Source organism: Podarcis tiliguerta, assembly GCF_965153285.1.
Source record: "Podarcis tiliguerta genome assembly, chromosome: Z".
Lineage (NCBI taxonomy): Eukaryota > Metazoa > Chordata > Lepidosauria > Squamata > Lacertidae > Podarcis > Podarcis tiliguerta.
In genome coordinates, this window is record NC_139553.1 from 43,102,698 (window position 1) to 43,246,876 (window position 144,179).

Below are 144,179 nucleotides of genomic sequence, written 5' to 3' on the forward strand. Positions count from 1 at the left end.
TTGCTTGCTTAACAGGCTTGTATCCACCTTTCCCACTATTTGTGCCCTTGCGGTGGCTTGCAAACATGCTTGAATAAAGATGCATAAAGAAAGTCTCTGCATGGGAGGGCTACCCCGTGAAGCTCTTCTGCCATAAAACTGTGGGGATGGCGGATGCAGTGTGGGGGCACACCCCCACCTCAGCATAAGACACGCCACAGCGTGTCTAGCCGCCATGCCCACTCTCTGACCTTTGCCTCCCTCGCAGAACGCTTTGCTTAATTTTTCACTTGGCTGGAGCGTGATGAGTGAGGCAGACTTTCAAGTATTAGGGAAACATTTGGGGGAAGCACCTGGTTTGAAGCGTGTATCACTCGTGCTAGATATGTGCCCTTGCTGGAAATACGTTAAGTTCAGGGTGGTTTCACTACTGTTTCCAACTGTTTATTTCTGCTAATAAAAAGAGGCTCTGCAAAGCTAGCCGGCAGCTAGCTTGCTTGCTCCTGCACAGCTCACACGCATTCAACTCCCGTGTCATGCATTCAACTCCCGTGTCGTCCTCCCTTATTTCTAGAAAAACCAAAAGGGTCTGCCAAAGTTACAAGCAGTAGACCACTTTTTTTGTGCCTCAAAGCTCTTAGGCCCATTAAATTGATTTCCTCCACTAAGCTACCAAGGCAACAACTGCCTGCACAGAAATACTGAAACTAATTTACACTGAGTCAGACCTTTGACCTTTTATTGGTGCCATTTACCAAAAAGTTGCAATCCAAACATGACCGGCCCTACCATTGTGCAAAGCATACCAGTCAGTTCTGGCAGTAGATGCTGGAGATGTGTAGCTGCTTAATTATTATTTATGCATTCATAGCTCAATTCTTTTCTCTAAGGAGCTCAAGGTGGCCTACATGGCTCTCCCCCTCCTCATTTAATTCCCACAACAACCCTGTGAGGTTGGCTGAGGAGCAGTGATTGGTCCAATTTCACCCAGTGAACTTCATGTGCAAGTCGAGATTTGATCCCGAGTCTCCTAGACCCTTGTTCAACACTCTAACCATGACACCACCCTGGTTCTCCAGGACATAAGGTGTGTGAAATCCATAGAACTATGGGCTGTAGCATTTCCTTTTGGGCAGAAAGTCTCCTGGCCACTGCAGATGGGAGATGATCTTTGTTCCTGCTCAAAAGCAGTAGCGTTGCTTACCCAATGCTAAAATGATTTTTATTTATTAAATGAGTAGCCTATTTTTATTTCTTTTTTCTTTTTTTGCATTTCACATGAGTTTCATGTGTGTAATTTAAAGATACAAAAAAGCCTAAACCATTACATTGCCAGTATAATTTCCTCCCTATAGTAATCATTTTTAAAGGCCCACAGGCTACAGCAGTAGGTGACTGTCATTCCTACTTCATTAAGTGAAAGAAAATAAACACCATTTATTTTGGAAATGTAATTGAATGCCTTTTTAGGGAAAAAAAATTCTCATTATACCAGGCAGGAGATTGAACATAAGCTTTTAATGTTTCTTCTTCTTCTTCCTGCCTCTAATAAGTTAAATACATTGTTTGTAATCTGAAATTGTTTCAGGTACAATCAGCTAGGAACTACTTAAACAAGTTTTTTGCTGCTTTTTTTTTTGCAAGGCATAATTAGGAAACCATTACAGCAACCTTTTTTGTGCAGCTCACCTTGGTGGGCGTTTTAATCTCAGATGAGGCTGGTTTGGTCCCTCCATGTTAAGACCTCAGTGATATTTTACACACTTTAAGTAAATGGTTGCAAAAACAACGGAAACGGTATCACATCAGGTCAGATTCTTATGTCACCTAGCTCGGCATTGTTTACACAAGGGGCAGGGAGACTCTTCCAGATCATGGGCCACATTCTCTTGTGGGGAAGAATGTTTCGGGGACAACGTACCATCTACTGATAGGGTCAGAGACATAACTGAGTGCACCAGGGAATGTCACTCTTACCTGGTCTACTTTTCAGCCAAATGGAAATCAGAGAAGTATGCAGCCTTCCTCCATCCAGGCAAGCAAGAAGCATTAGCCTAGTTCAAAGAGATATTCAAGCCAGGTGTGTGTGGTCTACACTGCCTGGTAGCAGCTCTCCAGGATTTCAGACAGGGAGTCTCAGCTTTACCTGGGGATATCGGGGATTGAGCTAGGGCCCCTCTGCATGCACACCAGAAGCTCTACCACTGAACTATTATACCTCATGTTTTGGGGGTTTGTGCATGGTATGCAAATATTGGATTCCAGCCAGCACTTGTTCAACACTGTCTAAAGTGACAGAAGCAATTCTCCAGAGGTTCAGGCAGGTGACATTCATAGCCCTACCTGAAGATGCTGCTGGGGATTGAATCTGGGACCTTCTGAATGGACAATGGATGCTTGACTGTTGAGCCATTGATCTTCCTTCACAAAAATAAAGCTGTGTTTTTTACTATGATTATTATTAAAGGGGCATTGGCAAGCGGTATAAGAATAATAATTTAGAAGTGCTTCTCTGCAACAGACAACTAAAGCAATGAGGTTATTGATGCAACAACACTTTCTCTGTTTCTCTTTGGCATGTACAAGGTACAGTACAATATCAAGTTTCATTCATTGTCCAGCCCATCAGCAAGCATTCTGGTACAGTCACTTATGCACTGCTTTGCCAGATGCAATGCCATAGGAAGGTTATAAGAGGAGTGGATTCCAATACCACTCTTAACTTTATGAGCCATGAGCTGTTTTTCATTGTACAACATGAACTCTGGGAGAGAGACATTTTATAAAGCCTCAAGTTACTTGGATTGCTTTTATCCATCCAAATCTATGCATGCTTGCTCAGAGATAAGGCTGCCTTTGCTTGATTTAAGAATGCCCCATTTACAATTCTGCCCTGTTTTTGTCACTTGCAGCACTGTTTCATTTCCACTGGAGTTCGCCTTCTGACCCAAACGACATTTTCCACCTCACTGCCCATTGTGGTGAAATCATGTAACTATTATAATTTACATAATTATGTAAAAAATAAAATTGCCATTATGTTATTCCACCCATTTATTCCAATCCAATGGAAACACAATGCAAATGGGCTGGGGGAGTAATCAATTATGAATTATTTGCATACTGAAAGCAGCAGCACAAAACAATTGTATTTGCCAGATAGATTTCCATTTCAGACATGGGCTGAATAAGTGAATGTCATCCATTTTTGCTCCCATTTCTGTTTTTGTTGAAATCATCCAATACCCCTGCTCCCTGGTCAATATATATGGGATTCATGTCTACTCTAAGACCATCGACAGCACATTCCACCATTCTGAGTACTGAAGCAGATTGGACAAAGGCAGCTAGACCTTTACTTCATTGCTGGTAGTGGGACATTATAACCACTATGGCATTGAAACCAACTGAAATATACTCAGAGTCGAGAGTGGATTTCATGCTCTTTATTCAGCTCATAGTGGTGAGGAGGAATGAATGTTTCCCCAAAGTATCTGTTTTATATACATTATTTACACAATGGGTTGCACGTGATTGGCTAATTCCGGAATTCTCCTGTAGGCCAATCAGGTTGTGGATTCATTTCCATCTGGAGCTGGATTGGGTGGCTCCTGCAGACCAGTCATACTGCTGCATTGTTCTAGGACCAATCAGACTGCTGCATTCTGAATCCTATTGTTCTAGGACCAATCAGACTGCTGCACTTTGGATCCTATTCAGCTCAGTACATAAGACCAATGCAATAAACCCCATGTCTGAATGCTGCCTAGGGGGGACCAAAGACATTTTGGAACCTGAGGCAAAGCACAGGATGCTGCCAGAAGTGGATTTGGGTCAATACAACTGGTCCCCCTGCACTGGGCGCCAAGCATGACATTGCAGTTATGATATAGTACACATGCAAAACAGAAGGCAAAGGCCGGGGCCATCAAATTTTGGCCTTGCACAGGGCTCTGCTGAAATTTGGAAGACCAAAGTCCACCTCTGATGGTGCCACCTATTCCAAGTTGGACTGGGAGTTGAATTTTACTTCACTGATTGTGATAGGACTTGAGAGCAGCTGCATAGCTTAGGGGGTGCAGGTTTGGTGGTGTGGCACACACAGCTCTGGAAAATGGCCGAAAGGGGATCAGGAGCAATGATGAAGGAGATTACATCACTGCCTTCTACTGCCTAGCAAAGAAACAGGAAGTCATTTTCAGCCAAAGGCCACATTTCCTTTCAGACTGCCCCTTGAGGGTTGAATGCCAGTGGTGGAAGAAGCAAGAGGCAAAAAAAGGGCAGAGCAATGAATGTAAGTTTTACCTTTGTACAGTATGTTACTCTCAGCACACAGAGACTCACTCTGTCCTCTCTCCAGGCAAGAAAGGAGCATTATCGGAATTCAAGGACTTGCTCCAGCCCGGCAAAAACACATAGGGTGTGGAACCCGACTGGAGAAAGTGCTGTGGGCCTGTATTCCCCAGGTTGCTGACCCCTGTCTTAGCCCCTATTGCCTGAAACACCTGCCTCACTCTGCCCTAATGGTAGGGCCAGCCCTGGTTGTGACCTGAATGAGGAGAAGGTCAGGTTGAAGACTCATGGGGGTGGGGAAGGCATCAGCCCCCGTTGTGTTCCTTGTCACATGTGGTCCAACTAACTTGGTTTGCCTTTGAATAAACTGAGGTTTCCTAAAGGGAAAGTGGAGGTGGTGGGGCTTCTATCATTAAAACCAAAGAGAGATTGCAAACTGGCCCATAATTAATATCAACCCAGCTGCTTCTGCCCTTGTGCATCTCTTGAGGAATAGAGAGGGGAGGATTTTGAAAGCACAGTGAATTCTTGTGTGGGATCAGCACTGCTTGTTCCAAATCCTTGGGAGAAATCCTTACGGGCTTCTGTGCGTTCTTTCTTTCCTTTTCCTTTTTTCTTTTGCTTAATAGCATTATGCAGACTACACTTGCTGACCTATAGATTTATTCCTACAGTGTTCTCTTCCAATGCATAAGAATACATTCAGGCTCAATGCGGAAGGTGAGGAGTTGACGGAGCGAGAGAGACTCTGTATTAATTAGCTGGGTGCAAGAGTCATGATTAATCCCAGGGACTTGGTGGGAAATGAGTTGGAGTTGGAAATCAGTTCTGGCTCCTAGATAGCTTGCTTTATTGTTTTATTTTATTATTTTATTTTAAAATTATAAATACATTACCGGGAAGTGTCTCCCACCTCTATGTGATACATATTTCCTTAGACCTGCACCTGAATAAAAGTGTTAGGATCAAGCAGCACTTAGTTACTATCAGTGTTGCTTTTCCTGCATGAAAAATATATTGTACAGTTTTAGTCATATCTAGAATCAGACCTCAAAGGCCACTCTTTCAATATGGAGGAAGCTGCCTTATACAAAATCAGAATATCTCTGCTGTATCAAACAGTTGGTCCCTTACCTTTCCCACCCTGATCTGGCCACAGTGATCCATGTGACGGTCACCTCCAGGCTTGACTACTGTAACTCGCTCTACGCAGGGCTGCCCTTGAAGCTGTCCCAGAAACTCCAGCGGGTGCAGAATGTTGCAGTGAGGCTCCTTACAGGGTCTTCACCACAGGACCACATTCACCCAGTGCTTTTTTAGCTGCACTGGCTCCCGCTGGTTTAAGGTGTTGGTTTTGACCTTTAAAGCCCTTTGTGGCCTAGGACCCTCGTACCTACGGGATTGCCTCTCCCAGTATGCCCCGCAGAGGACCATAAGGTCCATAAATAGCAATACTCTAGAGGTCCCAGGCCCTAAGGAAGTCAGATGAGCCTCAACCAGGGCCAGCGCCTTTCCAACACTGGCTCCGGCCTGGTGGAACGCTCTGTCTCATGAGACCAGGGCGCTGCGGGATCTGATTTCTTTCCGCAGGGCCTGTAAGACAGAGTTGTTCCACCTGGCCTTTGGCTTGGAATCATCCTGATCCCCTCCCCCTCTTTCCTTTTCCTTCTGTGATGGAACTCCTTTTTGGGGACTTCCCTGGCTTTTCTCTGGCCCACGTAGGACCAGTCTGGATAGTTGGCCTTGGTGAAGATTTAACGTTTTCTCCCCCCAAACAGTTTTTGATCTGGGCTTCCATTGAAATGAGGCAGCATTTTAAGTTGTACTTTAATCCTGTTTTTAAGTTGTATTTTAATCAATTGTTTTTATACTTGATGTTAGCCGCCCTGAGCCTGGTCTTGGCCGGGGAGGACGGGGTATAAAACAAACAAACAAACAAACAAACAAACAAACATTGGTCTGTTTGGCTCAGTATTGATAGTGACTCTCCAGGGTCTCAGGCATGATTTTCTCCCAGCCCTACCTGGAGATGTGAGGGATTGAACCAGGGACCTTCTGAATGCAAGGCAGATGCTCTACCACTGAGCTGCAGTCCTTCCCGCTTCCATCTTCGAATCTATCAAATGACACAATCAACTACAGAGCACTCTGTAGGGCAAGGATTTACAGATTGCACAATGGAGCTCCCTTCCCATCCTCCCCCTGAGCCCCCACTCCTGGGGAGGACACAGAGCATGTACAGGGGAAGGAGAGGGGAGAAACTTCCATTTCACAATTGCAAATGCTTGAGCTAATGGAACAAGGACATTGGACAGCACACCGCCCAATGAATATTACTTCATTAACTTTGTGGTATGTAAGCTTTGCTGCTGTTTTGGGACCCTCCTTCACATTCTGCTGAGAGACACCCCAGGCAACTGCCCCCAGGTCTGACCTTAATGGCATCAATGTCCAGGGGTCTCCTCTGTTGCTTAGCTACGCTTTATTACTTGTTTGTTTGTTTGTTTGTTTTTGTTTTTGGGTCCAGAAAGGCCAAACGTATGTTCTGTGCTGCTTTAATGCAGCAAAAAGTCTTTGGTGTACCAAGTGATTATCTTTCATCCTGATGAGAATGGAGGACTTGGGTTGGCAGGGCGGAGGGACTTAGATGTGGAACATCATGACAGCCCTAGAGGACTGCCCCTGATTAAAGCTATTTCCATATCAGCATTTGGGAGCGATCGCTTTCGAAATTAAACCATAGAGAAATGCTGCACTTGGGAGGCAGTTATTATCACATCTAATAATAGCCATGGGCCTTGGTCATATTAATGATCTTGACAAGGAAAATAACACAAGTGACACAGAAAGATGCATTTATTTAAAGCTCAGGTGGTGGCCCCAACCTCATTTAATGTGGCCCCCATAGCCTTCGAAAGCTATTCCATTCTACCATCCCACCAGAGTCTATTCCTCCCTGTTCATTTCCTTCCACTGTTTTCCTGGTTTTTAAAAGACCCCTCCCTTTATGTATAGTTCCAGGACAATTGGAAACCCCAACATTTTATTTCATTTAAAAAAAAAATGATTTTATTATTTTTTAAAAATATTGTTTTTATTTATTACATTTATATCCCATCTTTTCTCCAAGACTCTCAAAGTGGTGTCTGTAGTTCTTTCTCTCCTCCTTTAGGGACATGGGTGGCACTGTGGTCTAAACCACTGAGCCTCTTGGGCTTGCCAATTGGAAGGTCAGCGGTTTGAATCCCTATGATGGAGTGAGCTCCCATTGCTCTGTTCCAGCTCCTGCCAACCTGGCAGTTCGTAAAGCACACCGGTGCAAGTAAATAAATGGATACCACTGCAGCAGGAAGGTAAACAGCATTTCCGTGTGCTCTGGCTTCTGGCACGGTGTTTCCATTGTGCCAGAAGTGGTTTAGACCTGCTGGCCACATGACCCAGAAAGCTGTCTGTGGACAAACGCAGGCTCCCTCGGTCTGAAAATGAAATGAGTGTCGCAACCCCATAGTCACCTCTGACTGGACATAACTGTTCAGGGGTCCTTTACCTTTACCTTTCCTCCTTTAATCCCCATGATGATCCTGTGAGTTAGGTTAGTCTGAGAGGCAGTGATTAGCCCAAGTGAACTTCATGGCTGCGGGAATTTGTACCCTGGTCTCCAGGTTCTAGTTCAACAATCTAGCCATTCTACACAACATATGCTGTGCACAAGTAAGTTTCTAATGCCCAGTGCAGTTAATTAATGCAATGAGCACACAGAAGTAAATGGTAGAACATTGCATGCTGCACTCTAGAACCAGAAAATAATAATGGTAAACAAACATCTCCTTTCCCCAACTCTCCCCCCGCCACAGCTGTTTGAGAATAGATTGATGAATTCTGCTTTCTCTCTGTGTGTCCTTTGCTCTGTGTAAAACACTAAAATAAGAAAGGAGTTGCTTTCACTTGTATTTCAGAACAGCAGCTGTACTCAGCTGTTATACCCAAAATCAAAACATCAAAACCTTTGTACTTATTGGAGAGTAACCCAATCAAGCCCAGTGAGGCTTATTCCTGAACAGAATTCCCTCCATAAGGTGAGGAATTCTAATCTGTGGCAGTCACGTGCAACACTACCAAATCATTCAGACAACCACAGTGACCCTCAACAACCAAATGATGCAAGTGATAAGTGCAAGGCACTGGTGTAAATGACAGGCTTTCATTGCACCTAAACGATGGCAGAGGTAGTGCTAGGTGGATCTCTCTTGTGAAGCTGTGTCAGAGGCATGGGCATAACCAAGAGGAAAGGGCAGGGGGTAGCTGGCCCCCTAAATAAATAAAAAATCAACAAAAATACTTAACTAACTGAGTTTCTGCCCCCCCCCAAACACTCCTCCCAACAAAAATCCTGGCTACGCCCATGGTCACAGTTGGGGTGCAACTGCAGAAAAAGGCTTTCCCCCCAGGAGCCATTGACATACACTTAACTAGCAGACAGCCTCTCAGAGCACACATTGTTGTCGCTACTATGCAAATACAGTTATGTCTATAGACAGAAACAGAATTACAGTGGAATTGACATTCTAAGACACATTGTTATGCTTTGCTTTGATTTCTTTTGCTTCAATTTATCTACTTATCTTCCCATTCCCTCTTCTGTTCATGTTTTGCACTTTGCCCACCTAACCAAAACTCAGGTGTTCTTCATCTTGCAGCTTCCTTTATTCCCTTTGTTGGCTGTCCTTAGTGCCATCTGTGTAATGCTGTGTTTTTAATGACACATGTAGCATGTAAATTGATAAGATAAGCTTGAGAGATGGTAGGAAAAAAAGGGCAAGGCAACTCTGAACTGGGAAAAGCCTGTGGATTTTGCTAATGGTTGCCATAGTGGGATCTGCAATTTAACAGTACAGCTGAACAGCCTATCTTCCCCTGTTTTCTGTAAATATACACATATTCTTACCACCCAACCCCAGGAAATCCCTAAATATTTAGGCTGCATGAAATACATGCTGGCTAAGCCTCTGAGTGCAGTCCTATACATGTCCACCAAGAAACAAGTTCTAGTTGATGTCAGTGGGGATTAAGTCCGAAGCAAGTGGGCAGAGTGAGGGTTTGAAACTGGATCTGCGTTCTTATCTCCCCCACCCATCACAGTCAGTCAAATTTGACAGGTGAGTAGAGCCACCCAACAATCAATCACCTGACATTATAATGACAATGTAGGTGTTGACGGGCAGTGCCAATCAGCTGGTGAGCAATACCAGCAACTCCCCATTTGGCTGATGGGTTGGGGGATCCCCAGTTTGGGGGCATAAAACGGCCGAGCTAGCATGCAAACATACGCTGCACCACTGAGTTTCAGCCCTTCTGGTTTGAGTGGAAAGATGCAGAACCATGTTCTTTATCACATAAACATAGAACTGTAGAGTTGGAAGGGACCCAAAGAGTTACAGTATCTAGTTATTTAGCAGGAATCTCAGCTAAAGAGTCTCTGACAGAGCCAAACTCTGTTTAAAAGCTTCCAATGAATGGGAGTCTACCTCTTTCTGATGTAGTCCATTCCACTATTGAACAGCTCTTTTCATGAGAAAGTTCTTCCTTATGTTGAGCTGGAATCTCCTTGCTTGTAATTTGAATCCGTTGGTTTGGCTCCTGCCCTCTGGAACAGCAGAAAACAAGCATGTGCCTTATTCCACATGACAGCCCTTCAGATATTCATGTTATTGTGTTTAATGATTTTGTATTAAGTTCTTATGTTGTACTGATTCCCACTTAGATTTTTGTTGTTTCAAAGACAAAACACAGTTGCATATTGGCAAGCCTTCCAACAAATTCCAAAATAAACAAGTAAATAGATAAATAAAATTCTTTGTGGTTGCAGTTGCTTTCATTGAAAGATAGTGCACATTGCACAATGACAACCAGAGGTTATGTTTTACTGTTGATGGAAATTTGTTTTAATTTCCAGTAAAACACAGTGAATCCATAATGTCATCATATCACGTCAGGTGTATCATTATGGTGACAATAATATTTGTCAGCAGAGCCAATTTGGCAGGGTGGGCAAATTAGCAGAAGGAAAAATGATATTGAGATAAACAGCAAAAAATGATACAAAAGTATTCACCCTGGGTGCTGAAAGTGTCCCGGATCTGGAGGTGCTTTTCAACACACATGAAGAGAGAAAAATACTAATCATTTCAGTTCACCTCTAATTGAGTCCCAGTGGACTTATTCACCTTGACTGGAAAGATGCAGTGAATTCCTAATAAAACTAAAACAGAAATCCAGGTAGGTAGACCTGCTTCTAGAGCCATGAGTGTTCAAATCTATGGAAATTCTTATTGTGCAGATTTTAACATGGACCAGAATGAGAGCACATTGATACACATTGCTGAATTTTAGCATCACAAAGATGATGCAAAACCTCCCAGTGAGTTGGACGAAGAGAGACATGTAATTGATTAGAACTCTCCATTAAAATTCAAGGCTAAAAGTCCAAATTGGTCACATTGAATGCCAAGCTAATAAATGATTTTATGTCTGCACCACCTTAACAGTGTCTCCAGACCTCACGTAGTGTTCCCTTTGAAAGCTGATATGTATTCCAAAAGATGCCCAAACTGAATGGACTATTTCATTAGGCTGATGAGCTTCAAAGCAGTCAGGGGGCACCTTCCAAGTTTGAAGGCCACTGAGCATAAAATTAATTCTATTGCAACTGCAGGTAAGTAGCAGATAACCTGTTCCCTATGTGAAATACTTAATATGATGCTTTGTGTGAAAGGGCGGGAAAGCAATCTATGACTCTTCTATAGTTATTTACATTAGGAGACCAGAAATAAGGAGGCAAGACAAAAGTTTCGGGGGGAAACTAGAGCCACTTCATTGAATAACATGAGAACATAATGAATGCATAGGGGGTAAATAAAAACCATGTGTGAGATGGAGCCCTGAACTCTTCAGGCTCTGAAGCCTAAGGTGGCCCTAAATTCCAAGTCTTCCCATCTGCCTCACCCTTAAAGTGAAGGAGGTCTTCCTGATTCAGAATCCCGCGGGGCTGCAAAACCCCAAGTCAGAGACACAGGTTAACTTCAGAAGTTATATATATACCCTGCCCCATGCGTCACAAAGCCTTATGTGCAAGTTTATTGCATCTCTATTCACCTTAAACATGCTGCAGGTACTCACCATCTGTCTGAATCTCTTCCCTTTACCGCACACACCTTCCAAGTGACAAAGGCTATTGAACTAATCAGTCTAATCATCCCACAGCTAACTGTTCCTTCCCAACAGTACAATGTGGAATAGGCATATTATTTTCACCATTTTCTACTTTTTTGTGCACTTTTGTACACATATATTTGTATGGATCACTACACCACTCAATTTCGAGAAATGCAAATAGGTTTTGTGCATACCCTCCTCCTCCCCCAGGGCAGTGCATATAAGGTAGTACAGTAGTACCTCGAGTTACAAACACCTCAGATTACAAACTCCAGTGACCTGGAAGAGATACCTTGAGCTAAGAACTTTGCCCCAGGATGAGAATGGAAATCATGTGCCGGTGGTGCAGTGGCAGCAAGAGGCCCCATTAGCGAAAGCATGCCTCTCGTTAAGAGCAGTTTCAGGTTAAGAATGTACCTCTGGAACGAATTAAGTTCGTAACTCGAGGTACCACTGTATTAAAGTTGGAACTGAACTGAATTTCTCCCCTCATCCCTAGATGTAAAGACAAGGTTTTAAGCTCTGGTGCACTGTTCAGTTTGCAGGAAGATGTGCTGAGAACTGCTCCCCTGTTCCTCAGCTGCAAAGCTAACTGTCTGTGCTGTCAGAAAGCTGGCCTTCCACCTCTCTGCCGACTTCCTCTCTGCTCCAAAGGTACTGTACTTTGGGCCTCGATGTCAGACAGTTACATTTTGGAGAGATTCTGACTTAAACCCAGAGGCATTCTAAATTCAGGGGGAACCTCATCATTTCTCCCTCTCCTGAAATGTGATTCATGTCAACCGAATGCAATCACCTTTAATTGGGGAAGCCAGACTTTTGAACTCTGAAAGGCTAACGTGTTGCATGAAAGATACTATTTCCCTAACATGTAGAAGCAGGAATCTCTCCCAGGAGGAAAGCAGCAAGGTGGATTCCTTTCATAATTATGCACAGCTCCTTACATTTCTGACACGGGGGGGGGGGGGGGGAGGGGGAGAGCACACTGAAGCATCTCCTGTACACCTTGGTAAAAAAATAATCTCTTTCGAGTGGGTCTGTGGAAATAGATATTAAAAAGTAACACTCCTGCTATAAAGAAATGCAGCACACTGCAGACAGTATGCCACACTATTTGGTTGCTTGAAATGCATTTTGCATGATGTGCAATGGCTCTGTTGGGCCCCACAGAATGCAAAAGTTGCTTAGGAAGACATTGTGTGCACGTATTTTAAAAGGCAAATCAGAACTGAATGATCCCCATGCACGTTGCAGTAATCTAAACCATTGTGATAAGGCAATCACAATTTAAACCATTGTGATAAGGTTGCTTCCTCTGCTGTGAGAGACAGATATCCTTGCAGGCTACAAAATGCTAACTTTGAAGGAGTGAGGGGAGAGAGGCTTAAAAGTGAGAGAGATTCCAGTCTAGGAAGGTTAGAAAATCTGGTGCTGCCAGTAGGGGGCGAGTTTGCCCTCAGCCCTTCTTCCTCTGCAAATATGACTCTGGGATTTGCGCCTGGAGGGAAAAGGTTGTGGGGGAGACAGATGATGACCACCAGACAATGGACAGGGGTTTATGCCTGACACATTGGTGAATGCAATGAAATTAGAGCAATGGTTTACTCTAGGTCAATTTAGTCTAGACAGGGGTAACCCTGAGGTCCTCCCTATGTTGCTCAAGACCAACTGCCATCAGCCTGCATGGTTAGTTGTCAGGGATGATGAGATGTCCAAAACACACCTGGAAGGCTACAGGTGCCACATCCCTCATCCCTCTGGCAAGCAGAGATTATGTTGGGTTTTTGAAAGGGGCGTTTCCCAGCCCTGTCTGGAGATGCCAAGGATTGGATCAGGGACTTTCAAAGCTCACATTCGTACCCTCCAACATGTCAAAGTGAAAAATCTAGGCTCTGTCTTCCTGGGGCCATGCTCCAGTATGAGTTATGTGATTCGTGCAAGATCACAGCCCCCCCCCAGTGCATTTTGGGTGTGAGATCGTGGTGTGCTCATGCATGAAAAAAATGGGATGTCCTGGGACCGTTGATGCATCTTGTGGATCGTTTTCAGTTTGGTTCGTTTTCGTGGTTCGTTTTCAGGTTTTTTTTTGGGGGGGGGAATAAAGAAAAAAAAATCCCCCCCCCAGGTGCGGGGCTGGTGCGGGGGAAGCCCGAGCTTCCCCAAGCCCCGAGAACAGCCTGCTATCCACAAGCCTAGGGAGCCCGGCGGGAAGTCGCGCCGGTCTCCCCAGGCTTGCAGAGAGCTGCGCGAAGCCCGGATGCGCTCTTCAGCGCGCCCCAGGCTTCGGAATGCAGGCAGCTCTGCGCAACCCTCGGGAGACCAGCGCGAGGTCCCATCGGGCTCCCTAGGCTTGCGCAGAGCTGCGCGAAGCCCGGGACTGCAGGATTGTTTTGTTTCATGTTCTTTTTCAGAAAGTATGAACTAATAGATTTACATTTCCATGTGAACTGAACTGAAGTCCCTAGTTGCTTCTCAGAGCCATTCTTTTTGTTTTGCCTTTTTTGTCACAGAGCCCTGTCTTCACTGCCATGTTTCCGAGTGTATTGATATGAAACGGCAATCTTGAAATGTTTAAGATTCCTGGGAATAAAAGACCCAATTCATCTCACTAAAAACATCTACAACCAGAAAAGTCCTCCAAAACACTAATTAAGATCTCATTTCACTTGACAGTTGAGCCACATTCTTTGTCAGACTGGAGATTTTATTTGTTTTCTGTGCTATGTTGATTAAGAGGTCTTCACTTTGGTCAAACTTCACTGTTTTTTCCACGACTGACAGACAACAGGGATGACAACCATGGGAAGGGAACAGAATATACTGCATGCAATCTGTCGCTGCAGTCCTCTTCGTTTATTCTCACAGGCACAAATCAATAGGTTTATAAGTGAATCTAGCTGGCTGCTAGAATATTACCCAAACTTCTACCAACAGATGAGTTTGATCCTTCCACCATATTGGCATTCACTTTTGACACTTGTTATCTATTGTGCCCAGCTATATGTTTGTAAGTAAGCATTTTCAGAGAGCAGAATATTGATCACTATTTTTATTTCATTTTTTAAAAAGGTATGTATGATGAGATGGGGATAATGGAATTTAGAACTTTTGTGGGATTTGTGGCATAAGTGTGTCTCTGCCACTTTCCTAGTTGGACCAACTCTGAACTCCACAAGAGGCCAGGCATAGATGTCACTGACCCTGAGTTCCACTTGGAATGCTGTGTAAAGTCCTGGTCACCTCACCTCAGAATGGTTCTTGTAAGGTTGGGGAAAGGTTTAGAAAAAAGCAACCAAAATGATGAGGGGGGGTAGAACAAGCTCCCTATGAGTAACAGTTGCAGTTGCAAGGAAGAGACGACATGATAGTAACTTATAAAATGATGCATAGCATGAAAAAGGGGGATAAAGAAAAAGCTACCACCCCTCTCTCATAACACTTTTTCTTTCTTTCTTTCTTTCTTTCTTTCTTTCTTTCTTTCTTTCGTGATCACTCGTAGCCGAGTAAGATTGTCTTTCATGAACACTGTCTTAACAGTGAGTCTGTGACTGTGGAGGCTAATTCTGGATCCACACATCCTTCCATAGTAGGGACATAGGTTTCCGGGCGGGAGTTGATCATGGTGCGGATTTGCCAAACGTGCCTTCCTCTTTGCTCATTTCTCCTTTTTGCCCTGAGTTTGTGCTTCTTCAAAGTCCACCTTTGGTAAAGACTATTCTCCAACTGGAGTGCTCGCAGGCCAGTGTTTCCCAGTTATCAGTGCTTATACTACATTTTTAAAATATATTTGCATTCAGAGCATCTTTAAACCTCTTTTGTTGTCCACCAGTGTTCTTAAATTGAGAATAGAGTAGTTGCTTTGGAAGACAATAAGCAGGCATCTGAACAACATGACCAGTCCAACAAAGTTGAAGTTGAAGAATCATTACTTCAACACTGGTGATCTTTGCTTCTTCCAGTATGCTGACGTTAGTTTGCCTGTCTTTCCAAGTGATATGTAAACATTTTTTGTAGACACCGTTGATGGAATCTTTCAAGGAGTTGGAGATGGCACTTATAAGTGGTCCATGTTTCACAAACATAGAGTAAAGTTGGTAGTACAATAGCTTTGTAAATGAGCATTTTGGTTTCCTTGTGAATGTCCCGATCCTCAAACACTCTGTTGCTTCAATTGGGAGAAAGCTGCGCTTGTAGAGCTCATGTGATGCTGCAATTCGGCATCAATGTTGGCCCTTGTGGAAAGATAACTGCCCAGCTAGGGCTCCAATAAAGCTGGATGTTAGAAGATTCAGGACACATAAAAAAGGAAGTACTTCTTCATGCAATGTAGAATTAAACAATGGAATGCAGTCCCACAGGAGGCACCAACTTGGATGGCTTTAAAAGGATTAGACAAATTCATTGAGGACAATATGATCCATGGCTACTGCTCTGTTTACAGAGTTAGAGGCAGTAATGCTTCTGAATACCAGTTGCTGGAAACCATGGGAGGGGAAAGAGCTCTTGTGCTCAGGCCCTGCTTGCAGGTTTTTCATGGGCATTTGTTGGCCAATGTGAGAACGGGAAGCTGGACTAGATGGGCTACTGGCCTGTCCCTATGTTCAGGGGAGATGGTGGGTCATTATATTCTGTCTCTTATCCATATCCCTGGTATGCATGAACTCTAAGGCACAGCTTGTCTTTTCACATACTTTAGAAACTCAGTTATCAGCTTCTGATAATGCATTGTAGGACAAACAAGACAAACAACTGCATGATAAATGAACCCAGCATGTTGGAGGTGGGGAAATATAGGATACACAAGTAAATGCAAAATATAGGATGTGGGACACCTAGCTTGACAGAATGAAATTAAATGAAAACCATTTAGGGTTGTGGTCTTACTAGACCACAAACTTAACATGAGTCAACAGTGGGATGCAGAAAGAAGAAAACTATAGCAATTCTAGGCTGCATTAACTGCAAGTGATTTTAAGTTTTTTGAACTCTTTTAGAATGTTTCTGTTTTGTACAGTGGTACCTCTGGTTACAAACTTAATTCATTCCGAAGGTCCATTCTTGACCTGAAACTGTTCTTAACCTGAGGTACCACTTTAGCTCATGAGTCCTCCCACTGCTGCTGTGCCGCCACCGCACGATTTCTGTTCTCATCCTGAGGTAAAGTTCTTAACCTGAAGTACTACTTCCAGGTTAGCGGTGTCTGTAACCTGAAGTGTTTGTAACCCGAGGTGTTTGTAACCCGAGGTACCACTGTATATCTGTTTGATGCTCTGGACTCCTTCAAGATGAAGGACAGGCTATAAATTAATAAATATTAATGATAATAATTCTTGGCTTTATCTATTCCTGAAATTTCATGGTTAGAAGCAGCCTCTTCATTGTGAGTCTATATCACAACCATCATCATGTGCTAATAGTGAACTTGTTCTCTATGTGGATACTTCTATTAGTAAGATAGAGATTGGAATATCTTAGAAGAAAGTATGGCTGATTGGTTGAAACTATCAATCGAAATGCTCAACAGTGCAACGTTTTGTTGCAGGTCTCACTTATAGCTATTATTCTTCACATGAAAACATTTCTGTCAAATGTGTGTGTATTGGAAGGGCGAGATTCCTCAATCCCCATAACAATCAGAATAGACCCACTGAAATTATTACACACTATTACTGATTGAAAGACAGAATTCATTTCCATGGGTCAGTTCTGAGTATACAGAGGAGACACACTAAAATGAATGGATCAAAGGTAGACATGTTCATTGATTTCAATGGGTCTCTTCTGAGTAGGACTGAATAGGCTTCAATGGAGGGAAGGTTTCTGTGTAGGGATCTTTCTCCATGTGTTGCCGACATCGGTGGAATTTTGACTTCAAAGCCAAACAGGTAACAAGTCTCTGTGCCTAATGAAACCAATGGCCCATCTTTAACTAAAGTATCAGATGTGGAATGGAAGAATAATGCCTGCAACTGCTCTACATCTGCTTTGATATACTTCATTTTTTATCTTCACCACCTGCTGGATGCAGCACCGGCTTTGTTCCCATTTTCTGCCTCCTGCTGTGAGATATTTAAATCAACCAATATGCCAAAACCCTCAAAAAGTGCAACACGCCAGGGAAAGGGGGTTCAGTTTGTGGCAAAGATGAAGGCAAACTTTGTTTGTCATCTCTTGAGATAAAAGCCAAAACTTTCTCATTAAGATTCAGACATATACAAAGTGATGGCAATGAAAGCATCAGAACTGGCTATGGTGCACACTGTTTTCAGAAATTCTAGATTGCTTCCATAAAATATTTATATTATATATAACAAAAGGAGATTAAAAACAAATGTATGGGTTAATGTGAAAATGTATTATGAAAATGAGAGGAGGGAGCTAATTAATTAGAATGCTGGTACTCTGTCACCATGCCAGGCTGATTGCAATTCCCCCCCCCTCCACATTTGTGTTTTCTTTTAAACAATTTGAGGGATGCATTTTAATGATGCAGGCAGTGTAAATCCTGCACATGGGAAACAGGACTATACAAGTGGGGGGGGGGGTAATATAATCAAGACCCAATGCCACTGGAGAATGAAAAGAAATAATAATAATAATAATAATAATAATAATAACAACAACAACAACAACAATAATAATAATATGTGTACCCCGCCTATCTGGTTAATTGTACTTGGAAACGTACTGGGAGCCAATGTAGGTCTTTCAAGACTGGTATTATGTGGTCTCGGCGGCTGCCCCCAGTCACCAGTCTAGCTGCCACATTCTGGATTAGTTGGAGTTTCCCGGTCACCTTCAAAGGTAGCCCCACGTAGAGCACATTGCAGTAGTCCAAATGGTAGGTTGTAATATTCAGATTGATATGTCTTTTACTTTTAGGGTATCCAGCATGGTGTCTCATCCCCTAGATGCCCTCTCATCAGCCCCATCCTGCATGACCAGTGGTTGGGATAGTGGGAGCTCCAGTCCTGAAACAAGCCCCAAACACTCAGGCCTTTCTTCAGAGCGGAAGCCCTTCAAAATCCTGTCTCTTTGTGCACCTTTTCAGTCTCTGCAGATTTGTTTTGAAACGTGGCGAGAAAATATGCACACAGTATTCTAAATGGACTCTTTCTCGTCCTGCCTCTTTCATATATGACAAGGAACATCAGGTCTGGAGGGCAAATGCTTTTCCATGTGGCCCTCAGTCCTGCCCTGCAGCTACACCCCTGACTGATCCTGCTATGCTTGCACACAAAGGCGCACAGACACACACACCACATTTCAGCCAAGATCTCATAAGATGGGTCCCATCTTATAGCAGTGCATACAGTGGTACAAATCACAATAGAAGCAAAACTGCCACAGAACAAAAACAGCAGGTAAATGCCACAATTAAAGAGTGGTGGCAATAAAACAGCAGCAAAACAACAATAATAAACAGCAGTATTCAACTCAGCACAATATCATTAAAACAAACAGAACAACTGGCACCTGATGAATTAGCAGCAGAAACATTATTCTTATCAAGAGAAAGCAATTTTTCAGAAAAGGGTCTTGATTAACACATGACAAAACTGGGAGGTTTATTTTCAATCCCTTTCCTGACAATCCCTAGTATGGTGGTTGCCTTTTTCTCAGCTGTCGTTCACCAAGTTGATATTTTCATTCAGCTAGCCACCACTGCTCAAAATCCTCTCGTTGACTAATCACCTTCAGTATGAACCCCTTATTGGCATACCTAGTTTGGATTTGATTTATTATATTTCTGTGCTGCTTTCCGTTCCAGTGAATCCCAAAACAGTTTACAAGCAATAAGCAGCAACAGCAGCAATAAATGTAATCAAGTATCACAGCTTTAGCACAAAACATCAAAATCACGATACCTGGGCCAGAGCAAGCTGGCCCTCCCAAGTCATATAATCCCATTAACAAATAATAAAACAATTAAAAGTAATGATAATCTATAAAAGAATATTAATCTTACTTATGTGCAATACTTATATTTTTATGATGAATTGTAATTGATTTTTTCCCCAGTGTGTGTGTGTTTTGTAATTGCTACATACACCACTTAGGAACTTTGGTAATTAAGCAGTATAAAATAGCTGAATCAAATAAATTACAACAACTAAAAAGTAGGCTAAACAATGCATGTGAAATTGAAATGTGTTTTACTTTTATTGCTCCAATGTATACCACTTTATATTTATTTACACTTAACATTGCTTGTGATTTTGATGTCTAGCCTGGGGGGGGGGGTGGATAGAATTCTGGTCTTAAATTCCTCTGCTTGCCCATTCAAGATACTTTGTGAGCTTTCACCCTAGAACTCATAAACATCTATTGACTGTTGGAAGATGCAAGGCAGATAAAAGAAAGTCCTTCTTCATGCAGGACATGTTAAACTATGGCACTTGCTTCCACAGGAGGCAGTGATGGCCACCAACTTAGATGGCTTTAAAAGAGGACTAGACAAATTCATGGGGGGGGGGGGAGAGCACGGTTTTCAAGGGCTACTCACCATGATAGCTATGCACTGGCTTGGTTCAGCAGGCTCTTCCTTTTCACTGAAGCTGCCTGTAGGGTTTCTTGTGGGTCCTGTGAGCAAAAATATTATGAATCAATCCCGTGTATCCTCACTTTGCATATTATATACAGAGCAGGTATGGGGAACCTCTGGCTCAGTGCCTGAATGGAGTCTCCCCCGTCCCTCTATCTGGCCCTCAAAACTCTCTGAGGCCACATCCCTTGTCTTCAAGTCACAACTATGCTTTGCATCTTCCTTGAGTATTTTTGACTGCACCAAATGCATCCCTCACAATCCAAATATAATGCATTCTCAGGAAATTGTTAGGTGAGTATTTCAACTGAGTCCTATGGGGAAAATTCTAATGTGTCCCTGACCACTGAAATTTGACCCCCCCAAATGATGAAAAGACCTGGTAAGACCTGGGGAAAACATCTGAAACCTTGTGAAAGGCAAACATGGAAGGAAAGGGGGAAGAGGCCTCTTATTTCTCCCCCCCCATCCCGTTTTCTGGCAAAATGGCTGCCATGGACCAGCAAAACACAAAACGTTAGGCAAATAAGACAATCCCCCAATTCCCCCCCCCGACTTCCCTCAACTTCCTCTTCTCACTTTTGATTCTCTTTCTGCCTACCACTGAAATATGGCCCACAGAACCGTATTTATAAGGGAATGGGGTCCTCAGGTTGAAAAAGGTCCCCACCTGTGATCATGCCCATATCATTTTCCTCAGCTCTCAATTTCTTGAGTGCATTGAAAAGGAAGAGGAAGAGAAAACCCCACTAACCTGCTTACAAAATATATCTATGCACAATTTGGTGGATTTAGTCCACCTTATAGTTTGCAAATTTCATCCACATGCACATTTGATGCTTGCAAATTCCATCCACTTCTGTGAATAAAGTTATAGCTGCTATACATTTCCCACCACATTGCATTGAATGAGGGGAAATGATATTTGTTTTTAAGAAATCTGATTAGGTCACAAATGACAAGCTGAATTGGAAAGGCACAAAATGGCTCAAAGCCAGCTTGGGCTGTTTAGCAAACAGATACAAGTTGAAACCTGTAGCCCATATACACATGTATGAGTTGCTGTCTGCATTGTGCAGGAGTGTGACTAGATGACCACCATAGTGCCTTCCAACACTATAGTCAATGCCATTTAGGATAATTTACAACTTGCTTCAAATGCTATTTTTGCTAAGAACAAAAATTGTTTCTGGGAACAGGTAATCAACTGTCTTAATGAATATCATTTTCCTGGAAATTCTGAATTTTCATGTAATGGCGCATGGAATAGGGAGAAAAAGATGATTATCACCCTATCGTCATTGTACCGTGAAGGTTCTGCAGTAAAACATTCATATATGCAATTGTATTTCAAGCTACTTTTTATAATAGCATGGTTGGGAGGACTTTAGATATTATCTAGCCCACCAGTTTCCAAAATGGTATTTGATTCCCACATGTAGGTTATGAGATGCTTGTGGGTTGATAGCTAGACTGTTAGCAGTGGGCATCCAAGCAAAAACTGCCAAGACAATATCACTCTATCCTTTATTATTTCAGCTTGGTCTACATGTGCAGCAGAACGTGATGGTAAAGAGGGGGTAGACTGGACTTTACAATTGCAGTCTACAGGTGGGATGTTACATTTCTGAACACTTCACTACAGAAAATAAAAACAGCAAAAAACAGCAAACAGAAGCCCACCACCATCAACAAAGGCAGTAGAAAGCTGTCTGCTTTAGAATCTTTCCTTTCTGGTGAACAACTTAAAAACAAAAACCAAACCAAACAACAACAACAACACTTACAGGAAGGAGTTTCTATGAATATTTTTCAAAAATGGCACCCACCACTCACAAGCAAAGTAATACATAAGAATAGTCCTGCTGCCTCAGACAGAATTATACTCTGGTTTTGCCACCAATTTTTGGATCCTGCACATCCATGAAAGGATTCATAGCTCACTTGGTCTGGAGCTAGGGATAAGCAAATCTGTCAAGTTTGGTTTCTTCCAGTTTCTTATTTTTCCAGTTTTAAATTCCCACATCAATTTGTGAATATTATTTTTTAAGTCCTCATTAAAATCCACCAGCATTATATCGCAAATTTCTCCCATTCCTGCAAAACAATTTCCCCTAATATATATTTTGTTTGTTATTTTCAATTATTTATTTATTCCTAATTTATATCCCACCCTTGGGGGCATCTCGTCCAACCCCCTGCAATGCAGGAATCTCAAGTAGATCATACATGACAGATGACCAGCCAATTTCTGCTTTAAAATCTCCTCCTGAGGGAGACCACTCCATTGCCAAACAACTCTTACTGTTTGAAGTTCTTCCTAATGTTTAGTTGGAATCTCCTTTCCTAATGTTTAGTTGGAATCTCCTTTCTTGTCCTACCCTCTGGGACAGCAGAAAGGAAGCTTGCTCTATTTTCCATATGACAGCCTTTTAGATTTTTGAAGGTGGCTATCATATCTCCTCTCAGACTCCTCTTTTTCAGACTAAACTTACCAAATTCCTTCAACCGTCCCCCATAAGGCTTGGTTTTTCAGACCTTTGATTAGGCAGAGGGGCTTCTGAGTAGTAGCACCCACCCTGCTGAATGCCTTCCCATCAGATGTCAGGAGATTGTTAACCTTTAGAAGACATCTGAAGACAGCCTTATATAGGGAAGCTTTTTAATGTGTAATACTTTATTAGGTTTTTTATGTACTGTATGTTGGAAGCTGCCCAGTGTGGCTAGGGCAATAACATTATTATTATTATTATTATTATTATTATTATTATTATTATCATCATCATCATCATCATCATCACCATCATCTTGGTTGCCCTCCTCCACACACTTTCCAGCTTGTCAATATCCTTCTAAAATTGTGGTATCCCAGAACTGAACATAGTACTCTAGGTGTGGACTGACCAAGTAAGAATATAGTGGTACTATTACTTCCCTTGAAAAGGTCACTAGACTTCTGTTGATCCTGCCTAGAATAATATTAGCTGTTTTTGCTGCTGCATCACACATTTTTGCTCACACTTACCACTTATCTATGCATTTTTCATTTTTTCATTTTACACCGTGGTTGGAGAACTGCATTGCAATATTTGCAGAAGTGTGGAATTTGAAGGGCAGCTGTGGTTTGGTCCTTGTGTTGTGTACGAAGGTGTGAATTAGGTAGGTTTGACTTTAAATGGTAATTGAATCAGATTTCTCCCTCATTCCTAGCTGAAACCTTTGTGTTGCAGCTTCCAAGGGATGTGACCCTTCCCTCACCAGCTGTCCAGATTTCTCTCAGCTAGGTTTTATTTATTTCTTTTCATCTTTATGGGGAAAAGCAGTGGAGTCACTTACTGGAAGTGGGGCTTTCAGTTACGACAATGAACATGTAAATAGAGTACTTATTAATTTTAAGTGGAGAAGACAGCTTTTGTAGTCTCGTTCCAAGCGTAAATCAGAGGTTCCGGGTGAGTGTACAAGGGTTTTTCTTTTTAAAGAACCATTAAAAATGCTTGTGAAGATGAATTATAAAAAAGGAAGATGAATTACTATTCCAAATATCTTCCCACAAGCAAACCTGTAGGTCTAGTGAGGAGTCATTCACACAACCAGCAGGATGCAGAAGTACACAAGGAATTTGCATGTGGCGACCTTTAGCTTTCAGCCCATGGTGAATTGGCTGTTTGACCATGACTTACAAGGTCTAACTATATACTAAATTGTGAAATGCATCACTACAGGGTGCCTCTGTAGGTTCTTGCATGTTTCCATCTTGCTTCATGAGGTTTTCAGCATATAAAAACAATTACAGAAGCCAACTCTGACTCCTGTCAATCCTGGCTAACACAGCCTGCATGGAAAGGAATTATAGTTCATCAACATCTGAAGGACGCTATGTTGGAGAAGGTTGGCTTATAGTCTTTCAAAGGGATCCCTCCTCCCTGAACACTACAGCATGTATGTCCAGCTTTGCCCCTGTTATGTAATGGAACATGAAGGTGGAATAAAGATGCCTACCTAGATAAGACAGAATAATACCTTTGTCCGGTGCTGTTTTATTGGATTGAAAATTGCACTTCACAGGTAGGGAACAGAGTACAATTTCCAACAAAAGAAAGCCTCGCATTATAATGAACATTAATTATTCATGGAACGGCATGGCGCTTCCTGGAGCAAATCTCCAAAATGATATCCCATTTCATGTAACTGAACCATTTCAAACGCCTTCAAAGGCTCCTTTGGAAAGAGCTCATTAACTCCTTATCAGAAGACAAACTGGATTGTACTGCTGCAGCAGCAAATATGAAAGCCCCCAGAGCTCTCTGCAATGAACAAAAAGGAAGAAAGTCCCACTTCTTTTGGATTTATTAAAGCAATTGTGTAGGGCCAAACCATACAGTTCTTAGATCTAAGGGACTCAATGTGGGAAGCTCATATATTTCCATTGCCTGTCCCCCTCCCCTTACTAGGGGATAGCCCCTGTGAACTCACTTTTTCTACTTCACCCCTCCTGTGTCCCCCCCCCCCGGGACCTGTATCTACCTGTAGTTAGCATGATGGGCTGCAGTTTCTTTTGAAAGTCCCTGTCCCCCCAGTGCAGGCTTCCATTTTTGTAGTAGGTTCCATTTAAGAACCCAAGAAGAGATAGATCTCTGGACCTATGGCTCACTTAGCCATTACTCTAGTCTCACTTCCAAGGGCATTCTGGGAAAACCCCGAAATGGCTACTTCTAGCTGCAGCTGCAGAGTCAATGCTTTTCCTCCACTTTCACCAGCAGGAAGAATTATTGTAAGAATTAAAAAAAACAGGGTGGGGTGATGACTCATAGATGATAGCGTGTTCCTTTACAAAATATTCATTCATTGATGAAACACAGAACAAACCACATACAGTGGTGCCTTGCAAGACGAAAAGAATCCGTTCTGCGAGTCTTTTCGTCTTGCGGTTTTTTTGTCTTGCGAAGCAAGCCCATTAGCGGAGTAGCGCTATTAGCGCTATTGGCAGTTTAAGGGCTAAAAACGGCTTTTTAAGGCTTAAGGGATTAGCGGTTTTGCTGCTAAAATGCTTTTAGCAGCTTAGCGCTTCAGAAAAAGGGGTTTTGGAGCGGGAAAAAACCTCAAAAATTTTCGTCAATTTTAGTCTTGCGAAGCAAGCCCATAGGGAAATTCGTCTTGCGAAGCACCTCTGCAAACGGAAAACCCTTTCGTCTTGCGGGTTTTCCGTCTTGCGAGGCATTCGTCTTGTGGGGCACCACTGTATTCATGAAACAATGGGTTCTAGTATGTGCAGTGGGAATGCACAGGACTGCGGCTAGTATGTTCAGTGGGAATTCGTCCCAGGGAAGTATGCACAGGACTGAGGCTTTCATAAGGTTCTATGTAGCAAGCATTAATGTAATTCCGAAATGGGGGGGGGGGGGATCATTGCAAACCCCCCTCCAACCCCCCGCCACAAAACTCTTGGCTGCTCTGTTGCCCCAGTTCTCCTTTAAGATAGATATGTTTTCTATTAATACCCATCTCCAACATGAATCCCACCAGAACAGACCTTACTGATGTTAATGTTTGTTAATGCAAAAGATAACAATAATAATGAAAATGTTATCAAATGAAAATGCAGCAGCAGAAACCCATTTAGGATTTAATATGGATGTCTGTATCTTTCCGCCTTTTATTTTAAAATAGAACCCGCACACTGAAGGCCAACAAGGAATGTGGGAGAATTGGTCTTGGTTGCCCTGGGTCTCATCTAATCAACCTTGGTTTCAATCTAATGAATCCTATACATTCCTGAAGTGACCTATCTCGAAAGAGGTTACTGTGTGGGTGTATGTGGCTGAAGAAATGATTGGAGACCTAAAACAGATAATAAAACTTGTAGGGTGGGGGAGAGAACTCTCCCATGAACTTATGTCCAATCTTACACTGTTTCCTCATGTCTTAAGCAACTCTGAATCTTCCAGATAGAAATTACTCATCTGAAGTAAAGATTTTGGCACCAATTTACTTTACTTCTTACTGTGTTGCCTTTATTTGCTAAGTTCTTCTCCCAGCTCAATTGGATTTTATCTGCTGGAGCCCTCCCCTCTTTCTATATCATTTAAGAAAAATAGATTGTTGACACTTTCATCCGTTTAAGCTCCTTATCTCAGGGTCTTTGTACAGACTGCACTTTTTGCCTACAGATTCCATTAAGAGACGCTGTTTCTTTTCACTCTAGTACATGCTGGTGAAAAGGCAGAGGAATGAGTGAATGCTCCATACGCTTTCAGAACAGGAAGTCTCCTAGGATGCAGTTGTAATCTGGCACAAGGGGAGCAGGGAGGCCCAAGATCCTCTCTCGGCCACTGGGCGAGGTTGGGCAAGTCGCGCCCTCTCAGCCTTACCTTCCTCACCCAAATCAGGGCTTTTGCCCATGGATGCTAACCTCGAAATATGGTAACATTTTGATATGGGTGACATTAAAAAGCACAGAGAGAAAAGTTGAACACTTTGTTATAGGAATGTATTATTATTATTATTATTATTATTATTATTATTATTATTATTATTTCTGTACTGCCCTTCATCTGAGGATCACAGGGTGGTTTGCCGTATAAAAACACAAAATTTTTACCATAACACAGTTTAAATGGCCATGGATTGTTTAATTAGCCAAAGCCCAGGGTGAAAAGGAATGTTTTTGCCTTGTACCTGAAGATATGTAACGAAGGCTCAAGACAAACCTCCCTGGTGAGAGTGTTCCACAAGCAGTGAGCCACCACAGGAAAGGCCCAAGTGAGCAGCCTGGATGCCACATCAAGGAGAGAAGGGGGTGGAGCTGGATGCTACATCATTCTAGAAGGAAGAACAGGGCAAAGGGAGAGAGAGTTTTGACAGGTTCTGCAAGATGGAGAAACAGAGGCTTGCCTTGCTCTGTACTGGACCCACAACTATGGATTGAGGAAGCTAATGGGACGGCAATATCTGTTGTGTTAATGCTATGAGACCTTCCATCATATGTTCAGGTCATATGGACCATTAGGTCCAGTCGTGGCTGACTCTGGGGTTGCGTCGCTCATCTCACTTTATTGGCCAAGGGAGCTGGCGTACAGCTTCTACGTCATGTGGCCAGCATGACTAAGCTGCTTCTGGCGAACCAGAGCAGCGCATGGAAACACCGTTTACCTTCCCACCAGAGCGGTACCTACCGTATTTTTCACCCTATAGGACGCACCGGCCCATAGGACGCACTTATTTGGGGGGGAATAAAGGGGGGAAAATTATTCCCCCACACACAGCCCCAAAGAGCAAAGAAGCCATGTCAGCGACCAGGATGGATCCCGCTCGCTTTCCTGGCTTCATTTTTAGCCTTGGGGCTGGGGGTCCGGGAGTGAAGATGAGGTTGTGCAACCTCACCATCACTCCCTGAGCTTGTGGGGCTGGGGGTGGGGGAAGCCTGAGCTTCCCCCGACCCCAGCCCCCAGAACGGGTCGGAGAGCGATGGCGAAGCTGCACGCAGCTTCCCCATCGCTCTCGGAGCTTGCGGGGCAGGGGGAGGGGGGAAGCCCGTGCTTCGGGCTGCAGGCTGCTGCCCGCAAGCCTGGAGAGCCCGTGGGAATCCCGCCGGGCTTGCAAGGCTTGCGGATAGCTTCCTGAAGCCTGGAGAGCGAGAGGGGTCGGCGCGCACCAACCCCTCTCACTCTCCAGGCTTCAGCGAAAGCCTGCATTCGCCCCATAGGACACACACACATTTCCCCTTCATTTTTGGAGGGGGAAAAGTGCATCCTATAGGGTGAAAAATATGGTATTTATCTACTTGCCCTTTGACGTGCTTTAGAACTGCTAGGTTGGCAGGAGCAGGGACCAAGAAAAGGGAGCTCACCCCATCGCGGGGATTCGAACCGCCAACCTTCTGATTGGCAAGTCCTAGGCTCTGTGGTTTAACCCACAGCGCCACCCACACCCCATTTCGGGTCATATACGTGTGTGTAAATAAAAACATACATTGTAAAGACACCACAGTATCCATTGACCCTCATACCAAGAAAATCAAACCCTAGGTAAGTAGTACTATAAGGGAAAGTTGAAAAGAACTTTGAAGAGAGTTCAAAGGGACACAGGAAATGTGGTGTACAGAAGACCCACTCCCCGGCACCGCTCTGGTGGGGGCCCCAAGTCCTTCTGATTCAAGCTTGAAGCACAGCCCATGGACTGTGTGAGGCTGATGAAGGCCCCTGGCATGCCAGGACTGCGTCTTCTCAGAATCTGGTTGCTTGGGAATGCAGCCCAAAGCTGGTGGTAAACTCCATCTAAGGCTAAATATGGGCACAAGACCAATAGTCAACAACCCTGGGTAAGTGCTGGAGCCCCTGAAAACTCTCACTGCACAGACATTGGGGTGCATGCAAATATACAGAGGCATTTGTGTTGTGCTAAGTTCCTGCAATTAAAAATTGCTGTATGTACCAAATTGTAAGAAAGAGGAGGTGAACAGAAAGAGTCAGATGTCACAAAGACTCCTTGGGAAGCTTGACAGGCAATGGGATTCTCTCTCTCTCCCCCCCCCCCCATCTTTATTTTTCTCCACAATGGCAAGTAATTATCACAAAGGATGCTTAACTTTGGGGAAAGAAAGGAAGAAATGCTTTACAACATGCTGAAACAATTGTGACATGCTGAGGAGAAAATGAAGACATATGACATATGGGGATATGAAGAATGCAATATGCCTTGATAGACTTCATTGTCTGACAGTTAAATACACCAACTGTTTGACATAAATGGCAAGGCGCGTGGAGGTAGCAGAACAAGAAACCTGTCTTGTATTCCATGTGGGATTTCCTTATATAAATTGTACAGAATACTGTTTGTTTTTTTTAATGTACAACTATGAGCTAAGGACATACTTGTAGGGTTGAGAGTTTTAGCAGAGCTCATGCAAAATGTCCCTCTGTGACTAAGGCTACCTTCACACCATACATTTAAAGCACTATCATACTGCTATTAAAAGTCACGGCTTTCCCCAAAGAATTCTGGGAGCTGTAGTTTGTTAAGGGTGTTGAGAGTTCTTAAGAGACCCTTATTACATTCCCAGAGTTGCAATGCGTGGCTTAACAGGCAATCCCTCTTTGCATTGAACTCTGGGAATTGTAGCGGAGGAAGAAGCCATGGTTCAGAGCCTTCCCAGTAAAGCCCCTTGGAGTCAGGCTCTCCACTGAGACTCTCTGCAAGTCTCACTGGCCAGTTTTTTCTTGGCTTTAGAGTGAGGAGGCAGAGTCATCCAATCTCAATGAGACCTCTACTTTGTCATAGGCATCTGGTCCAATACTGTGGGGGAAAGGATGCTGGACTAAGTAGGATGCTGGACTAGAGTAGATCAACCTTTGGTCTGATCTAGCAGAACTCATTTTATGTTCTGGTGTTTTCTGCCTAGATCAGCTCTGTTCTCCTTGTCTAAGAACAAATGTGAGCAGAAAAGCTGACTGCAGCTTAAGGTCACCTGGACCCCAAAGGACGTGTCACTAGTGCTTTGAATTTTCTTCCTTTTATTACCCAAAGGAAGCATAAACTCTCAAACCAGAAGGCAAATGTTTTGGTTGGGTTCATGGTGCGGTTAGCATACAATTTGACTTATAGAAATGCCCACTTCTCTGTGTTATTTTTGGCTTCCCTTCTCTCTCTCACGTACATAGTCTTGGAACAGTGCAAAGTCTTTATGTGCATAGGATACATATGAGCTGAAGCAACTGCTTAGAATTTAAATGTTCTTCACAAATCTTTCAAGATCTATAGAAATACATCCTAAAGCGAAAGACTGCTCAGAGACCTTTTGTATCCCACTGTTACGCTGTTCCTTGTGAGATGGGTTAAATGTAAACTATCATTCTTTCCTTCTTAAAGCAGGCAAATGTGTGAGCTCTTTCTTGATTTATTGGATTCTTTTATGAACTCCATTCAATAGTAAGTTTGTTCACATATTACACTGAAGCATGTGCTGAAAAGGTGCCTGCCTGGTTTCAACAGGCAAGGACTTCTGAAGACTGATTTTGTTACAATGTGGAGCAAGTGTTGTGAGCACCGGTAACCTTGCCATTTCTGTAGACTGAGGTAGTCATATGAGGAATAGAATTATTCACTCAAGAGGGAGAGAATTTTGTAAAGAATACAAACTTTCAGTTAATTCATGTTTTCCCCTTTTCAAAAGTAGGGAGGCACAATACATTATGCACTCTTGATGTGGCTGTATGTTTGTCTGTGTTCCATGTGATTGTGTGCGGTGTTTTACCAACGCACTTGACTTCATTCAGATGCCAATGTAACACTGCACAAAAATAATCTTGGTGCAATGCTATGCTAGGTCACAACAGGACCAGTCAAAGTCATTATGCTGCCTGAGGCAAAGGACAGGATATACAGAAGCTGGCTAGACCAGCAGGCAATTCTTTCTTCAATAACTGAGGACATGCAGGGCAGGGTGTGGCACAGACAGGCCTGTCCTCTCTGCTGATGTCTCACTCTGCCAAATGTTAAGACTGGCCTTGAATCACACTGAGATGATGATGATGATGATGATGAGGCACTGTTTTATCAATCTGTGTGCTTCAGTAACTTGTGGGGCAAGGGAGATGGTGGAACTGAAATCTGCATCAAATTCATGTTCAAATTCCATAATTCATTGTGGTAACAAATAAGGCATGCAAGAAATATAACAGTGCAGTGTGCTTCAGGGTTCCAATCAATCAACTATGCTCCTTTCTAGGATACACCATTCTCTTTCTCCTCTCACCTGATCTTTGGTTCCTCACCATCAGCAAGTGGTCTGCTGGTAATCTAGGCCCACTGAGCATGCTCAGTCCTCATTAGGCTGTTGCAGAAATTCCATCTTTCCCCTTAGTTTTCTTTGAAATAAAAATATTTTGCATTTCTGAAAAATATTGTGACTCCCTTGAACCCCATGCCCCATGTCCTCAGGTGGATGGCTGTTGCTGTCTAATAATAATAATAATAATAATAGAATAATAATAGAATTTATATACCACCCTACACCTGGAGGTCTTGGCGGTTCACAGAATAAAATCAAAATAGAAAACCACAAACTACCGTAAAAACAACAACCCAATAACCCCCACCCAAGCTATCAGGACCAGCCTTCAGCAAACTGTGGTTGCTGTTAGAAGGCTTTCCTAGGAAATTCAAGGGGAGTTGGAATGCCAGGGGGCAGAACAAACTCAGGAGACAACAAAGGAATAGAACTGGGGGGAAATTGCTCTTTCTAAACTGTATGTATTGAAATCTTGGATAATGCTCCAGCAAATATTTCACTGGTAACCTTTACTGCTTTGACAATGCTTGACAATTTATTGCTGAAAGAATAAGGCTTCTACGCAACTGTCAAGCAATTTTTCTACCTGGATTGCACTGCTTAAATATGTATTGTCTTAGATGCTTTATGCTGACCCAGTCAGGATTTTTCCTGTGCTCAAAAGCTTTGCTGGCTCTTCTGTATGCTTCTCCCCCTCTCCTTGAAACCTGCCTATGGTTGTCTGCAAAGTAGCTTTATTTTACATTTTGTCTTGAAAGTCACTCTGCTTCACATTTGTGTGTGTGTGTGCGCGCGCATGCAAGCATGAGGAATGACACCTAGAATTCCCAGTGGGCTTCCTTCTTTGCTTCAAGGGAAATTTACTGTGCAAACTTCCATGTATGTGTTTAAGCAGCGTCATGTAAGGTTTGTAAGAGAGGCAGACTTAGGCCATTCACACCATATGTTTAAAGCACTATGGCACAACTTTAAAGAGTCATGGCTCCCCTCCCCCCAAGTATTCTGGGAGCTGTAGCTTGTGCTCAGAATTAACAGAAAGCCCCTATTCCCTTCACAGAGATATAATTCCCAGAATGGTTAAACAGGGAACTCCACAAACTGTAGCTCTGTGAGTGGGATAGGGGTCTCCTAACAACTCTGAGCAGCCTTACCAAAGACTGCTCCCAGAATTTGGGGGGTGGGGGTAGAAGCCATGCTAATTCAAAATGGTATCACAGTGCTTGGAATGTATGGCGTGAATATGGCCAGAGACACAGTCAGACATATATTTAATTGTCCCCAAAGATTTTAGAGCAGGGGTGGGGTAGGGAATGCGGCCCTCCATGTTTCTCTATTTGCCCCTCAGGAATCTCACCAGGCAATACATTCACCCTAGCCATGCCTCTTCATTCTAGACCATGACCCTCATCAACCTGACACCATGCTCTTCTTGGGTGTTTCTAGTTGGCTGGAACATGTCCTTGAACTCTTGTTTGCCTGGATGGTGGACAGAGTGGTGTGGGTGTGTAGAAACCAGACTACTGTACAAAGGTAAAAAAGAAAAGAAAAAAAAAGAATTCATTGCTCCATACACTTTTGCCTCTGGCATGCTGCCCCTAGAAGGTTGTGAAGAAGGGAACATGAGTTAGGTCATGTTCACTGGGGGAAAAAAACAAAAAACAACAGCCTGAAGTCCATTCTCTTCAAAAACAACATTTGTTCAAATTTATTTAAAGTTATTGTTTATTCATGGCATATAGAAATCTCACCCTTTTTAAAAATAACTCAGGGACCTATACAAGGGCTTCCTTCTGTTTATTCCTCACAACAACCCTGTTAGGCAGTTTAAGCTGAAATAATGTGATGGTCCCAGGTCTGCTTGTGAATCCCATGCTACCTATATGAGGATCTGAACTTAGCCCTTACGCATCTGCCTTCCCTAAGCTACTATATCAATTAGAAAACCACATATTCACAGCAGGTCCATGTTGCTACAAAAAAGCTGATCCAGCATAATTACTGAGACTTAAAAAAAAAAAAAAAAACCTAGCTGGTCAAGATTCTCTCAGCCTCCATACATCCCTTTCTGCAATATTAGATTTTATTTAATTAGTCTAAAAAATATTTATATGCTGCTAGTCATAAAAAAACCAGAGTGGTTTACAGCCGTTATGCATAAAACCATACAACAAAAACCATATAAAGTAGTTGAAGTCAGAAATTGTCTAACTCTTGTGGAAAGATGTATTTTTAATTGGCTGAATAAGCCTGATTGAACAGAAGAGGCTTCAGAAGGCATTTATAAGTTGGCAGGGAAGGTGCCCGCTGAATATTTCTCAATACTGGGCCAATGACATTAAAGGCTCAGTCTCTTGTTGTTGCTAAATAAGCCTCACGAACACAGGGAATATTAAGCAAATGCTTCCGCCAATGATATCAGTGACTGAGCTGGGATATAAGGGTTCAGGTGGTCCTGGAGCTGGCACAGGATATTGGGGTGTGGGAACTAGGCACTTCCCCTGTATGCGCCCAGCACCCTGGCACACAAGCGCCCCCTGTCAGCGGTGGAAACTGGGTGAGTGCAGAGGACTTGCTCCGTGTGTTCACCCAGCCCCTGCCTGACACGTGAGCACCCTCTGCATTCTGTCCCCACCTTAGCACCGGGAGGGCATGGAGGGTGCTCTTCAAACTCTGCCCCCTGCCCCCACCCAGCTTGTGAGTGCCAGCCCATTAGTGCCAGGGCTAAGTGAGCATGCAGAGGGAGCCCTCTGTGCTCACCCAGTCCCCATTGCTGATCAACATTCGAAACTCCCATTGTTCTAGGGAATTTCATTAATGCGAGCAGTTTCTGAGCTCTGGGCACAATACCATGCCTAAGATTTAGAATTAGGATTAGAACTGCCACTGCTGGAAGGGAATTTTCAGCCACTCTCTTAAGACTGGAGAAGGGACCCTCTTAAGACTATTAGGGGGTGGGCAGGGGAAGTATGGCTTTGTTTTTTCCAGTCTTCAGCCGCAGTTCGTTCATTTTCAGCTTGTATTCTTGTTATAAAAAAGTGCACCCAGGTACTATGTTGGGGCACTCATAACCTAGGTTTAATGTGCCATTTAGCTCCTAGCTTTCATATCTCAGTTTCTAACACTGCCGCTGATGGGCAGTCACTCACGCACCGGGGATGGGAACAGGTGCAGAGGAAACTCTGCTACTATTTGGCAGCGGCAGCAGCCTTTGTCCCTTGACAGTGGGGCGTGGGGCAGTAGCCTCCATCCCCCATGGGAAAGGATGCTCCTGCTCGTCTGCTACGGGTGCTGGGGTGTGTGTGCTACACCACTGCAGCCAGTGTAGAAGTTTAAACAATGGTAGCACATGTTGCTGGCCAGATGTCCCTGTTGACAGTCTGCCCACTGCATTCTCCGCCAAGTGTAGCTTCTGAACAAGACCCCCGGGCAGTCCCACACCGAGCACATTGCAGTAATCTAGCCTCAGAGTTACCAGTGCAGGATTACAAAGTTGAGGCCATCCTGACCAATATGTTAATAATAAAACAAATAATATAAATCCCAGAACATTGTGAACATGTTGCAAATCCTAAAACACTGAAGACTATAATCAGCGTAGTGATATTTATTATAGCTAATGAGACATGTTTTGATCATTTTTCATTAAAGGAAGCAAAAAGGAAACTAAAATAATTATAATAAAGCATCGCACAACCACCCATCCCAGAGTATAATTCCTGCAAACTCCTGGGCATCAGAATGTGGAAGATTAAAATATGTTTTATTTATTATCTCTCACATTAAAGTAATGTAAGAACCAATTATGTTTTGTAGTACATAGCTGAAACTTAAAAGTCTATGTGTGTGTGTTGGCTGGTTAGAGCTTTTTGTAAGACTGATGCTAGGGTTAGAGTCTCAGTGATTAAGATTCTGCTTTTGAAAATGTGGAAGGTGCAATTTGTAAATGTAATTTTATTTCCTTGTCATGACAGCAAAGCAGAATGAGTAATACGGTTCTTGCTGGACTTCCCCATGGTGAAGGTGGGCCTCACTGGGTCATGTAGCCTCCTCTCAATGCTCATGATGTTGTGTGTGTGTGTGTGTGTGTGTGTGTGTGTGTCTTGCTCATGTGACCTTACACAAACATGACAAGCCCCCCCCCCATGTCAAGCAGAACTTGGTGCTTCTGCCTGAGGGTCATCTGGTCCACACCCACCCACCCACCCTGCAATTCAGGAATCTCAACTAAAGTATGAGCAATATTGTGAAGAGTTTGGAGGATCTGCATCTGTACCAAAGGGACATGGTTGTCATGTTCACTTCATGGCACTGTATGTTCTGATAAAGCAATGTCTGACTGGCTTTGAAAAAAAATATGAACAAAGTTCTATTTGGTTAAAAAAAAAAGTTCGAAATGCCATGTTTAAGTACCTCTGCATTGTGTAAAACCATGAAGTTTTATATGATTTCGGATTTTTCATATTGAATTCGCAATATGATCTTGATTTTTCCATATAATATTAACACATCACAATGACAAATTGAATTATTGTTGAATTGGTTAAAGCAATAATGAGTGAGCTCAACTAGACTCAAATCATATTGTTTCTATGGCCTCCCAGCACCACTGGAGGACAATAGGGACTGAAAGAAACTAGGGTCCTTAATCTAAAGAGGATTCAGTTACTGAAGCTGCCACACAGATGGAGCTGCAGCTCTGTTTAAGGACTCAGCCTGAGTTGCTTGTAATTCAGGTAATGCTTGAGCCTGAGAGTCATACAGACTGTGTGCTTCACTTTCAGCAGGGACTGGCTGTACAGATGACATCCAGTGCAGTGGCATAGTGTGGGTTGCCAGTGCCAAGAGCTAGGGAAGCATTGCACCCCTAAGACAAGTAATGTGGCCCCTAACTGGTGCCTCCATGCAGTGCTCCATGCAGTGCTGCTGGATGGAGCTTTGGAGCAGCGTTGGGACATGTGTGTACGCATTCTTGGGCTGGGGTGCCACCACCACCACTGCCACAATTCTTGCTGTCCGCCTGCCTCCCCAGCAAGCAGGGGATGCCACATGGCCAAGGAATACAAGGGCCCATCCTTTCTCAGCTCCTGAAGTGAAATAGGCAGGCAGGACACAGAGCGCCTCTCAGCAGAATGGCAGCCACAGAGGTGCACCCATAAATTTCTTTGTGCTCAGGGCAATCACCCCAATATGACCCTCCCCTCCCACACACCACACCTCTGGTCCAGTGTAAGGTTGGGAAACACTGTTCTGAGAGTGCTCCAATTGGAGAATAGCCTTTACCAAAGGTGTCATGGGCTTTGAAGATGCTCGAATTCAGAACAAAAGGGAGAAACATGCAAAGAAGAAGGCATGCTTGGCAAACCCTCACTATGAACAACTCCTGCCCGGAAACCTATGTCCCCACTGTGGAAGGACGTGTGGATCCAGAACTGGCCTCCACAGTCACTTACGGACTCACTGTTAAAACCGTGTTCATGGAAGACAATCTTACTCAGCTACGATTGATTGCCGAAGAAGAAGACGAAAGAAGAGGTGGGTATGACTCAGGGAAAACTTCTAATTGGGCAATCTTAATCATGCCCATGGGCCAGAAATTCCCCACTAATGAGAAGGAAGGAAGGAAGATAAAAGGTGCCATTATATTTTGCTTGCTTGTTTCCCTATGCTTTACAAGATATCAGATTATAGGAGAACATGCATTTAAGAACCAATGATAGAAAGAAAGAAAGAAAGAAAGAAAGAAAGAAAGAAAGAAAGGGAAGTCTAGGCTTCTATTCCATCCAGTCACAGCAAGTCCCACCATCTCCTCCCTGCTGTACCTCTTGTGTACCAAGAAACCTACCTGGATTGCAGCACAGTGAGATTCTGAGCTGCATTTGTGTGTGACCCCAAAGTGGACTTTGCAAGAGCAATCAAACTGCAAGATCAACCAAATTGTAAGAAATTAACTTAAGGAATTAGCCACCCCTTTACCCCTCACCCCACCCCACATTGTTTAAAAACATTCTGAACAGCCACAATCTCTTCCAATGAAGATGTAAGTCCAGGTAACAATTTCACACACTACAGCAATTACTCTTTTGTGGCAATCATGTTCAAAAATGCATTTAACAATCCACACACCTTTAAGATTAATGGCAGAGATGTGATACCAGGAAAAAATATATTCTAAAGATTGATGTCAGATTTAAAGGAGAGGTCAGAGAGAGAAGGAAGACCTTTTCTCATTAAATGAGAGTTGAAGGATGAATATCAGGAAATAATGAGGGAAAATAAGCCAGATTTTATGGACAGTGAAAGCTTCGATCTTTTAAAGTTTGATAAATAGGCATAGCAGGGTGGTCTGATCAATGCGGATTAATAATGATGCCTTTAAAAAAAGAGGACACGGAGTTCCATGCATATTTCCACGACACATAAACATTTATAGAAAAAATGAAGCATGGTATCTTAAATATAAAGTGATGGAAAAATAGTTGTGTTTTTATTATGAGATCACCACAAGGTCCTCACACTGCACTAATAAGAACTTGGTTTGCAGCAAAGAATGTCCCATGTAATGATGCAGCTTATTTTCTAATAAGCTAAACTCAAGATCAACATGAGGGATTAAATTAATTCACAATGAATGAGGAAGAAATTCAGTTCACATTTAAAGGAAAAGAATTTTTCTGAAACAATATGCAAACCAAAACACAGCTACCCTTCATAATTCACACTTACTGGGGTGAAGGGTTAGCATGCAAGCCTAATGGCTGCCTAGTTGTTCAGCTCCAATAACCACAGGAATTCAAAGTCTTCTGTGAATGATCAAACAGAACAGACCTCAATTAAAAAGAACCCACAGGATTGGAAAGGGGATGCAGAAGAGCACGAGAGCCCTGCAAGCAAAGTTGCAGAAACTTCACTCAGACAACGTAATCGAGCAGTGAACCACTGACACTACAGACAAGGAAGGCCTGGCCAAAATGGTGTAAGGTGGCTCAAGGGCAAGGCAGGGCTTGAAAATGATTTACATGTCAGATGAGCCAGTGAATATATTTTATAGGTTAGGCATGCTCCTAAAGCAGCCTGGACAGAGGCTCTTCAGCATCTTGAAACTAAAATAGAAACCCCTTCAGCTAAAATTCTGGATGTAACAAAGAAAGCTAATGGATTTGGAGACACAGTCTGAAATAGAGATTCTCAAAATGAGAGTGCAGGATCTAGAGCTCATGCTTGAAGATCAAATCAACTGTGAGTGCCTCAATAACTTTTAGTTTGGCGTGCACGGCAGTGTGTGGGTGTGTTCTGTCAGATGCTGGAGGAGAGGAATGCTTTCTTAGTAACATTAATCCCAGAACTCACCTCATTCTGAATGATATTGAGAGAGTGTTGGACGTGTCTTATAAGGCCAAATAGTGGTCTTGTGTATGGGACACAGCACTTTCAGAACACTTAACCCACCACTGTTTAAGGGAATGGCAAAACATGACAGCATTGACAAAATTTGATTTCCTTTTATCTGCTTTATAAGCAAACATAATATAAACTGTTGCCCTCCAGGGACTCGGACTTCACACTGGAAAGATTTTCTTAAGTCATGACTGGGAATCAGCTTTTCTCCTCTTGGTTGCTTTAATACAGTGTTGTGCTTGTATGTTTATGAACTGTTGTTCCTGCAGTGCCCGTGTTATGTTTACTTGTTTTATTAAAAATTAAAAACAACACTAATAATAATAATAATAATAATAATAATTAACACTTATCTGAATTTTGCAGTGCCATTCTCTGGTCAAGCAATGTGTACAAAAATGGATATAAATGCATATTTTAGCTAAACTAACATACAAAGATACATTATTATATTAATGAAAATGGGTTTACCAAAATGTGTGCATTGTGAGAAAATACATGTGTATTTTAGAATAAATCTACACCAAAATGTTGATGAATTTCTAAAGATTTCTTTTTAAAAGGACGTAAACTGATGTGAAAATGTGGAGCACAGAATTTAAGATTGGAGAAATGAGAAAATGAGAGAAATGCAGATTGAGAAATTTAGATTGAGGTGGGAGAACCAACTGATTATGCAGTCATTTGATAGCAAATTATCAAGTGCCATAACAGATAACAGAAAATTAAATGTATGTATTCATTAGGTCTCTCAGGTTTTATATACAATACCAGAAATTATGGAGTATAGATTTAGTTTAGCTAATAAAAGCATCGTGTAAAAGACGGAGAACTTAACTGTTCCATTTCTAACTGGGAGACCAGATGTATGTTTGATGTATTTATGAGATGTTGGGCTCTGTGAAACATGCATGCCCTCAATAGCTTCAGATCAAATTTGTGAAAAGACTCCACTGGGGGGGGGGGGATGAGTTGGATCCAGACCTGCAGAACAATGCTAATTATGCCTACTCAAAAGAAGTCCTATTGAATGCAATGGAGTGTACTCCTTGGTAAATGGAGTTAGAATTGCAAACTATATTCATCATACTTTAGTCCCATTGTTTTAATTAGTCTGAGATTATATGGAAGTTGTACAGTGGTACCTTGGGTTACAAACACTTCGGGTTACAGACCCCGCTAAACCGGAAGTAGTACCTTGGGTTAAGAACTTTAACTCAGGATGAGAACAGAAATCATGTGGCGGCAGCAGGAGGCCCCATTAGCTAAAGTGGTACCTCAGGTTAAGAATGGTTAATGGGAGTTTACCCATTTCCCCCCATTGCCACTTGTTTACTATTATAACTAACTTTTCTAGAACAGTGACTTTCCTACGATCCCCCGAGGGGCAAGGAACCCCGATTGCCAGCTTTACCAGTTAAATTCATGCCAATAGCCCATTCTTGCAGATTTAGGAATGATTATGTGTTTCTTTCAAATGCCTTAAAAAGGTGCTTGTATTGGTGCTGTGGTGACATGCAAGTGTATGTTTTACATTTATATGAATAACTCATGATGAAACAATTGTATCTGATTAATTTTTCATTAGTTGACAGTTCTAATTAAAAAGAAAATATACATTTTCAGTCCATGCTCAGGAGGCAGCCACTGTTGGAAACAGGGTCTGACCTTTTTGACTACTTAAATATTTATGGCTGTACAGTGAATTTCTGCTTATAAAAGATGGATTTAGTGCATACAAGGACCTGGACATGTCCTCAGGCATGTTTCCTACAAAGGAAATATTTCACTCCCACCCTGCACTTGCCAGCACACTGATAGAAATCATTTTGATAAAGTTAGCTTGTTTATTTAGTTTGTTTTTCAAAAGTCAGGCCAATCTGAATCCTTTTTATCTTCTGTTTTATTCACATACCTCACTCTAGTTAAAATACTCGAAAGGTAACTATTCGGAATACCCTCAAGTATGATGAAATCCTACTTGCATCAAAAACTCCATCACGTGATAAAAAAACTTCATTGCAAAATGGGGAGTAACCTCTTCTTCTGAGACTTGGGGCTAGAAGATGAAGCGAGAGGAATAAGCAGAGCTGCTTCCAAGCAGGTCAAGTTGGGTGAGGCAAAGTCTTGGCAAAATCAAGTGAGGCAAAGTCAAGACAAAGCTTTTTAAGGAGTTCAGGACCATGGTCAGATCCCTAAAGGCCCTGCTAGCTGAACTGTGAATGATCTCAGCCAAAACCTGGGGCCATCTGAGGCTTTATGTATGCTGGCAAGGGCTATACTATTGTTGGCCTCCTAGTTGCTAGCTTTGATGACTTAAAGGATCTTTGTCTGATTTTACAGGCACCGGCAGCTGCCAAGAGGAAACTGGGGGAGGTACAGTAGTTCTCCTAGTTGAGCAGACTGCATTTTCTCCTCGTTTATATCTTCTGCAGGGTAGTGCTAAATTTCAGTGGGCATGACTGGCAGCGTTACTTAAATGTTCACCTCAAGTCTACTATCAAAGGCTAGTCTTTCGAACTGCTTTTGTGAATTTTTCAAAATGGTTTCATAGCCTTATCATGGATGTGATGAAATTGACTCTGCTAGTCCACAAAGGTTGGATATTGACAATACCAATATCTTTTAGTCCTGAAGGTGCCTCAAAAATTCCTTATTGTTTCATCAGTCACTATATCAGTTCATTCAAAATTGGTTTATTAATCCTTTGCCTAAATGGTGGTGGTGATGGTGATAACAACAATTGCTTAACATTAAAACAAACAAAATATATAAGTTCTATTTATCCCCATGTACACATATGGTTGAAAGGTTCACACAGTCACTATCCATGGTTTTTCCAGTATGTGAAAGAGTTGTATGCATGTACCGAAGTGTGTGCAACCATTCAAAGAGGGACCTAGACCAATCAAGGCCATCTTCTTGCATAGAGGACCTCTCTGTATATACATCAGCACATAAAAGAACCCTTTTCATGCTGGCCAAACATGCATTGGTGAGGAGGCATTTCTCCTGCAGGCCCCAGTGCACACACATCTTCACCTGGCCTGTGCAGGCCCCTCACACATTTCTACACATGGGAGCAGTTGTGTGCAGCATATGCACTCTTATGTCATAGGCCTGAGCCCCAAGTTAAGGACTTTGCAACATTCCTGTGTCTGGGTAAAAATGTGCAAAATTCTTTTGAGAAATCCCACACCTCTTACATAGAAACTTCCATGTCTGCCTCAAAGGCTTGCTTTATGTGAGATAACAGAGAAACTCTAGCATACACCTTTCAAAATGATTTGGCACACTCTTACAAAGCCCTGCATGATTTCAGACAACTCAGGCTAGCTGTCCTTTCCTGGGAATGCACTATTGTTTAATGTACCTTCATTCAGAACAATCCTATTCTATAAATTATGTATAAATGAATGTCTCAACTGAATGGACACAACCTGCTTGAGTTTCATGTCCAGACACCTCCATTTATCCACAGAAGTGTTGGGATATTTGGTGATAAGGGTCTATAAATGATGGTTCCATTGTACAAGCTGTCAGTCAGCTGAGTTGTGATTAACCCATAGAGTTAAGAGTATGTTTTCCTGTCATGTACTAATAAAGTCATTTGTCACTTTTTATTTTGTACTTCAGTAGGCACAAAAGAGCAACTTCCCCCTTCCTGTTTAATTGCACACCTACCGTTATTCCATCTGACAGCCAACCTAAAAGAAGAGCAAGCAAATTTTGTGGCCAGGTAGGTTTTGCTAATTAGGCCATGCTATGGATGTTTAAGTATAGGGAATCACAGAAGGGCTAAGTTTAATCCATAGTGGTTCTAGCAGAGCAGACCTTGAAGCAGATGCAGCTGTAATGTAGAGCCTGGCTATATATACAATTGATTGTTTGGTATGTTTGGGATGGTAGCATGTAGATATGTTTGTCTATAAGTTGGTCTATAAGGTGCTACTGGACAATATTTTATTTTTTATATACATATTCCATAGTCACCAGCATTCCATGCTTCTTCAGAAAAAAACAAACATAAATAAATACAAACAAACATAAATAAATCAAGCCAATGGCCCACCTAATCCAGTAACATGCACAGAAGTGGCCAGCCAGATGCCTGTGGAAATCTAAAGTAGAACGGGAGCACAAAAGCACTCTCCCCTCTTGAGGTTTCCAACAACTGGTACTCAGAAGCATCAAAGCCTCCAACCAGACTTGCTGTGTCTTGTGCCTCTCAGGATACTTCAGGAGACCATCTCCTTCCAGCCTTCCTTCCAACCCCTCCTGAAAATTCACCCTTTCCATGATTTTATTTGTTAAATTTATATATACCAGCTTTCATATGTGTATCACAGGGCAGTTTAGAGTAAAGCCTTTTGAATTGCTCACTCATCCCCACAGCCATACCGCAACCTTCCCCGACCAACCTTCAGAGGTTTTGAGTCACAAATCCCATCCGTTCCAGCCACCATGGCCTATCATTGGGATTGATGGGAACCCAAATCCAGAAGCCTCTGGAGGGCACTGGTGAGCAAAGGCTCCCTACCTGTATTTAATTCTAAATCCACATAGCTGAAATAACTGAATATGTTTACACTGTTCCTTCTTCCTCTGTTGCTTTCCTTTTGACTATTTTTAGTCTTGTGGGGGAGTGACCTATTCTTTCCTCCTCTTCTCTGCCATTCCTTACCAGTGATAATATACAGAAGTGTCTAGGGCATAAGAATGAAGACTCCTTCACCACTGCCTGCTGCTGACTCCCCACCATGGATGTAAGAATTAGAAAGAGGAGGGGTTTATAATCACCATTAGCAATCTTATTCTTTGTACAGACCCTGATGCATTTGTATAGGGACAGGGGGGAAATCTCTGAATTTTAGTTTCAGGTCCCCCCCCCCCATTCTTTCCCATTTGCTGCCCTCTGATGTGAAGCTGCCCTATGCCAAAGGGCAAATTGGTGGGAGGTCCTCCCTCACCTGGTTGGTAGTGAGAAAGGCAAAGGCCAGAATAGTGAGAAAGAGCTGGCTAGAAGCAGGTAGAAGCCTGAGAAAGAGAGACATGCATGATTTCTTTTCAAACCCCAAGGAAGCAAGACCTTCTGGTGTGAGCCCCTCCACCGTAGGCTCAGGTTGTATGTATGTGTAAACCTGATATCATAAAGGCACTACAGTCTCTGCTGTCCCTCATTCCAAGGAAACTGAGTAAGCCCCTGGAACCCCTGGAATCTCACACCTCTCAGACATTTCTGGAAGAGGAATGAATAGTGTGGTGGGGGCATCACCCCAGATGCTATGAGTAACTGCCACTTCTCAAGATAGAGAGGGAGAGGTGAGGGACGTGGTACAAATGTGCCACCCTCCTCATTAGATTGGCTCTCCCAACAAGGTACAAGTGTGTGGACCTCAGCACTGCCCCTCCCCTTCCTCTATTCTTCCTGATACGTTGCCATGACTAAGGTAAACAGAAACCAGGTGAGCAGTACAACCTTACCACAATAACTACTGTGGTATCAGCTATGCAAATGCATTTAATGCACACTTTCCCCTAATATATGCATTTTATAGGTACGTGTATTTGGTTGGAGTACTGTATAGTCAAATTTGTAGAAAGGTGAATTTAGGAGGATAGCTCTCTTTTGGTTCACACAGTGTTTTGGGAAGTGTGAATTAGGCAGGCAGGCTCTCATTTGAATATGAACTGTACCAAATTGCTTCCCCATCCCTAAATTTGTATTCCATGCCCATTTGTTTCTGAGATGTGGTGCGTCATGATCTTATATATAAATTACTATAGCTTGATACTCTTTCTTCTACAGAAGTGTTTGACAAATGTAATTTTCTTCCCTGTTCCATATCTCTGCTATATCTTGTTTCTCCACAAATTCTTTTGCCCGAGCTTTCAGTCTACGCAACTTGTTTGAATTTATTCCCCCCCTCCCTTGCTCTCTTTCTTTCTCTCTCTGATAAGTGAATTAAAATGACAGTAAGAAAACCAAAAGCTCAAGAGGTGAAAGAAAGAGGCAAATGAAATGGCTTTATTTCCCAGACACCATAAATCAGAGCCTCCCTACTTATAATGTAGCAAGATGATCAACCGATTCCTTCATGCATCCTGGGCTTATTTGTCTTTTCCAAACCATGGTACTTCACTTCCTCAGAACATACATTGAATAAAATACAGTGTAAAATTCAGCTAGGTAAGGCTGAGAGTCAGGGACTGGTCCAAGGTCACCCATTGAATGGGATTTTGAACCTTGGTCTCCCATGTCCTAGTCCAACACATAGTGGCCTTTTCACAGAATGACAGCTATCTATCTAACACCTGGTCATGCTGAAGTACATTGATTTCCATGTGTTGGATTGTGGTTACAATTTTTCAGTGCATAAAGACTGGGGCAAGTCTGTTTCCCCTTCAATTCCTTGTTGGAAGGACTGGCCCTACTATTAGATAAAACGAGACAAATACCTCTGTCAGGAAATTCTGGGATGGTAGTGACAGCACAGTGCTGAAAGACAGAGCTTTATGGAACATGTGACCTGCTCTGGGCCCCCGGAATTTGCCTGCTACATTCAGGTTCAGTGAAGGGTGCTGTCTTATGAGGGTGCTGTCTTATTACCAGTGCTGAAGTAGAATTCAGCTGCCAGTGCAAACAGGTTTTGTACAGGGATCTGTGGTGTGTGTATGAGCATGCACACACACGTTTCTGCATGTGTGCACACCCTGTCCTGGGCTGGGATTCAACATATAACCAATGTTATATATACATCAGCCCTGGCACAGTCCTCAAGCCCTGCACCTCAGGATAGCCACATCGACAGCCTCCCCTTAAATCTGACCAGGGACCCATTTTCAAGCACAGCACTGTTGAAATCATAATTCAGCAAAACATCACAAATCTAATGATGCTTCTCACATGATTGTATCATAAAAGTATGCATAAACTCACATATGTTCCTCAACTTTAAAAGGCTTTAAGAATGTGGGCAGGGTGGTGATTCATTGCCTCGTATCCTTACACCAGCATCCTCTCCCTGGTTGTAATAAGTGCCCAAGGCCTCAGTTTTTGAGAACAGAACTGCAAGGCTTCACTCTCCCTTACATGTGCAAAATCCACAGAGAAATAATGCCACTCTGATGAGCAACATCATAAACCATAATGACAAAAAAAAGTACTAGAAAGGACTGTTCAAACAGCCAGTAGCAGATGTTGGAGAAATAAGCCTTATGGATTTATGGTCAGTTAAGTCTGACAGATGGAGATGAGAGATTAATCCTTTTCTTCCCTGGCAGACTCAATCCCTTTTCCCTAGCCCCTCATAATTGCCTTTCATCAATGGTCTTAGCATTTCAACCATTTCATGTGATAGTTCTAAACTTTAGTTAACATTAAACAGCAACATGATTTTGCCTCAGGTAATTAAGAGCAGGTTGATATGCCAACTTGAGCAGGTAATATCTGGGAAAGCTGGTGTCATGTTCTAGTATACAGATTCAGTGTAACTTTTTGCATAGCCTATGGGGAGCTGATGCTTGCTCCAGACCTTGCGAGTGAGTAAGTGCTAACAAGGCTTAAATGAGGATGGACTAGCATCCTAACAACTGCAACTATCAGACGCAAATAATATTGTGAGTCCAAGGCGGATTCTGATTAGTGGTTTTTTTAATTGATGCCCATCTCCCCAACAATGTGTGACAAACTTTGGAAATGTGGAAGAGTTTCAAAAGCTGATTGTGATAAAGGAAAGAAATAGTAATCATGGGGGACTTCAACTTCCCCGATATTTGTTGGGACTCAAACTCTGCCAAGTGTATAGTCTGACAAATTCCTCCAATGCATAGCTGAAACATTGCTATATAGTGGTACCTCGGGTTAAGTACTTAATTCGTTCCGGAGGTCTATTCTTAACCTGAAACTGTTCTTAACCTGAAGCACCACTTTAGCTAATGGGGCCTCCCACTGCCGCTGCACCACCGCTGCACGATTTCTGTTCTCATTCTGAAGCAAAGTTCTTAACCTGAAGCACTATTTCTGGGTTAGCGGAGTCTGTAGCCTGAAGCGTATGTAACCTGAAGTGTATGTAACCTGAGGTACCACTGTACTGTATATAAAATACTTTGCATTTGTAGAGTGCTTTCAAGTCCTTCAGATTTATTTATCATTTATTGGATTTATATGCCATCTTTTTCCCCAAGGCACGCAATTTTTTAATACATTATATACAGTTTAAAGGGATGGTGTGCTCTCAGGACAAATGAAACCCAGTGGTATGTATGTTCCCTGACTTGGCTCCCCCACTTCGGCCTTCCCTTGAGGCAGTCCCAAGGAAGGTGGGAGAGGAATTGCCCCAGTACCCCTCAGGCCTGTCTTGGTTGATGGTTTTGTCAGATGCTGATGGTACTGTGCACCCTGAACTGGGCTCCTCACTTCTCCTTACCACATTCCTGTGAGTTTGTATTCTCCCAGTTGCAATAGCAGATCATGTCCTGCTTGCACTCATGTACTGCTTGTAGGCTTTCCATAGGCATGTGGCTGACCACAGTAGAAATAGAGTGCTGTTTATTTGGTCAGAATAAGCAGTGCTGCTTTTTATGTTTCTGTGAATGAGTGCAGTGGATTATATTACTTCTGCCAAGCCTTCTGGCAGAGGGTGTTTAAAGAAACAGGCTATATTATGGGTCAACATGTGGAATGCACCCCAATATTAGGACTGTTGACTATTCTTAGATATAGGCAATCTGACCTTTGCTATAAAGAACTAATTACTTTTCTTTTAGTAGCAGCATGCCTACTCATGGAATTGGAAACGATTGGAACACCCGTGTATCTCTCGTTGGAAACAGAATGTATGCTCTGCTACTGCATCAGAAAAAATAATCAAGAGATTGCTTGCATTGAATAATATAAATGATGTTGAAAATATGACATCATTTTGTAAAAAATACTTTACTGATAATCCTGAAGAATGGCAAACTTAACTCAACTGCTTTGTCCTGGAGGGGCAGAGGGGGACGAGGGGAATTTTGTTTTTGTATCCTCTCTTTTTTTTGGATTTATTTATTGGAAATCAATAAAACTATATTTATTTAGAAAGAAAGAAAAAAGTTTTTAAAAGCCCACAAGCCCTGCAGAGGAGCACAACTCTTGCTTTGTAAACTTAAAACTCATTAGTTGATAATGCAACAAAAAAGAGCATTGTAGAGTGAAATTTGCTTACTTAACAATGAGTTGAATCCCTTCATCCTCTCTGACTAGTATCTACACCCACCACCTTGATATTTCTTGTCCAGAGGAATTGGTGAGCTGTGTTGTTGCCTTGATCTGCTATATTATGTGATGTGAACCATGCAAGTGAGATCATCCAGGGATGGGTGTCCAGTGAGCATTTCTCTCTTACAAGCTGGTCTCACTTTCAAATGCCAAATGTTCATGAGGCCATACAAACATCATTTGTTAGATATATAGCATTGACTTCAAAGCCCTGGGAGTTGTGAGTAAGGGGTTGTCATTAATCTTCAGACAAATGCTGAAAGAGGCTACTTTGGACACAACTAGATCTTCCCCTAACATACTTTGGAGGGACATTGCTGTTTGATATGACAACTATGTAACAGATTAGATTACGATCTGGGAAACATGGATTCAAGTAGAACTTTTGCCAGGGATTCATTATATAGGTTTTCTTGACACATAGTCTCTCAACCTCAGTTTCCCAAATGCAAACTGAAGTGAATTTGGCATATTAGGTTTGTAAACAATCAGTGGTAGGAGTCTTGTTTTATGGGGAGCAGTTGCTATACATTTTTAAATGCTATAATGTCATACATTAAGATCATGTTGAAACAAATTGGGCAAGGTCTTGAAAGCTCTATTTGAAATCACAAACACTTCCAATTGCACATTAAGACTTTCTCTGCTAGTGGACCCGTTTCAAGCTTTTTGTGTTAATTCACAGACTACAGAACAAATTGCCTTAAGGACTATCTGATTCTTTATGTTTCATCTTAGTCATTGAGATCGTCTGCCGTGGCACTTATTGCGGTTCCTTATGCCCCCAAGGGTTCCTTGATCTTCGTTAGGGAACAAGTGTTTCATGTGGCAGGCTCCACTTTGTGGGAGCACCTTCCCAGGGAGCTTAGGCATAAATCACCCTTGCCTCCTTTTAGACATCTCCTAAAAACTGCATTTTCCAGACAGACCTTTGTAATGTGATTTTTTATTTTTTTTGACCAGCTAGTATTCATAGATGTTTTAATTGATATTTTTATTGTTTTTGTTGCAATTTAGCATGGTGTGTAATGCCTTTCCACATTTTCTTTCACAAAACTGTGGCTTATAAATATTTAAACAAATAAGGGAGCAAGGGGTTGGCCCATAGCTCAGTCATATTTCACATGCTCTGGAGACAACAAACTATGGATCTAATTTCTTGCAAGCTCCCTCTGAGAGTCGCCTTCTGCCAATCAAGACAAGCTTTGGTTTCACAGGCCCAACAATCTGATTCAAGTTAAGTAAATTTTTAAAAATTCTGCTCCAATGTGGCATTCAAGAACACTTCAGAGAGTCTCCTGTCCTGGAATGCTTTTCCAAGAGATGCAATGGGGGTGTAAGCCTTCCTATACAGCTGTATTGCTTGTTTAATCTTTTTAAAGTCATGAATGGAAAACTCTGTGGCCCTCCAGAAGTCAATGGACCAACTCCCACCAGTGCCAGTCAATATGGCCAATGATGTGGAGTGAGTTGTAGATGAAGAATACATTCCTCATCTCTGTTTTAACTAATGAGCAGCATAGGATACAGCTTTTGACGGTCAGATCCTCAATCCATCTAGTCAAGTTTTGTCTGCTTCCTCTGTCCAGCAGTTCAGTAAGCAGTAGTGGCTGGTGTCCTTTGGGATGCAGAAAGCAGGGAGACCAATGGTAGATGGACTCAAGGACAGACAGAGACAACTAATTCTAGTTTTGCCCTGTCCTGCTGTGTTATATATGTGCAACACTGAGTGTAGAGGATGGAGCTGACAGTCAGCATAGCTTCCTGGGCTGGTTAGTAAAACAACAGGTAGTTGGGTGTGAGATGAGGGCAGGCTGAGTTTTGTGGGAAAGTGTCCCATTCTTCCTAATATACCAGCATCCACTATGTAAAAGGAACAGTCTTTTGCCAGTCCTGCTGCTTTAGGTTCTCCTAACTGGAAATGCCAGGAATTCAACTCGATGCCCTCTGCATGCAAAACATGTACTCAGTCACTGAGCTATGCAGCCCCTTCATTGGTTACAGCCATTTCTATCTTGCATGGGATATCCACTTTTTGGCAAGCACTTTTAAATTAAGGAGTGAACAACAGAGATGGAAAGTCACATTGCCATTCAGAATAACTGAAGCAGTTAAGGAGACAGGGCTTAAGCTCAAGCATGACTCTTTCCCCTGTGCATTCAAGTTTGTTCCTCCATAATTAAGACATGCAAATTGGTTTGCATAAGTTTCAGAAGCGTGTCCCACAACCTGCATCTTTGTTTCCGCACTATTTGTAATGTACTGATGCTACTAATGTGTATGCATTAAACTCAGCTTTGGGCTGGCCACATTCCAAGAGTACATAAGCATAGAGAACAATTAGAGGAAGGGTTCATATGAATAGCATAGGACGTGGCTAATATCTCTATTATAACTTTCTGAGAACTATGCAATTATTTTGTCTCTGCCTTTCAAGTCACCTATGTAAAGGTCAGAAAAATACAGGTGTTCTCTTCTTTAGTAGGCAATGGTTCTTTACTTGACAAGAGAAGGAATTGATTATTCAATTAAGTGTGAGTAAATAAATGCTACAAATTTCCCATGATCCCTCTTCTATCTTCCAAAATATATTCACATGGGGTAAAGCATCAGAATTTTCTAAATTGGGGATTACCAATGTGATGCTATCCAGATTTTGCTTGATTTCAACTCCCATAAGCAGGGTCAATGGTTAGGGATACAGGAAGTTGTAGTCCAGTAACATCTGGAGGGCTTTCCCTGCTTTAAATGGTTCTGGAGCATCAGGAGGCTTAGTTTGGTCAGAATCAAGTATATAGTTCCAGAGTTAACACTAAATACATTACTTCTGGTAAATGAGCCACCATGGCCGCTAGAGGGCCATGAAAATTTGTATCCTGGCATTTTTAGACTTGTCTAACCATGTACTAAGGGACGCGGGTGGCGCTGTGGGTTAAAGCCTCAGCGCCTAGGGCTTGTCGATCAAGAGGTCGGCGGTTCGAATCCCCGCTGCGGGGTGCGCTCCCGTTGTTCGGTCCCAGCGCCTGCCAACCTAGCAGTTCGAAAGCACTCTCGCGGGTGCAAGTAGATAAATAAGGACCGCTTACTAGCGGGAAGGTAAACGGCGTTTCCGTGTGCGGCTCTGGCTCGCCAGAGCAGCAATGTCACGCTGGCCACGTGACCCGGAAGTGTCTTCGGACAGCGCTGGCCCTTGGCCTCTTTGAGTGAGATGGGCGCACAACCCTAGAGTCTGTCAAGACTGGCCCGTATGGGCAGGGGTACCTTTACCTTTACCTTTAACCATGTACTGCTCCTGCCAACCAAGCAGTTTGAAAGCGCGTCAAAAGTGCAAGTAGATAAATAGGTACCGCTCCGGCGGGAAGGTAAACGGCGTTTCCGTGCGCTGCTCTGGTTTGCCAGAAGCGGCTTAGTCATGCTGGCCACATGACCCGGAAGCTGTACGCCGGCTCCCTCGGCCAATAAAGCAAGATGAGCGCCGCAACCCCAGAGTCGGTCACGACTGGACCTAATGGTCAGGGGTCCCTTTACCTTTACCAGTACCCATGTACTATCTGAAACCAAAGGGGTGCATTGGTTGCCAGATGTGAAATATATTGGCATTATTTTCAGCTCTCCTAACTATTTCCCCCTGCATGAGATGGACCTCTGTCCATTGTACAGACAGAAGGATTATAACCTCAGCCTCAGCTGTTTGGGGCTTTAGCTTTAACTTAATTAATTCTTTATTAGATTTATATAAACCCTTAGTCCCAAAGGATCAGCAAGCAATACAAATGTTTCAAACAAGCATAAAACATCTTAAAAACAAAACTAATACAGATCCAGACTGGGAAAGGTAGTAGAAAGACTTATTGGTAGAGAAAGTTCTTCAGTAGGTTCCAAACACAACAGCAGCTGCCAGAACCCTAGAGGACTGATTCCTACACTGTGTGGAATGAAAGGACCTCCTGAAGAGATGCTATCTTCAGAAGCCCATCTCCAGCATAGTATAGTGAACAATTGGGCATCTAAGGGGTGACACAATATTTCAAGTGCTTGGTTGGTTGCCTGCAGGCTTGCACAAATTAATGTAGGCCCATCTCCAGCAAGAATTCAGATGGCTATTCCCATATTTTCTTTACCTTTAAACTGCCCTTAAATTTGTTGAAAGACCTTTTATCTGAGTGCTCTGCTACTGTGACATTTAAAAATAACTGTCATTTAAATAAAGTTCTAATGTGTGATCAGTCTTTTCCTAAAGGGGCATTTTCTCAAGGTTCACATCAACACAAAATGCAAGGATCTTCTCAACTGAGCACTGCTAAAATATTTAATGTTTTTCAAGAGATGGATCCCCCCCCCAGGTGAAATTGCTCCTGGAAGTATTTTATACTAAAAATGCCACTTTGGTTGAGTGATAGTAGTCTGGCACTAGCATTCTTCATTCTGCACCTCCTGAAAGAAGAAATTATTTTAGAAGCAGTGTCATATAGAGAATATCACAGTTTTCCATTCATTAAAGAGAACAGAACACAAGCGGTAGTTCCTAATTTAACTATGGGTGAATATGGTGCTAGTTTACCACTGAGGGTATATCTGTGGTGATAGGTGAGTGGAGGGTGGGAATTAAAGGTGGACAAACCATTTGGTAGGCTGGATGTCAGGAGCTCTGTTGATGAGACAAATCTGGGGATATGGATGCATGGCAGGTGAAGTGGGATTGTGTCTCCTGGCCCTGCACCTGATTTGCACATATTCACCTCAAGCTCTAAAATCAGCTCCAGAATTGGAGCACATGTGACTTTCTATATCCTTGTTGGCATCCATCTGTCTCAAGAGCCAATGGAGGGTGTAGTCAAGCCACTGGATAATCACTTGTAGAGGGGCTGCAGAGACTTGTAAATCATAACTGCTACCTCTTGCATTGTTTTTCTGTGTTAGCAGCACTGAAGTGACCTCCCAGGGCAGTGTGTGTGGAGATCCTGGGCTGCCCAGACAACAAGAGCCCCTCTTGGATTCACTGATGTTGTCCAAACAAAAACAGAGAAATATGTTTCGTGCCAGCTTGACTGCAAGGATTACCAGAAGGAGGCATACAAAGCCTTTTCTTCTCCCAAAGATATCCCACAAGGCAGAGGGACCAGAGTTTTCCTTCTCCTAGATGAGCTACCTTCATATGTTGATGAGCCCCATTTTCCCCTCTCTACAGCACATGCAAAAACCACTTTTTTGACCATTGGACCCACCACTGGTCTCCTCTACTCAATCTGCCAGAGCCTATTTTCTCGTGGTTTAGCCAGCCAGTCGAAGCAATTCCCAAGGTGTGGCCACTGTCACTGAGTGCAAAGTGGGGACCAAAGGTGGTGTGCACAAGAACTTAAAATCCACAATACAATATTAAAACAACATTAAAACAAAATTACACAATTTCTTTTTTTTAAATAAAATAAAATTAAGAGGGGTGCAAGTATTTGTCAAGCTCGATATTTTAAAATGCTTGGGGTTTGTTTTTGTTTTGTTTTTTAAAAACACTTTTAACTAGCCCCCAAATGAATACAGTGTTAGTAATGGTTGTGTGTCTTATGAGAGGACATTCAAGATCAGGGCACCACTACAGATAAGGCCCTTCTCTTATGCACTTGTATAGTGAACTTTGTTCTCTTATATAGATGAAACACAGAGAAGGGCCTGTTCTGAAACAACAACAACAACAACAACAACAACAACAACAGAGAATTCCTAGGGCATCAGTTTCACCTTGGAAACAAGGCAAATTCAGATTCCAGAATCTGGGTAGAAGTTTGTATATATCTTTCGTGTGGTTAGATAATTCTACTAGTTCAAGCATTGCCATATGCCATAATTACTTGTCCTCAGAGAGGGAAACCTATCTGGAAGCATACCTCTTGGAGAAATATAGAACAGTAGTAAGCTTATCTGAGAGTGTAAAGGTCAATCTTTTCAGCTATAGGAGTGAAGTTCACTTCCAATTTGGATTCAGCAAGAAGTATCTTAGAGCTGTCTAAAGTCCAGGTAACACTGTTCTAGGGATTTGCCAATGGTCAAAATATGGCAATTGGGACTATTGCTTCACAGGGTCTAGCGTGAAAAGAGGAGATGGTTATTAGTGTACTGTTAGTAGTGTACTGCCCTTCCAGAGTCTCTACTGTGAACAGGATTGGCCCAGGCTCAATGGAGTGTTATCATAAATCTATTCATTATTTCTTTAAAGGTCTGATCTTGCACTGTCTTCACTGAATGAATTGCAAGAATGTCTGCTGAGTCAAAGAACTCAAACCCATCTGTAGGGTTGGGGTGATTAAGGGGAGGTGGTGCTTTAACTCAAATCCTGCAAACCTTATAATTGAGAAATAATTGGATGGCCATTGTAGCTAAGCGTTACATAACAATTTATCACCACATCTACAGAGATTGGAGGTTTAATTACTAGAAGTAATAGATACTTAAACTGATCAATTGCAAATTGGTAATGAAGTTTGTTCTAATGACAATAATGTTGAACTTTTCATTAACGCTGAATTAAATCGTCACGTTAGAGTGTTGGAAATTTTAACTCCCAATATGCTAGCTTGTGCTTCAAAGGTTTTGAAAGAACTCTCAAAAGGGCATGTTGATGGACAGAGTGTCATAGGATGGACTGTGAAGTTAAGAGGTTAAGAAACCTCCACATAAGATAATAGAAAGGATGAGTAAACTCTCTTAGGGTAAATCCATTACTTATAGTAAGCTAAATTTTAATGAGTTTGTGTAATAGTCTACTTTTTAAGTTCTAATGTTTAAGTGCATGAACCCTGAAGGCCAGTGCAGTTCCAGCAGAGGTGCAGTGTGTGTGTGTGTGTGTGTGTGTGTGTGTGTACATACTCAAGGGAGGGTAGCTCCAGGACTTTTTCAGTACACAATCAGTAATGCAATCTGTTGGAACGCCAGGGTAATTTACGGACTATCTTTGCTCTTGCAAGGAAATAAGGTGGTAATGTGACTTTCAAGTTTTACTGTGGCTTGTGATAAGCATAAGGGAAGTCAGAGAATGAGGACAATAATAAAAGAGACTGGATATACTTTCCATCCTATTTTTGGATGGGATTCCAAATTCAGCAGCTTAAATGGAAATGCCTCTTTGCAAGAGTTTTTTTTAATAAATAAATAAATTATAAATGTTATTATGCTTATATTAGTTAGCACAAAAGTATCCATCAAATATTTCATATATATTTTTCTAATTTAAATGTTTTTCCAGTTTGAACTGCCTTTTGAAATCAACCTCAGTCTGGTCTTTGGGGTGCATAATTTAATGTCATCTCACCCCATGGTCAGATGCCTAGGACTCAGCATCTCATGTTGTGGGGGGAGGGGATGGCCTTTTGAAGTCTATTGTGTGGCCTCTTATGCATAGTCAAAAAAAGGGGGGGGGAGGAAATGCATAAGAATAAATGAGGACAAAATGGAATTAAGATTTGCATGTGCTAATCTATACATATGTATTTAGAAATAAATAAATAAATTGAAATACAATAAATCCCATCCTATTGATGAAGACTGACCAGGTCACCTCTGTGTCTGCTTAGTACTGTACGTTCTTCACCTTTAAACTGGATTTGGACTGAACAAATATTTGAAGACAGAAGAAATTTTCTGAGAGATCTTCAGGGGGGGGGGGGACTGTCCTATGTAAAGCAGGACACATAATCACCCTGGAAGAAGATCAGTCAAGCCCCTGGGTTGCATTCAATTAATTGTACCCAGAGCAAATCCACAGAAATGAATGAACCCAAGTTAGTCATGCCCATTAGCATCAATGGGTCTATTGTGAGTAGGCTAGCGTTGACTATCCTTCTTTGTCTCCATAATGCAACCTGTAGAGAATGCTATTGGTGAATTTGACTGTACCTGTTTTATTTTGCTTTGCTGGTAAGTGACATCAATAATAGATGAGGTTTTCCATGGAAGAGCAGCTTCCGAGACATGAACTGATAATCCCTAACCACATGCTTGGGTTTTGTATGTCTTGCACATGATTCTTCCACCTCACCAACAGCCATCTTCAGGGCTTGAATTATGTCAGTGATCTCCAGCACTTAGCTCCAGGGTGGAATCGTGAAACATAAAAGACACTAATATAGAAAAGCAATCTCTGAACAGGCAAAGAGTGATTTCCCTCTAACCACCGTGTAACTGCAACATGCATCCATACATGAAGGGTTGAGCTTGGTTGAATTAAGTTAGTGTAATTAGTTTTCTCCACAGATTCCCCAACTTGAAGTGGTATCTTGAGTCTTCCTTGGTGTTGGTGTGATGGCAGTCCAAGCTCAACCCTTCTGCAGAACCAGGAAGCATTCTTCAGAAGGGTCAACGGATTCATAAGCCACAGATGTTCAGTTAGACATCCAAGGCTAAATGTTTGTATTGCAATAAATCTTCCAGCTAATTACGACTTGAGTTCTGTGTTATCAAGACGGTAGCCTGGTCTCCTGACATCTCCCTCCCAATTCCTGAGGCAATGGAAATCACAACCTGTGTCTTGCAGGAAGGACTGGAAGATTTTTTCTCTCCTTGCTACCTGAGCCCTGGGTTTGTGAACCAGACAAAGACATCATGGCCCCACTAGCTTGGCATTCATCCCACTGTGTATGCCCAGCCCATAAAGCAACCCTGTCACTCACTAAGCAGATATAGTGTAGGGAAATGCCAGAGTGCCCTTATCTCACGATGCCTCACGATTAAATGTCCCCAGATCTAAAGCCTTTTTCCCTGCCTAGACCAAAGGCCAGATTAAGAAATTACACCACTCTTAAAATTACTCCCAACAGTGTGTAGTAGGTAAAATGGGGAGCAATTGGGGGCTCCCTTCAAAATACATACTCAGCCCCATCAATAGGCGACTGGCAAGCCCACAATGCAAAAGGAGGGAGGAGGAGCAGGGCTATATATACCAAGACAGGTCAATTCTACCCCAACACAACCCTTCCCTAACACTTTTGACTGGGAAGTCATCTGCATTGGCTGTCATGTATGCATTGGCTGTCACATTTATATGAGAATACACCAAAACATTATATCCCAGTGAGTTTGGTAAAAATTTGATGCATCCATTTACTGCAGAAATACTTTCTGGATATCATACCTCTACCAAAGTAATAAGCCTCAACATAGATGTAATTGGTGGACTTATAAATCCAGTCATTGGGGTATGGGATGGTTATGTCTCTGCAATGTTACACTTAGTCAGCCTCTGTTACTTTTTGGATTGCTGTGCATGCACTTCTAAATTCTTTCAACTGTCATACAAGCCATTAGTATCATCTGGATTTTCTTTGCAGAATGTCAATTACGACCTTGTTTAAGAAAGTCAAGACTATTTTCTCTGATTGCATGGAGACTAGAAGGCCTTGCTAATAAAGTTCCTGTTCATTACCTCTTGTTGTGTTTATTAGCTCATTTGGTTCAGTGTACAATCCTCTGCAGAGATATTATTAAGATCATGGAAGCAAAGATGGCTGTTCTGAAGTTCAGAGAAAAAACTCAGGAGTAAAGCTGTGTCTTGAATAGAATGTCACAGGGTTCTGCTCTAGAAATGACCTGGATGAGGGCATGGGAGGGATACTTATCATTTTTGCAGATGACACAAAAGAACAGAATAGGATCGTTTCACCCTTATATACCATATCAATCACTTCACTCTGAAGGAAATGACCTTCTACAGACACCAGCTTATCGGTAGTTCTGCTCCATATCATGTAGGAATCATGCATTTCATATGTATTCCAACCCTCTGTTGTTGTTTTTTAAATTGTAGCATCTATTGAAGGCCTCCCTTTTCCAACATGCCTTTAAAGTGGATCTCTTTATCCTACTATGCACTGAATTTGTCTAATCGTATTTGAAAGAAATCCAAGTTTGTGGCCATTGACTGTGGGAGTGATTTCCATAGTGCTGTGTGAAGAATACTCCCTTCCTTTGATACGCCCTGAATCTTCTAACATCCAGCTTCATTGAATGCCCACAAATTCTAGTGTTATGAGAGAATGTGCTATCCCCTTTCTCCATGCCTTACATAATTTTACAAATGTCTGTCATGTCAACTCTTACTTCCCTTTTCTCTAAACTAGTGGTAGCCAAACTTGGCCCTCCAGCTGTTTTTGGACTACAACTCCCATCATCCCTTGCTAACACGACCAGTGGCCAGAGATGATGGGAATTGTAGTCCCAAAACAGTTGGTAGGCCAAGTTTGGCCACCACAGCTCTAAACCAAGAAGTCCCAAATGCTGCAAATTTTCGTCAGAGGGAACTTTTCCATCCCCTTGTTCATGTTGGTTGCCATTTTCTGAACCCTTCCCATCCCTACAATATCCTTTTTGAGATGAGACAACCAGAACTGCACACAGTATTCCAAATGTGTTTGGAGTCCAGACTCCATGTCAAATTATTATTATTTTATATATATATATATATATATATATATATATATATATATATAGATTGCCCTGATATGCATCACCTTACATGGCTAGTCAGATCCCTAAACTGCAAACCCCACAGAGGAGAAGCTTACTTCTTTCTCTTGCTCTTTAAAGTGTTGCAACATGAATGGTGTTTTGCAAAGAATGTGTAATAATGAATGCTCCGAGATCAGGACTTTGTACACGTTTGATTCACTGTGCTTCGGCTTTCAGGGTGAAAACATACTTTGTATCTGATTGCTATAAACAACTCATTAATCTGTCTTTAGCTAGCAGGTAAAATGCTGATAAAATATCTCACATTTTCTCTGATGTATGGTTGTGTTTCAAATCTCTAATTGCAATATCATTATAATCCACATGCTTTTTGGGAAGCCTTACAAATCAATGCTGGGGGCTGTGATCCAATTTGTATGCCAGGCTGATTATATGCAATTGTTTTTGTGGCAATTTCCGCTTGGAAATTCAAATGGGATATAAATGCATATCAAAAGTCCAATGGTGCCTATTGTTCACTGGCATAATTTTATTCTGTAATATGATTTTCTCAACTTTTAAAATCACATTATCTATTCTGCATAGATTCCCCCCACCCCCGGAAATCTTTTTGGCATCACACTGTGAACCTACCTCCTCGCGGCCTGGGGAACAGCAAGTTAGATGAAGCTATAAAGGGCATGATTTATAAAGCAAAAGCAGAAAACTCGTGCTGTTAGATACATTGATTGTGCTTTGAACAAACCCACACATTGAATGCAGCAGAAACAAATCCTTTCTCAGTGCTCAGAAGTTCCCTTAAAAGGCCGTATAGATCTGATAAGGTCATAAGAATTTGCTCTGTTTTATCATTCCAAAGATCCAGATAAGTTGGGGACAATTTAGGAACATAGGAAACTGCCTTATACTGAGTCAGGCCATTGGCCCACATAGCTCAGTAATGTCTGTGCTAACCATGTTTTTTTTAGGCAGGGGATCTCTGCCTAAAAGGTGTCAGGGATGGAACCTGGGACCTCCTGCATGCAAAACAGATGAAATACCAATGAACTTTGCCATGTCTTTCCCTTGCACTTTGCATCTCAAGGGCCACATTCCACCCTGAGCAACTTTCTGTGGACCATATGTCCTTGGTGGGGCATAGCCAGATGCAAAAGTGGGGTAGTTCCTTCACACTCATGCACCTTCCATCTAGGCAAGCAAAAGGCATTATAAATGTATAGCACTTTTGATGGTTATGGTTTCCTGCAAAGCATCCTGAAAACTGAAGCTCTACTCAACAGAAAAACAAAGACAAAGAAGGGAGAAAGATTTGATAATATCAGAATTATTTATGGTTTAGTATTCCTCCAAGGAACTACAGTGGTACCTTGGGTTAAGAACTTAATTTGTTCCGGAGGTCCGTTCTTAACCTGAAACTATTCTTAACCTGAAGCACCACTGTAGCTAATGGGGCCTCCCGCTGCTGCTGTGCCGCCGCTGCACGATTTCTGTTCTCATCCTGAAGCAAAGTTCTTAACCCAAGGTATGATTTCTGGGTTAGCAGAGTCTGTAACCTGAAGCGTCTGTAACCTGAAGCATATGTAACCCGAGGTACCACTGTATAAGGGATAAGCACAGGGCTGTCTCAGTTTAATCATAGTCATCTTAAAGGGTAGGTAAGAGACTGGGAGATGATGACTGGTTCAAGTTTACACAGTTAGCTTAACTTCTGATTGTGGATTTGAACCTAGAATTCTTTCTCTCATATCCAATACATTATACCCTATTGGCAGATCAATGAAAAATCAGATTGCAGTTTCACAATGCCCACATGCTACCTAAACAGGGTTCTCCAAATGCTTTTGATCTGTTCCTTGAAAAAGCAAAGCTAATCATTTCAAGGCATCCATTAGATTATGGATTCTTGGCCATTGCCGCTGCGTGTGATACGACATCAATATAAGCTGGAGGTTTCTGTGTGTGTCCACGAATATTTTCCATCCCTGATGTGCAACTATTTTTCATTGCTGCTTCGCTACCTGAAAAGCTTGGAGTGTGGACTGATAAAATGGATGCTTTTTGTTTTTTTGTGTGTGTTTTTTTAGAGGAGACTAATAAGGGCACACTTGATCTCTGTCAAAACATTTCCCTCTTCCACTAGTCCTTCAGTGAATCAGGTTGAGTGATTGCTCAGAGGTTGCTGTTCCATTATGGATCATTCTGCAGGATAGTTCCTAATGCATACTTACAAAAAATATAGGAAATTCAAAACCATGATGGATTTAGACTTGTTATTGAATCCCAGAGCTAACATTAGAGTTGCATGTGGTGTGTTGGCACAAATATTTCATCAACTCTGTAAGGTAGAAAAAGTTCAAAACTATTGAAAGTCACCTTCCTTCTGCAAGGTACAATGAATTCTGGAGGTAGCTTTCTCTAAAAGTATGTTTGATCCATTATCTCTGGGAATGACTAAAGACAAATTACAGCAGTCCATCCATTGACACGATAGGGATGGATCTCATATTATTGTTGTTTTTGTAGGAGACAGATTTGGCCCACTGAAACAACCATTACTTTCCGTCATTCATCTTCTGTAAAAATTCCCTGTTTAATTGTCTTTACAAATCGTGCTACGTATTTATTTTTGGAATGAGTGACTTTTCATCTTTTGAGAGTCTTTGGGAGCATGAGTGGATGAGACCAGGGTGTGAGTGGATGAATAACACTTTACCAATAAAATAAAACCCTAAGTATAAAATAAAAGAGAGGATAGAAAAAACAAGAGTGAATATAATGAGCAATTGAAAGTATTCAGACTCTACCTGGCTGAAGGATGCCATCAACTCTCAGGCATGTGGTAAAGCCCTGGGACAGGGCAGAACTCAACAGAAGTGCTGACATCTGGCTTCAGTTCCTTCCTCATGACATACCTCCATGGCTTCCTCTTGAACACTGTTTTATGGTAGTGAGACATGGGCAACATATATCTTCCAGGACTGCTGCCTCAATGCCTTCCACATGTGACCTGTCAGGAATATTTTGAGTGTCACATGGCAGGACAGAGTTTCAGACAAAGAAGTGCTCTCTCAAGCCCACATTACCCATAGTCCTTTCTCAGCAACATCTATGCTGGCTTGGTCATTTCCACAGATGGCAGGATGGCAGGATCCCCCAAGACATGCTTTATGGGAAGGTGGCTTCAGGCACCAGGCCCATTGGAAAACTGACCCTGCATTACAAAAATGTAAAAGTGCCATGAAGGCTGGCAACATCAGCCTCACCATGTGGGAATCCCTTGCAGATGACTGCAATGCCTGGAGTCAGACAGTCAGGTTGTGCATCCATAGCAGTGCCCGGAGGAGGGATGACCACTGAGAGGAGCACAGAGAAAATAAATGCCACAGTGCATCTGCATCCGCAGAAGCAGATGTCTTCATCTGCCCCAGCTGCAACAAAACATGCCTCTCCTATAGCAGTCTCTACAACCACAGCAGGTGCTGCAACCTTCCAACAGCTTGACCTCACCCCCAAAGGCACACTCCTCCATTCACTCCCGAGACAGAGGAATGCAACAATTGAAAGAATAATAATTCTGTTTTTATGTCTTAGGAAGATAGGAAGATGCCTTGTACTGAATCAGTTCATTGCTCTATCTAGGTCAGCACTGTCCACAGTTACCTTTCCACCACAGGTAAGTGTGGATAAACCCTAACCGGGAGCAGCTCTCTAGGGTTCCAGGAAGGGAACTATCCCAACTCTACCTGGAGATTCTGGGGATTGAACTTGGAAGCCTCTGCAACTGAGCTGTGGCTCTGCAACTGAGCTGTGGCCCTTCCCTCAAATGATAATTATATAACCAGCTAATTTCTTGGGGAATTGTACTTCTGTAGCTGTTCATTCTTGGCCTTAGGAGCTTCCAATTTTGTTAAGAAATGTGTCGCAATGTGCATTGGTTTTATTATCTATGTTCATTATTTATGTCTCTGAAATATTTTATATGGTTAGATGTTTAAAAGACGCAAAGGGCCCATGAAACAAATCTGAATAGAATGCACATATGCTGATTTGCATATGTAGATGCCACTAGAAAATTAAAATGGTAGGTTGGAGCCTCCTAAGAGAGCGTCCATGTTGTGCTCGCCCCCTGAAACTCTTCCCTCAACCAGCTTGTGGGCGGAGCTTGCCCTGCTGCAAGCCGGTGGTGCCACAGTTATGCCACTGGCCTTTAGCCAATCAGCAAAGCTTGGGGGTATCTATTTGGCACAGCTACATAGGGACCTCCTTTTGCTTCGCCCTGCCGAACACCTGCCCACCCACCCATTAATTAGGTCATGTTTGGCCTTGCTTTGGACTTCAGTTGGTCGCCTGTTTCGGAATCGGGGCTGGGTAGGAATTTTTCCCAATGTGGCAGATTAGCTGTCTCCACTTGGTTTTTGCCTACCTCTTAGCAATCGTGACAGCTTTGTAAGGTTTGGCGGTTAAGCATTGGTTTAGGGGAATGTGAGGAGAGGAGGTGTGGTCATCACCTGCCCCTCCAATGAATAGGGTATTCCATTAAAGGAATCCGGAGGTCTGGATCTCATCCAAAGCCCAGAGAGGGGCTAGGGCCATGCCAGGACCCCCGGGAACCCGAGGGGTGAGACCAGTCAATATACACTAACAGAGATCTCCCTGCTGGTTGTTTAACTTTACAGGCTTCCTGCAGGGTGGGGCAAGAGCCAGTTATAGTTTTGATACCAATGCCTAAGTCAATACACATGGTTTGGCTGAAGGAGATAACGGTGTAAAAGGAAAATTACAAAGGTGACGAGAAATAGGAGGACAGGATGGTGTCACAATTGCAACAGAGTTGTGTCACGAGCACACGCTGTAAGGATGTAGAAAAACATGTTGTGTAAAGAGGAACACGTAGCCATACCATATAGCCACATAAGGAAGCAGCTTATGCAGAAAACCGGAGCCAATGATAAACTGCCAAGAGGGCACTAGATGAGCCAAATAAGGGAATGAGGGGAATGGGGTGATGTGAAGGGTATAAAAGATGCTAGCTTGCTTGCTGTAAGTGCCGCCAGCCTTTGGAAGCAATTCTGCTGGTTGCCTCTGCGCAGAACTGAATAAATCCTTTCTCCGTGAACCACACCCTGGTGTTATTTACTCTCCTTTCTCATTCCACGTGGGGCAACGCGCAAAGGGAGATGGGACAAGGTAAAAAGGCTTCATGGCTTTGCACTGAGTAAAGTTTTATTTTAAGCTTTAAAATAGAGAAGAGTCAGAAGGTGCAGGGTCCACCATGAAAGGCCCTCATCAGAGTCCACCTGATAATGTTCATTGTCTGCATGATTAGAAGTACACTATCTCCTATACTCAGCCAAATCTTCCGCTTTAAAACTGCCCAGGTTTTCCCTTACTACACCCTGGGGCAGCAAATGGTACAGCTCAACTGTGCATTGTGTGATGAAAATACTTCATTTTCTCTGTCCTAAATTCTGTTTCAGCTTGAATTGCGATTCTGTGTTTGAGAATTTTACCATGAATACTGCTTTCCTTGAAATAGATATTAGGCCTGTAATTTCCAGGATTCCCCCGTGACCATTAAAAAAAAAATCCTTTCATTGGCTACTTTTCTAACTTCAGTTATGGAAGCCATTTTTAGGAACAAGTTTTTCGGGCGGGGGGTCAGAATACAGTGGTACCTCAGGTTAAGAACTTAATTCGTTCTGGAGGCCCGTTCTTAACCTGAAACTGTTCTTAACCTGAGGTACCACTTTAGCTAATGGAGCCTCCCGCTGCTGCCGCGCCACTGCAGCCATGTGATTTCTGTTCTCATCCTGAAGCAAAGATATTAACCTGAGGTAATATTTCTGGGTTACTGGAGTCTGTAACCTGAAGCATATGTAACCCGAGGTACCACTGTACCAGCAATTTCACTTTTGAGTTCTTTACAAACCCTTGGATGATGCCATATGGACCCAACGATCTTTATATTTATGTTTATTTCTCAGTGAGGCCTATGCTTTTGTTTCTTGCCTACAATATTTTCCTGACTTCCTAAGAAAGTTAGCTCATTCACATCTTCAGTGAAAACAGATGAATATAATATGTTCTGCTTCTCTGCAATCTCCTTTTCTATATTTAGCTCACCTTTGACTCCCTTGTCATCTACAGGTCCAAACATTTTTCTAGCCAGTTTCCTGCTTCTAATGCATTAAAAGATGACGTAGTAGTAGTAATGATGATTATGATGATGATGATGATGATGATAATAATAATAATAATAATAATTAATAATAATAATGTTTCAGCTATTTGCTGCTAGAATCATAAATTGAAATAAAGTACACAGCAGCTCAGAGGAAAATCAATTTATTTGTTTTTAAACAGAGCACAGATATAGATGCAAGGCAAATCTTGGCACCCACGCACACCCTTAATACAAAAGCATACACATGCATGCAATGGTAAATCAGCTTTAAAAATATTGTAGGCCACTTACTGCTTCAGAAATTGAGGCAATCTGACTTGATTGGATTACACATGGTTGAATTTTCCTAAGCAGTAAAAGAATCAGTCATTCTCACCACTTAAAATGTGGACTAGATTTTTTGGGTTTTGATACATGTTTGCTTCAGTAAATGGGATTTGTATAGAGAGAAGATACTGGTTTTGTCAGATCACACCACTTCCCTTTGTGCATCCATAGATCTCTTCTTGTTTTGCCCAATATGACAGAACATGGGGCTCAGTGTACCTCAGATGACAGAATTCCCAGTTTCAGCACCAGCATCTCTGAGCAGCTTCCAATGGCCCTCTGCAGCTGATCCCATAATATCAAGCCTAACTGTTTTTAATCATGGCATCTGCAGGCTTCATGGATTAGGTGGGAATGAGAATAAGGAACCAATGGTTCATTGGATAGCACTTCTGTAATTTTTTCCCTCACCTCCACTTGTTAGAAGACTATTGCCACTAGTGTTTAAGACTATGGACTTCTAAAGGATTAATTTATAGTACTTTTAAGATACAATTGCTGGCATAACATAGTCTCAATCCCACTGTGAAGGGTTTCACTGTCCTCCAGGAGGTCCAGGAGACAAGTATGGCTCTGTATGCTGAGCCAAGCATCCTAGAAATAGGTGAGCAGATAAGAAATGCCAACCAAGCCTCCAGGCCTGTCAGGCTGAGAGATAAAGCCGTGGAGGTTTGTGCAAGCAGTGGGAATATGGAAAAGCCAGTATGGAAAGCAAAGGAATTGGAAGAAGAAAGAGAGGGCATGTGAGAGTACAGCTGAAACAGGAAGTGAGCAGGGTTGAGAAGCAGAGAAGCCTCCGAGTGATTGATACAGTGAAGATGAAAGATTGAGTAAAGAAGGGTGAGTTAAGAAGGATGGGTGGGTGGGTGTTCCAGGAGATGGGAATGAGAGCATGAAAGGGAGGAGTGTGTGTGCAGCTGGCAGGGAGAAAGATTAAGGAATGCAACATTGTGTGTGTGTGCAGAGTGGAAGCAGAGTGGTTGCAGTGCAGATCTATGAGGGAGCTATGAAAAAAATGAGCAGGAAAGAACTGCATAAAAGGCCAGTGCTCTTTTTCCGGGAGGACACAGGGGTACACATACCCCTAAACATTTTGTGAATCTTTGTACTTTTGTCCATTTACTGTATTTATTTCCCCCAATTTGAAGTATAAAATGGTGATTTTCTTGAGTCAAAATGAGAGTATCCCTAAACTTTTTTTAAGGGAAAAAAAGCACTGTAAAAGGCTAAAGGCAAAAGGGGGAGTACATAGAGCATTTTGATAGTGTGTCATACAGGTGGAGAATAGTGTTAGGAAATGAGGTTTCCAAACCTAAACAGAAACAGAGTGTCTGGAACACAGAAATTCAGTGCTGCATCCCAAAACTGTACTTAAGGGTGAGAGGAGCCCAGAGTTCAACAGAGTGAGAGGTTCACTGGGTGCTGCAGATAGAGAAGAAGCATACAGGGGCTATGAAGCCACATGGAAAAAGAAAACCTACAGGCCCATTTATCCTGTTGCGTCAGTGGTTTGTGTCCCCCTATATTACCTGTTGTTTCATAAATTCTAGAAAGAATTGTGAAGTTACTGGGACGCGGGTGGCGCTGTGGGTTAAAGCCTCAGTGCCTAGGGCTTGCTGATCGAAAGGTCGGCGGTTCGAATCCCTGCGGCGGGGTGCGCTCCCGCTGTTCGGTCCCAGCGCCTGCCAACCTAGCAGTTCGAAAGCACCCCTGGGTGCAAGTAGATAAATAGGGACCGCTTACTAGCGGGAAGGTAAACGGCGTTTCCGTGTGCGGCTCTGGCTCGCCAGAGCAGCGATGTCACGCTGGCCACGTGACCCGGAAGTGTCTTCGGACAGCTCTGGCCCTTGGCCTCTTTGAGTGAGATGGGCGCACAACCCTAGAGTCTGTCAAGACTGGCCCGTACGGGCAGGGGTATCTTTACCTTTTATATTACCTGTTGTTTCATAAATTCTAGAAAGAATTGTGAAGTTACTGCTCTATCTGTGCCTCTGATATAAACCAAAAACAAGTTTGGCTCCTGACACAATCTGCTTACCACCATTCCAAAAAGGAAAGCTTATGTTGGAGTTCTTTTTCTCCTCTCCAATAGAATGGAACAGTGGCTATAAAAAGCAGAATGACTTATAACTTCTCCTGCTGCAATCAATTCAATAAGCTTAACTACAGTAGAGGGATGTGCAGTGCTAAAGCTATGCTCATAGTGATCAAAGCAACACCCATCCTGCCTCTAACAGGCAGTCTCAAATTCTTGGGTACGTGCTCTATCTATCTCTCTTTCTCTCATTTTTGTCAGAGGGGGAAAGGTTTATGAATTTGTGCCAACCAGCACTCATGGTCCAAATGCAAGCAATCTGCTGTATACAACCAGCATGTCTGGGCTGGTTCTTCCTTCACTGTGCCTTCCTGTGAGTGTTCAGAACTCATAAACAACTACAGTGGTACCTGTAATTCGTTCCAAAGGTCCGTTCTTAACCTGAAAGTGTTCTTAACCTGAAGCACCACTTTAGCTAATGGGGCCTCCCACTGCTGCCGCACCACCGCCGCACAATTTCTGTTCTCATCCTGAGGTAAAGTTCTTAACCTGAGGTACTATTTCTGGGTTAGCAGAGTCTGTAATCTGAAGCATATGTATCCTGAAGCGTATGTAACCTGAGGTACCATTGTAGTTAGGAGTGACATTCCAGGCTGATTAGTTACAGCTAGGGGTGAAAATAAAAAAGAGGAAGTTGCAGGTTGGACTTGTCTGCACGAGGAAAGAGTACCCACACACTGTGAGTTTATACTGTGGCGGAAGGATGTTATGTAAATCAATTTATATATAGTCACAACTAAAATGCTTGTGAACCAGCCAAGAAATAAAGTAACCCTTGACTGAGTATTTTGCACAAGTCTCGTAATCTCTACTTCAAGCTGTTTAAAGCAGTTTTACAGAGGAGCCACAACACCAGCAGCAAGCACAGCCGAAGTGTGTGGGCGGCAACCTCCAATATAAAATCATCAGAACATAGTTATCCTTCAGTTTATACACTGTCCCAAAACGTAATGATACAGTCCTCAGCTCAAAGCAGTGAGTATACTTGCAGAAAGGGTTTGTTTGAATAATACAAATAGAAAATTTCCAGTTAAGCAACCACCTCTTCAAAGCCAACAGATATTTCAGAGTAGTAAATGTAATGTTAAGATGTACAAGCACTGCAAGATCCAGAGAGAGAGAATGTGTGTTATTATTCATAAATTAAATTTCTATCCTGCCCTGACTCCCAAAGGAGCCTAGGGTGGCAAATAACAAGAAATCAATCAATCGAAACATCTTAAGAACTTTTGATGTGCACTGGAATAGTTCTCAGCTTAAAAGGTTTGTTGAAAGAGGAAGGTCTTCAGTAGGCATTAAAAAGACAACAAAGGCAACATCTGTCTAATATTCAAGGTGAGGTGATTCCGAAGGGGATGTATCACAACAATAAAGGCCCAATTCCTACATTGTGTGGCATGGACCTAACTATATAATGGTATCTGTAGGAGACTCACACCTGCAGTGATCAGCTGGGTTTATAAGAGGTGAGACAATCTTAGCTATCCTGGTACCTAGATGTATAGAGCTTTAACATTTTGATGAGGATTTAAATCAGGGTTTCCCAAACTTGGGTTTCCAGCTGTTTTTGGACTACAACTCCCATCATCCTTAGCCAGCAGGAACAGAAGCTATGGATGATGGGAATTGAAGTCCAAAAACAGCTGGAGGCCCAAGTTTGGGAAACCCTGATTTAAATATACACACACATCACAAATTGCAATGGAAGTGTGAAGAACTGAATTTAAGACTGGAAAAATGAGCAACAGAAGGAATGGAAATGAGCAGATTTGTCCATCCCTAGTCTCTCCCAAGGTATGCCTGGGGATTGAGCCTGGGACTTTCTGCCTGGAAAGCACCTGCTCTACCATTAAGCAAGAGTCTTCCCCCTTTCTTATTCTAAGGAAGAAAGAAAAAGAATCCACAAATGTGAAGTATAGTTACGGTAATCTTTCACCACAATGTGAGAGAAAATAAGTTCCTAAACTCTTGGCATTATAATGACGTTTGAAGTTGCATCTGTTTTCACAGGCATTGCCTTGACTTCTTGATCTGGACTTCCTGCCTTTCATGATTGCTTTATTGTTTTAATGGTGTTGTTTCTATTCTGCATTTTGGATGTGGAAAGTTATATTTTAATGGTTCTGTTTATTATTGCCTTTATAGTTTGTAAACTGTTTAGAAGCCTACTCTAGCATTAAGCAGTGTATCTAATGATGATGATGGTGGTACAGCTTATGGCCAAACAAATCAAACGACTGTTTGACCCACTGTTGAACAAATTAAAAAGCAAAGCAGGCACATGAACTCACTTTGAGAAATCTGGCTTTTGCTTCCTGATCTAATGTGATGATACATCAGTGCAGAGCATCAGGCAATTAAAGTAAATTGCATTTGCCATCCTTATTGGTGAAATTCATGTGCATTAGGAAGATGGCACCATCTCCACATGCTGGTCAGAGTGACTGCCAACATTCCTAACAGCAGGAAATCCATTTTTACCACCACACTAAGTAGGTATAAGATTTCCTCATTTTGGGATGTCTGGATAGTGATATCAAGAATCAGTTCAGTTGTGGCATCTTAAGACTGGAATTCCGTTCCTGAGGAACCTTACTCTCTAAACGCTTTCCTGCCTTTAAAAAGTTTCTCTTCCACAAGGGCTGAGGACTTGTGATTTCTGCTACCATTATGCTATTACACTGGTACCTTGGGTTAAGAACTTAATTTGTTCTGGAGGTCTGTTCTTAACCTAAAACTGTTCTTAACCTGAGGTACCACTTTAGCTAATGGGGGCCTCCTGCTGCCGCCGCGCTGCCACTGCACGATTTCTGTTCTCATCCTGAAGCAAAGTTCTTAACCTGAGGTACTATTTATGAGTTAGCAGAGTCTGTAACCTGAAGCGTCTGTAACCTGAGCTACTACTATAGAATAATACTGTTAAGGTAAAGGTAAAGGGACCCCTGACCATTAGGTCCAGTCATGACCGACTCTGGGGTTGCGGCGCTCATCTCGCTTTATTGGCCGAGGGAGCCGGTGTACAGCTTCCGGGTCATGTGGCCAGCATGACTAAGCCGCTTCTGGCGAACCAGAGCAGCGCACGGAAACGCCGTTTAACCTTCCCGCCGGAGCGGTACCCATTTATCTACTTGCACTTTGACGTGCTTTCGAACTGCTAGGTTGGCAGGAGCTGGGATCGAACAACAGGAGCTCACCCCGTCACAGGGATTTGAACCGCTGACCTTCTGATTGGCAAGTCCTAGGCTCTGTGGTTTAACCCACAGCGCCACCCGCATCCCTTTGAATAATACTGTATCTAGCATTTATTTAGAGCTTTCAAATATATACATTGGTATGCGACTAAGTGCTTCTGCCAGCTCAAGAGAACTTTCCCTCCTTGTCTTCTACTTGTGTGTGCACATTTATGCATGTACACACACACACCCTTCCCAAATCTCTTGCAGAGGCATAGGGAAAACTCCACAACAGATGTAGGTGTGTGGGAATATGGGGGGGGGGAGGAAAAGAAAGGGGATGTAGCACAGCTAAAAGTTCTCTCAGTAATACTAGCAGAAACACTACATTGGATACTGCCCAGTGTGTGTGTGTGTGTGTAAAACACACATACGGGGGGGGGGGAGAGCCCTGGCCATTAAAAATAGCCTGGCTGGATCAGGTCAATGGCTCTCTTCTCAAAGTAGACAACCAGATCCCTGTGGGAAACCCACAATCATGAAAGTAGTCTTCCCTCCCATGGTTTTCAACAACTGGCATTGAGAAATATTACTGCCTTGAGCCTTGGAGGCAGAGTACAGCCTCCTCTTCCTCCATGAATGGCCTTCTCCTTCATGATGACTGATTTGTACAACTTTGTTGTGTCCATAGACTCAACACTCCTTGTACCTTGCATTTGAACAACTGTGAAGCTCACCTATTTGTGTACAGAGGTTTTACACAGAATGTAATGTGTGAACACCTCTTAGTTAGTGTCCCATCAAACTCAATGGGAATGACATCCAAATAAACAGCCATAGGACTGCTCTGCACATTCCTGACACTTTTGCTCTCCTTTTATATGGTAATCCTCACCACCACCACCACCACCACAAACCTAACAACATAGACAACCCTGGTTCTGCAGAGGCACAAAGACTAAGAAAACTATGAAATAGGTGTGTAAACTCTGAGTCAGAGGTACTACATTTTGAAAAGCATAAATATATAGTGATTATATAGATAATGAGCACTCACACTTTACATTGTAGGTGCCCTTTGTGGGATCGTGCATGGTGCTACAGTTCCCAGGGAGCTTAATGGGAAACAAGGGCTGGCTTGCCTCTCAGTGTTAATTTTTGGAGGTTCATGCCCAGCCTTAGTAATCAAGTTTCTTGCTGGGAGGTGGGGCCAGCCCCATTTACAAATAGGGGGTGAAGCCAACAATAGCCAGGCTTTGGAGATTCACCCTCCCTACCCTCCCTTACTTTAATGTTTCTTGTTTGCAGGTTAACTTTTTCTTCCTGTTTAGTGGGCGCTGCTGCGGTCTTTGACTGGTTGCTGTTGAAGGACCGGGAAATTTTTTTCCTGCATTGGCAGGTTTTGTCTTCCCCATAGCAATTCGTCACAACTTTGACGGTTATGGCCTTGGGTGGAATCCTTTAGTCTTTTCTTCCCTATTGGGGGGGGGGGCGTGAAGTGGCGACTCACCCCCCTGCAGCGTGATTCCAGGGTCCCCCTCTTAAAGGGGTTATATATACAGGTATAGGTGTCACTGGCCATACATTGAAAGGTCGTCAGTGAACTACCCTGCATGCGGGGATATGGGCTGGGCTGCCTGTTACACTTATGTCTCACAGAGCACCCCCATATCCCATTTACCCTGATGAGTCCCAGTTCCCCTGGCTGGGGCCTAAGCCAAGGTCTTCCTACATTCAGAAGTTTAATAAAGTTGTGGCCTAATTTTAATTCCATATAAACGTTGTCAGAGTCTTTATTCCTTCCTTATGATCCTTGATGGCTGGGGCTGTCGCCGCCTGGTCACACAATCTCTGTAGGAAGATGTTAAAGTGTGTGTGTGTGTGTGTGTGTGTGTGTGCTAGCAATTCAGTATTTTTGTTTTCTATTGAGGTTCCCCTTAGGGTGAAGTTTGGAATGCACACCAAATGTGTCTGTTGATATTAAAGTCATTAAGTAGCCTTTGGAGGTTTAGTGCAAGGCAAAATCCTTGGCCGATGGCCAGACAGAGCCAACATCTTCTTTTTCTTTTACAGTCACTATAATAGACTCTCCATTTCATACTCACAAGGTTTAGAGGTTTAAATTCCTTTATTACAAGTTGGGATGGGTTGAGCAACTTATTCCATCCCTGTTTGCTCCCTCTAGCACTCAGACAGTGGATTGTTGCTTTCTGTTCTGTCCCGCTATATCTCATTCCTTACCATTGTATACTGTTCCACCTCTTTGTGTACATTTTGTATGCACTTCTTACATAAGATTTGGACTTTTGATGTGAAACGCACACTTTTCAATGCTCCCCAATGCATTCAACAGTAAAACACACATTTTGCATGCATCTTTTATAAAATTGATATTTTTGTGCACTCTTTTTGCATGCTTAAAGTTCCCAGTTCCCAGAGAAATGCTGCAAAATCCAATTGGGAGTTGCATTATGGTCTGTAAGCAAGTACAAGAGTGATGAATTGGACCAGTCTACTGTGCAAAGTTCACTAAACAAATTCCTCCCCATATCTACCTATCACCTATCTATCATCTATCAGTTCATGAAAATGATATCACACTTGATTGTAGAAAACCAAATGGGAGAGAGTCCACACCCCCTGCAGAACAGGGTGAAATACTTCACCAGAAACCCAACATGACAAAAGCACACAAAGTGAAATGCCTACTATATAAAGGAACATAGGATATTGCCTTATCCTGATTCAGACCATAAGTCTATCTGGATCACCATTGTCTACCCTGGCTTGGAGTGACTCTCCAGGGTTTCAGACCCTATCTGGAGATGTCCAGGATTGTACCTGGGACCTTCTGCTTTACCACTGAACTTTGGTCCATCTCTCTGCAGGTCCAGCCAATGGGTACACACTGGGACTTCATGCTAAAATAAAATTGTTCTGCCTTGCAAAGAAACAGTCACACCATCTGACTTCTAGGCTGCTGGTAGTCTTGCAAAATGCTCACTTTGTTTTCAGTTATCACTAGAATAATCTCTTCTACTGTGCATAAACATTTTTATATATTTACTTTTGGATAAATAACAATACTCCCCCCCCCAAAAAAAAAAAGTTACCAGGAGAATCAGCCTTAGCGTTTTCTTCTCATTAGCCCTTTGCTTGTTGCCACCTGCTTATGAAACAAGAGCTAAGTAGGAAGTGCTAAAGTGTTCCCACTTGGCTAATGAGAGGAGACAACAGAACTCACTCCACTAATTATTTTTTTGCCAGGAGCAAATCTAGGGGCCTTGCTAGGTGAAGCTGAAAGCACTCCAACAAATTATATGTATGGAGACCAGTTCGGTGTGCATTTTAAAATCTTCCCACTGTTTTTCCCATTCCTTGAGGGCTTTATTCTTAAAGGCATCATTCTTTATAATAACCATCATGTGGTCCATTTTTGTTTTTGCTACAGCTTGTCTGTCATTCCTTGTATTGCTTCCCCCTCTCTTTCCAACTGACCCCTGAGTAACTGTTCTGCCTACCTATCTCCTTGAATAAAAGCAAGGAAGGAACTGACCCTAGCGTTACCTGTAATTATATAACAAGTTAAAAATTACAAGCTTCCTTGTGGAAATGCTCATTAATCTTTCTGGCAATAGACTCCTTTTGCTGTGGAATGTTTCCCAGAGTGCTGGAAGTTAACTAGATGTAAGAATTTGGCCTTGGTTAAGTTTATTGGTTTCTTATCCATTGCTTCCATTCTCTGAGGTTTGCTACTTGCAGGGGGTCACTTTAGACTGATTTGCATAAGTATGGTCTTCCTGTTCATACCCAGTGCTGACTTGCACAAGTGAAATTCCAGTAATTGCACAGGTAAAATTTTCATGTCACCAAGCATCACCTCACACATAATGGTTTGGAACCAGATTTTATCATGCATAGAGCAGAACAATTGAACTCACTTTAGCAACAATGTATCTACTTTAAGCATGATGGGAAGCTTGGATCCAACCCAGTGAACAGATGGGTGACATACCCCTTAGCTTCCTTTAATTCATTTAGATATAAGCCCTGGAAGTGGGTTGCAGACAATGAAGTGATAGCATGCCATACCTTTCTGTATGCAAAACTATTATCATTAGTCGGCAGAAGAACTGAGGTACGTTTCACAGCTACTATTTGTGACTGAAGGAACAGAGAGAGTGACATTTATCACAGTCCCTTGGAACTATCCTGTAGAATTGCAATTGCCACCTCAGGGTGTGTTTCTCATGCAAATGTTGAAATGGGCTGTCTCTATAATCCCAAGTCTGTAGCATAACGATATGGACCTACAATTTGTACATGGACCTCAGGCAATGCACATGCAGAACGCTTTCCTATTGTTATGCTCGGAGAATTCCTACACATAAAACTTATTAAACGACAAAAAACCCCGAATAAACGCCCCCCTCCAAAAAAAGCTTTAAAGGTATACGATCTCACTCCCCCCTGTTAAATCAGTGGGTGAGTGGGGAGAATAGGGATTGTACATGTGGGAGAAGAAAGAGAGCTCAGACCCCAGAATTGAATTGTACAACCTCCAAATTGGGCTGAGCCAAATCAGGCTGTCTTACAAAAGAACCAGATAGGGGTCCAAACCAAAACTTGCAATTTGCACGCACCACCCCTCCTCCTGATTCCCAGCTTGCTTCCAGCTTTTAGAACCAGGACATAACATTTCATGAAACGTCTTTCCCTTGTATCACTTAAATAACAATTCCAGAATTGCCGGTTTCCACCAGCGATTTTTTCTCCTTCCTGCTGTTTCATTCTTCTTTCTGTTATCTCTTTCCTTCTATTATCAGCTCTGTTAGATTACCGTGCTGAGATTCGCAGGGGCTTCTAATCCTGGGCTAATGTAGGGCTGCTCTTCACCTCCATCGCCTTCATTTTATTTTTTAATATCTAGGACAAAGGAGGCTCTTGTTTGATGTTATATTTAATTACTCGGTAATGACTTGAGGTGAGGAGCAATCTAATTTCTGGAATGCTATTGGGCAGCCAGTCACTGACAACAGCTGAAAAGAAACCACATCTGCTGTGTGCAGCACACTTATTGTCTTCTGTCCCATTTCATGTGGACAGAAGGTGCTGCACACACAGATAGCCCATAATATGTAGCCCTGTTGCGCAGCATTTCTACTTCTTCTTTTTCTTGCCATTTCTACTTCTTCTTCTTCTTTTTCTTGCCAGTTAGGCTGTCTCCATATTTGTAAAGAATTGTACGAAAAAGGAAACAGATACCACCCAAAGGAGAAGAGGGGGCAGCTGTTTAAATGCAGTTTGTCTTTTGTAAGGATCCTTGTCCCTAAAGGTGGAGTAGGTGCACAACAGCAGCTTACTATTGCCATTCTGACACAGTCAAGCTGGGGTGTTTTTCTTGGTTTTTCTACACACTTACCAGGAAATAAGTCCCATTGAATTCAATGAGAGCTTCCTTCAGAGTAGAAGTGCACAAGATTTTAAGGCTGCAGGCCAAAACCCTGACTTATCAGGATAAAGCCCTATTTAGCTTAGAGGGACTTGTTTTTGAATAAAACATATGTACCATTTCACAGCAAGATAGCTCACAGCCTCTGTTGGCTGTTTCTATGTGACCTTGGCCTTTGACACCTGAGGTGTGTGTTTTAGGACAACCCTATTCTTGTGACTGTGAGATGCATTAATTGTTTTTAATATTGATTTTTAAATTGTTGTTACCCTGGTGAAGGGCAGGTAACATGAAGAACAGTAGCAGCATGGCATCCTCTGCTCTCTCAAGAACAGTAACTAATCATAGAACCATAGAATCATAGAGTTGGAAGGGACCCATGAGGGTAATCTAGTCCAACCCCTTTCAATGCAGGAATCTTTTGCTGATACTTTTAACATCCTACTTTGGGATTGCAGGTATATTCTTCTTGTGTTTTGTTTTTTTTCTTTTCCTTTGATTGTAAGAGCCTTATTTTATGCTTGTACCTATAAGATATGGAGCTTTAGTGAATTTCAATAAAAACATTCCACCACTAACAACAACATCCAAGTTAATTAATCAAAGAAATGTTATCTAAATAATTAGATGATTAAATCTGCATAAATATGCATGTGAGGGAGGAAATCTTGTTCCAAAGTTTAGGAAGATAAGAAGCAGCTTTATACTGTACCATACATTTAATGCACTGATCTGGGAATTGTAGCTATGGGTAGAGAACAGGGGGGCTCCTAGCAATGTTCAGCACCTGTAACAAACTACAATTACCATAATTCTTCAGGGGAAGCCATGACTGTAATAGTGGTATTATAGTGCTTTAAATATATAGCATAGATGTCAGAGGTGCCAGCTTGTGAGGGAAAGTGGGGGGGGGGCATTGTGCACATGGCAACAGGACATTAGGAGGAGCTGGGGGAGGAGCTCAACATGACGGCTGTGCGGCCTAATGGCCAGCTGCTTCTCTGCCTCCAACTGGTGCTGTCACCAGTGGGCGGTTGCTTCAACCCCCTTCTCCTCTGTGGCAGGAGGAGGAGCTGGCCTCTGGGGGCATGCCATGCTCGGATCTGCATTTCACCTCCATGCTTTTTGAGCATTGAGGGGCCCCTGGTCCTCACCCAAAAAATAGGGGGGTAGCAAAAGGGCTTGGCTCCCATGAGCTGGTGCCCATGAGAGATGTTGCCCCAGACACAAAGGAACATGAATGAATGAGAACTAAACATCTGAGATAGGTTTTCCCCACAGTGTCACAAACATATGGTGAGCAGGTGTGCATGTGCCCATAGAGGCCTTCCCTAACATGCCATTGAGTCTTCTCCCCTCCATGGAAATTACGCTGGGAGGGCAGTAAATAATAGATATACATATGTGCAAGCATATTTCTAGACAGAGGCTATATTCACAGTATGATTGAAGCACTTTTATAACACTTTTCAGGAGACATTGGGGCACACACACACACACACACACACACCCTTTGCAAGGGATTAGGAAGATACGCACAAACCAAACAAGAAATGGGGACAGATGGAAGTTGTTAAGTTAACAATAATGTTGAAGAAGCATTACAGTGAAAATTCGATTGAAGGAAACTGGCTGCATAAGATCTATAAAGTGAACTGGAGGTTGTTGGAACTAGAGTGGGTATTATGCTGGTGCAACATCTGTAGTAACAGTAATGCAAGAAAAGACAAAACATGACTTTTTAATCATCTATGTGATATTTATGTATTGTTGCCATGAAATATTAGTTCTCTTAGTTAATTGGCAGAGCTCACCATGCGGAATCTCTCCATATATAGAACTGTGATGAATATATGTGAAGAAGGAGCCATGGACGGACATGAGTCTGACGGCTGTACTTGACTCCTGCAGGTTGTTGTGGGAAGGAGTGGGCTGGGAAGGACACAGCCATACCCCTCTGGGTATTCTTTGATGACAGCCCAAATGCAATACCATATGGGTGCCATAAGGAGATTGGGTCACGGCGCACTGCAAGGCCAATTTGGAGCAATTTGGACCTGTGAACTATATTTGGACAGAGCTAAATATGAAGTGTGGGAGCGAGAAGATGAACTTGCAGAACTGCAAAGAAAAATTATCCCGAAGAGATACTGAGGTGGGATAAATCTCTGGCCAGATGGATGGAGTTTGGTGGATGACAGCCTCTGGAGTATAGACTCTATCTATCAATATCATCTATCCAATTTCTATACCACCCTTCATCAGAAGATCACAGGGCAGTTTACAATATAAAAACACAAAAACACATAGTAAAAAAACAAAAAACACTAATATTTTTAAAGGTAATAGATTGCTCAATTAGCTCAATTTCCAGAGCATTTGTGTGTTGCGGTAGTTGTTGTTTTCCCCTCCCTGAGGTAGCTCAGTAGTGAGCCAGTAATTTGCTTGACTTTCTTCTTTGTAAAGCCAACCTGAGGAGTCACAGCATGGATCTCTATCCCCTTTGGGCATTGAAGACCCAGCAGGTGAACCTGGGGGACAGGGAATGCTCTGGGGCTCTATTGTAAACTGTGAGTAGTGCTGCCCTATAATTGTGCTAAGGAAGCATAATGTAAAGTATATACTGTTTGTATTACTGACTTCTGGAGCTTCTAGCAGATGCTTTCATTCTTCTTCATCTTCATCTTCAGCTCTGATAGGTCAAAGGGGAGAGAAAGCTACAAAAGAGATTAAGAGATTTCTTTAACACATTGCTCATGCTTGATTTTGTCTCTGCTTTGCAAATGGATGCAAGGCAGTAAAAGATTTTTGCTACAAAAGAGATGTGAGACTAGAAAGCAACCTTAGCTTTCTGATTCATGGTACATTAAAATGCCTCAATTTGCATGCTTCAGAACCTCCTTCCATGTAGACACATCTCTAGTTTGCTCTTCAGTTGCCATGCACTTCCCTTTGGTCTGCTGCTTCAAAGGGACAGTTTGGTCCTCTGCTTCAAAGGGGCAAAGGGAAAACCGATGATGCCTGCAATCTCATGGAATATTTGGTAATTACTATCCCTTTCAGAATTGTATTCCTTGTGAAGGAAGAAGAGAAAAAGGCAACAGAGATGTATGTGAGCACTGAAGGTCCTCCAAGAATAACAGATTTGTGGTAAGCAAGAAAGAATTTCAACAAGGCCACCATTTTTATCTACAGGTGGGGTGTGCATATTCCTTTGTGTACACTACATTATATGAGGATGAGCATAAGCATATGCATAAGAAGAACCTGCTCAATCAGGCCAGTGGCCCATCTAGTCCAGCATCCTAAACTCACAGTGACCAATCAGATGTCTATGAGAAGACTGCAAGCATGACCTGAGTGCAACAACACCCTCTTCTCATGCAATTTCCAGCCACTGGTATTTGGAACCATGCTGCCTCCAACCGTGGTGGTAGAGTTGGAGACTTCCACTAAGGCAAATGATATCCTCTTCTACCATGGACCATTACCCCCCAAGAAAATTCACCTGAAGGCCACAAACAATTAGCCAATTACTCCAATTGCATTAGGCAACAAATTGCATTTGTGTGTGAGAGAAAATATACAGCCTAAGAAGATACTACTGTGTATTGTTGCCATATCCTGAAGCTCTTGCTACTCTGATGGTGATCTGCTTAAATGACCATGACAACTACACTTGGAAAGCAGGGATGGGGAGCTGGTGGCCCTTTAGATGTTATTGGGCTACAACTCCCATCTTTCCAGATGATTGACCATGCTGGTTAGGGCTGATGGGAGTTGAGTCCAAGCAACATCTGGAAGGCTGCAGGTTCTTTACCCCTGCTGGAGGGAAAGGTAGGTGAAGACACCTGCTAGTTCCTTCTACCAGGACTGTTGTTATTATTTGCCAAATCACGCAGGTGATGAGCGGAGGGTTGGATGCTGCTGTTAAAAGTGCATGGAGCACCTTGCTGTAGGACCACCTGCTTGGCCACTCTCTTTGACTGCCCTCTCCACTGAGTAAATGGAGAACAGCTGCTAGGAAATGCTTCAGGACAGCATGAAATTAAGGGGAGGGATGCAGCCAGCTCTTAGCTCAGACAGTCCCCACGCATGGGCTACAACAATACATTTCAAAACTTTTGAAAAAAGCAAAAAATGGTTGTATCCCAAGGAAATGTTTCTTAAAAAGTGCATTGTGAGGAATGAGTGATCTATAATAGCTAGTGTGGTAAACCTGGTTGTATGCTGGGCCAAACAGAAATGCTGTCCCCTCCCCCCAGCCCACTGCAGAAATTAGGACAGGGGTGAAATGCAGCAGAATGAAAAAACATGGGGGTTATTGGTGGCAACATGCAGAACTACAGTGTACTCAGAAGGAAATCCTGTTGAGCTCAATAGAGCTTACAAACAGGTCAGGGTACAGGAGTGCAGCCTATGTCTTCCAAGTTTCTTCTCCTGATATAGGCATTATTTAGGAAACCCATTATATTCATGAGAGCATCTTTACCTAGATGTCTCTGTTCCTTTTCATATGTTGGTTATCCCTCAGTGGTAGGGCACCTGCATTGCATGCAGAAAGTTCTATCTTCCATCCCCAACAACTCAAGGTAGGGCTAGGATAAGATCCTGCCTAAAACCCTGTACAGCTGCTGCTAGTCAGTGTAAACCAGGGTTTCCAAACTTGGGTCTCCAGCTGTTTTGGGGCTATAATTCCCACCATCCCCGACCACTGGTCCTGCTAGCTAGGGATGATGGGAGTTTTAGTTCAAAAACAGATGGAGACCCAAGTGGACACCACAGATGGAAACTGTGGTGTAGATAATACTGATCTAGATGGACCAAAGGTCTGACTCAGTATAAGGCAGCTTGTTGTGTTCCATTATGAAGATTCTCAAGAAACCAAGATCCCACAGGCATAGTTTGCTTCTTTTTCCTGGTGTGAAAGGCTATGAACTTTTGTGTTTTCTTTCGTTCTTCCTACTGCAAAAAAACCCAGGAACTATTGTTTTTCTTACTGGATCAATATGTTGAAGTTGCTTAAATAAAATATGAAGACTACAGTTGTGTGGTGTTTGACACACCAGGTTGCCAACAACCTCAAAGGGAGTGTTGACCCATGGATGTGAGATTCAGTCTTCAGTATAACTGGCTTACACAGTCCATCTAAGCCCAAAGGATATGTTTTTATTGGTTTTTATCATAGTGAGAATCTGACCCTGATTTCCCCCCCTACTTCCTATCTCCCTTGATATATTATGGATTAGAAGACCACATTTACATTTGTATGACAGCTTTGAAACATTTGGTCTTGCTGTTGGCCTGGAGAGTGAAATTTTATTTTATGTATATATGAATTTATCAGTCATATAGTGTTAGCTGCTGATGTAAGAAACAAACAGATGTGGGTCAACTCATAGGACAATTGCCCCAGTAGCACAGTATGGGTCTGATGTTTCCCAAGGCAAAACAGCAGCAGTGAGGAATGTCAGGCCTGAGGGTCAAATGTGGTATGCCCTCCAACATGCCACAGAGGAAAACTGGGATGCGCATCTTTTGCATCCGTGCTCCTGCATGAGTCGTGTGACTCGCATGAGAGTGCCCCCAAATGCATGTTTTGGGGGGTCATGCTCTCACAGGAGCCAGGTGACTTACACGAGAGCACCCCCCCAAAAAAAGGGCATCTTATGGGGCTGTGCTCTTGCAGGAGCCAAAACTGGACTTCCTGGGATCCAATAAGAAGCTGGGATGACTTGTATAATTCTGGGATGTCCTGGTCAGATTGGGACAGTTGAGGAGGTATTCTATGGGCCTCTAGACATCTCTATCTAGGCTGGATCTACACTGACCTGTTTAACAATATTAGAATGACATTAGATATGTCGTTCTAAAATGTCACAGAGCATACTTGTAAATTAAAGTGTTTTTTATCTTGGTTTTTGTCCGTCAAAACGCTGTCTCCCTGGCCTTCACAGTTAAAAGAAATTTGCTTTTGAATGCCAGTTGTTTGAAACTACAGGTAGGTGTGAGTGCACTTGTCCTTAGGATCTAGTTGCTGATTTCCCATAGGCATTTGGTTGATCACTGTGAGAACAGGATGCTGGACTAGATGGGCCATTGGCCTGATCCAGCAGGCTCTTCTTGTGTTCTTAATTTCAGAGGGGTTGGGGGGAAAGCAAGAGAGAGCTTTGTCACTGATTCAAGCAGCACTGCTTTAATAATTAAGAAGAGAATACTCTGTGGGACACAGCATCAATTGCAGGAATAGTCTTATAAGAATAGAATTGTAGTGTTTGGAAGGTACCCTGAGGATCATCTAGTCCAACTCCTTGCAATGTAGGAAACCTTCAGCCTTGGAGTAATCAGCACCATGCTCTAACTGAGCTATCCATTATCAATACAGTAGGTGAGAGAAATTTAGTTTCTTCATCTGCCCAAAGCTTCTGCATTGGAATCACAGCTTCAATGGGGCATCAATTTCTGCATTCTCCTTTCAGAGTCATTCTTACTGCAATGCTCATCTTGGGACCCCTCAGAAACTCCCATGGTGCCTGCCACAACAGCACTTGGTCCTTGTCGGTAGAACAAATAGTCCAAATCAAACAATAAATCCTTTCATGAACTCTGCAAGCTTCTTATTGGGTAATATAGTGGGGGTAAATTGCTGGTAGCTGCATGTTTCATTATTTACCTTAACCTACAGGTGGGAGGCGGTAACTGGTCCTCCAAATGTTAGACTACAACATCTATCAGTCCCAGTGTTCATGGTCAATGGTCAGGTAAGTTAGTAACTGTAGTCAAGCAACTTCTGGAGGTGCTTCAAGTTCTGCACCTGTCTGGCTTGTTGCTTTTTGGAAATAATACAATCCATATGAGTTAACTTTCAGCTGCTCTCTTCCTCTCTGCTTGGGCCAGATATGGCCTGAGAGGCCAGCTGATAGGTGGGAGATTGAAGCAGATGCTGGAAACAGGATATACTTCCCTGTTTCCAAGTGTAATTGCTAGACTGAATCCTAAGAAAGACAACTGACATTCAAAACGATTCAGATGTTATCTCCTAGTGGCCAGCCTTATAGCTCTGAGGCCTTCTCCTTGGAGCTTTGATTAGCTTGTCACTCTCCAATAATTGAAAGCTGTGCGGGGTCATGAAATGGCATTTCTCTCTGAGTCTCTCTGCTTGTTATGGTGTATCTCTGGTATGCTACAGAACAACCTTTCTCAGCCCAGTACCCTATAGGAGTTTTGTACTCCCAGAAGCCCTCCCCAACATGGACAGTGCATGGGGATGATGCGGAGCATCAGGGGAGCACAAAGTTGGGGAGAGCTGCTACAGAACTCACTTAGGCTCCAAGCCTACCAAAATGAGTAGATGGACATGGGATAAGATCTGAATATCGTATCTTTTATATATATATATATATATAGCAAAATTTATATATAGCTAGTTTGCTATTGTCCATCCATTGGTAGCCTTACAGATTACTGCAATGTGCCCTAAGTGGAGCTATACTTGGGGTTGGCTTGGAGACTGCAGCTAGTTCAAAACACAGCAGTTAGGTTTCATATGGCACAAACTACCACTTGCTTGTGAAGTTATCCCTGGTTTATCCCTTAGCTACCTAGTAGGCCATGGTGGGAAGGTGTCTCCTGCAAGTCCCCAAGGTCTTAGAAGCTCACTCTGCAGTAGCTCAGAGCAGGGCTTTTAGTGTGGCTGCCCCTGCTCTGTGGAACAACATTTATGTTGAGGCATGCCAGGGACCACAACTGGAAACAGTTGAAGAATTTTTTGTTCTGACAGGTTTTCTGAGCTGAATAAATGAGTCTTTGCTGTGAGTGTCTATTATGTATTGTTTTTGTTTATTTATTGGCTGTGTTTTTAACTGTTTTCTCCCCTTCTGTTTTTATTGTTTATCACCTGGAAGGCAAATGATGATAATAACTAATAAATAATTTATTAAACATGTTACTTGCCCCAAAGGCTTCCAAGCAACTAGCAACACATTTAGAAACAATAAAATAAACATATCATACTATAAAAACAAGTAAACTCCATAACAGTTACTGGAAGCTTTGGCAACCAACTGTATAGTTTTTAGGTTTCATTTCATTTCTAGGGGAAGTGTAGGATTGACTAATGTTGCTCAGAGACCCAGAACATTTTAAGAAATTCATGAGTGGAGATGGAAAAAGACAACTGGATAAATGCTTTTTTTCACCCAACCCCATTTTTCTTCGCTTGTGTATGCTCTGTGGATATTTCAATGAGTAGACTCCTTAGAGTCATTCTTTAAGGCAGCTTCCCCCAGCCTGGTGATTTCTGGGGGTTGCTGGACTACAACTACCATAAGTTAGAACCATTCCCCATGACCTAACACCCTTGAGTCTTTTCTTTTATTATTTTTTTTAAATTTGTGTTTTATTGATAATCAGTTACAAATTAATTAGATGTAAAAAGAAGAAAAGAAAGAGAATTATATCAACAGCAACAACAAAAAGGCAGAGTGCAGAGCCATCACAAAGAGGGAAAAATAAAACAGAGGCAATCTCAGTTGAGGATCACTGGATGTACAGTATTCAGATGAAACTATCATTCCACAATGTTTTGTGCATTGCTGGCAGATGGAAGCCATACTCAATAAATTGTGCATATTCCATATGTTTCATAAAATTTTGTGTTTTTCTTTCCAGTACAATTAGACCCCAAATAGCTCTATTATTTTATTTACATGTAGAAGCTCAAGGAACGCCTAATAAATACCTTATTACCGTTGATTCTTATTGGAGCAGTCCCTTTATTTTTCAAAAGGAGAGCAAATCCCTTAAAAAAAAAAAAAAAGCGTGTGTGACCTACATAACATTAAGATCTTTGCTGCGTGGATTTTTTCGGCCAGTGAAGCAGCAGGAGAATCTGCATTCGGCACAATGTTGTGCCTTAGCTCATGCAACAGCTGTTCTATAGGGAAAGCTATTTCGACTAGTTAGATTTCTGACACCCCTTTGAATGGTGGCTGGCAGGGAAAGACTTGAGCTGTCACAGCTTGGCTGCAGGGATTCGGTCAGAAGACAGAGAGTGAAGAAAAGATGGTGCATTCAAATAAATATAAACACTGCGTGGATTGATTCTTGCTGTGCATGCTTCCAAGTTTCCATTTTTTTATGAATCATTTTTCTTCTCCAAGATTTGAGGGTCACCAGTAGTTAACTTCAATTTCAGAAATAGCCAGATGGTTGTACTTATTTCAGGCAAGGGAAGTGAGTGTTATATATTTGCAGTCAGATGAACAGGGATATCCTCTGGAAGACGATAATGTCCTCCCCCCCATCCCCCCTTCTCCCCTTTCCAAAACATTTCTCCACATTGCTGACAACTCTGAACCTGAACGCCATATCGCTCTATATAGTTGAGAGTGGGGAGCAATTGCCCATATCCCTAAGCCATGGTGGTCAAACACGTGACCCCCAGGCACACATGGCCCATGAGGTCTTTTGGCAGCCCTCAACAATGTCAACATCAAGTTCATTATCAGGAACGAGCTGGACGTAAATGACACTGTGCAAGTTGCAGTTAATTCTTTTTTTTTTCTTTTTCAAAATTGTTTAAAAAAGTAATACAATGCAATAGTATGCAAGGCAAGGTTGACTACCAATTTTACTACCATTTTTTAAACTTTGCTCAAAATAAAGCTGTCATTGAATCCAAAGAACCATTAAATATGACTGAACATTTGACAATATCAGCTTTTAAAAATCTAACAATAGTGGCATTCATCTACTGCTTAAATTAGAATACAGGTCTCCCAACAATCACATTACCTATACACAATTCTGTACTGTTTTTATACTGAAGCTAACAATGAGCTGCATTCGACTTCACATTCCTAGCAAAATCATTGACTTTTGAGCACAAAATCTTTACAGCAGCTTTATAACTCCACTCTTCATCTTCATCTTCCTCCTCTTCTTCTTCCTCATCATCTTCTTCAGGTTCTACTTTCTTCTTGGAGCCAAGCTGGCCTACCTGGACCTTTCTTTCTTGCATCACCCTTCCCCTTGGCACGATATGCTGCAACATCCTTCTCATACTTCTCCTTTAGTTTTGCTGCCTTCTGCTCAAAGGGCTGTTTGTTTTTTGCTGTTTGCTCAGACCACATTTCGCCTAGTTTCTTTGCTGTATCACCAATAGACAAACCTGGGTGGTCGCTTTTTATCTTTGGGTGATGCTCAGAACAAAACAGGAAGAAAGCAGATGGTGGTCTTTTGGGGGCATTGGGGTTCTTCTTCTTCTTCTTCTTCTTCTTCTTCTTCTTCTTCTCCCCTTTAGGAGGAATATAACTTTTCATATCCCTATCATAATGAACTTTGTCACCCTTTGCCATGTTTTCAAACTTGCCTTTTTCTTTTGCTGACATTGTCTTCCATTTGTCAGAACATTTCTTGGAGAAGTTGGAAAAGTTGACCGAAGTGTCCAGGTGCTTCTTCTTATGTTCCTTGCGGCACGTTTGCATGAAATAAGTGTACAAGGACATCTTGCCCAGGGGCTTGTTCGGGTCGCCTTTGCCAATGGCTGCGGTAACAGTCCCTGATTGGTGGGAAAAGATGTTTGTGGTACTTAGCTCCTCACCTGGTGGAGCTGAGGAAGAGAAGCAGCGGCCATTGGCGATGTCGAGAGGGGGGTCAAGTAAAGCGCACGGATCACCTTCCTTCACTGCAGTCGAATGGGTTGCAGTTAATTCTTCATTAGCAAAGACACAATCTGCACAAACTTGCTGGAGTTGCAGGCCTAATGAGCACAGCAGCTCATCCCCAGTAGGTCTGACCCCCAAGAAGCAGTTACTGAGGCTGACCATCTCTGCCTTCCCACAGCTGTCTAAGACCCCTCCTCTCCAGAGCTTTTTCCAAGCAGTTGGAGATTTCACCTGGGTGAAGCCACCCTTTCATCTGCCCTTTTCATGTCTCTTCTGGTTCTGGGAGGGGAGCTTGTTGCAGCAAGAGGGGGTGACACCTGCAACTCTGCACCAGTCTGATTCATTTCTGCCTCTTGGCCTCCTTTGTCCCATGCTCCTCCTTCAGCTTCTGCCTCTGATTCTGGTCTTTTTCTCTGCTCCAGACTCTGCCAGCTCACTAAATCCTCTTACCTCTTCAGCACCTCCTCCTCCTCCTAGTCTTTTCTCTCTACTCCCTCTGACCACGCATCATTGTCCCATCACCAACCCTCGGGCTCTGAGACTTCTTTCCTTCAAGGTTCCCCAGCTGGTTCCTCCCAACATTCCTCTGCATCTAACTAGTCCATGATATGCATGTACAGTGCCCTCAGACCTACTGCCTCCAGATCACCTTTTTTAAGGGATTGGTGGAAGTGGGGAATTTCTTTTCAGCCCCTTTTCTAATGATCTCCAACATCAAATTTACAGTTTTCCATAGCTGCCTCACAATTGTTCAACATCTTCAATTAATAATAATAATAATGGCTTCCAACAAAATATAAAATAACATATGATACATCAGACATTATGACCCCAAGGTCACATTCCAGGTTACAGAATTATAGAATCTTAGAGAATCATACATGGCAAATGGTCATCCAACTTCTGCTTAAAAACCTCCAAGCAGAGTCCACAACCCGCTGAGGGGGGTTGTTCCAGCACCAGTGGAACCACCAGTCACCACCAGTTCAGTCCCATTAGTATATATGGGAATTGAGGGTGTTTTTGCCCCAGTGTGCATCACTTTACACTTACATACTTTGAATTGAATGCCCATTTACCAATTTAAGAGTTCCTTTTGGAGTTCCTTGCAATCACTTTTTGTTTTAAATGCCTTGAACCATTTGGTATCATAAGCAAACTTGGCTACTTCATAGTTCATCCCCAACTTGGAGGGCTTTAAAAGAGGATTAGACAAATTCAGGGAAGATATGGCTACCAGTGGCTGCTAGTTATGATGGCTATGTTCTTCTTCCACAGTTGGAGGCAGCAGTGCTGTTGAATACCAGATGCTGGAAACCATGGGGAGGGGGGGAGTGCTCTTGTACTTGGGTTCTGCTTGCAGGTTTCCCACAGGCAACTATCTGTTCAACCACTATGAGAACAAGATGCTGGATTATATAAGGCCATCAGCCTGATCCAACAGGCTCTTCTTAAGTTCCTACATCCTAATCTTTCTGGGTCTCAATTTCTACTTTGGAAGAACTGTTCATTTATTCCTCAAGTGTCTGTAGATGTACCTTCATGGAACTCCATATATGTGGGGTTGGTGTGTAATTTTTTCTCTGGGTTTCTACAAATGCTTGTCCCAATTTCTGGATTTGCTTCATTAAGTTGATTCACCCGGTCTTTGGAGGCTGCTTAAAGGCCTAATAGCATATTGAAGAAGAAATCTGGTCTGAAATTCATTGCAGCCTTCTGTGTTTTAACCTGGTTTCCCCTTGAAAGCCCCCAGGAACATACAGGATTCAATATGAGAGAGAACTCCAAATAGCATTTCTTTTCTGAGCACTGTTTGAAAGCAGGAAGAAGGCATATCATCTAAAGCTTTTGAGAATAAATATAGGGAGAGGAAGGCTCGGATAACCTCAAATGGCTAAGATGTACAGACTTTCCCCTCCCACCTCACTCCTGAAAATCCATCTGTGATGCTAGTTATACCTGTTAACATCCACCTTGACAGTGCAAACCAGTTTCAAATGCAACAGAAAAATGGTACTAATTACCAAAATTTCTGGCTATGCCTATACTGGATTCTTCATTGGCAGGCTAATGGGTGACCTGCTCTGCCTTGGCTTTTATATCTGTAGTATGATTAGGAGGCTCATAAGCCGCATATAATACAAAGCCTTCTAAATTTAGCCCAATAATTGAGCCATGTGACATTACCTTTCCACTGATGAGAGGAGCTGGAAATCAATGCAATTGATCGATGTGATTTGTTGTCTTCATAATGAGAAAGGGAAATGTGAGAACCCTTTTTCATCGTTGCAGAAGCTCCCTGAAGCACAGACTCCAGCAAAATGTCCAAATGGTTCCAGTTTTGGCCAGGTAAATTCAGAAATCACCACTGAAACCATAGAATCAAATATCGTTTTGGGTAAGAAGAAAATGTGCTGGTTTATGGTCCTCCTCTAAAAGAGGAGTGGGAAATACAGGAAAAAAACCTAGCACTTGTTCCAGCTGGTCCATCACCTCCCGACATGCCTATCTCCTGCCAGCTGTTCTGTGGAAAGATCCTTATTTGCTTATTTTTGATGTTGATCACTGTGATTTTTTGATTGGATGCTGATATTACTTGCAAGCCACTGAAGAATGGGCTTGTGTACTGAAAGGCATTTGTAAATGACTGCAGTAACTAAATACAAAATTGAGTTTATTTTAGTCCTCTTTGAATAAAGTGTTGATTTAGATGCAGCCTTAAACAGACTCAGTCTACTGACCCAGCCTATTCCACTTTGCCTTCACTGATTGGCAATGCATTTCCAGAAAGTTAAGAGAATTAGAAACTTGGGGCACTTTGAAAACATTCCTGAGTTACGACGGTAATCATTTTGAAGTTCTTGGATTTTGAAAACTGTTCCCATCTGGACTGAAAAAGGAAATGAAGGGAGTGACACATGCTGGTTTTGCGTGGCTTTTGACAACGCACCTGTCCTGGGGATTTTGTGCCATATGGTGCTCTGCCTCAGGCTGCAAGAGAGAACGGGTGTAGCTCAGTAGCAGAGCAATTGTTCTGCATACAGAAGGTCCTAGGATCAATCTCCAGCATCTCCAGTAGAGGTGGGGAAATGAAGGTGGAAGGTGGAAGGAGGAAGGTGAGTTTAATATTAAATTAATGTGAAAAAATATATAAGGAGATATATTGACTGCTGCTTTGTCAGAACTCTGTAAACGTATACCATCTTTTGATAAATTTGTTTTGATCATAGAATCATAGAATCATAGAGTTGGAAGAGACCACAAGGGTCATCGAGTCCAACCCCCTGCCAAGCAGGAAACACCATCAGAGCACTCCTGACATATAGTTGTCAAGCCTCTGCTTAAAGACCTCCAAAGAAGGAGACTCCACCACACTCCTTGGCAGCAAATTCCACTGTCGAACAGCTCTTACTGTCAGGAAGTTCTTCCTAATGTTTAGGTGGAATCTTCTTTCTTGTAGTTTGTATCCATTGCTCCGTGTCCGCTTCTCTGGAGCAGCAGAAAACAACCTTTCTCCCTCCTCTATGTGACATCCTTTTATATATTTGAACATGGCTATCATATCACCCCTTAACCTCCTCTTCTCCAGGCTAAACATGCCCAGCTCCCTTAGCCGATCCTCATAAGGCATTGTTTCCAGGCCTTTGACCATTTTGGTTGCCCTCCTCTGTACACGTTCTAGTTTGTCAGTGTCCTTCTTGAACTGTGGTGCCCAGAACTGGACACAGTACTCCAGGTGAGGTCTGACCAGAGCAGAATACAGTGGCACTATAACTTCCCTTGATCTAGATGCTATACTCCTATTGATGCAGCCCAGAATTGCATTGGCTTTTTTAGCTGCCGCGTCACACTGTTGGCTCATGTTAAGTTTGTGGTCAACCAAGACTCCTAGATCCTTTTCACATGTACTGCTCTCAAGCCAGGTGTCACCCATCTTGTATTTGTGCCTCTCATTTTTTTTGCCCAAGTGCAATACTTTACATTTCTCCCTGTTAAAATTCATCTTGTTTGTTTTGGCCCAGTTCTCTAATCTGTCAAGGTCGTTTTGAAGTGTGATCCTGTCTTCTGCGGTGTTAGCCACCCCTCCCAGTTTGGTGTCATCTGCAAATTTGATCAGGATGCCCTTGAGTCCATCATCCAAGTCGTTGATAAAGATGTTGAATAAGACCGGGCCCAAGACAGAACCCTGTGGCACCCCACTAGTCACTCTTCTCCAGGATGAAGAGGAACCATTGATGAGCACCCTTTGGGTCCGGTCAGTCAGCCAGTTACAAATCCACTGAGTGGTAGCATAGTCAAGACCGCATTTTACCAGCTTCTTTACAAGAATATCATGGGGCACCTTGTCAAATGCCTTGCTGAAATCAAGGTAGACTACATCCACTGCGTTCCCTTCATCTACCAGGCTTGTAATTCTGTCAAAAAATGAGATCAGGTTAGTCTGACATGACTTATTTTTCAGAAATCCATGCTGACTAATGGTGATCACAGCATTCCTTTCTAGGTGCTCACAGATTGTTTGCTTAATGATCTGCTCCAGAATCTTCCCTGGTATTGATGTTAGACTGACTGGGCGGTAATTATTTGGGTCCTCGCTTTTCCCCTTTTTGAAAATAGGGACAACATTTGCCCTCCTCCAGTCTGCCGGGACTTCGCCTGTTCTCCAGGAATTCTCAAAGATGACTGCCAGTGGTTCTGAGATCACATCTGCCAGTTCTTTTAATACTCTTGGATGCAGTTCATCTGGCCCTGGAGACTTGAATACATCTAAACTAGCCAAGTGTTCTTGTACTATCTCCTTAGTTATTCTGGGCTGTGTTTCCTCTGCTGAATCATTTGCTCCAAATTCTTCAGGTCGGGCATTGTTTTCTTTATCGGAGAAGACTGAGGCAAAGAAGGCATTGAGGAGTTCAGCCCTTTCTGTGTCCCCTGTTTGCATTTCACCATCTTCTCCTCTGAGTGACCCCACTGTTTCTTTGTTCTTCCTTTTGCTACGAACATACCCATAGAAGCCTTTTTTGTTGCTTTTAACCTCTCTAGCAAGCCTGAGTTCATTCTGTGCTTTAGCTTTTCTGACTTTGTGTCTACACGTGCTGGCTATTTGTTTGAATTCCTCTTTGGTGGTTTCCCCCCTTTTCCATTTTTTGTACACATCCTTTTTTAATCTTAACTCAGTTAAAAGTTCTTTAGATAGCCACCCTGGCTTCTTTAGGCACCTTCCATGTTTCCGTCTCATTGGTATTGCCTGAAGTTGTGCTTTTACTATCTCCCTCTTAACAAACTCCCAGCCATCATGAACTCCCTTTCCTTTTAGTATTACTGTCCATGGGATCTCACCCAGCACTTCCCTAAGTTTTATGAAGTCGGCTTTCTTAAAGTCAAGAAATTGAGTCCTAGTATGCTTGGCTGCTCCTTTCCGTTGTATAGTAAACTTCAGAAGAGCATGATCACTTGCGCCTAATGATCCTTCCACTTCTACGCCATTAACCAGGTCATCGACATTGGTTAGGACCAGATCTAAAATGGCTGTTCCTCTTGTTGCTTCTCCCACTTTCTGGACAATGAAGTTGTCTGCAAGGCCAGTGAGGAATCTGTTTGACCTTATACTCTTGGCTGAGTTTGACCTCCAACAAATATCTGGGTAATTGAAGTCCCCCATTACTACTATCTCCCTTCCTTTTGCATGCTTGGCCATCTGTTCCAGGAAGGCATCATCTATGTCCTCCGTTTGGCTTGGGGATCTATAGTAAACTCCCACAATGAGGTCACTATTATTCTTCTCTCCCTTAATTTTGACCCAAATGCTCTCACTTTGGCTTTGAGGTTCTAAATCTTGGATCTCTTCACAGGTATACACATCCCTGACATATAACGCCACTCCTCCTCCTTTCTTGTCTGGTCTGTTTCTCTGAAATAGATTGTATCCCTCCATTTTTACATTCCAATCGTGGGACTTATCCCACCAGGTTTCAGTGATGCCTATTATGTCATATTTAGTTTGCTGTACCAAGAGCTCAAGCTCATCTTGTTTATTTCCCATGCTTTGTGCATTAGTGTACAGACATTGAAGTCCATTAGTCATTCCCCCGTGTCTCTTATTTAAGGATTTTTTCCTCCCACCACTAGGTCTGCTTGCTGTTTGCTCCATTTGGTCTATGACATTTGGATGATCATCTTCATCAATTAATAGACTCCTACCTTCAGGAGCACTGTCTCCCTCCCCCACATTAGTCAGTTTAAAGCCCTCCTGATGAGGTTTCTTAGTTTTTTGGCAAAAACATTCCTCCCAACCGTTGTGAGGTGCAGCCCATCGCTTGCCAGAAGTCCATCCTCAAGAAACTGCAGTCCGTGATCTAAGAATCCAAACCGTTCCTGTTTACACCATTTGCGAAGCCAGCTGTTTACTTCCACTATTTTCCTCTCTCTCCCTGGGCCACGTCGTTCAACTGGGAGGACAGATGAGATGACGATTTGTGCATTTAATTGCTTCAATTTCCTGCCCAGAGCCTCGTAGTCTCTTTTGATCTTCTGGAGGCTATTGCTTGCAGTGTCATTGGTTCCCACATGAACCAAGAGGAAGGGGTATTTGTCAGTGGGTTTTATGATTCCTTGCAGTCGTTCAGTTACATCTTGGATCTTAGCCCCGGGGAGACAGCACACTTCCCGAGACATCTTGTCAGGCCCACAGATCACTGCTTCTGTTCCCCTCAGTAGGGAATCCCCTATCACCACTACACGCCTTCTCTTAGGTTTGGTCAGGGTTATTCCATGAGCGGTCCGTTCCAAGGTCGCCTGCACATTCCCTGAGGACTGACTTTGCTGCTGATCATTGCTATAAATTGTCCCCCCCCCCATTATATGTTTGCTTTATCTGCAAGTCCATTTCCCAACTTTAGTCATTCCATAACTGTTGGGGGATTTGGGAGGGGGCAATGGGAACTCACAGGCAACATTTTGGCAACTTCTGGGATAAAGGCTACCTCTGAATTTTGTTCTCATTCCTTCATTCAAGCCCCTTCCTTTGTGTCTGTATCAATGAATATATTTTTCTTTTGTGTTTTAAATGTTAGAATTAGATTTTAAAATTTACTGTACTTTCTGTGTGATCATGAAAAGCATTATTTTTTTAAAAAAATACAGGATGTAATGTAGGAATGATTTAATGAAATGGATCCCAAATTCTCAGTAGGAATGTATGCGGATGTGGAGAACCACATGCTAAATCACTCCAGGTAATTTTCTTTTCTTTTCTGGCCAGGTATGTGAGGGAAAGAAGAGGAAAGGGCAAGAATGATCAATGCCTCACTGAAATATTTATAGAAATCTACAGCCAAATTCTGCAGCTGCTTGAAGATCAAGAGTGCCTCTTATCTCCCTCCATGGGTCAGAGAATCAAAACTTCCTTCCTTATTAGCTTTGGAGACAAAGGAACAAGGTCGTCATATTCATCTAAATAACTCAAGACACCTGAATAACTTCAGGGGTAAGGAGAAAGCGACATGCTGTACAGTGTAGACCTGGAGGGCTAGTACTGAATATAGAGTCTGGGCAGATGGCTATCCTGTCTCACAGCTGCACCAGATTCATGAGTAAAGATGCCACTCAATGGTTAGCAGGCTTCTGCAGGTGACACAGAAAATCCAACTTCGGGATATTTTGGCCTATGGGAAGCCTACAAGCTGGACATGAATGCAATGCTCTCCCCTCCTACAGTTTCCAGCAACTGGTATTTGGAAGCAAAAAAGAAGGGAAAAAAAGAAAAAGGGTAAAGGATTCCTGGACGGTTACATCCAGTCAAAGGCGACTATGCCACTCATCTCACTTTCAGGCCCAAGGAGCTGGCATTTGTCCACAGACAGGTTTCCGGGTCAAGTGGCCAGCAGGACTAAACCGTTTCTGGCACAATGGAAACACCTTGATGGAAACCAGAGTGCACAGAAATGCTGTTTACTTTCCTGTCACAGTGGTACCTATTTATCTACTTGCACTGGCGTGCTTTCGAACTGCTAGATTGGCAGGAGCCGGGACAGAGCAACTGGAGCTCACTCCGTCATGGGGATTCAAACCGCCGACCTTCTGATCAGCAAGCCCAAGAGGCTCAGTGGTTTAGGCCACAGCGCCACCCTATACAGCCTCTGACTGTGGAGGTTCTAACTTTCGTCTTTATCCTGCTTTGTTTGTTCATTGACCCTGGCTACTAGTTTCTCCCATGGCTTTTCAACTTGTGACTCACGTCCAACAAGATTTCTAAATGGTGATTCTGTGAAACAGGATGCTAGATTAGATGGGCTTTTGTTCTGATTGAACAGGGCCATTTTTTATGTTCATCATTCACACACTTATTTAATTGGTGATTTTTATGCGGGGGGGGAATGTTGCTTTCAAACAAACACCACAAGCTGCTCTGAAAAGCCCATTCTTTATAGTCAATCTCATTTCAGCTAAGGTTTTGGGGAAATCTATCAATCCATGTCAGTGGTTTTTAATCAAATCCTTCATTCCAGTGCACAATAAGTGTTCAACAATATACCCCCCCCCCAGTCCCCCAACAAGCTTCAGTGCTATCAGGTTACAACAAGGGCTCCTAATGGCAGATGTTTTTGAAAGAAAACATTATTGTATTATGAAATTATTTTGCTGTCCTCTAAATGCTAGTCTAAATAAATGAATTTCATTTGTTTCATTACTTCTAATTATGAAAATGAACTGTAATTCAAATGAATGAACTCCACGTTTTTCATTAGATTCTAATGGAAGGAGAAACTGATATACCATGGAACAGCCTATACAGAACGGTGAGACAGAGCAGGAAGGGGAGTGAGGGAGAAAAAGGTGTGTGTATGTGTGTGTGAAATTGACAGGTATATTTTGTGAACAAAATGGAGAATGGTAGTCCTTCCCTACAGGAACATTTGCAGCCTGAAGCCCTGGGGGAATAGGGTAGTACGGTCATACTTCGGGTTACAGACACTTCAGGTTGCATTTTTTCAGGTTACAGATGCGCCAAAACCCGGAAGTACCAGAATGGGCTACTTCCAGGTTTCAGTGGTCGCACATGCGCAGAAGCGCTAGATCACGCTTTGCACATGCGCAGAAGCACTGAATTGCATGCACAGACACGCTGCTGCAGGTTGTGAATGCTATAGGTTGCAAACGTGCATCCCGCATAGATCACGTTTGCAACCCGAGTGTCCACTGTACAGTGTATGAAAATACCACACTCTTTGGATAGAAAGCACCGAATTTACAGGCAGCAGAAGGTAGCAGAAAGGACTTACCATTGTGGCAGAGAGTTTCCTTCTCCCCCCCCCCCATTTTCTTTTAAAACATGCTAAGGCACTTTTAAAAGCAGGAATCCTTGGTGGCGACATTTTTGCTGATATAATAACAGTGGAGCTCTGGCCACTCTCAGCATCATTCTTAGTTTCCTGAAAGCCTCTGAGAAGAGCACTTGAATGCATGCACTTGCATGGCAGTGAAAGTGACCAGAGCTTCACAGGCGCTGCTGTACCCTCAAAGCTGCCAGCAACTCACCCCCCCCCCAAACGGCAACCAAAACAGCTTCCCCTCCAGTTCACCTCTTGTGGGTGGGAATAACACAATGGGACAAGATTGCATCCATGCATACATACATGGGATTTTCCTAATTTGTGCTCCTAGCTGGACATGTATTGGACAGCCCACTGGAGGGTTCCTCATCTTCATGTGTGAATTTTGGTGGTTGAGGCTGGGTTGGTGCTATAAGGAGGGGAAAATCCACACATTCTGTTGCATCTTTGAATCCTGGCTATGGGCCTGAGCTCACCCTCACTTTATAAGGTGAACCATACTGTTCAGTAAGCTATTCAGAAGATAGCTTGGGAAAATGGCTGGAAATGTAAGTCATATGAAAACCTTGCTGGAGGGAATAATTGGATCTTTGAAGAAAAGTAAGCTTGTACAATGAGCACTCACACTTTACATTGTGGGTGCCCTTTGCGGGATCGCACGCAGTGCTACAGTTCCCAGGGAACTTAATGGCAAACAGGGACTGGCCTGCCTCTCAGTGTTATTATTTGGAGGTTCATGCCCAGCCTCAGTAGTCAAGTTTCTTGCTGGGAGATGGGGCCAGTCCCATTTATATATAGGAGGTGGAGCTGACAGTAGCCAGGCAGTTGGCTCAGGAGATTCGCCTACCCTCTCCTCCCTTAGTTTAACGTTTTTGTGTTTTCAGGTTAACTCTTTCTTCCTGTTTAGCAGGTGCTGTTTCAGTCTTTGACTGGTTGCTGTTGAAGAACTGGGAAGAAATTTTCCTACATTGGCAGGTTTTGTCTTCCCCGTAGCCATTCGTCACAACTTTGACATTTATGGCCTTGGGTGGAATCCTTTAGTCTTTTCTTCCCTATAGTGTGGTGTATGTGAAGTGATGACTCACCTCCATGCGGCGTCGATTCCAGGGTCCCCTCTTAAAAGGGGTTATATATATGGGTGTCACTGACCATACACCAAAAGGCTGTCAGTGAACTACCCTGCATGCGGGGATATGGGCTGGGCTGCCTGCTTACACATACTTCTCACAGTGCACCCCTATATCCCATTTGCCTTAATGTGCCCCAGTTTCCCTGGCTGGGGGGCTGGGAGGGATACACGCCCAAGGCCTAAGCCAAGGTCTTCCTACATTCGGAAGTTTTAATAAAGTTGTGGCCTAATTTAAGTCCATAACACGTTGTCAGAATCGTTATTCCTTTCCTATGATCCCTGGGGGCTGGGGCTGTCGTGGCCTGGTCACACAATGAGTGTCCAGGACCTAAGAGATGAATTAAATTGTTGTAATAGTTGTTGTTGTTGTTGTTACTACTAGTACTACTACTACCAGTAATATATTTATCATTTTCTAAACCACTATCTTAAAGCGATTTACTCAAACAATAATGAAAAGCACTTAAAAATACAAAAACAACAAATACTTTATATAAAAATATTAAATCCCTAACAAGTGGAAAGCCTGTCAAAACAAAAAACATATTCAGCTGTTTCCAGAAAGTACAAGATCATGGGTGCCTGCAGTATCTTGATGGAACTTCTGTTTCACAGAATGGGGGAAATTGCATCGTAAGTCCTTCTCTGAGTTACTGGAATAGAGAGGACATTTCATTCAGCTCAGAAGCAAGTTGCATTAGAATCTATATGTTGTTGTTTAGTTGTTTAGTTGTGTCCGACTTTTCGTGACCCCATGCACCAGAGCGTGCCAGGCATTCCTGTGTTCGCATCTATATGTAGCATCTCTTTATATTCAAAATTGAGATTGATTCAAGGTATGTTGGACTCCACAGTGTCTGTATAAGAAGCATCTGGGTGGCTCAGATAACTCATAAAATCATATACCGGTAATTGTACAGTAGAAGGGACTTCGAAGCTGATGATTTAATGCTGCAAGTGCCTCTTTGAAGGATATGATTGGGGGTATGTCCTGTGTTGTTGCCTTTCTGGTCAGAATTTTTTTGTTCATTGTAACTTTGTTTTGGGAAAGGTCTTTATATTTGCAGATGTTCACAAACTCTTAAATTATATTGTTGTGGTGTGGGGGCTAACAAACAGACAACAAAAACGTGCCCCACATGCGCATGTGATAGGAAAGAGATTTATATTGCAAATCTATTCATTTGTTGGAAGATCTCTCTGTCCTTTCTACATTTGAATGCCTGATTATAATCATCAATCTTGTTTAGATACTCATCTGGACATACGGACTGCCTTGTATTCTTTTATATGTTTAAGTTAGGATTTATGGACTTTTTATTGTTAATGTTAGATGATGATGTCTCTATCTTGCCATCCATGCTATAATCTGTAAAAATAAAATAAAAAGTAAATTAGAACACTAAATAAAATAAATAAATAAGATTTAAAAAACAGCAGTCTGAAAGTCTGGCAATTACATCTATCTATCATCTATCTATCCATCTATCATCTATCATCTATCTATCTATCTATCATCTATCTATCTATCTATCTATCTATCTATCTATCATCTATCTATCTATCATTCTATCATCTATCTATCTATCATCTATCTATTTCTATCTATCTATCATCTATCTATCTATCTATCTATCTATCTATCTATCTATCATCTATCTATCATCTATCTATCTATCATCTATCTATCTATCTATCATCTATCATCTATCATCTATCTATATCTATCTATATCTATCTATCATCTATCTATCTATCTATCTATCTATCTATCTATCTATCTATCATCTATCTATCATCTATCTATCTAATCTATATCTATATCTATATCTATAATATCTATATCTATCTATCATCTCTCTCTCTCCCCTGCCCCCTCAAGGCAAAATATCAAAATAGCTTCAGGGATGGCAGGTCTTATTCTCTGATCTTTTCAAACTTCACACCTCTCATAAACACAGTTTTCCCCCACTTGTGTTTCCTTAAGCGTGGTGTGGAAACAGCTGTTCTGGAAAAGAGCAGCACGTTAATCGATGTATAGTTCTGCTCACCTTATCTTGGATGCACAGAAGCACAAAGGACGGTGACATTTTACTCCCTTGTGCTTTGTAAGTTGCGTCAAATGCTGTCGCACCAATGGTTTTTACAGGTACAGGGGAATGAGGAGAAGGAGGATTAAGTGACCAGAGATAAATCACCCAGCCAGGCGAGGCTGAGTTGAACCATATAGTTGGCAAAATTTATGAAGCATTTGTACATAGGTATAAATATCCCAACTTAAGATGAGCGCCACAGATGAGGGGTTCTCCAACTTTGTCCTTGGAGGCTTCCTCAAGTTTTGTGAAGCAATGGCCTAGCTCTTTTTCCAAGTATGAATAAGACAAAGAAGGGACCGATATATTGCCCATCTACCACACAAAACACACGGAAAGCTGCCTCATTTGTCCATCTAGCCCAGTGCTGTCTACATTGACTGGCAGTGGACTTTAGACAGAAATCTTTCTTATCACCTGCTACAAGTGGAGAAGCCAGTTATTGTTGCCTCAACTCCTAGATACTTTCTTTCTTTTTTCTATTTTTGCCTTCCTCTTATCATCACACAATGACTGTTACATCAAACTGATAGTGTCTATGTGATTTAAATTATATATATATATCACATATCTATTTCCAGCCTCTGCCCCTGACCAGAAATGCATCATTGGCAGCTAATCATTCAGCTTTTGGATGGTCCTATAGCCACAACCACTAGCAGAGGTGGAAACAGAAGGTTTTGCCACTCTTACACACACACTGAAGCTGTCCATGTGCATGTATGTGAGCCTATGTCTGTTTGATTTGGGATTACAATGTCTCTCAGACAAAATGTCACAAATGGGTTGGTGTCTTTTGTTGTTGTTGCTGCTGCTGCTTTGTTTATCCATATCCATAAAAGGAAAAGGTACGTAGAAGAGCTCCAGTAGCCTCTCTTTACAAGAAATGGAGGGGTGCCGTAATAATCCTAGTCCCAGTGTGGGGATTTTTGGGGGGGCTGCACACCACTGTCCTTCAAAGAAACCTTCTGGGGGACACATGCCAATGGTTGGTTAGTCCAGAGACAAAGGATTGCAGAGCAACAAATGAAATTGACTTTTGTACAGCATGCTAACTTTTACATACACCCCAGCTCTATACTCCATCCAGGCAAGCCAGAGGCATTGCCAGAGTTCAAGGACACATTCCAGCCAGGCAAAAACACTCAAGGAAACACTCATGTTGGTGAGAAATGTGGCCAGCAGAGGGGGGGATGTATGTCTACCTTGTGAAAAGTTTTGAGGATCAGAGAGGTCCAAAGGGTCACATTAAGTTCCAGGACTTATGTTCCTCACCCCTGTGCTGGACAAAGCACCTGAATTTGGATGTTCACTTTGTATGTGAACACAGAGGGGACATATTTTATTGCATTTTATTGGTTTGTTGGTGTGCCCCCACCTTTCTTTATCATGCTCAGACACTTGGTTCAGAGATGAGTAGGCTCTGCTGACTCATTTTGTGAGAAACTTGAAGGAGATGGCTGATAATCACAAATGTTTCTCCGAGCAACTACAATTTAGGATAGCAAACTTGTTGGGTCTTAGCCTTAATCCAAGCTGAGAGAAAACCAGAGTGCAATAATGAATAGAATTGGATTTTGCTAACATGCACTATGAGTAGAAGGAGTAAAAAAGCATCAACAACCACCTCATTTATAGCTGTCCTCACCACTCACAGCCTTGGATAATGGCAATGCTGCCACATTTCCTGAGACCCCAGAACTGAGGAATAGAAAACAGAGGTAAACTATTAGTGGAAGAGATACAATTGGGTTACCACCCCCCACCCCCCATCATTGAACATTGTGGCATTTGCAAACCACTATACGTAAGCCATTGGTGGGTGGTTATGTAAGTGAGACCATCAAATATGTGCCAGCAAATGTATCATACACTATTAAGGATGTTTCTAAATCCTCTTGCTAATGTCTCCATGAATTTTTTAGTTCCAAGTGGCATGGACTTTGTTTCAAAAGTCAAACGAGGCACATTAATAATCTTATGAAACTAATGGTGAAGGGAAAACAGTTGCTTTTTTTCAACAGTGAACATTATGTCACTTGCCAAGCACTATGTGCAGCCTATTTCTGGGTGGCAGTGCAATAGTGTATCACAAGTTGCATTCAAATCATGGTATGTTCCATTTCCCCGAAGTTTCTCTAAATGTTAATTTCTGCATTACATTTGAGCTTTCACATTATGTAAAAACCACTTGTGGAAAACTAATGGAATACAGCGTAACTTTATTGCTCATTTTCATGTTTGATTCCAGGGAAAAAATCCATTTGCAACCCTCTTAACCCAGAGAATCACAGGAGTAAAGCGACAAAAATTTGTGTGGTATTATTATTATTATTATTATTATTATTATTATTATTATTATTATTAGAATTTATATACTGCCCTATACCTGCAGGTCTTAGGATAAAATCTTCACAGGATAAAATCAGAAGATAAAACCACAAAGCACATTATCAAAATAATAATAAAAAACACCCAATAATTCCCCTCCCAACATGCCAATATGTATACCAACACGCAGTTCTTTCCTTTATGGGGGAAATCATGGAGGATTTGAAGCACACTTGTGGAAAGCATGGGGGAGTAGCAACATTTTCCAGTGATGTCCTTTGTTGAATCACACCAAACCCAATGGGGTGAAGCACTTTTAGCCTTGCATAGCAGTATATTGGTCAAAAAGCCACAATGCCATAATACAACAAGTATTTCAGTGTGAAAGGTATGTTCTGAGACAGAAGTGCAAGCATTATAAAGGAAACTAACACAATTTCCCCATGTCTGAATGCACCCATGGTGTATTATGCACAATTAAGGGTGTTTCGACAATTCTCCTCATCCCAGTTTCTTCCTAAATGTTTCAGACCCAAATCTCTGAACAAATCAAGAATTCATTTAATACCAACAACAACAATCCCAATTTTTGCACAAGGCAGTCAATACGGCACCAACATTTTCACATCAGGTACTTCACTTTCCCCTTCGTTACCTGCTATATCCAACTTGGTTCTGCTCAGAGTAGACTCATGGAAATGAATGGATCTAAATTAGTCATGTCCTTCCCCACCCCAATTGGGTCCACTTTGTGGAGAACTAGCATTGGATTCAACCCTGTATGTGTGCAATGTGGTTACACTGCTTCTGTATCAAGATTTTTCATCCATAAACACAGGATAGGGGCCATTGTGCAAACTGGTGAAACACCACACAAAAATGACATTGATGCAGTTTTACTGTCATGTGCATCCCAATCTCTGAATGGTGAGATATTTTAGGAGTTCCAGTGTGCACCCTGGGTCAGTTTCCTTCCAGTATGGTCACTGGAGACTTGTCTTGTTTCAGTGAAAGAAAGTTTTGTTTACACGTTCCTATATAGGCTGAGCATAGCATGGGGTTCACAACATCAAGCCCACAGACATTGCTCTTCAGCAGCTTTCTAATGCAGCTCTTGATGCTCTAGCTTTGGATTCTCACAGAGAGAAAGTCAGGCCTCTGTCTCTTCCAGACTCAGTTCTCACAGTGCCAAACAATTGCCCCTTTTACACAAAAATACCAACTGAAGGCATCACCTTGAGCCTGGGCTGGGGGAGAACAGTATGCCCCCTTTCAGAAGAATCTGACTGTTTTTTATGGTGACAAATCATCGGTACATGCCCCTTTATTTCTGTTATGTTAAGTTCCTTTTCTCCAGCAAACCTGCTAGGCTAAGCTGATCCAACTAGGGACAGAATTTTCTGAAAATCTGAAAATTGAATTTATCTATTTATCCTTGTGAGGATTTGTGACTGAAGATTAAAAACAGAGAGGGAGGAAATAATAGATGCCACCTTGAACTCCTTGGAGGAATGGTGGGATATAAATGTAATGCATATGTATAAAATAAGCTAAATTGCATGGCTGGATGTCTTATACTTTATTCCCCACCCCCACCCCACTCACTCCAGGTAGACATCAGGGGTTGGCATCATTGGACCTCTGGTACTGAGCTGCTTTCCACAGCAAGGAGACCATTGACCATCCCAAGAGCTGCTTGAACTGGTCCAGGTCTGAAGGCACATGAGGCCATCATCTTAAGAGATATGGGCATGGTCAGTGCCTTTATGGGAGACCACTGGGGAAGCACATGTTTGCTGCTGTAGACTCCAGGAGGGAAGGAGAATTAGAAATGTTAAGACAATAAATAAATGTGTCTCAAAGCAAGTGAGGAATGAGATGAGTCAGGAAAGGAAACAGTAACTCCAGCATGCCTTTCCATCTCCTTCCTGGTGATTTGGTGTATTTATAGTAAGTGAAAGGAGAGCTGCTAGGGCAATGAGTGTGGTGTAGTGACTTGTGTTTGACTAGATCCTGTGAGACCAGGGTTCAAATCTCCACTTAGCCACGAAGGATAGCCTTTAGCCCAGTCACTGCCTTTTAGCCAGAAGCTACCTCACAGGGTTGTTGAGAGGATAATAGAGGGAGGAGGGAAGAAGCAGCTATGTCACTCTGAACTCACTGAATGAAATGGTGGGATATATATATATATATATATATATATATATATATATATATATGGTGTAATAGTCAGGAAAAGAGGAGGGAACTGAGAGAATCTGGTCCAATGATCCTTCCATATCTACAGACATCCCTGTCTGTCTGTCTCTCTCTCTCTCTCTCACACACACCTACAAATGTGGAATCAATAATAGTTGCCCATTAAATGTTAGTAGCCGCTCAACTCTGCAAGCTGCGTAAAAAATAGATGGGAAGCAATTACTTTTAATCTTGCAATATTTTTCAGCTGCATAATCTAATCCTCCCCAGAATGAGAAGAAGCCCCATTTCAGCACTTCTTTGCGCTGAGCCTCAGTGGTTGCTACGGCAATCTCCAGGCTGGTGAGGCAGCACTTTTTTTGCAGCTTCCCACCTCGCTCCCACCCCACACCCACCAACACCTCCTCCTCCTCTTCTAAATATATTCAGAGCAGTGCAAGGAAAGTCCCAAGCCTGCATCTGCAATTCTTTTTAAGTGCATCCCAGTCCCCTGGTGGGGCTGAAGAAGCCTGCACATTTTTCATAGTCCCTTTATAGCTTAGGAGTGATTGAGGCAATGGGGACTACATAATGACTTTGTGACTGCTGCTCCACATTCATGTTCCAGGGGATGATCTTTCTTGGTCTGTTCTGTACACACATTTTCTTTTCCATTCAGAATGCAAAAAGCACCATCATAATATCATCCCCCTTCTTTGGGAGCAGGAGAGAGAGAGGAAAAAACATTAGATTAATTACAGAGCCTTATTTTAGAAACTCAGTCCTCTGCTGTGTGATATGTGAAGCACCACAACATATCCATTTGCCATCCCAGGGAGAATGACCCTGCCAGCTGAATTTTGGAGCAGTTTATTTCTTTAATTGTTTCTTAGACTTAGAACCCATATCCCAGCTGAAGCTGCCCAAGTGGTTTTCCTGGCATTGTGCAATACAGCTGTGTGTGTTTTAAGTAGCCATTTAGTGTGATTTCACTTTAAGGGATGTGGCACAGATGGCTTCAGGGCAGAATGTGAGTATGTTTGTCCTCCCGGAACAGAAATTGTTGACTAGAACACAGCATCCTTCAGATATCTGTTTTCAGCACAAGTCATTGTGGGATAGCAGAGGCAACTCATGTATCTTTCTCTTCTTTATTTTTCTTGGATTTTCGGATTAGGCAACCAACCTTTTCAAACCCAGCCAACCTTTATCTTTGAGGAGTCAGATGCCAGAAATCCCTTACAGAATTTTGGGAGCTCTTGTTCTTTAAGGATGTGGAGTTGTTAGGAGACCCCCATTCCCCTCCCAGAACTACAATTCCTAGGGTGGTTTAACAGCCAATCCCTTTGCACAGGGAACTCTGAAAATTGTGGCTCTGGGAAGGGGAATAAGAGTCTTCCAACATCTCTCAGCACCCTTATTAAACTACATCTCCCAGAATTCTGCAGCGGAAGCCATGACTGCTTAAAGTGGTATAATGCTGCTTTAAATGCATGGTGCAAATCTGCCCATAGACATACTCAGGGCACAGACAGGCACACGACCCACCTCCTCAGCTGATCAACATAGGGTTGGGTGAGAAATTTGATTCTGTTCTCTCAATATGCATTTTCCGCAAATATGCAAATCTCTCAAATATGCATTTTCTGAAACAATAGGATAACTGAAACACAACCATTTGCACTTATCTGTATTTTGTGACGCAGTTCTCTAGCCAGTGTCTGCAAAAATATTCATGTATTAGGGAACAGTGGATAGAGATGAATATATTAGTGTAAATAACTTCCAAATGTGTATTATTGTATTAGGAGAAATTGCTTGCAGAAATGTGTGCATTAGGCAAAACAATGTACAAAAAGGTGTGCACCGGTTACAATTTGCAGTAAAATGCTGCTGATTTTTCATGAAAATTTAAAATAATAACAATGCAAATTGCTGCAAAAAAATGTGAAGAGCTGAATTTAAGATTGGAAAAATGAGAAAAAGAGAGAATTGAAAATGGCACATCCTTCCCTCTCTAGCTGAAGAATTGGGTTATATTGTCTGTTCTCAGTCTGTCATCAAATAGTCAATCTGATGACTGGGGAGAGATGATGGGCATCCCTAACTGGGCTTTGGACTCAGCCTACTCCAGTGCTGTTTATGCCCCCCCCCCTTTTTCTCCTGCTACCAAAATCACTAAACATGAGGAAGGGTCATAGCTTAGTGGCAAAGAAACTGCACTGCATGCAGAAGGTCCCAGGAGATTTGCAGTTATAGAATCAAAGAATTGTAGTGTTGGAAGGGAGTACAAAGATCATCTAGTCCAACTCCCTGCAATGCAGGAATATTTTGCCCAACATGGGGCTTGAACCCACGACCCTGAGATTAAGAGTCTCATGCTCTACTGGCTGAGCTACTCTCATTCCTGTCTGGGAGAGATGATAGTCCAAAATCTTTGAGAGCCACTGCCAAATCAGATTAGACAACACTGTCTACATAGACCAAAAACATGACTCGATGTAAGGCAGTTTCCGATGTTCCAATCAGATGTGCTGGGCTATAGCTCTGTGGCAGAGCATCTGCTTGGAATGGATAAAGTCCCAAGTTCGATTCCTGGCATGTCCAGGTAGAGCTGAGAATGGCCCCTGCCTAAAAACCTTGGAGGGCGGCTGCCAGTCAGTGAAAACAATGCTGGGCAAGATGTACTTTCAGAAATGGACACTAATCTCTCTCCTTTTCCTCACGTGGAAGAAGGAAGAAAGAAATCACACAAGAAAGTGGTAAAACAACAACCCACAACTCCTCTCCAATTTCTCTGTACTGTATTGTATTTATTGCTATTTCTTGCCCTGTTCCTTTAACAAGAGGCAGGTGATGCAATTATTTGTCTGCCTCCTTCGTTAGTGGCTTTGAAGGAAACGCTGTGGCGCTAAAGAAAAACCATAAAGGGGAACGCAGGATCAGATGATAGTGGAGCTAAAACTGCAAGGCTGAACAAAAGCGAATTTCCCTCCTTCCCTTAAACACACTGCAATTAGGACAGGAGAATGACTAGCCCAGCTGTCGTGGGAGCCTGATGTTCGAGTCGAGTTTTGAAAAAGAATATATTATGCTTTTTATAGCTACTGTCAACAGCTATCAGGAGAAGGAAACAACTAGAACAGCTGGCAGGGGAGTCTAATGTCAGAGCGCAATTTAAGAAAGCACACTGTTTGCTTGGGCAACTGTCAGAGAAGGGAAAACAACAAGCCGGCCAATGGTGTGGGGGTTCATGGAATGGCACAACCCCCCTTGTAAAAGAGAGGGCAGTGAGTGGAAGGGGGAAGTATAAAAAAAGTAACAGCACAGTTTTGAGGAAGAAAGGGAAACGTTTGGAAAGGTGTGCTCTTGTTTTGTGTTCCACCATGAGAACTTTAGATGAAGGGTAGTACACAAATTTAATAAATAATAATAGTAATAATATGGTGGCTCTCATACAATCAGTGCTTTCATGAAGCCTACCACCATGATTTGATGGGACCTTCCAAAAGGAAGGGGCCATAACTCCAAGGAAGAGCATCTGCTTTGCATGCAGAAGGCCCCAAGTGCAATCTATGACCTCTACAGTGGGAAAGCCCTCTGCCAGAGACAACCACCACTTCAAAACAACCATTTTAAAACAAAAGTTCTCAAACCAATATAAGGACAAGGACAAAGCAACAACAAAAAACACAGCACAGATGGATTCAGCAAGTAAAACAAGGGGCTTGGCCATTCAAGACCTGAACCTGACAGGTTAAAATAATTTACTTGTTAAATGCATGTGTTCATTAATGAGTTATTTTAGAAAGCATAGGAGGATAGAAACCCCCAAAGCCCCACCCCACAAAATAATATTGATTTACTGAGGAAGAAGGATTAGAAAACAGAGACTGTGTCTATAAAATAAAAGTGGTTGGAATGCATGGGATTTCATTGTGGGAAGAGATTTACTGCAAGATTAACACATGAGCCTGTCCTTGGATGTAGGCATCATGTATTTGTTGCTTTTTATACCACATTATGCTCAAAAATCTAGATGCATCTTCAGAATCATCCTCTTTGGATGATCTGAAACACAGGTGTCCTCTTGTACACATGTGGGTACAACTTCCTCTATTTGCGTTCCAGTTATTTGAAAACAACAACAAACAACAGAAACAACAGTGTCTGTGGGCATATGAATAGTTGTTATTGGCAGCAGGAGGCTGGACCAGATGGCTCATGCTCTGATCCACCAAGACAAGTCTGATGCTCTTATGGAGCACATTTAACAGACTATCATGCCTCTTAAACAGGGGAGACAATGTGGTGCCCACCAGATGTTGTTGTACTCCAACATTGGTCATGATGTATTGGTGCTGATGGAAGTTGGAGTGAAACAATTTTTGGAGAGCATTAGCTCCTGCTCTAAGCAAACAAGCAAAGACAACAACAGCAGCTTAATCCCATCTCTTTATTTAGAGATGGAACCAACACAGACTGACAGATATACCATTACCATGATTCTATAGTAAGCACCCATCCATACTATTAACTGCACCTCACCAGTTTGGTGTTCTGCTTATGTTATGGATTACAACTTCATCCAACACAGCTAAGCTGGCCGGAGCTGATGAGAGTTGCAGTGCAAAACATTTGGAAGGTGCCAGGTTCGCAACAGCTGCTACTGATATTTCAAGACTTGAATCCCCTTTGATCCCAGTTTTATTTCTATCCTGCATTCCATCTCACTAAACTATCCACCTTGCCAACACTCAGAATTAAAATGGGCAACACGTTCTCATTTGACTAATACTTTCTTGTCTTTCATTACAGTTTAACAGCAATGGCCAGACTAAAAATAACATCTTCCTATTTCTTACGCATCTATAGGTAATGAAAAGCTTTGCACTGGAGAGGTCACTTCAGTGCTGCTAATGCAGCAAAAACAATGTGGAAGATAGTTGTTACAAGTTACGGGTCTTTGCAGCCACAGCGGGTGCCGTGATTCTCCAGTGGTTTGACTTTGCACACTCCATTCTCTTTCAAGACAGATGGATGCCAACAACATGAGATAATGAAGAGCACAAAGATTTCTTCGATCTTCTTGCTTGGATTTATGTCTCTTTCTGTTGGCGGACATTTTCTCCTCCAGGCAGGCTTGAACCATCTTTAGTTATATCTTTAAAAATTTATATCTCATCTTTCTGCTATACAAACATCTGAGTTGCCTAACAAAATGTTGAAAACCTGGAAATAAACAAATGTCACATAGTAAGACTTATTTGTGAAGAGGGATAGTTAGACCACACTAAGAATTTTGGGTCTGGGAGGGAAATAAGGGTCTTCTAATAACTCTCCACACCTGTAACCGACTACAGCTGCCAGAATTCTTTGTGGGGAGCCATGACCCACAAAGTGTCTTGAAATGTGTGGTGTGAATGGGACCTTAGGAGGAAGCATGCATGATATATGGAGATGTATAACTATACCCTTGTTAATGTTGTTTTGTTTCCCTAAAGTTGTATAAAAAGAATGGGTGATAGTCAATGTTAGTCATAGTCACAGTAGATCCTTTGAAATGAGTGGACTTCACTTCTTTAATTTCAGTGTGTTTGTTCTGATTATATCATTGAATGTAATGCCCTTTTCAATATGCAGAAGGGCAGCGGCCTACATCTGAACAACCCAATCCTCCCCCGATGCTTCATATGTGAAAGCTCATCTCAGGCCTTCATGAGTTTAGTGTGAAGATGTGATGCAGGTATCTAACCCTATTCAGCAGCCACATGCAACATTAAAATGACATAGGCAGATTTTTTTTTTAATAAACTGAAAAACCCAGGCTGTGCCACATGACCACTACCAACAGAGAAAGTGGAAAGGGATAATTTTTTTCTTCCTCTTGATCATAATACTCAGGGTTGGCCAATGAAGCTACAGGTTGGAAATTCTAGTACAGACAAAATGAAGTACTTCATAGTTAAAATATTGATTCCCCCGCCCCCCACAGAAGCAGAAATGGCTATCAAAAATTACACAAAAGGGGATAACACAAATTCATGGTGATTAAGGCAATTGGTGGCTGCTAACTATGCCTCTGAATACCACTTGCTGAGAATCAGAAGTGGGGAGAGTACTAGTGGTGGCTTCACTGAAGCATTTGGAGGTTGCTGTGAGAACAGGGTGGTAAACTAGACACATATTTGGCCATCACGGCTCTTTATGTGTTTATCAGTAGTACCTTGGGCAAGCAGTTGCCTGTGTGTGCTATGGGATGGTGGGGTACCCAACTTAGTCTGAGGTGTATTGATGATGGTATCTCTTAGGATCTCAACAGGGGGGAAGTAGATATTTCAATCCCAGGTTCTAGACTTCTCCTCCTCTTTTGCAGCAGTGCCCGTCATCATTGGCAACTCATTGACGCAATGTATATCAGGGATGGGGAACCTATGACCCTCCATTTGTGTTGGGCTCTGATTCTCATTCGCCTCAGCCAGCATAACCAGCGTGGCCAATGATCAATCAATATCTGGAGGGCTGTAGGTCCCTCACCTTAAGATAGAAAGCTTGGGAAGCCAACAGACACAAAATCCATTGATGGAAAATTTGAGTATTTACATAATGTACAGGAATGTACAGGAAGTCAGGCAACTTTTTCCACATTGGAAATAATGGTAAAATACTATGATGATTTATATAGATTGTTTATGCATGTGTTGGTTTATTTACTTATTGATTTGGAGATCATTAAACTGTTTTTTTCATATATTTATATATATAGAGAGAGAGAGAATCAAGCTATCTGGGCACCACAGTTCAAGAAGGACACTGACAAACTAGAACGTGTCCAGAGGAGGGCAACCAAAATGGTCAAAGGCCTGGAAACGATGCCTTATGAGGAACGGCTAAGGGAGCTGGGCATGTTTAGCCTGGAGAAGAGGAGGTTAAGGGGTGATATGATAGCCATGTTCAAATATATAAAAGGATGTCACATAGAGGAGGGAGAAAGGTTGTTTTCTGCTGCTCCAGAGAAGCGGACACGGAGCAAAGGATCCAAACTACAAGAAAGAAGATTCCACCTAAACATTAGGAAGAACTTCCTGACAGTAAGAGCTGTTCGACAGTGGAATTTGCTGCCAAGGAGTGTGGTGGAGTCTCCTTCTTTGGAGGTCTTTAAGCAGAGGCTTGACAACCATATGTCAGGAGTGCTCTGATGGTGTTTCCTGCTTGGCAGGGGGTTGGACTCGATGATCCTTGTGGTCTCTTCCAACTCTATGATTCTATGATTCTATGATTCTATGATCTCACAGTAGTTATGTAACAGGAAAATGTGGTTTCTTACCGAAGCTACTTCTAGTAATCAATTCCGTAATGCTCTGAAATGTTGCTGGAGTGATTAGTTTGGAACTTCACACGGCTCTGATAACCTCTTGCCTCATTTTATGGATGCTATTTCTTTTCCCTGCCTTTGAACACACTGCCACCCCTCCTATTGTATCTGTACTGTCAGCACAACAGCTACAGAATCTGCTAAGTGATGTCTTCTAATGCAGAGCTAATTAACTTTCTCCCTTGGAGACAGCCTTCCTTCTATGAAAAATCCTTGCTCTAAGAGCAAGTCTTCCATAACTGACATCAGACAAAGAGACCTTCCTTCTGTGATCTAAGTCATTTAACCCACACTTATCAGACATGCATAAAGTCAACATTATTCTCAGTATATATATTGCTAAATGAAATCATCAGATGATAGCACTTGCCAGTAAGATACATAGGCAGGTAAAGGACTCCATTGGTGGTGCCAAGTAATGACTTTTTGTGGGCACCATCGACTCAGTAACATTAATAAAGGACCACCTGGAGTTGACCAATGGTCCTTCTAGTACTGCAGAGTCAGCAAAAAGCAAGCAAGCAAGAAGAGTTGCTCTAGTATTATTGCAAACGGTGAGCCACACTTGAGATACCATTGGCAAATTTCTCCTTCTCCCGAAGAAATGTAATGAAATAGTTTCACCGATTTCCTTGCCCATATATAGGGTGGACTGCTCAAAAGGAGATTTATGACTGCCTAGGTATGCAGTCTTGATCCCCAATTTCCTATTGCCCAGAAGACCTAACAGCATTATTAAGGAGCACAGGTTAAACACTGCTGAAAAAAGGCCATATTTGGGGAACTTGTGGTTCATAATGAGAGGAGAATGGCTTCTTTAAAAACTAAAGGGGAGTTCCCCACTCATGGGCACTCTTGTGGTGCAGTAGCTTAACAATTTAAATAGCCTATATATGACTCTGAAATACTAGCACTGTGCACAAATAAATGGGCTACTAGTGATTGATGGACTAACACAGGCCCAGCAGGAGTGAGAAGACTAGCAACAGATTCTGTTTGAAATCAGTGCAGGCAGAAATAATTCTGCAACGGCCAGCATGTGCAATCTGAGATCACCACCACTACACAATAGGTGATCATGGTTGGACATTCAAGCAACACACACACACACACAGAGAGAGAGAGAGAGAGAGAGAGAGAGAGAGAGAGAAAGTGAAGCCCTGGTATGGTTCAGCAAAAGCTGCATCAGTTATCATACACAATGCTTATAATACTAAATGACTTGCAGACACATTTCAGTTTCTGGAGCAAATGGCTAAAGGAAGGACATGGTTCTTCAAGGATTTCAAACCTCCGAGCAAAAGTGGTCTTCTCTGAGGAATGCTTTTGGTAACAGAAAATGTATATAGAATTTTAGGTGTGTTTGCAACCCATGAATATTATATTTTTAAATTATCCAAATGCTTCCTTGTTCTTCTAGTAAGAAAGGCATTGGCATTTCATACGGTGTTGGATCCTGCCATGTGAAACCATAATCTCTGATCCAGCACATTTCAGTTTAGTTTTATAAGATGGAACTTTTTAAAAAGTTTTATTTTCTTTCTCTCAAGGTGTCCTTGTATTTGCTGGCTACAAATAGTTTTTTCCCCACTATAAAAATATGTAATTATCAAACATATTGATGTTATAAATCAACTGTGTTCATTAATTCTACAGCAAATACAAAAGCTGCATTTGGAGCAGGGGTGTGCGTAACAGGATCAGCATACTTATTTTCAGAATTATTTGTATTGATTTTGCATTTTACCATTTTTTTCCTGGTCTCTTTTCATTGCCCTTGGTTACTGTAGAGGCTGTTTGCTTTCTTCTTGAGCCTACCTGAGTTTCTGAGATTCTGCTACTCCAGAGTTTCCCTGGAGAAGATTTCATTTAAAGTTTGCTCACGGCTGCTGATGAAGAGGACAAGAGCACAAGAATGTAAGACATGCCTGCGGGATCAGGCTAATGACCCATTTAGTCTAGCATCCTGTTACTGCAGTGGCCAACCAAATGCCCATGGGAAGCCTAAGCAGCATCCTAAGACAACAGCACTCTGCTCACCTATGATTCTGAGCATCTGGTATTCAGATACATGGTGCCTCAGACAGTGAAGGTAGAACATAGCCATTGGGACTAGTAGCCTTTGATAGCCTTATCCTCCCCAAATTTGTCTAATCCTCTTTTAAATCCATCCAAGTTGGTTTGCATCACTGCTTCCTATGGGAGCAAGTTTCACTATGTGCTGCATGAAGCATATAGTTCTCCATGCATTCTTTTTCCTGTCCTGAATCTTCCAACAAAGATGGAGACTCACCTTGTTCTGCGGTGGTTTGATGATACCAGAGGAAGCCTGTCCTCCTGTGTACTGAGCAGATAGTAAGGTGATGAATGGGAGAGACCCAAAGTTCTAATTTGAGGGCAAAAAGATCTGGGAAGCACCTAGAACCTTGCAAAAGAGTCAGGCTCTTCTCTTGAGATACTGAGGCTTTTAATTGTAAGGCTGAATTGCAACAACCTCCCACACCTATGCTTTGAAAAGAGCTTTTGGGTGATGCTTCGTGGTGGATACAGATGAAGAAAGGGTGGAACATATTCCGGGGTTGACTAAGCAACCCTCTGTGTTCACAAAAGAACCTTATTGGCTACATAGTGTGTACATCATCTAAATGAATACTGATTGGTTAGGCTCACACAGTGAAGAGGAAAATAGAACAATGCAATGCCAGACATGGCACTGAGAAGTCTACTAGGATGTGAATTGTCATGGTGTTGGGGGGAACGATGACAAAGTAATATGTGACTTTCCATTTACCCCTTCTGTAGTTTAGTTCAGACCTATTAAATAACACAACACTTCACACTTTCTAGAATGAGCTGATGATAACAGGGGAAAGGGCATCTGTTTAGCGGGGGTAGATACAAGGCTTGAAAAGAATGCCCACTTTTAAAAAGAGAGAATCTAAGATGTTCCATAAGCACTAGCCCCCTTCCAAATTATCTCTGAAGTAACCTCTTTCATTTACATTGCTCCCTTGGGTCATAGCCACAAGTGCATGATTTTCCCCAAAGAATGGTGGGAACTCCTCATGAAGTTCCCCTTCACAAAGCTGCAGTTCTTCGCAACCTTAACAAACTACAGTTATCGGTATTTTTTTACATCTGTGGTGTAGATGTGACCGTTCTCTCCCTCTCAGCTGATTTAGATGTGATATAATCATGTATGCCAAACTGATTGGCTTATGTAGCACTATAATGTCACCTCATCCAGCATGTGATCCCCGAATGACTGGGATCATTCATTTTACCAGTCTAAGAAGAATGGCAAGGGGGACATGCCAGAGGAGCAATGACCAGTGGGCAGGAAAAATGTGAATTTTTGGTTGATCTGTGCATGTTGGGAAAATGCTTTCCCCCCCTTAAAATAAAAACTGGAGTATATTTTATTTACTCTTAATTCTTTTTTTCTTTTTCTTTTTGCCTGTTGCAAAATTGCTTTTGCCCAACTTCTGTTTCTTTTCTAGTGTGCTGCCTGATGAGTATTCACAGCAAGGCAGATCTGCTTGCTTGGCTGTAGCTGCTTAAATTTCAAGCCATCCTTCCATTACCTGTCATTACATATTGATTACATAAATAGCCTTCCAGCTTGCTGTATGATACAGTGAACTGGAATTAGCAGAAGTGGCAGTGCTAATCCATTCTGATGTCAAGGCAGTAGTTGCTTGGTGTACTTCCAGCTCCTTCTTGAATATCCCCTAGATGTCCTTCTATCGACATTTTTCATCTGGCATTCTCTTGTACTATTAAGGCTGGAGAACCAAGGGCCAAAACCTCTCTCATTGACGATAGTTTTCTAAATTAGTTTTTTTGAGGGGGGGAAATTGCCTAATCTTCAAAGCTCTAACACAGCCTACGCTAATCTGGTCCCCTTCAGAATAATTCCTGGCCTGCAGCAGGAGGCATGGTGGGGTATAGGCACTTACTTCACCTCCTAGGAGGTGAATCACTGCTGCCTACTGGGGGACAGGGAGAGAGGGTGGGGAAAGTGAGAGCAGGACAGTAGAAACTCATTGACAGTACTGCCAGACTAGCTTGCCTGGTGTGATTGCATCATGCCAGCCTTGCCAGCACCTCATCCCTCCCAGTGCGCATTGGTGACTCACTTGCTAGGTCAGGTAAGCACCTCTGCACCAACACTTCTTCCACAACTTTCCTATACCGGGGTGAGGGCAATTACAGTATAGTCCTAAACATCTGGAGGGCACCATATTAGGGAAGGCTCCTCTAATATGGCTATACTTTCTGACATCCCTCATGAGCACTTAAATGTTTGCATCTTGTTGGCATCAGTTGTGTTTTGTTAAGTTGTGTCTTCTTCACTCCTTAGGCACTCTCACACTGTCAGACCAGAGGTGAGGAACATGTGACTCTCTATATGCTATTGGACTCCAACTTCTGTTAGCCCAACTAGCATGAGCATTGGTCAGGTATGATGGAAATTGTAGTCCAACAACAACATTGGGGCTGGGGGGAGGCAAGTTCCTCATCCCTATTCTGAGGCAGAGATAATCCAATGAAGCAGTCTGAAACCCATTTGAAGCCCACTAGAAACTCTAGTGGAGGAAAGCACACACCCTCTGATGCAGAATGTCCAGGCCCCAGATGTGAACTGATGAGACATGCCAGGGCTTTGAAATCCCAGCTTGATTGGTAGCTTGATTGATCCATGATGATGACAGAGGCAAGCATGTATGGGAAGCATGACATTGTTGCTCAGAAAAACCACAGAATCCCTCAACCTCCAGGGCAGATGATCTACAAACATTGTAAGCTGCCTCAAGTCAGGTCAATCTGCTAGTCCATCTTGCCTGATGTTGTCCATTATAACTGGCAGTAGTTCCCCAGGTCAGAGGACTTTCTCAGCCCAGCTGCTTGAGATGGAAGGGATTGAACTTGGGACCTTAAGAGCTCTCTCAGGCAGCCATGACCTTTGGTCTTTGATTGTGATAAATGATTGGGGGGGGGGCAATTTTCAAACTGGGAAAGTACAGAAAGTACAGAATATAAGCTCCGCCATTTGGGAATGATTCATAATATGAAACGAGCCTTACTTTAGGTGAGGAATGTTCGGTTGTGGGTGGGGCATATGCATCCCTCCATGCCTCTCTCTCTCTCTCTCTCTCCCTCCCTCCCTCTCTCTGGCTCCTGGAATATTTCCCTGACCAAACTACATCCACATTTCCTTTCCCTAGGTCACCCCAGCCCCACCAGCCCTGCTTTTCCTTGAGTATTTTACCTGGCTGAAATCAGCAGAGGACCTTGGTAATGTGTGTCATATGGACTTGTACTCGGGCTTGCTGACCAACAGCATTGTGAGTGAGCCTTTCAAACAGGAAATACAAAATTACGCAATACTTCCCCAGAGGTGGATTTTGTTTCTGTTGTTGTTTTTTTTATCCAATCACCACATGGCACACTTTAGCCATCTTTTCATGTGCAAACTTGAAATTGTGTTCCAGGCAAGCATCTGCTGAATGCAGAATCTAGGTTCTCTCCCCTCCCTCTGCCTGCCCATTGCAATTGCACGAAATAAAAATAGTAATTATGTCTGGTGGCCAGATGCAATAAAGTATGCTAATGGAAATTTCTAGATAACTTTATTTGATGATAAGCTGAAATGATCTCCATTAACACATGCAAAATTAAAGGGTAATAATAACAACATTTGTTGTGATGTGAGGAATGAAAGCTATTTTGCTCTCTTTATGGTCAAAGAAGTCTGCTAAAAGGTAGCTGGTCTTCTCTTGCAATTGTTCCATACCCACTTCTCTGAAATGGGATCCCCCCCACCTTCATTTGAATGACATCCTTATTTTTATTTTATTTTGTGGGAAACGAGCATTCAAGCTGGCTTCTCTCTGTTACAGCCACAGCGGGAAAATAAGGCAAGATCTAAAAATTCCAGAATTCATTTCAAGACAGAAATAATACAGAGGAAACAGCTGTATGGTACGGTTGGTACCCCTCAAGGGGTTTCTACTATGTCTGCAATTTAATTCTGTTACGGGGTAAATAATACTGGCTGCAGGCCAGTATGTGGTTCTGCCAAGCACGCATTTAACTCATCCACGGAGATCCATGGGGAATGAAAGTGCTTAACTTTGAGTGGATTGTGCCAATATTGTGACACCAAGAAGAGAGTTCAACTGGAAAAGCAAAGCAGTAGAAATGTTGTGACCATCCCCATCATTTCCATTCATTTACATTGTACAAGAGTAGGAGAGAGTCAAGTGTCTTCTAGCAGGGGCAAAACTGGGGGTGGGCATCTTCTCCAGATAAATTATTGCAGAACTGAAATATTTAACCATCTGTGGTCTTGCTCGCATGGACACATCAGGCTGCTTTGTACTAGCCCATTTCAGACATTCGCTCTGCTGAGAAAGCATAGTATTGTTAGGCAAAATAGGCAACGGATTCAGGCAGCAAGTGGTGGAGGTCAGGGGTGGTGCTGGCAGCTCTTTTGCCGACTATGTAATTCCTTTTGTTTATTCAGGCAACATATGCTCTGTTCAATTACCATCATCTCTGAGATCCTGCGATGAAGGGCAGTATATAAATTTAATAAATAATAAAATCTCAAAGTGGTATACAGGATACTCAATAAACTGAAAATAATTTTTAAAATGAGGTAAAACTTAAAATTAGAATTCAGTTAAAACACGAAGAAGAAGAAGAAGAAGAAGAAGAAGAAGAAGAAGAAGAAGAAGAAGAAGGTCATTAGTAGGAGCCAAATGTTCAACAGGGAAACGGCCTGTCTACACACTGCACTGAACACATGGCTCTAGGTGGATACGATCCATGGAGGATCACTGCCAATGATTAGGCAGGGATATAAGGGAATAGGCAGTCCTAGTGTTGCGGTGCTCAGGGATTGTGGGTTGGTCAAAGACTCATTACTGTTTCTGAAGTAGGATCCTTGCCTCCCGCATCCTAAAGCTGACAATCGGCATGAAGGGGGAGGTTTTTCGCCACAACTGCATGCTTCAAATGCAAGCATTTAGGAGCACAGAAAACACAAGGAGTTTCAGTTTCAAGAGAATGGTGTTCAAGTTCTGCTATGTGCAATGGAACTTCACCATAGGAGCCAACTTCTAGGGACGGAGGTCAAAGAAAATATTTGAGGGGCCACACAAACACCAAACTGACTGACATTACCATTCAAATGGTGTGTGTTTTCCGTGTCTTGTGAATGATTATGCAGGGCAGGGAGCCCTGACCCCCCTCAATATTTTATTCAAGTCCCCCCCCGCCCCCGATACTTCATGGAAAACGCAACTGAAGTCACTCTGAAAGAAGATATTGGAGCACTCCAAATAATTTGCCCATGTGCATGCGCAGAAAATGGTAGATCCAACTCAAGGCAGCACATTGAGATCTGCACTGATCATTGCAATGGGTCCCTTAATACTATTATTGTATAATGATAAGATTAGTGTAGAATCTTAAAATGAATGTGGCTGTGAGGGGCTTGGCTCTGTGAAATGTGAAGTTACTGTTCTGTACTTCTGAATTTGGCACTACATTATTGGGTGGCCCTTGAGCTTTCATGGACCCAAGTTGTTAAGAACATTGTCAATTATTGCAAGATGATCTTAAGCTCTCCTGGCCATTCCCCCTGTTGGAGGATGGAGTTGTGTATACTAAAGTCTTGCACACTCCTGAACCAGCCTGCTGCCTCAAATGTAGTGGAAGACACTATGCAAGCAAGAAGGAACTGCATCTGGTCAGTGGAACAAATCCTCATCCCCTACAGGCCAACTTTGACAGGATAATGTCATGTGATGGTCAGTTATCAAAGTTCAAAGGAGGTTACTGCACCCACAGTCATCAGCTACAGCAACATCCTTTGAAGATGCACCTTCAAAGATGCCTGCTGATTGGCAGTTACAGGGAGCTGCTAGACCAGATCACTGGCCTTTCGTCTGGTCCAGCAGTGCTCTTCTTATGCATATAGGTCCAATCAGACCACTGATCCATCTGTTGCCCTAGTTCTGTCCACTCTAAATGATTCCCCATGATATGGGGAATTAGAGTCACCTCTACTGGCACAGGGCAGCCACAACAATTAGGGAATCACCTTGAAATGACATTGAAATTATAGCCTTGTTTTTTAGTCTCGCTGGCTTGAAAAAAAAAATCCCTACACCATGACTTTGAAGTACTTGGGGTGAAATAATGCAAGATATTTACCACAATAAACAAACAAACAAACAAAACCCTATTTTTGTCTGGAATTAACAAGCAGCCCACTCATTGAAATTGCAATGGTTCTTTTTTGTTGTGGTGGTGGTGAAGTTTTAAGTCTACATCAGTTAACAGGATGTTTACGCATGTGTTTTTATCTCAAATTAAATGCTAGCAGCCAAGATGCTGGGGCAGCAGTTCAAATTGCTTAACTCACTGGAAGGAATCAACGTGAGGGAGGTTGTTAAAGCTGATTCATCCTATTAGGTTTGTTGCTGGTATTCAGCTGTCTGCAGTCTAATGGGCTCGCCAGTCTCCTCCCGCCGATAAAAAGAAATAATATGTTTTTATTTCCACGGCCAACCACAACTTTGGAAACAGCAAATGTGATATCTTTCATGTTTATTTAAGTGCTTGCTTCTTCTTTTTTTTGCCTTCATGGATTTTTAATGGGTAGATATTTGATTGCCCTGCGCACACACACACACACACACACACACATACACTATGGCTCAGTGACAGAGAATCTGCTTATGCAGAAGAACATCAGAAGAACCTGCTGGATCAGACCAGTGGCCCACCTAGTCCAGCATCCTGTTCTCAAAGTGGCCAACCAGATCCCTGTGGGAAACCTGCAAGCAGGACATGAGTACACCAGCACTCTGCCTACCTGTGATTTTCAGCAACTGGCATTCAGAAACATTGTGGCTGGTAGACATTATTAGCTTTTTCTTCCATCAATTCATCCAATTTCCTTTGAAAGCCACCCAAGCTGGTGGCCATCATAGCCTCCTGTAGGAGCGACTTCCATAGTTTTACAATGCAGCAGGTCCATGGCATCTCCAAGTAGGGCTGGGGATGTCCTCACTTGGAGAGCTGGTACCAATCTGAATGGACAGTACTGAGCTAGATACGCCAGTCATCCTACTCAGTTTAAAGCAGCTTCCTATGTACCCTTGTATAATTAGGACAGTTGCTTCCATGGGCCTACTGGGGTTGTATCAAAATGAGATTATAAAGCCATAGCTTTCTGCTTTCCATGCAGGAATCCCCCATTTCCTGGGTAGAGTTGGAAGAGACTCCTTCCTGAATCCCTGGAGATTGATGCCAGTCAGTGTAGACATCACTGAATTATATGGACCAGTGATCAGACTCAGTATAAGGTGCTTCCTATGATACTTTAATGTGTGTGCTTGCATGTCCACATGGGCATGCATGGTTTCCTTGCCACAAGGAAAGGCCATACTTGCAAAGACAGACAGCTTTCCTTGTTGGGATAATAATATGCAGAGGGGGAGAAGTATGAATGCCTCCTCAAGCTCCTTAGAGAAAAGATGGGATATAGGCAAAATAACAAAAAAGCCAAAATGACTTGGTCTGATCCTGAGGCTGTTTAGTACTCTCAGATCTGTAGCTATGGTACTAGTGGTGGTATAGGAATGAGTAATAAATATTGTTGTGAACCAACCTAATTCACACTTCTGGAACCAATATGCAAACTGAAACACAGTTCTCTTTTGAAATGTGCACTTGTCCAAATTGTGCTATGAAGCTATCCAACCACAAATGCTTTCATAAATAATAATAATCAAAGTATTGGGGGAAGAAAATACTTTTGTTATAAAATGTACACACACATAATGATTATGTTAGGAAAAATAATGTGCAAACATGTCATATTAGGAAAAAATGATTGGGAATAAGTGGGATGTGACTCCAAAGGAGGGGAGGAGTTGTAGAGGGCAGAGGGAGATATGGAGTGGGGCAACAGTACCATTATCATCAACGGAGGCACAACAAGAGAGTGCTGCTTGCACCCATATTCTCCCCCTATTCAAATAGCCAGGAAAGTCTTAGCAACAGTCTACCGAGTTGAAAATGCTGCTGGTCAATGCCAGGTCAGTGAATGGCAAAAGAACAGCTTTCCAGGACTTGGTTCTGGAAGAACATGCTGAACTAGCTTGTATTGCAGAAACCTGATTTGATGAAACTGTTTAGTGATGGTGGTGGTGGTGGGGTAATTTCAGCTTTGCCCTCTGGGATTTTCTGTACAGCAGCAGGCAAGGTCTGGGGTGTGGAGTTGCAGTGTCTACCATTGTTACATCCCCCTCAACAGGTGTCCTCTCCTGCACTCTGCTGGGTTTGTGCATGGATCTGAAAACAAGTACCCAGGAAAGACTGGGGATCCTGCTGGTGTACCACCAACCTTCCTGGGCTAGCTTGGGGTTGGTGCTGGAGTCCCTCTGCTTGTTGTGCTGGGGGCCTTTAACATTCATGTTGAGGCTACCCTGCCAGGGGTGACTCAGGATTTCATGTCTGCCACAACAACCATGGGTCTGTCCAAAGCAATTTTTGGCCCTATCCATTCTGCAGAGCACACTCTGGGCTTTATTTTCTGTGCTGGATTAGATGATGGTGATCTTAAAGTAGAGGGATTCCCTTTAGTTACATTGTCATGGTCAGATCACTACCTGGTGTGGTATAAACTCACAGGCTTTGGTTGCCTTCCTAGATGACTTAATGCTGGACAACTGGACAAGTGGAATGTGTCCCTGTTGGTTCTGCTGGACCTCCTGGCAGCTTTCAGTACCATCAACCATGGTATCCTTCTGGGCTACCTTGCTAGGATGGAACGTGAAGGCACTGTTTTACAGTGGTCCAAGCTTTCTAAAAGACTGAATGAACCTACTCAGGTTTCAAGATATTTGGGGAAGGCTCTTTTCTTGGTCCCGTCACCCTCACAGGCAAACTTGGTAGGGACATGGGAAACGGCATTCTCAGTGGCTGCCCCCAGATTCTGGAGTTCCCTCCCTGGAGAAGCTAGAATGTGTCGCCCCTTGCTGTCCTTCCATGAAGATCTTCTTGTTTCAACAGGCTTTGGAGAACTGACAGCTCTTAACGAAAGGGCTGGTGCTGTGCTATTTTTATTGTAATTATTGCAGATTTTTAAATAATAATAAAGATGATGACATAATGATGATGATCATCATTATCACAAACTGATGTGGCAATGTGGAGAACTGAACCTGAGGTTTGAAAAATGAGAAAATGAAATATACCCATCTGTATTTTCTATGCTGGCCAGCAGCAGCTTTCCAATATTTCAGACCAGAATTTTCTCCTAGCCCTACCTTGAACCTGGGACCTTCTGCATGCAAAGAAGATGATGTACCATTGAGCTATGGCTCTTCCTCTAAGATAGCACTTGGTGCCTCCCACTTTCTAACTTTTGCTTGGTCATCTCTCTCTCCCCCCCCCCTTTGTGTTCTATAACTCCATACATCAAACTTGTTTGTCCAGCTGTTCTGCCTTATTTTTGCATGCTAAGCAATTGCTAGGAATATCCTTCTTTTAGCTAATTCAGCATCCTTCTGGTGCTGCATAAGTGAAAAAGAAAGTCTGTTTTAATACAATGCAGAGTATATTTTTTTGGAAAAAACAACAACCTAAACAAGTGTTTGTTGCTAAAAAGAAGACAAAAATGGACATCAGCAGTTTCCTCTCATCCCACTCTCATGCAATGATATGGGAATCCTATGGAAATGAGCCAGCTTTTCTCTCTCTCATCTCTCTCCTGTAAATTATTTATGATGGCAGATAGCTACTGCTTTCTTTTTTAACCAAACATTGCTCAACTAGGAATGTATTTAGTAGAACAGCTAAATGAGCTTCTTTCAAAACAGAGACAAGCACCATGGCATGGGGAAAGGAATTAGGAGCATGCGCAGGAAATGCTGTTCATCTGGGAAGCCATTTCCTGGCTCAGAATGGACAAATATCTATTTTTAGTTTGTGTCACTTTGACATATTTTCACCTAGTATTCAATTCTGTTTCCACATTAATAATTAAAAAAACCTTTAAATGTCTATCATCTGCTCTCAAGTTAAGCATTTCAAAATGCTGCTTTCAATTGGTAATTCAAGACACTGAAACTGTTGAGAGCAGTGTTGCAACATTTGGAGAATTGCAAAGTCTGTGGGAGAGCTAAGATTGCAATTATAATCCTAACTACCTGGAAGTTAAGTCCTACCTAATTTAATAGAACCTAAGGTAAAGGTAAAGGTACCCCTGCCCGTACGGGCCAGTCTTGACAGACTCCAGGGTTGTGCGCCCATCTCACTCAAGAGGCCGGGGGCCAGCGCTGTCCGGAGACACCTCCGGGTCACGTGGCCAGCGTGACATCGCTGCTCTGGAGAGCCAGAGCCGCTCACGGAATGCCATTTACCTTCCCGCTAGTAAGCGGTCCCTATTTATCTACTTGCACCCAGGGGTGCTTTCGAACTGCTAGGTTGGCAGGCGCTGGGACCGAACAACGGGAGTGCACCCCGCCGCGGGGATTCGAACCGCCAACCTTTTGATCGGCAATCCCTAGGCGCTGAGGCTTTTACCCACAGCGCCACCCGCGTAATAGAACCTACTTCTCAATAAATGTGGTTAGGATTGGGAGCTTTAGTTTGGTTAGGGTACTGAGACTTGTTGGGACACCCCGATTCCACCTCAGAGAGCAACAGTACTCAGAATGGGTTAGCAGAGAATCTCTTCCCAAGGAACTCTAGGAGTTACAGCTCTGTAAGGGCAAGAGGGGTCTCCTAACCGCTTTCTGTGCCCTTAATAAACTACTTTGGGGGACTTCCAGAGGAGGAACATGGCAGGCTAAGCATCTTTTGTTGGTAAGCTGCTGACTGAAATAAATATGTGGTGACTGATAATAGCCAGGCATAAATCTTGGCTATCAAATTCACTCTGGAGATAAGAGTGAACAGGGGCTGAATCTGTTTTTTACATCGGGAGACTGAGAAGCTGTCAGCTCCTGGGAACCCTGATAGAGGTGAGCAACCTATTAACGGAGGAATTAACAACTTGCCCAACATAAGAGCCCTGATGTGAATCTGCAAAAGGCACCCCTTTTTAATTATCCCTGAGACAGTAATAATTTACAACTGAAAGAGGTTTCTCTGTCTGCTGGTGGAAATTTACATTTGGTGAGCTCCTGTTGCTCGGTCCCTGCTCCTGCCAACCTAGCAGTTCAAAAACACATCAAGTGCAAGTAGATAAATAGGTACCGCTCCAGCAAGAAGGTAAACGGTGTTTCCGTGCGCTGCTCTGGTTTCGCCAGAAGCGGCTTAATCATGCTGGCCACATGACCCGGAAGCTATACGCCGGCTCCCTCGGCCAATAAAGCGAGATGAGCGCTGCAACCCCAGAGTCGGTCACAACTGGACCTAATGGTCAGGGGTCCCTTTACTTTTACCTTTACTGTCTGGTTTTAAGAAGAAAGGCAGAACGAAGAGGAAAATAAAAGGAAAGCTCCCAGGTGAGAGCTAGGAGGGTCCACCACTTTCTGTGTGAGACAAGGATTAAGAGCTACCTTTGAGAGAGGACTTGTGTTTCTCTGTATGTGTGTTTTTGTTTTTGTTTAGATTAGTTCCTTTTATGTTATTGTGTTATGAAAAAAACTTTAATAAAATCTTATTTATTTGTGTGTGGTTTTTAAAATGAATTTGGGGACAGTTTAAAGTGGCATGACATTGCTTTAAATGTATATTGGAGATGGGTCCTAAACTGAGCTTGAATGTAGACTTATATAGTCGGTGCCTAGGATGCCTCCTATCATGGATGAGGGAGGCAGATGTTGTCATGCTGCATCCTCATGACCTGTTTCCTTCTTCATGTTGTATCTCAGAAGTGGAAAACTGTGAACTCCAGGTGCTTCTGGACTGCAGCTCTCATCATCCCTGATTATTGACTATGCTGGCTGGGAATGATGGGAACTATAGTCGAATAATTCCAGAGAGTCTTCTCTGTACCAAGCCTCATTCTTACTTGATGAGAGATGGCCATGGAATGGAACAACCAAATGTTACCACACTAGTAACATTATGTTTGTGCTTAGGACTTGGACTATAGTATCATCTCAGCAATAGAAAAAGAAAGAAATTGAGGAATGAATGATACTGTAATAAAGGATTTTTCCACTGACAAAACACTGAAGTTTAAATTAGTTTGCATCACAGTCCTTTCCTTATAACATTCTACTCAGTTATCAATCCAATTGCAAGGCAGTTGGAATGGCAATTTTATAGCAAGTTGTCAAATATTTTTTCACAGGAGTCCACATCAAATTTGATCAGGTCCCTTCCTGACAGACAGTCACTGGCCTTTATCATGCTGCTCAAAATGAGTTTCCTTGGCTGGTCTGATGGCCATCTCCAAGGTTGATCACTCCCCATGCTGTTCCATGGCTTGCTTCATTCACTTTCTCAAGCACTGGAGCACAGAAGCATGGATACATCCCTCCTCATATGCTCCCGTCCATAAGTGTCATTAAAGACTAATTTGCTACAGTCATCCGCCAAGAACATCTACTCCTCTCCAGCAGAAAACTGTGCAGAGTTGGAAGCTGTGCTCATAGTGCCAAAAGAAGTGGGGAGGGGGGAGCCACAGTTAATTGTTGCTGAGGGGAATTGAAAATATTTTGTGGCCTGATCAGATTTGCAGCAGCCCTTTGTTATCCCAATAATCCAGTTAAGGTTCAAAGTGTTTGTCTACCTATGGTCTGTAAAGTCAACCTGTGGAGTTATTGTGGATAGGGCATATCTTGTGTGCTTGCCATGTTTAGATGCTACTATCTGCTGCAGCAGTCAGGGCGACTCCCTTTTTTAAATAAATAAACACAATCCAAAAGAAGAAAAGGCAGTGTGAGAAAAACATGGAATCGAGGTGATTTGCATGGCCATTCTATTATAGGAGAAGCTGAATGGCATTTTACTAGAGTCTGATAGGATGGCCATGTGTTCTAATTTGCAGAAGAAGGACCTGAGCACACCTAATGCAAGGAGGACAAATGGCAGGTAGTTAATTTTTTTATTGACAGAGCAAATGTGGTAGCTCCTAAAGTGCACAGAACATGCACACACATTTCTGGTGACCAAGTAGCTGGTATTCCCTTCCTAGGCTTGTGCTGAACCCGGACTGTTGAAGCAATAGCATGACCACCCCTCCATCCAAATGGAGAATGCACACTAGCAACCTGCAACTTCTCCTATGTGGAAGTTGCCCCTGTGTCTTTGTCTTCAAGCCCCTCATGGTCCTGGGGGACAGCGGAGGAAGGGAACCACCTTTCAGACAGCATCTTTCCCTCCACTCCTGGTGTGTCCTGCCCTTCCTCCAGCCTTGGCTTCTGTCCCATGTCCTGTTTCTGTCCCATCTCTTCAGCTCAGACAGTTCCCCTCCCTCCAGCCCTGGCTCTTCCTTCACGGGAAGCACAAGACTCCATGAATCACTGTCCTTGGCCCCAGGACTAAGGGTCAGATGTGCCTCTCTATATGGCCCACAGAACTCTCCCATAGGCCATGCTTAGCACCCAGACTATTTTGTCCTGGCTGGAATATTGTCTTGAAATTAATCATTGGATAGTATTTATTTGCACACACAGTGTGTGCCACGAATATAGGAAAATACTGTCATCCAACCTTCAGATCCATTGGTATCTGAAGTACTTTTGAAGGGAGAGAGTTAAATTTTAAAATAAATTTTAAAAGACAGCAATTGAGGTTGACAACTCAAAGAGTTCGCCTGGAGCCATGCCATATATCAACGTCAGCAGAATGAAATATGGCTCTTGCTACATTTTCTTACAGAACCAGGCTTTAAACTTGACCTAGTCCTGAGGTGGAGATGAGCTTTTGCTTATTGTGCTATGCTATGCATATGCTCAAGTACACCTTATACTTGCAATTTCACAGATCACCTTCAGCTCTAGGCCTGTCACAAACAGGTTCCACCTATTAAGGTGAAGGCTGCCATTCAATTAATCATATTTCGATCTGGGACGAAGTGATGCATATTTTCCATTGTACCATTAGACCCAATTTGTGTTCTCTTGCATGTAGTTAAGAGGCCTAATCTTGTTTTCCCCTAAATCAAATACAACACACAAAATGTATCCAATTTTAGAAGGGAAAAAGGAGACAAACAACAATACAATTTCCTGTTCAACTCAGTGGAATTGGATTTTATTGAAACTAACCAGACTAATATTAGAAAAACAAAAAACAAATCCCTAAACGGTTCAGAGTTGCAACATGATTGTCTGGGTTGCTATACTCCATATTCAATTTAACATGACCAGAAACTTAATTATAGCAACTATAATCACCGTGTCAGACGAGTTCCTCACCAAAGTCTTTTACTGCATTAGTTCTCCATGAACTAAATGTCTTCTTCATCTTATGAGAGAACTAGAAATGAATGGAGTGGCTTTTACAAATTTATGACTAACTCATTCTGTGTGACGTGACAGTGTCAAATATTAGTGTCTTACAAAACATCCAGTAATCATTGTCATAGGGATGCGGGTGGCGCTGTGGTCTAAACCACAGAGCCTAGGGCTTGCCGATCGGAAGGCTGGCAGTTTGAATCCCTGTGATGGGGTGAGCCCCCATTGTTCGGTCCCAGCTCCTGCCCACCTAGCAGTTCAAAAGCATGTCAAGTGCAAGTAGATAAATAGGTCTCACTCTGGCAAGAAGGTAAACAGCGTTTCCATGCGCTGCTCTGGTTTCACCAGAAGCAGCTTAGTCATGCTGGCCACATGACCTGGAAACTGTGGACAAACGCCGGCTCCCTCAGCCTATAGAGCGAGATGAGCGTGCAACCCCAGAGTCGTCCGCGACTGGACCTAATGGTCATGGGTACCTTTACCTTTTTATACATTGTCATAAGCCCCATGGAGGCACCATAGAGAGCACAGTTACATGAGGATGGGTGGGAGGAGATCAGGAAAGTGGAGGAGTCTGATTTAGCGAGATATCTTAGTGGGCTGGGTATGGGGATTCCAGACCACAGAGGAGCCTGATCCTGAGGACGGTCCCTGCAGCGTGAAAGGTGGAGATTTTGATTGAGGAGAAGAACCATGACAACTTGAAAGCTGAACTTTTGCTTGATGCCACACCAGAAACAAAGCATTGTAGTTGGACAAGAACATAATGCTGAGAAATCAAATAAAACAGGAACACCTCTTGACAAAATGGAGACAAGTCTGAAAAGGTTGTATTTGGCTTCTAGCTCTGGAAAAGCACAATAATTACCCCAGAGAGGGAGGAAAAGGCAAAGTGAAAAATTCCTGGGTGCTGCAAAGTGAAAAATTCCTGGGTGCTGTAGATATGTAGATATATATAATGTAGATATAATGTAGGTGATGTAGATAAAGTCATGTAGGTCAAGACTGATCGCTATGTTCTACCTCCACTGTTGGAGGCAATATGCCATTTGCTGGGAATCAAAAATGGAGAGATCACTGATGCACTCAGATCCTTCTTATGATCTTCCCTTAGGTATCTTGCAGGCCATTGTGAAAAGAGGGTGCTGAATGAGTTGGGCCTTATGCAAGTATAATGAACAACATCATCTTGCAAGGAAGTGATGTTAGAAAGATAAAATGGAATGAGCCAGGTTGAGTCCAAAGAGGGGAAGGCACTTGATTTCATTGACAGTTTTTGCTTTAAAGTTGTACAATCATCTGCTTTATGGCTCTGTTGGGAGGTACAGTGACATGTACCAAATATACACTGAGCACAAAAACAATTACTTTTTTTTTTTTTGCTCAGAGGCTGCAATGGACCATTTTCTATTTTTTAAAGTCCCCATTGTTGTTTTTCAAAGCCAGGAAACCAGCAAGGACTGCTTCCCCTCTGTACCTTTGATCAAGCATAGCTTTCCTCAGTAGAAATTTCACACTGAAACATTAGCAAGCAGTTCACGCCTTTTGATCTACAGTACATGTAGAAAGTATCACACCAGTGGCCATGTTGACTGCTGGGTTTCACTCAAGCATCCTTTGTAGCTGGAAGCAACATACGGTACTAGACGAGATAAGTATTTGGCCTTGAATAGAGGACAAGAAGTCAGGGTAATCTTGTGCATTCAGTTTTATTGCTGCCTCATTGTAAATGGGAAGAGAGAGAAGGGGATCAAGGAGAAACCACAGCTTCAGACTAAGCAATAGAATTGGAGCCAGTGTAGTGCAGTGGTTAAAGTGTTAGACCCAGACCTGGGAGACAAGGGTTAAAATCTCTATTCAGCCATTCAACTGGGTGGTCTTGGCCTAGTCTCACAGCTTAACCTACCTCATAGGTTTGTTGTGCAAGTAAGATGAAGGGATGGGGGAGAACCACATACACTGCCTTGAGGACAGATAGCATATATAAATGCAATAAAAAATAAATTGGATTAGTGAATGTGAAGGTTAGAAAGAATAATTCCATTAGGGCATGTCAATTTGTCCTTTGCAAGAGAGTTGGTAAAAAAATTGCCCTCAGCAAATTTAGACTTTGGGCTTCAGTGAAATGTTTGAGAAATTTAAAGAGAAGTGGGAAGGGTTTCTAATAAGGCTAGCAAAATTTTGTTGCAGAGTTCTGCACACCATGCAGATGGTTAATTTGGTAATTGTATTTAGATATCACAACACACACAAATATGCCTGTTTGCAGAAATGTAAGCAGAAATACATACAGAAGTTCATACAAACTGCTTTTTTGCAGGGGCAAACATATGTGGAAATGGGATGAGCCAAACGTAACTCTGGATAAATGATAGAAACCATCTAGGTTGATCTTGCCTATACTACATACCATAAATTCCTTGGTTGCGCAGAACAACTTTATACCTCCCTGCTACTTGAAGATAAAAACCCAGATGTTACATACATGTTGCTAGATTCTGTGCTGCCATGATGGATATTCATTGAAGGATGGTTTCTGCCACAAACTGGGCCTGAAATACAAGACCTGTGCTCCTTCACGCTCCCTCCCTTATAGTAGCTTTTAGGTGTTTGACCCTATTTCTATCTTTTTAAGTATGTATGATATAATCACCTTTTAATTACTAGTTTTAATCCATTACCTGTTTTAAGTCTTATGTGTTCAGTTTATCCATGTTTTATCTTATGCTGGTCTGTGACCGAAATAAAGTTTGATACTTGATACTGATAGAAAACAAAATTGACAGAGCTGTCCATATTTAGAATAGAATGGCATGAGGCGGGACATCCGTTAAGTTTTTCCAGTTTTCCTCTCCACAATCAGTGTGCTATGCTCATTCCATATAAACCCAAGAATATAATAGAAAGTACCAGCACATGGAGCCCCTGCATGTGCAGTACCTCACATAGACTGACAAGGGCATGCAATATGCAGTTGTCCCAGGAAGCAGTTGTAGAATTGGGGGCTGGGTAAAATCATAGCCCCCTTCCTCAGTTAACATGCATTTGCCCTGCATGCGTGTGAAAAGGGCTATGGTAGCAATTGTTTCTAGATGTTATAAAGGCTCCTGTAAGAATTCCAAAATTATGACAAATCATTTGACAAGGTTACCATAGAAAGAAAGAAAGAAAGAAAGAAAGAAAGAAAGAAAGAAAGAAAGAAAGAAAGAGGTATGACTTTTGTACACCTCCAATAAATTACCAAGAACAGAAAATGTTAAAATAAATGAGTGGAAATAATATTCTGTCTTGCCAAACAGAAACAGAATGCAGATGATGAGAAGCACTTTGACTTAAAAAAAACACACATTCTGGACTTGTCTTTTGGCATTAGAATGTAAAACTGAAATCTGCTTATTTTACATACTAAAAAATACCTAGAGATCATTCTTATGTTCAGTACCACCTCTGAGCAAAATTAAAAGTTGCTCTTAAAGATATATTTCTTTAAAAAATTACACCCTCTGTGCACCCAGCTTTGCTTTTACTGAGGTGCATCAGGCAGATGCTAGAGTACAACACTAATCAAATATGGGTTCCTTAGGATTTCATCCTGTACTCTGGGGAGTTTGAGCCCAACAAAAAAAGGGGGGTGACACACATACACACAATGTACCATAGAAAACAATCCATAATAAATATTCCATAGAATTCCATAAAATATTCCATAAGGTTTTTGGACCTTAATTCCCAGCTGCCCCATTTGGCATGACCAACAATCAGGGATTATGGGAGCAGTAGTCCACAACATCTGGAAGGTACATTGGCTGGACTTCACTCAGCTGTAGGAGGTAATTTGTAAAGTCTAGCACTTGATCACCACTAAAGGGCATATAATGACATTGGCCCTCAGACTCAGCTGATTCGGGTTGTACCCCCAAATAAGGTAAAAGTAGAGGAGTGAAACACTTACATGATCGGTTAAGAGTTTTAATCCATGCTGTTCCTGGAAGTAGCAATACAGAGGACAAAACATCAGAGTCTAATATTGTGCCCAGAAGAGCCATTTAAAGCTGAGGTCAGTATACCTCTTGAACTTCAGAATCGTAGAACACACTCTGAATATACAGTGGTACCCCGGGTTAAGTACTTAATTCATTCCGGAGGTCCGTTCTTAACCTGAAACTGTTCTTAACCTGAAGCACCACTTTAGCTAATGGGGGCCTCCTGCTGCCACTGCGCCGCCGGAGCACGATTTCTGTTCTTATCCTGAAGCAAAGTTCTTAACCTGAAGCACTATTTCTTGGTTAGCGGGTCTGTAACCTGAAACATATGTAACCTTAGGTACCACTGTAGTCGAATAAGGAGATGTAATTCCTGCTAGATGGTAAGGGGAAACATCCACACTCAGGCCAATGAAGTAAAAAAAAACTTGGATGTAAAGCCAACATTATACACACCTGGTTCTTCGTTATGGTTATTTTCTTCTCCTCTTTTAGTTATTATTTAACTCAGAACTACACCAGGGCTTTGCTCACTACATCTATCAAGAACACTTCTGTTTCACTTTGATCACCACAACACAGGTTAATATTACTTTTGTTCTTCCATCTGGGATTCTGCAGCAATTTTCTGGAATCCAAGGAGGTAGTGCCGTTTTTAATAGCCCAATTGTTGCAAGCTGCAGCTTGTTTCTTGTTCTGCACAGGTAATAAAGAGCTAATGCAAAGGAAGCATTTCCTGTTTGTGGCTAGCACTGATGTGAAGTGTCATGAAGTAGTGATCCCATGAGCAAGTACCGCTGGGTGGGGCCCCTCAGGCAGGGGGGTAATAATTAGTCCCCAAAGTGGGAGCATGTTATGGGTTGGGTGGTTGTCAGCATTCCCCAGCCCCTATAAATCTCCCCTCTGCTGGGGGACAAATAGAACACACTGTGTTTTAGACTTGCCGTCTGATGTTCTGTAGCTGGTGGTAGAGAAGAAGCCAGAAAAGAAGCCAATAAAGACTGGTAAACCATTTGGTGATTGCATGTGATTGACTGGTAGCTTAGAGAGGACTTGGGAAAGTGACCCCCTCCTTGACATGAGGGACGGTCCAATGTCTGGCATTTCCAGGTGAGGCTAGGAAAGGACTCCCGACTGAAACCCCAGAGAGCTGCTGCTACTCATTGTAAACTAAACTGGGTGGGATGGACCAACAGTCAGACTTCGTATAAAGCAGCTTCCTGTGATTACAGTGGTACCTTGGGTTACAGATGCTTCAGGTTACAGACTGCGCTAACCCAGAAATAGTTCCTCGGGTTAAGGACTTTGCTTCAGGATGAGAACAGAAATTGTGCGGTGGCAGTGGGAGGCCCCAATAGCTAAAGTGGTACCTCAGGTTAAGCACGGTTTCAGGTTAAGAACGGACCTCCAGAATGAATTAAATTCTTAACCCGAGGTATCACTGTATTTAAAATGATGCTACCTGTAATTCATGGGGCAGCCACACACAGAACCAATAGCAACCATAAGCAGCACAAGTGAGAGCATGCTTTTGCACTTATGCTCTTTTATATGCTTCGTATAGGCATCTGGATGAGAACACTGTGGGAACAGGATGCTGGACTAAACGTGCCAGCAGGACACTTCTGATGTTGTTATGCACTTACTATGGCACAAAATAAGAGTGGGTTGCTTGTGCTGGGGTCTGAAGAACAGTGGGTCACTGAAGCCCTAGATAAGTAATGATCAAATCCAACACAGTTCACCTGGCTATGGGGAAGTCCAATTACAATCCTATATGGAAAAGCTGCCAGCAGTATTTCCTTTAAGGAATAAGCCTCTACGCATCACATTACTGAAGATCCACACTGAGTTAAGCTGTTTTATGTGATCATCTGGTTTACTCTTAGAGGAAGATTAGTGCTTGTTTCTCCAGAATTGCTTTGAGGTATTCTGACATAATATTTAGGGAATCGTCATGCATCAAGGGCACTTTGCGATAGGCTCTCTTGAGGATGAGAGACAGTCACAACACATATCCTTTACTTAGCTTAACATGTCCTGTAGTAACTGGAGGCCCAGAGGAAGCTATCAACACCATTTCCACTGACAGTTGTGGAAAACAAATCTCCTTCATCCAATGATATTCACACTGGGGAGTGGCTCATGAAAATGCTTGCATGCAAAAATGACAGAGTCTTGGGGCAACTTTTATCCTAACACATTTCACACAGTAGAAGCCACTGTGGATCAGTGCCCATTTCTGACAAAAAGGATCCTAGTGCACAAATGCCATTGCCATTCTACAGTCAAGGCAAGGCAAGAAACCTTTTTCAGCCCAAGTGCTACCTTCCAGGGGACACTCTGGAGGATGGGTAGCAGTGGCTGGTGGGGGCCAGAGCTAAAACTGGGTGGAGCAATATATGTGACTCTTAGCTTTGTACAGTAGGCTACATTCTGACCAGACACAAACCAGTGGTTTCTATACAAACACAAATCTTTTCATCATCTATCTAGACAAGACAGAGGCACATCCCAGCTAGCCAGTACACATGAGGAGAATGTGGAGCAGGACTGCTAAGGGGATGTGGCCTAAGGAGAGTCCTGAGGGCCACAAATAGAGGCTTAGAGGGCTGCATATGGGGCACAGGTCTGATATTCCCCAGCTCTGGCTTAAGGTGTAATGAGACCCTTTGTTATTTCTGTTGTAATATACAGTTACTGACTCACACTTGCATGCATGAAAGGGTTAGCCCAGGCATCCCCAACCTGCAGCCTTCCAGATGTTTTGGCCTACAACTCCCATGATCCCTAGCTAACAGGACCAGTGGTCAGGGATGATGGGAATTGTAGTCCAAAACATCTGGAGGGCTGAAGGTTGGGGATGCCTGAGCCCTGAGTGGGTGTGGCTTGGAAGGCTCACAGCAGCCTCTGCTCCACCACTTTTGCTTGTTTTCTTTGTGCTTCCTGGAAGAAGGAGCCATGTGGCATTGGCTCCCAGCTCAGCTGATCCTGCAAGTGAACTCAGTCTCTCAAAAACTGACATTTTAAAGCCTGCACCTAACCCAAATATTGCATGATCCCTTTTGTAAGGAAACCAAGTACTTTTCCTTTTAAGTTGTTTGAACACACACACACACACTGCCAATGGATGGAGACTTGTTTTTAATATTCACTTATTTTATAAAACTAAGTGTCTCAGATTTATTATAGCCTAAGTATATTGTAGGGAATGTGTGTGGGTGAGGGCAAATGCAAATCTGACCAAGTTTTAATGTGCCCGGAACAATCCCCATTGTGATAACTCTGCTACAAGAGACTAAGGATCTCTCTTCCAAACCTCTCTTCCATATATTCTCACTAGGAAGCTGGTAAAATGTGGGTAGAACGAGGTAACGGTTAGGTGGATTTGTAGCTGGTTGACTGACTGAACCCAAAGAGTACTCATTAATGCTTCCTCGTTATCCTGGGGAAAAAGTGTTTACCCTAATATATGGCTCTGTCAAAAATAGAAATGAGATTCATCTGGCATGACTTGTTTTTGAGAAACTCATTCTTGGTCTTAGTAATCACAGCATCACAGCATCTTTTTCTAAGTGCTCACAGACTGACTGTTTAATATCTGTCCTAGGACTTTTCCTGGTGTCAACATCAAGCTGACCAGTCAGTAGTGACAAATGTTATTTTTCTTTTCCCTTTATGAAGAGTGAGACAACATTTGCCTGGCTGCAGTCTGCAAGGATCTTACCTGTTTCCCAAGAATTCTCAAAGACTGTAAGCAGAGACTACAAAACTGGTTTACTATATTGAATGGGTTTGCTAAAATCATTTCATTATTATGTACTATAAAATAATACATTTAAAATTATAGCCCACGAGTGACCCTTTTTCAGCTTCATTGGATATCCACAAGTTCCAGTGTTAAGAAATGGAGAAAAGCTTCTCTCTATTCACTTTCTGCATGCCAAGCACCTCTTACTTACCTTTAAACTAAAAAATCCAAAATGCTGCAACCTTTCGCCATCGGAGGAAAGGTTTTCTGAACCCTTTTCAGCTCTGCAATATCCATTTTGAGGTATGGCATACCTCAAAACTCAGCACCACATTCTAAATACAGTCACTAGAATATCTGACTTGTTTTATAACATGAACAGCAAAATGATCTCCACACAGAATACATCCTTAATTATATTACTGAAATGAAGGAAGCTTGGCAGGAGTTGTTTCTCTTGTGAGCTCCATTCAGTTCTGTTATTAGCACAGATTCCTGGGCTCTGAATTATTTAATTCTGGCTTTTGCACCAGGCTCCAGTTGGTAGATATTGAGGCTCTACCAAGCAGAAAAACAAAGGACTGAAATTTGCCCACTCCTAAAATATAAGAACATAATAAGAGCCCTGCTAGATCGGGATCAAGACCCATTTAGTCGAGCATTGTCTTTTCACAATGCCCAGCCAGATACCTAAGCCAAGCTCATAAGAAGTATCTGACTGCAACACTCTCTCCCCACTTGTGATTCCCAGAAAATGGCATTTTGCCTCCACAGTGGAGGTAGAACACAGCCATCAATTGCCCAGCCTTCTCCTGCTTTACTTTATCTAAACCTCTTTTAAAGCCATCCAAAATGGCAGCCTACATTACACAACCCAACACAATATATGCTGCAACACCCATGAAATTTCCCCTTAACATTGTTGTTCCTGTCTGGGTCAGATGTTATACTTCTCGGAAGTTGGAAGCCAGAGACAACTTTTCCAGACTTCTCTCCATTTTGGCAAGAGGTGGGTTTGCTTTACTTAACTTTAATGACAGCATTCTGTTCTTGCCCAACTGTAACACTTTCTTTCTGGGGTGGCATCAACCAGAAGGTCAGCTTTCAAGCTGCGGTAATTACAGTGGCTGCCCTGCAGGACCATGGCTCAAACTGATGTAAACTGACACGCATCAAAATTGCCATGGCAGGTCACCTGCAAAGTAATGACCTGACATTGGAGCCTGAGGGATACAGTGAGAGAATGTGAAGCAGGGGCACAGTTCTTCCTGGTTGAGCTCCTGGTTTCTTTGGGCCATCATAGTCTGTCTACCTGCACTTTATCTCCTTCAAAATCGTCTCCTCTAACATCTTCTGGAAGTACAGACTGGTGAACAGAAGGCATATCTTTGCAGAATCTTTGCTGCCAGATTGCACAGAGGAACTGATACATTTTAATATCTTTAAAAAGTATTATAAATTTGCTGGGCTGTATGCCTGAGCCCCTTCCAGTTCCTGGAACCAGCAGTGGTTGACATCCAATGGAGGAGCCAATCACTGGAACAGCCAGGTTGGTTTCTTGGTAAGTTAATGACCACTTAAGTATGGGACATTAGAATAGCAAAGAAAATGCCTCTGTGCCAGAGGTCAAAAGGTACTCATCTTGTTGGTACTGAGGAAGATAATAGACAGAATTGAGGGTGTGTGTGTGAGAGAGAGAGTTGGGCTAGAGACAAGCAGAAGCCTGATAGAGCTATGCTTGATTTTGGCTATGGGAGAAGCAATACCTTCTTGGGGTGTTAATGCTGTGAACCTCTCCATCATAGGCTCAGGTTGTTTATGTGTAAATAAACTATATCCTAAAGACACCAAAGTCCCCACTGCCCCTTGTTCCAAAGAAATCAAACTCTGAGAAAGTGTCTGAAATACCTAGAATCTCACATCATTTCAGAAATTGGGGTGGTGTGAAACAGTGCAGACAAATGAAAAACATAATCAAAGTTACCAAACAAACAATACAGAGCTTATATTTTCCAAATAAACAGAGAGCAGATAATATTTAAAAGAAAAAAAAAATCAGCAAAACACACAATGAAAGCCAAATTTTGCAATTTGTTTATCTGAATTTGACATGTAAGAAATTAAATCCCACTAAATGTTCTGGGTCTCCCTTACCCTTAGAAATGTGTATGTTGTGAGTTATTTTCTCTTTAATTGCCAGAGACCACATATTTAAGTCCTGCAGTCTCTTCCATTTCTTGACCAAGTAAGTTCTCCGTGCAGCCAGCATCTGCATTAAGAAATTCCTTGGATCAGAAAATTGCTGTTTGATCTCCCAGAAGCTAAAAAGAGCAAGTTGTAGGGAGGCTTGGATGGGGTATCTACATTGTATTCATATGTCTAACCCTCAGCCAGTGTGGTGTAGTGGTTAAGAGCGGTAGTCTCGTAATCTGGTGAACCGGGTTTGCATTTCCGCTCCTCCACATGCAGCTGCTGGGTGACCTTGGGCCAGTCACACTTCTCTGAAGTCTCTCAGCCCCACTCACCTCACAGAGTGTTTGTTGTGGGGGAGGAAGGGAAAGGAGAATGTTAGCCGCTTTGAGACTCCTTAAAGGGAGTGAAAGGCGGGATATCAAATCCAATTCTTCTTCTTCTTCTTCTTCTTCTTCAGCCCAAAATTGCCCTGCAGGGCAGCGGCTGAAGAAGGAGCCAAAAGGGTTTTCTCTTGTGTGTGATTCTTTGTGGCTGATTAGCTGCTCTCTCTGTGCAAAGGTCAGAGGGGGCAGTCTTTAAGCAGAGGCTTGACAATCATATGTCAGGAGTTCTCTGATGGTGTTTCCTGCTTGGCAGGGGGTTGGACTCGATGGCCCTTGTGGTCTCTTCCAACTCTATGATTCTGTGATTTTGTGGATGTCAGAGGCAGTAGTGGCACCAGAAATAAGATTTTGTGGGCGAGCACAGAAGGGGCAAAGCATCTTTCTAGGTGTGTAAGCTGTTTCCCACAGGTTTAAGAACTCTGAAAAGTAACAGCATATTCCACACTAAAACTGTTCATCCTTAAAAAAAGAAATAATTCTGAAATGAGTCATATCTTCATTCATTTTGATTTTTAAAAAATTGTATAACATGTATTAACCAAATTCAAATTATGGAATGGAAAAAGGCTTTTCAACAAGGTAGAAACAAGCCAGACTTAGGAAAGTATACACAAAAAGTATCAGGTGTAATGAAAATTATTATACAACAAACCAGCCACACCAAAAACTGGCTTATGAATATAAAGGACAATTTTACTAGAATAAGTATATAAACTCATAAAACTACTAAACAATAAGCAAACTAAAATGCAATGTGCATAACCAAGCCTGGAGATACTCATAAACATAGAGTGAACTAAAGTCTCTCTCTTTACTATACTGGTTCTGTATGCAGTAAGTATTATATTACACAGCTGGAACAAACAAATTGTTCTTCAAATAGTCGTTCACTGGAAGCACAAAGCCATATATGTAGGAGCGGTTGCGAGAAAGTGTTATTCAAATAGTCATTTGCTGGAAGCAAAATAATAATAATAATAATAATAATAATAATAATAATAATAATAATAATAATAATATATTTATACCCCGCCCATCTGGCTGGGCTTCCCCAGCCACTCTGGGCGGCTTCCAACAAAATCTTAAAATACAGTAATGCATCAAACATTAAAAGCTTCCCTAAACAGGGCTGCCTTCAGATGTCTTCTAAAAGTTTGGTAGTTATTGTTCTCTTTGACATCTGGTGGGAGGGCGATAAGTGATATATGTATGTGCGGTTGCGGGAAAACAACTCCTCACCACTCCCACGGTGAAAATGGTACAAATAGTCAAATGGAGCCAAATAAAGACCTGTTCTCCAGATATTATCCAGGTTTCACAGCAAGCTTCATCAGTCAATAGTGCTAATCACTCAACATGGTTTGCTAAGACAAAAGATCAAGGTCCCACTCCACCCACACAGTCCTTTGTTTAGGGTGCATATGGAGCTAAGCCTTGTGATGCAGCAGTGCATTTTCAATTACAGGAGGAGCTCTAGATACCTTCCTCCCATAGCCGAATTCAAATCTCCCAAGCCAAGCCACACTCCACTAAGCCAAATACAACCAAAATCAACTTTAATGTTTCTTGCTTTTATTTAGGCTGCATCTCACATTGGATAACATTCAGCACAATATTTAAGGCCACAATTCTATACACACTTTCCCAGTAGTGTAGTGGCAAATTTAGAAGTGCAGGGGCCCATCATGATAGTCACACCACATCCTCTCACAACTATGTCCCCTCCGAGATCATACAGCCTTCTAAGATAAAACGAGCTTTCATTGGCCTTGCCTAAGCTCCTTTATTAAATCTCCCCTCCTCCCCCAGCCCAATAGAAACATCCAGATTCACATGGGAGACACTTGGCCTTTTTCTTCTGTTCACCATAATGGATTGCAGCAAATCTGTCTTGCTTGCATTGTAGTGCAACTTGGAAAACAGAACCCTCTGTGACCTCTGAACTTCTTTTGTTGAGTTCCCCAATTTGTGTGAAAACCAGATATCAGGAACCCGTGGGCCCGTAGATTTTGCTAGACTCCAATTCATCCCAACCAGCATGACCAATAGAGATGTCTTGGAAACTGTAGGCCAGCAATACCTGAAAGTTCCTCATCCCTGAGGCCTAATGGGCTCAAATGTTTAATGAGAAAAGGAATGATACTCTGGGAATGGTGAGCAGTGATTCCTTCCCTGCATAACCTATGGATCTCTTTTGTTGCATAACAGAAACTATACTGTTCTAAACCTACTATACTAAGTTACCTCATTACAGCTCTGTACATTCTCTGAAACGTCCACTAGTGAAGAAATGGGTGAGAAGCTTCTTCTTCTTTCCCTGAAAGAAAGAGGAACCAGGTTGAAATGACAGCTCCACTGAATCCTTGGGGAAATAATCTACAGAGAGTCAAGTGTAAAGAGGAATTTGAGCTGGCTTATTCACCCTCAAGAATCTAGGGACAGAAAACCATATGTAAGTTTGAAGGAAATGCCACAACTGCTGTGTAAATAGAACAGGAAGCCTTCTGAAGGAAAGGACAAGCATCAAGATTTGGGGGAAGTGAATGTGCCAGTGGCAGATGCTGTGAGTGCAAGAGACCAGGCTTCTAGGTCATGGGATGCATTTCCTAGCAGATCGCCATGGGTGGGTGACAGAAGAGGCAATTTTCCATGCATGCATTGGTTTCCTCTGTAGAATATGGGGGGGGGGGGCAAAAAGGGCAAATGAAGAAGAAGCAGTTGGTTTTCATTTATGACTTTCAAAGGAACTCTCCTCTCCACAGGATTTATAATTTAAGCACCTTTTCTCCTTTCGTACTAAAAATACAATGGTTTTGTTTCAAAAATTCCTCTTAGCTCCTTTGGGCTTGGTGGTGGTGGTGGCTTAATTCGAGTAGTGTTTCTTTAAAGTGGCAAACAGCTGTAGAGTAAAAAAAAAATCCTTATGGAAATTTACCAACATTTTAGTGCACATTTCTTCAAATGTGCACATTTTTGTCTACTGAAAACACTTTGTTTTTACAAGCAAATTTCTCTAATATGATGTATTTCACAAATACCTGCATTTTATGTATACTTCACATGTGTGTGTGTGTGTGTGTGTGTGTATATATATATATACTCCCCCCCTTCACATCTGTTCAAGCCCCACACACCAACTATCTAAATGCATATAAGCAGCTGTTGGGTACCATACCACTTGAGACTTTGCCCTTGGCTCTGTGCCACAGGAAGTTCAAGTGGAAGTAAAAACATACCTCAAGGAAATGTTAGACACACACACAGGACTAAGGTCAGCCCACCCATGAGGCAAGGTGAGGAGACTACCTCAGGCGGCAGGATCTAGAGGGGCAGCTGATCCTAATGTAGTTCTTTGCTTCTTCCTGATGTAGATCTTCACTTGCGTGTGTAGGTCCCCAGGCCACCCCTCAAATAACTTCACACATAACACGTAATTTAGTTTTGGTTTTTTGGGCACTATTTTGGCCACAACTTTATTAAAATACAAAATCAGTGAGTGGTTGTTTAGACATTGGTTGCGACTATCTGTTCCCCCGTCTGGGACAGAACTGACATCCCGAGGTCCGATCGGTAGCCAGTATAAGGGAAAGTCAAACTTGGGGGTCATTTGAGCTAAACGTCGGACCCACGCCGCTCACCCCAGCAGCTCCCCGAAAGCTTGCCGACCCTAGTCCCATGACAGGGATTCCCATGACAGGGATTGGGCGGCCCTGGTCCCATGACAGGGATTGGACGAAATCGTGGCAAGCCCCAGGATTCCTTTAACGGAATTCCCTTCAGTGCAATAGGAGGGACAGGCACAGCCTATCCTCACCCCTCCACCACCAGAATATTATAACCGATGCCTAACCGCAACCTTACAAGTTGTGACGAATTGCTGAGTAGTAGGCAAAAACCAAATGGCACAGCCAATCACCAAATGGCAAAATTCCTACTAGGCCCATGCGCCACGGCAGACAACCCCATGACAGGCAAAGCAAGGTCAACCGGAAAAGAGGGTGGGCAGGCGGGTGATCTGATGCACTCTGCAAAGAGAAAGAGAAACCAGAGTGCACCAATATTTAAAGACTATGGTCCCACCCACCCAATTTGCAACATACAATTTGCCCCAGCAACCTGGTTATCCAATCACAATGACAGGCAACAACTATTAACCTGCCTGGCAACAAAAGGCCTGGCCCGGTGGCCCACACCGCAGCACATGCTCTCATTTATTGGAGAACACGCTTTATCCTTTCTTCCCCGGTGGTGGGAGCTGCCATGCAGAGTTTCCCTCAGGTGCCTAAATTTTCTGCCCAGGGCTGCAGAAGGGGGAGATTGAAGGAAGAAGCCAATGAGCAGCAGGTAGAACACAGTGGGAGCTCACACAATTGCCTGAAACATCTTAGCATCAGGAATGTTGAGCCACAGGAGGAAATAGATGCTCTTCACCAGCTTACCTCCATCAGGAGGAGAAGAAACATAGTGAGGTAATGAGACAGTTCCCTATAGGTGGGCATGGATTCAGGTGTCCACACTGAATGGAATTGTATGCTCTCAGGTACCAGGAAAAGCAGGCCTTCCCTGCTACCATAGTGACCTTTCAGCACTCTTTTTACTCCCTTTCATCACGTTGTATGCTAGAACTCCCTTGGGGCCATTGATGTATCTCCAGATCCAGTTATTTTGTAGAGCTTTCTTATACGTTTAATGTCTTTCCTTACTTTTTATAGCCTGCCTTTTTCTCACCATGGAACTCAGGCTGCCATATATATTGTTTCCAGGAGGTTGCCCACCCAGCACTGACCAGAACCAGACCAGCTTAGCTTTAGATAGGTGGTGGCCTCAAGTCCCTTCAGATTGTGCACCCTAATCCCCAAAATGCAAAGTGGATGAGGTTTTGCCCTCCCCTTTCTGTCATGAAATCTAAGCTGCAAAACAGGAATTGCAGAATGTTTGGGGAAGCTTTTTATGCCCCTTTGGACCATGAGACTCTCCCCTTAAAAGTTACTCCAGTGTTTAAAATATTGTGACTTTTTATTTAAAAAACTTTTTAATACATAGCTCTGACATGTTTGACACATGTCAAGCATTCTGTCAAATTCTCTTTTCTTTCCCTTAAAAAGTGAACTCTGTGGCCCCACCATTTCTCTTCAAAATGTCTAATTATATCTAATATGCCACTCTGAAAAATGCTTTAAAAACAGTTGTAAAGATGACACTTCTCGCTGAGAAATTCCACTGAGACTTCCATGCTTGAATAAGTCTCATAAAACCAGACCACTAAATAATTGGCCATGGTGGGTGTGATTCCTGGCCTGCCATCATTTTCAGTTTTTGGATGGTTACAGTGTGTTTGTTTGGCATGCTCAGTGATGGGCCAGTTCACAATGGCATTGTCGCTTGGTAAATGAATTGTTTCCAGTAAACTTGGCAGATCTGTAAAGTTAATTTGCTGCAACTGGCTTTGAAAAATGGTCAATTAATCAATTTGGAGCATGCTCCTTTTAGATGAAGTGGGTTATGTGGACTAATTGGGTTCTAACTTAATATGTACCATTGATTTTTCTAAATGGCCTGGCTTGTCATTTTTTTTGTCACCCTGTAATTGATTTTTAATGCATAAAGCACTTAGCGTTTAAAAGAGGATACAGATAAAATAACTAAAAGTAATAGATTTTTGAAGGCTCGTTGGACCATAATGTCTGTCTCTATCACTACATTTCTGAATGAGCACCACTCTTGAGAAAACAATATCAGTAATGTGTTAAAAGAGGCAGGAAGGAGAAGATCAATCCCCCACCCGAAATTATTAATGAAGTAGCAAGATGCTCACTATACAAGGAAGAGTGGCTGTTATGTTGGACGACAGTAGTGGAATTGGTGGGGGAGCAATAGCAAGGGATCCTTTCCAAAAATTATCCCCATCCAAAGTTCTCCTGCAAGAGACTCAGAACCATTGATAAATGAAGGAATACCGGTGGAATGGTGAAGCTGGAGGCAATAGATGATGAAATGGAGAGGACCATCACACAGGTGCCTGGAGGAGTGAAAAAGTCAAGAGATGGAGATTGGGAAAGCAAAATGAGGAGCAGATGGAAATTATCTTAGAACATAGCTGGATAAAATCCAGGAGAGAACAATTTGAATATTTTGAATATTCTTGATATATCTAATAGACAGACAGAAAATCGGAAATCCTCTTTTATTTATTTCTCTCTCCTCTCTTTTTTCTTTTCATTTAAAAATTATCTTTATCTCCCTGTCTTCTTTTATCTGCATTCTTTTTGTTTATGTTTTATTTTGTTCTTTAATGTCCTCTATTCTGGGTTAATGAGGGTACACACTTGAAGTTGATGGATGGATGGTGAGAGACCTTGTGTGAGAGGCAGGGGAGGGAATTATTGCCAGGGTGGGATGCTGGGAGAGGAAAGGGAAGCTCCCAGGTAAGAGCTGGGAGTGTTCACCTCTTTCTGTGTGGGATAAGGGTTATGCTCTACCTTTGAGAGAGGGCTTTGCATCCCCCCTTCTCTTTCCCTTTTCCCTTTTTGTCATTTTTTAAAAAAATTAGATTAGTTTCTTTCTTATTATATTTTATGATGAAAAGTTTCAATAAATTTTCATATATATGAACAAAGTTCACCTGCAGGTTTTGGAATTATGAATTTGTTGTTTTTGAAGGAGCGTCTCCACCCGCATCGTTCAGCCCAGACACTGAGATCCAGCACGGAGGGCCTTTTGGTGGTTCCCTCATTGTGAGAAGCAAAGTTACAGGGAACCAAGCAGAGGACATTCTCGGTAGCGGTGCCCACCCTGTGGAATGCCCTCCCACCTGATGTCAAGGAAATAAACAACTATCTGACTTTTAGAAGACATCTGAAGGCAGCCCTGTTTAGGGAAGTTTTTAATGTTTGATGCTGTATTGTTTTTAACACTCGATTGGGAGCTGCCCAGAGTGGCTAGGAAAACTCAGCCAAATGGGCGGGGTATAAATAATAAATTGTTGTTGTTTCTGAAGAGGTACTAATATATCAGGGTTTGTTGGAGATGGAATGAGCCTGGAACAAAGTGCCATGGTAGTAGCATACCTTGGGGGATTTCAGCAGATGCCAAAATTTAGTGCCCCCTGCCTCTCATGCTTCATTCTAAATCATAGTTGTGGCATCCCCTGTGGAGTCCCTGAGGCTCTCC

The 144,179-nt window shown here is 42.5% G+C and overlaps 1 protein-coding gene and 1 long non-coding RNA gene across 2 annotated transcripts; one reads left to right on the forward strand and one right to left on the reverse strand.

Moving 5' to 3' along the window:
• Window positions 1–37,852: 37,852 nt before the first annotated feature.
• Window positions 37,853–97,717, forward strand: LOC310669053. The gene is made up of 3 exons (XR_014506994.1): window positions 37,853–38,051; window positions 78,222–78,308; window positions 93,084–97,717. It is a non-coding gene; the product is annotated as an uncharacterized lncRNA (long non-coding RNA).
• Window positions 85,095–85,708, reverse strand: LOC310668925 (high mobility group protein B2-like). Its single transcript, XM_083422244.1, has one exon. It carries the CDS (start codon window positions 85,664–85,666, stop codon window positions 85,121–85,123), a length of 546 nt encoding a protein of 181 aa, XP_083278370.1. The 5' UTR covers window positions 85,667–85,708; the 3' UTR covers window positions 85,095–85,120.
• Window positions 97,718–144,179: the final 46,462 nt, after the last annotated feature.

What these genes read in the sequence shown, in the direction of transcription:
- LOC310668925 (XM_083422244.1), bottom strand. Translation starts at nt 85,666, where the DNA reads ATGTCCTTGTACACTTATTTCATGCAAACGTGCCGCAAGGAACATAAG.